This window comes from Camelus bactrianus, chromosome X (genome assembly GCF_048773025.1).
Source record: "Camelus bactrianus isolate YW-2024 breed Bactrian camel chromosome X, ASM4877302v1, whole genome shotgun sequence".
Lineage (NCBI taxonomy): Eukaryota > Metazoa > Chordata > Mammalia > Artiodactyla > Camelidae > Camelus > Camelus bactrianus.
In genome coordinates, this window is record NC_133575.1 from 81,238,646 (window position 1) to 81,382,824 (window position 144,179).

The following is a 144,179-nucleotide window of genomic DNA, read 5'->3' on the forward strand; positions in this document are numbered from 1 at the left end:
AAGAATGTGCTCATATAAAATGTGGTCTTTTGTGACTACCTTCTTAGCATATGTTTTCAAGGTTCAACCATTGTGTAGCATGTATTTCTTCATTTCCTTTTATGGCTGAACGATATTCTATTGTATGGATATGCTGCATTTTGTTTATCCATTAATCCATTGATGGATATTTGGGCTGTTTTCATCTTTTGCTTATTATGAATAATGCTACTATGAACATTTGTGTACAGGTTTTGTGAGGACATATGTTCTTATTTCTCTTAGGTAGATATCTAGGAATTGAATTGCTGGGTCACAGGGTAACTCTATGCTTAATTGTTTCAGGAACTACTATACTGTTTTCTAAACTGACTGACTTTTATACCTTCCCACCAGCAGGGTATAAGTTTTCCAATTTCCCCATATTCTTGACAACACTTTTTATTCTCTGACTTTTTGACTGTAGCCATATTAAGAGGGGTGAAGTGATATTGTGGTTTTGATTTGCATTTCTCTGATGGTTGATACTGAGCATCTCTTCATATGCTTAATGGCCACTTGTATATTTTACTTGGAGAAACGTCTATTCAAATCCTTTGCCCATTTTTTAGTTAGGATATTTGCCTTTTTATTATTGAGTTGTTAGATTTTTTATATATTATGGATACAAGTCTCTAATGAGATACATGATTTGTACATATTTTGTCCCATTCTGTAGGTTATCTTTTCACTTTTCTGACAGTATACTTTGACATCCAAATCATTTTAGTTTTGATGAAGTTCAATGTATTTTTTCTTTTGCTGCTCATGATTTTGGCATCATGTCTACGACTCTTTTGCCATATCCAAAGTCATGAAGATTTTATCCCTGTTTTTTCCTCTAAGAGTTGTATCATTTTAGCTCTTAGATTTAGGTCTCTGATCTCTTTCCAGTTAATTTTTTTTGTATATGGTGTGAGGTAAATGTCTCATTTCATTAGTTTACAAGTGGCTGTCTAGTTGTTCCAGAACTACATGTGAAAGGACTACTTTTTTCCCCATTGAATGGTCTTGGCACCTTTGTGGAAATCAGCTGACACATGGTTTTATTTCTGAACTCTCAATTCAGTCCTATTGACCTATATGTCTATCATGTGCCAGTATCATACTTTCTTGATTGCCATTGCTTTGAAGCAATTTTGAAATCAGGAAATATGAGTCCTCCTACATTATTCTTTTCAAAGATCATTTTGGCTATTTAGGGTCCCTTGCAATGCACACAAATTTTATTTACATCCCCACCCTCACATATGAATTTTAGAATCAGCTTATCAATTTCTACAAAGAAATCAGCCAAGATTCTGAAAGGGATTGCACTGAATCTGTAGATCAATTTGGGAAGTATTGCCATTTTAACAACGTTAAAATTTTCAGTTCATACACATGGGATCTTTCTCCCATTTAATTGCATCTTCTTTCATTTCTTTCAATAATGGTTTGCAGTTTTCAGAGTATAAGTTTTGTACTTCCGTTATAAAATTTATTTCTAAACATTTTGTTCTTTTTGATACTATTATAAATAGAATTGTTTTTTAATTTCTTTTTCAGATTGTTCATTGCAAGTGTAGAGAAATACAACTGATATTTGTATATTGATCTTGTATCCTGCAACCATGCTGAAGTTGTTTGTTAGTTCTATTAGTTTATCAGTGGATTCCATAAGACTTCCTATATATAAGATCAAATCATCTGTAGAGATAGTTCTACTTATTATTTTCTGATATGGATGCCTTTTATTTCTTTTCCTAGCCTAATTGTCCTGGCTAGAGCATCCAGTGTAATGTTGAATAAAAATGGTGAGCGCACACATCTTTGTCTTGTTCCTGTTACTAGGGGCAAAGCATCCAGTGTTTTAACATTAAGTATAATGTCAGCTGAGGGTTTTCTGTAATACCTTTTATTACACTGAGGAGTTCCTGGTTTGGGGATGTTAAAGCAACCTTGCATTCTGGGATGAATCCCACTTGGTCATGATGTATAATTGTTTTTTATATGTTGCTAGATTTGTTTTCTTAGTATTTTATTGGGGATTTTTGCAACCATATTCATAAGAGATACTGGTCTTTTTTTTTTCTTATATCTTTGTCTGGTTTTGGTATCAGGACAATACTGGTCTCATAAAATAAGAGGAGAAGTGTTCTGTCCTTTTCTATTTTTTTGGAAGAATTCTTGAAGGATTCTTGAAATATTTGATAGAATTCAGCAGTAAAGCTATGTGGCCTAGAGTTTTCTTTCTAGGTAGTTATAGGTCTATTCAGATTGTTTATTTCTGAGATGGTATTGATAGTTTATGTTTTTCTAGGAATTTGTCCATTTCATCTGTTATCTAATATAATGGCATGCAATATTTCATGCTATTTCATTTATAATCCTTTTTCATATCCATAAGGTCAGTTATATTGGCCCCTCTTTCATTTCTGATTCTAGTAACTTGACACACCTCCCTCTCTCTCCCTCTCTCTCCCTCCCTCTTCTTCTCTTTCTCTTCCTCTCTCTCTCTCAAATCAACCTAGCTAAAACTTTGTCAATATTATTGATCTTTTCAAAAAACCAGCTTTGGTTTCACTAATTTTCTCTATTCTTTTTCCATTCTCCATTTCATTAATTTCTGCTTTAATCATTATTATTTCCTTTCTTCTGCTTGCTTTATTCTTAGTTTACTCCTCGTCCCCAGTGTTTTAAGGTAAAAAGTTAGGATATTGATTTGAGATCTTTCTTCTTTTTTAATGTACGCATTTACAGCTATATATTTTCCTCTAAGAATAAGTTTAGCTTCACCCCCATAGGTTTTGGTATATTGTGTTTCAACATACCAAAGTTCCATGCCATAAGTTCTCATATGCTGTATGTTTTGTTTCATTTTTCATTCTTCTCAAAATATTTTCTGATTTCCATTTTGATTTGTTCTTTGATGCATTGGCTATTTAAGAGTGTTTTGCTTAATTTCCAGATATTAATGAGTTTCCTATTTTTTTTGTTACTGATATGAAATTTTATTCCACTGTAGTCAAAGAAGTATCTTATATTATTTCTAATTCTTTAACTTTACTGAGGCTTGTTTTATGGCCTATCACATGGTCTACTTTGAAGAATGCTCCACATGCCCTTGAGAAGAATGTGCATTCTACAGCTGTTGGGTGGCATATTCAGTGTCTATTAGGTCTAGTTGGAGCATAGTGTTCTCAAATCTTCTGTTTCCTGGTTGATCTTCTGCCCAGCTTGTCTATTTTCCCAAATAGATGTTCTTCTACTTAATATATGCCCTTAAGACCATTTCTAAAGACTTTAAATTTTTGTTTTTATAAATTTCACTAGTTTCACTGGAAAGCAGGTCCACAGAGCTCCTCATGCTGTCATGTCAGAAGCTGACCTCCTAGACATTGCTTCTTCCTGGATGACTTCACTGGCAACTGGGTTAAGTCCTCTTACTCAGTGCTCTAATTGCCCCTTCATTACTTACCACACTCTCCTTCTGGTTTCCTCCCATTAAGCCATGAGCTCCACAAGAATATGAAGGCTTTATCTGTCTTACTGTCTTTTATATCTCCAGGGCTTGCCTAGCACATAGTAGATATTCAATAAATTATGGATTGAATAAAAAGTGTACTTCTTATATTTTTATTAAGTGGAAAGTGCTATGTCCTGGGAATCAGAACTCCTAAATATAGTACTGAGATTCAGATGTGGAATGGGCAGGCAGTGCCTATCACAGAAAACAGCTCTAACAACAGATGGATAAAAGAACGAATGAGATATAGATTTGGGATTTATTAATAAATGAAACTGAGTAGACAGTAAGAGCATGAACTTAGGAACTAGACTATATGGTTTTGAATTCCTGCTCTACCACTTCCTATCTGTTGCACAGCCTTGTTTTCCTCCAATTCTCTTATTTGTAAAATGGGGGATAATATAAGCACCAACCTCATAGGTTTGGGGGAGGATAAAATGCAATAATGAATATACATACACAAAAATGCTTGACATATACAGCATTTATATAGGTGCTATTATATTTTATCACTGTATATTTAAGAAAAGTAGGATAATTCTGTACATACTATCTTATAACTTGAATTTTAAAAAATAATAATTAATGATTTTTTTCCTTCTACTTGCAAAAAGGATACATTTTCCTTGGAGACAATTTAGAAGATAGGGTTAATTACCATCTGATGTCCAGTATTAGAAATGCATCTTTAATCTCAAAGATGAGGTCAACTATATGGGAGGGGATGAGGGAGGTACAGGGAGACACCTAAGTGTAAAATATGGCCCAAGATAGTATCATGCTGCTAAGTCTCAGATTCCTGGTGGAAGAGGTAGACCCTGACTCTGAAGCTGGGGTAGAGGCATAAAAGAGAAGAGGAGGAAGAGAGGAAGGGAGGAGGGGAAGAATGTATGTGTGTCTGTGTGCCCTGATGGGGGGGAAAGAAGGAGAGTTTACTCTTTAGTTAGATAAAAATCATCTGCACTAAAAACACATAAAAATTATCAGTTTTACTAGTCTTTAAAAACAATTTCTTGCATATTCTCATATCTACCTAATTTATCACAGAATATTTAGAAAATGTGGAAAATCATACATTGGATTTATGATTTTGGCCTATCTCCCATCATCACAAGAGCCAAAAGCAATTATAAATGAAATGTTACTGTATTTCCTTTGATTTTATATACAATATGTATAAACCTACAAGGCTAATTAATTAATGAGTAAATACATTTAAAAAAACAGTATTAGCTAAGAAAGTATAGATGGCCCTATTTATAGTTCTGCCACTGTCTTGTTTGGTAACCTAGCCAAGCCTCTTAATTTTTCTGTCTCAGTTTCCCAATTTGTAAAATAGGCTCTTGGATTAAAATAATTCTAGGGTGTTCCAGTTTTGACAATACATGTTCTGTGAAAGCTTAGGACTGCTAGTGAGATCATAAATCATACCCTATAAATCCAAAATTAAGCAAAGGCACAGAACACATGACTGTAAAATCCAATGTTCTATAACCCTGCTAATCCATTCTTTTAGCCTCACCATTTATTTTGTTCTCCTATTTCCAATTCTTTTTGGTGCCTTTGCATATCATACCCAATCAGTACACAGACAGATAACTGTGTGTAGACAAATATTCAAATATGCTAAACATTTTTTAGTAAAAATTAATTTCTTAGAAATCCTTAAGATAGGAAAAATATGAGAGGAACAAGGCTGGGGGACTTCCATTTTAGGTCCTATTCTAAAGTTATTTTGTACTTAACAATTGTAACCAAACAAGTGTCACTAACATATTGACTGCCTTATCTAGCTGGAGGGAAAGAAATTGTAAGAGGTACATACCAGTAAAGTGTGTGATGGTTTTAAAATTCGGCTCCAGATTATTTGGCATTCCTTCCATCAAGAGTTGGAGTCTATTGTCCCTCTCCTTGAATCTTGGCATAGGACTTGTAACTGTTTCAACCAATGGAGTATGGCAGAACTTATCTTATGTGACTTCTAAGGTTAGGTCGTAAAAGGCCATATAACTTCCACCTTGTTCACAGGGAACATTTGCTTTTTTTTTCCTTTCTATTTTATTGAGTTACAGTCAATTTACAATGTCATGTCAATTTCTGGTGTACATCACAATTCTTCAGTCATACATGAATATTCATATTCTTTTTCACCATGAGCTACTACAAGATATCGAGTATATTTCCCGGTGCTATACAGTATAACCTTGTTTATCTATTTTATATATACCAGTCAGTATCTACAAATCTCCAACTCTCAGTTTATCCCTTCCCACCCCCCTCCCCCCTGGTTACCACAAGTCTGTATTCCATGTCTGTGAGTCTGTTTTTGATATAAGCTCACTTGTCTTTTTTTTTTTTTTTTTTTTTAAGATTCCACATAGGGAACACCTGCTTTTAAAGCTCTGAGATGGCCATGTTGGACAGGCTACACGTGGGAACTCTGGCTGATGGCCCTACTTGAGTCTGTTCTTCAGCCATTTCAGTCTCAGCTCGTGCAGGACTCAGCTGTTTGAGTCATCTACAGCCTTTCAAGTTACCCCCGGTCATCCAAGCCATGCCAGCTGAAGCCCCAGATATCCTGGAGCAGAGAAAAGTAGTCCCTGCTGTGTACTTTCTGAACCTCTGACTCAGAATCTGTGAACATAGTATCAGTTATAGTTTACACCAGTGAATTTTGGGATGGTTTGTTACCTATCAATAGGTAAATGGAAGAGTTAATGTGTCATGCTGAAGGTGCTAGCCATAGGCATACAATAGTCATGAAGCCAGTGTGTTATCAAGTCAGCCCAACAGAGTTGGATAAATGTGAGAAAAGGTGAGAAAATGAATGCAGAGACTGAGTCTACTCTTCTATTATTTCAGGGTAAGAGCCATCAAACCAGTTCACCCTCTCTCTGTCCCCTCAGGGCACACGAGTCCCAAACTAAGACTCTTGTGTCCTAACTCAGCCTTAGAAATTTAAAATTTTTTCTGCTCAACAGTTTGTTATCTATCTTCAACTCCTCAGAAAACTCCAAGGACAAGAGAAGTTCTCAATCAACACCTCATAACATTTTAGTGAAGGTAACATTTCTAGGACAATTTTCACCTATCTTTAAAACATCACTTTGTTTTAAAGATCACTTTAAACAACACCAACCTCTTTTTAGCATGACATCTAATCTGGAAAAATACACAAATGTATTTTTTCATCTAAGAACATTTTGTAGTTTCAAACAAAATACTTATTCAAGATGAGTCAAAAAGAGGACTAAAAACTCCACTTCTTAAACTTCGTATTCAATGATTTGTTATGTCACAGCAGTTTCTTTACTTTCAGGGGGTTCTTTCTAGATAATTCCTAATTTTCATAAAAGCTTTTCCATATTGCTCTAAATACAGACCTCTGAATGAAAAGCAACCTATTAGCCTCAGTAGTGGATGCATTCAGCCAACAAGTATTCACTAATCAGCTACTGGGTACAAGAAATTCTATAAGTCACTGGGTTTGCAAAATAGAAGACAACAGATGTGTTTTGGGCCCTCACAGATTTTAAAGACGAGTGGATCTAGCTAAGGACAGAACTATGTTCTGCCTACTCTTCAAATCTTGTTAGAAACCATCTAATAATAGTACAAAATTAATGAATCAACCTTCATTGACGATTCATCGGTCTCTGTGGTAAGTAGTTGATATATGTGATTTACTTCTTCTAACAACCCCTGTTTCACAGAGGAAGCACAGTGACTTTGCTAAGTAATCAACCCAAAGTCACACATCAAGTAAGTAGTAGAAACAGGATTTAACCCCAGACATTTCTGATGCCACAGCTCATGATGCTAATCAGCACCCTTCGAGTCTATATCACTAATAGAGATACCTGTATGAAGAGTTATTAACTGTGAGACAGAATCCAGGAATTACCAGCATTCTTTTAAACGACAATTATTTTGTAATTTGAGCTTTTGGAGCTATATATCAATATCTCTATGTATCTCTAAAAGCATGTGTATATATACATACATACACATATGTGTATACATTTAATTTTATATATTTCAAACTACATATGCACTAGGCGTATACTTTTCTTCTATTCAATATTTCAGCTAGTTTAGCAGGGTAGGAGATTACATAGGAGTTTGAAGTCAAAACTAGAGGCAATAAGCATTTGCCTAGCCTGCCTTGCCTCAGTACAACTAACTCTTTTGGTTCCTTTATCACAACCAACACTTACTAAATTTTTTTTTTATAATAATGCCACTTTCCTAAAGACATCTCTATTTTCTAGCTGATATAGGATTTTTTTAGTTACTTCAAGTTAAAGAAAGGAAAAGTTACACTAAAGATGAGTTTCAAGTTTAGTTGCTTAACATACCCCCTGTTTATTTCTAATATCTTTTTTCTCCAAAGACTGTGTCATCAAAAACATCACATAAATTTACATAAAATGTCCAAGAGCTGACAACCGGACTTCTTCCTGAAGATTTACTTTACAGATCATTTTCAAAACACCAACTGTATTCAGGAAGATGCCTCTATTTTTAAAAAAAATTTTTTTGAAGTAAGCTAGTATGTTTCAAAAGTGATGTTGATATCGTGTGGAGCCCAGAAAAAATATTTTCTCGGTGGTACAGGTGAACATAAACTATAAGGCTTTTCCATTCCGCAGGATGAAATATTTCCTTCAAAAATGAAACCTGGTAATTAAAAAAATTTTAATGGCATGTTGATTTTTTTAAAACAGGAAATAAAGGGAAATTATCAGGAAAGATATGTACAGCCTACTCCATTCCCTTGCTTCTCTTTCTGTTAAGTCCCTTGCTCTCTCCTCACTCCACCCCTCAATCTAAATTTCCCAGAAGGGTATGAATTCAGGGAACGTGGTGGACATTGGTGACTGTGCACATGCAGGGTGTGTGTGGTGACGGGGGGGGGGGGTGTCACGGCCAGCAAGAATAGGAAAAAAAGCAGAAAAAGCCAAAGCCAAGGCCTGGAGCGGGAGTGGGAGGGGTGGAGGGTGTTGCAGACCCTCCCTGGTAACCAGAGAAGGGAAAACTCCAACCGCAGGGAGGTGATGCCACTTGTAGGCCCTCAGATTGGAGAGGAGCGAGATGAGTGACAGGGCGGTGTGAGCTGGGGCCCCGCGCACAAACAGGAGGAGGGGTTTGTACGTGTGCACTAGGCGGGAGGGGAGCGCTCCTGCTGCACCGACCGCAGGAGTTGGGGGCGAGCTCGGCGGTGACGCGAATTCCTCACGTGACCGGGAGCTGCAGAGCGACGCAGCCTTCGGTGCAGTCGTCACTCCTGTCTGGGTACCAGCTCCCCACTGCCCTGCGCGCGGCGGGCTGGCATCGGGCCCAGGGAAAGCGGAGCAGGTAAGGGCCCTGGGGCCCGTGCGCCGACGCCAGGGAGGCAGCGGCCCGGGAACGCCAGAGGCCGGCGCAGGGGATCAGCGCAGCGAGTCCCGGCCAGCTCTCTCCACACCCCAGAATTCGCGGAGCACAAATACGGCACCCCCTGGGGTGGGGTGCAGGGGCCATACGGTTTCAGGGAGGGCAGCAGAGCAACTAAGAGCGATGGGAAGTCATCCCCGAGTTCCTGCAGGGAAATGGTGAACCCGGGAGGGGGTTGGGGGTGGGGGCGGGGGACGCAGGGCGGGGGGCGGCCTGGGTTGGGGGCGCACGGCCGGGAGGGGGCCGAGCTCCCGGCTGCGGCAGCCCCCTGCCCTACCCCCCGACCCCGGCCCTCTGCAGGTCTGCGGGTCTAAGTGTCGCGGCGGCGCACTCGTGGCGAGAATCGGGAGAAGCAGAAGACAGCAAGGATAGGCCCAGGTCGGTGCGGGGGACAGCGGGGGTGGGGCGGGTGTACAGCCCAGTCTGAGACCCCTCCTAACGCCCCCAGGCCCCATCCCCGGTCCTCCATTTTGGTGCCTGCTGCGCTCTGGGAAAGAATCCTGGGCAGGGAAAAATGGTGGGCTTTGGGTTTGGGGGAGGGAGGTAAAAGGAGAGAGCTGGGGAAGGGGCTCGAACTGGAAGCTACCTAGAGGGCGCCCGAAGCTCCTGAAGTGGGGAAAAAAAATAAATTTAAAAAATCTTTGATATCAGAGCTCTGAATCCTGCTGGTCAGTGCACCAAGCATTCAGTCTGTCTCCTTGCCTTTGTCTTGCTTGTTGTTCAAAGAAAAACAACCAGGAAAAAAAAATCTCATCATGGCCAATATCCACCAGGAAAACGAAGAAATGGAGCAGCCCGTGCAGAATGGAGAGGAAGACCGCCCTTTGGGAGGGGGCGAAGGCCACCAGCCAGCAGGAAATAATAGACGGGGACAAGCTCGCCGACTTGCCCCTAATTTCCGATGGGCCATACCCAATAGGCAGGTCAATGATGGGATGGGTGGAGATGGAGATGATATGGAAATGTTCATGGAGGAGATGAGAGAAATCAGGAGAAAACTTAGGGAGCTGCAATTGAGGAATTGTCTGCGTATCCTTATGGGGGAGCTGTCTAATCACCATGACCATCATGATGAATTTTGCCTTATGCCTTGACTCCTGCCATTTTCCGTGAGATTGATACTGTGATTCCCCACTATTGTTCTTTTCCCTTGCATTTTCCTGATATGCCTTTACTGATCCGTTTGCTGTGAACCTTATGTAATTTCCATGTGTCAGGTGGGTTCTGTGTTACCAGCTTCTAATTGGAGATTGCCTTGGCACCCAATCTAAGTTTCTGTCAACAGTAGTTTCACCTATTTGCATGGAAAAATGTTAAGTTAATAAAGCAATTAAAAAGCAATCTATACATTTATTATTGTCTTATTAAAATATACATATATAGTATACGAACCCTCCAAATATCTGAAATCAAATACCCTAGGATGTTAATTGGGTCACCTGTTTCTGTGGTTGGATAATATGTGACTTTTTTTCCCTTTTATTATTTGGAGTTTCAGAGGCAGTGAAAACAATTTTTCAGTAAGTCTGTGAATGTACATAATTACTGGTTCAACAACCTTAAAGAAGAGTGAACTTCACATGTTTTCCAGTCTTAACTGGAAGAATAAACCCTCCCTTTAGTAGATACATGCGTTTAAAGAGTCAGTCTTCTCTTCTGTGAAATTGGGAGTAATGCTTACCTTACAGGGCTGCTGAGTGGAATAATGAGCTGTGGAACTGTTGGGCTGCCTCCTATGCAAATCCCCAGCATTTGACAGGACCCTGGCCCTCATCAGGTACTTGGGAAGTACTAAAGGGAGATTTCATGTAGGCTCACAAGTCCAGAGGGCAAAAAAGGTGGGTTCCACCTTGTCATTCCTCTCATATTTGCAGTACCCCTGCTCCCCTGATTACTGCCTTGTCAATTGGGCATACTTTCCCTTCTGCTGGGTGCTGTTTCTGTTCCTGTTGCTGATGTGCTGGAGTCCACAAGGTAACAGAAATCCACTGATCGCTTTGCAGTCCCTGGTGAGCTAAATCCTCCCTCCACCTTTGACTTCTATAGAAATGTGCGGAATGCCTTTATCCCCGCTTTGGAGTTACATTTACCCAAGTGAGTACCATTCCCATGGTTCTTGCCCCTACAATGGTTCTGAACAGAATAGTGCTTTTTGGTTTTATTTTTATGCCCCTCCTTTTGAAAGAACTCAGATATGAAAGCACTGGGTCCTAGCTCAGGAGACACATCTCGATGTCTTACCATGGTGTGCCCATAATTGCACTACTGCAAACCTCCAAAACACAAACAGGCTGAAGATTTATTTTGCCTGTGTTTGTACCCTATGTGGGGGGTTTTCTCTTAAAAGAGTCTGGGCCGGCCTGCCTAACCAGTTTAACACAGCCAAAAGACATGTAAATTACATTAGAGGAACACATTTTAAAGCTGAAACACTTCTTTCCCATTTCTATCCCTTCTATACCTGAAACGTGAAATTGCTTTGTGAGTTCTTAAAAACTTCATTAAGTATTTGGCATTGTCATGTTTATGTGATTGTGTGCCCCCCTCAAGACAGTGATTTTGTTTTAATAATCCTGGAGCTCGGTTTCTAGTTAGTGTCTGACATACTAGATATTCATTATTTTGATTGATATAATTAACTGTAATGGAGTTCAATACTGTTCCTGACTGTTCTTAATTAAGTGGCTCAAGCAAGTAACTTTACCTGGAAAGCATGACTTTTAATTTCCAAAGGACCATAGCAAAAAAAAATCTCTAACCTAAAATCTGTAATCTTTTAAAAAAAACTTCGTATGTGCCAGTGTTTACATAAACATAGACCCCTTACTTGCATCTTAACTACCTAGAGGAAATGTTAACAATGCCGACACTTGGGTGCCTTTCCCAATCCCAACTCCCCTTGTCATCCCTTGAATCACCCGATTAGGAATTACTGTTTTGACAGCCCCTCAGGTGATTCTGATGCATTTGAGTTTTGCCAGCATAGGCGTGGAGAAAAGCTGATGGTGATCACACCATTTTACAAACATTGTGATCTAAATTACCTTACTTACTTGATTTTGCAATGAATATACCTTCCTGAAATTTGATGTATCTAAAATTGGATTGCATTAAACAATCAATGTATGTCTATCTTTAAACGACTACTGTTTTTTAATCTTCCCAAATATCCTGTTAATAAATGCATTATTATGAATTTATTACTAATAAATTTATAAAAATTATAAAATTATTAAATACATTAGACATTCTCATTTCTATGCAAGCCTGTGCCCTTTTACAGCACTGATTTTGTCTTAATCACCATGGAGCTCAGTTTCTAGCAGTCTCTGATACAGTAGATATTTAATAACAATAATGCATTTAATTATTACTAAAGATTCTAGCATTGTAATTTATCTAAAATAATATATAACAACAGTTAATGTTGGGTCTTTGTGGGTGGTTTATTTCTTTACACTCTCATGTTTTAAAAGTTTCTATGAGGAACATTTTTAAATGAAATATTTTTTATAATTATGTAACACAAGGTCATTAGACGTACTTAGATTATGCAGAAAATATAATGAAAAATATAAACAAACCATAATCATCCAAAGAAAGCACTCATAAAATTTTTATCATCATCCCATATTTAGTCATGATTAAACGAGGCTCAGAGCCTCTTAAGAGGAATACTGCCTCTTTCAAAGCCCCTGCCAAGGAGACATGTTTAGCTTGTTTATTTTTTCTCTCTCTTATCCACTCCTTAAAGCTAATTGGATCACATTTGACCAACTTTCATTTAGGTCCAGTTTTTCAAAACTGTGAAAATAAGAGTCATCACATTTCAGCAGGTCCACTCCCAGTTGTCAAATGTGGGAACATTAAGTGAATACATTTACTTACTAGAAAAGAACTATTTATGAAGCTTAAAAGTTGTCACATTAAGTAGAAAAAGGGCTGGAAATGGTAATAAAATGGGCTAAATTATATGTCTATTCGTCTTCTTCCATGAGATCACATATTTCATGTAATAAACATGCTAATTTTGTTTAGAAAGATCCCATTTAAAAAATTTCAAGCATATTGCATGTAATGTAGTTGCAATCTCGTGTACAGTCGGAATGCTTTCTAAGTAACAAATATACATAACCAAATAAGTAAGTCATCCCTATAAATTAAAAAAATCTTAACATTTACTTGTATTTTTTATTTCCCCCCAAACATTGTTTAAAAAGTTACAATTAGCCTGTTTAGAAATTTACTCTTTCTCTTGTAGTCGATGGAAATATTTTCTATTTAGTAAAAATAAACTTTGGTGAATTTTATATGAAGAGAGAAATCTTCAGATCAATGCCAATTAAAAAAATTATTTTCCCATAAATGAAAAGAGCTGGTGTTTCTGATTGTAAAATAGGCATCCTAAAGTGGTTTTGTTGTTGCTGTTGCTTTGGAACAGAAGAGAAAATGTATTAAGAAGAAAAATTTTGAATCTTACTTTCAACACCCTGTTTCCTTTACTGAGATCACATGAGTGTAGACTAATTTTAAGTTTTTATCTGTTTTTCCTAAATTAACAAGTATTACTTAATCACTAATTATATTAAAGTTTGAGTTTTTAAAAGAGGATGCAAACTGAATGGGTCAATTAACTTAAAGACAGTGAAAAACTTGATGGAAACTTGTTAAAAAAGCAAAAACAAACAAGAATAATGAATTTCAGATTATTTTTGAATCATTAGCTAGTAATATAAACAGTGGTTATTGTCATGACAATGCCTTAGTTCATTTTACTCTGTTCATTGGTAAAATGGAGGTAATTTCCAGGGCTGCTGTGAGAACCAAGATAGGTAAAGAGTGTGTGAGCTGTGTTGAACTATTGTACTCAATGGTGAAAGAGTGAATGGTTTCCCCCTAAGATAGGAGCAAGACAAGAATGTCTGCTCTCTCCTCTCTTGTTAAACATAGTTCTGGGAGTCCTAGCGATTGCAGGAAGGCAAGAAATTGAATGAAAGGCATACAAATTGGGAAAGAAGAAATAAAGGAAGAAATAAAACTGTTCCTATATACAGATGACATGATTGCCTAGGTAGAAGATCCAAAAAACCTACATTTTATCTTCTAAATAACTCCCACATGAACTTGCAAAGAAATGTGTTTCAAAGAATATCTTAAAAAATAAAATAAGAGCATTATTTGCTGATGTGTAGAGTCTCTCTACTCTCAACCATTGTGACATCAGACTACTTATGAAATGCTGGTAGGCTTGGCTCTCCTGACTCTCCACCAGGCTACAGTCTAAAAGGAGTTCATGTTAAGCTAAGGGAAAATTGAAGTGACCGGGAGAAATCATCCCATCTCACCAAGTTGTACACCCAGGACCACAGAAGACTTGTCACTCTCTGCCCACCAGGGAACATCATAGGGGTTGAGAGTGAGAGTCTAGCGGTCACATAGGCTCAAGGGGTTTGAGTCCCAGCCTTGTCACTTTTAATTAGCTGGTGCTGCAGACAAATCCCTTCAGCTTCCACTTGCTCTTTGGTAAAACCAGTGTAATAGTGGTAGCTACCTCATAGACTGGTGCTGAGAATTAGATGATGCAAGTAGAGCACTTAGCACAATCCCTGTCACGTAGTACAGGGTATTTACGGTAAAGGTTACTTACAAAACCTGTGCAAAATGAGAAACTTTTCGGTAGATAATGACAAAAATATGCAGAGGCAGAGACAAGGAAGTTTGCTGAGCTTTATGTGTCCTGCTCTTATGTCACATGGCATGGAGACCTACGTGGTTCGTTGAGCAAAGCCAGAGCCAGCTATTCAGTACCAAAGGCGATAGTAAGGGACTCCACCATCTTCTCTTTTAGTGTATTCTGTTATTTGTTCTTTTCTTCTGAGAGCTGCCGACGCCAACGGAGTCTGAGACTCTTTCATCTCAGGGAGGCTGCATCTCCTGGCATTAAGTTGTCCGACGTTTTTTCCAAATTTGAAAGGCCATGCGGGACACTAATGTGATGAGGAGCAGAAGAGAGAGGATCAGCTGCAACATGAAACAGTGGTAGGGAATTGTGTCTGACCAACCAGCCATTGTGACGGACAGATTTCTCACTCAAAGAAGGCCCTCTTCACTCTGCCAACAGCACAAGTCCATAATTTTGAAGTGTAGGAAGTGAGCCTTCCCACGTCACAAATTCTCTGGGTTGTCCTCTTTCACTCACTCTAAGTTCACGGGGATGTGTGACTTGGGCAAGAGGCTTAAAGGGAGTCTGACCACTGGGGTTCAATATCTGTTGACCTGGCAACAGGCTGGCTTCATTATTACCTGCCTATTTTTCTCCCCTCTGAAACTTCCTTTATTACCCTAGCATTCAGGGCTGCTCATCAGAGTCTTGGTTTCCAGTTCAGCCTTGGGTAGAGGAGCTATTCCTAGTTTTCTTAGAAACTTTATTCCCTGGCTAATTTATTTAGTGTTTCCCATTTTGTATTGAAAAAATGACTTGTGATTCTTTTCTGCCAATGTATTGGGGGGCGGGGGCAGAAATGCTGCAGCATCACCAAGTGTCCAGTCACTGCTTTGTCACATGCGGTCATCTCCTTCTGGGCTTACTCTTGTTTTGGGTAGATTATGCTGGACATGGGGTTCTTCCCCCAGGGCCCTCAAGGAAAGAGCTCATCCAGGGGTTCTCTTTTCACCCTCCTCCTCAATTAGTCTCAGGGAGTGGAGGTCATTTCTCAGAAGCACTTTGCCTGACCCTCACTGGAGGCAGCACCCCTCACTTTGCTGGGGTTGGGGGGGGCTAAATTAACTCTTTTAAAAGAATCTACTCCATGAACGACCTTACTCTATGACTAAATCTCTCCACATTTAAAACTGCTGGAACTAAACAGAACATCCCTCACAACAAAGAGCTCCCTGACCCAAAATGTCAACAGTGTTGAGGTTGAAAAACTTGCTCTAGAGCAAGGTAAACATTACTATCCATCCTGTGTGCACAGATTCGAGGGTAGAATCCAACTTTAGAATCCAACAACCCTGGATTAGAATAACCATGCTGCCTCTTAACAGGCATGTGTTCTTGGGAAATGTATTTAACCTCTATGAACCTTAGCAGAATGTGCTTTGGGGGGAATGTGTTATAACAAGGAATACTGGTATTTGCATGGACTTTACACATTTTCTAAATGGACAATGGGTTACTTGCTAATTAAGAGATAAAGCCCACTAGAGCTTTATTCATGTCAAATATGTTATAACTCAGACTTTTTAAAAAGTATAGTAAGTACTATAAAACGCAAACATGGACACAACCAAGGTTATGAAGTAAAACATTACAGAAAGTAGGTGCCCCTATGTAACTCACTGACTGCCTCACCCTCAGAGGGAACCACTATCCAAAATTTGTCATTTACTCACAAATTCATCCATAAATGAAACATGTCATTGCTTTACACATTTTTAGCTCTAACTATATAAGTAATATATTCATGTATCATATATTGACATTTTTTTCTCTGAAAATTGTGATCTTAAGATTTCTCTAATAAGGTGACTTTGGGACTGTTTTGATACTTTTAGCCATGCTACCATGAGCATGCTTGCACATATGCGCGAGAATCTACAGGCCAGACCTAAGAGTGCAACAGCTGACAGGACCTCACTTCTTTTTCTCATAGATGTTGCCAAATGTCTCTGCAAAGAGATTGTACCAGTTTGTCCTCTCCCAGCAGTATTTGGAGTTTTCGTGGCTCTACAATTTCAATGTAAATAGGATGCAACATAGATACAAACTCAATAGTCAGGTTTTCTTTTCAAACTCAAGAATTACTTCAAGATATATTCTGAAGCATAAAGTAAGCATAAAGCTGAACATTTAGAAATAGGCATGTGAAATGTACCAGTTATAGGGAAATATAATAGAGAAAAATAAGATGTACTCTAACATTCTAACAAGATCATATTGGTAAATATTAAAAACATCATGAAATCCATTGTTTGCATGGATCTTGAAAAACAGGTGCTCTCATCTTGAAGTGGGTTGGGATACCCATTAGTAATGAGATTTCGAAGTTCGACTAGACAATAAATATTTTTAAATATTAGATGATCATGCTCTTTAACAAAGCCTTCCCACTTGTGGGAATTTATCCTCCTGATGTAACCAAGCAGGACTCTATGGGGTCTTCCCGGGACAGAACCCACCCCCACCATGTCCTCTGCCTGCCTCTTGTTTGTAGAAAAACTTCAGCCTCCTAGGCCTTCCCCGGGTTCCAAAGAATAAATTTATTCAAAGAAGTGAGAAAATGCAGAAAAAAAGGAAAATGGTCAAGCAAGACAAAATGATAATAGTTTAGCCATCAAATTCAAGGAACTTAAGTTCCTCCTTAAAGGCTATAGATAATATTCTGAGCCATATCCTTTGAGATGTTTTGCAGATACTGAAACCCCACCAGGTGGAAGAAGTTAACTGTATGTTGCCCACAAGCACACAGTCCCCAGACTGCGTGGAACCAGACTCCTGATTACCTCACCACCAACCAATCAGAAGAATGTCCATGAGCTGATCACGCACCCTGCAATCCTTTCCCTCACCCTGTCTTTAGAAATCTTTCCCTGAAAGCCTTCGGGGAGTTCAGGCATTTTAAGCATTAGCTTCCCATACTTCTTGTTTGGCGCCCTGCAATAATGCTGCACTTTCCTTGACCACAACCCGGTGTCAGTAGATTGGTTTTATTGTGCATGGACGAGTGAACCCAAGTTCGGTTCAGTAACACTGATGCAGTCAGGGGAGGCCCATACATCATCACTCATATTTACACTAAAAGAGTATTGTTTATCTGAAATTCAAATTTAACTGGGTTAAATTCAATCTGGCAACCCTACACATGGAGGGTAGAACCAAGGTGCTCCAGACAACAGCACCAGCTGAACTAGCAGATGCCAGCACCAACACTCACTCATGTGAGTGAGGGCTCCTGGATGTCCCAGCCAAGTGGAGCCTCCAGCTGACGGCAGTCCCGGGTGACAGACAGCATGTGGAGCAGAAAAACACCCAGCTGAGCCCAGTCAACCTAGAAAATTCCGAAAGAGAAAAAATGGGTATTGTTTTAAGGTGTTTTGTTTAACAGAAATAGATATACAAAACATGTGGCTTTGTTAAATCTCCCTCTTTTTCTGTGGTCTGTTATCATTGGATATGATAGGGATTCTTTTATTATCCTTCCAGGCTCAATAGGACTTTGTTAAAAATTTGGCTATAGTCCATGTTTAAGTTTATGTGTGTGTACAGATTTTCAAACATTTCCTCAAATTCTTCTTGAAGAAATCTCCAAGGGAAATTTTCTTAATATGTGATTTTCACCCTATTCTTGGAATTTAATCTAATTCCACCTTTCCTCCATAAGATGTCTCCATGCCACTCATGCCTGTTAAGTAATAAAAGGCTGTTGCTAAAAACTGTTCAATGAGCCACATGGAAAGCTATATCCTCAGAAGGCTACTTGGTGAGTACTCAAACAGAACAAGGGGAATTTATTCACTTTGAGAAGTATTCCTCAAAGAAGTTGTCCTGAAACCCTTTCTTTTGCTACAGGGACAGCTTTGTAAGGGAACTTCTTTTGTTGGGCACATGTAGACAGGGCTCCTCCACCAGACAGCTGATAGATATGCATTGCAGTCCTTGGCCTTTGTGACTATTCCATTGTAGCACTGTTGGGTAGATAAGTCTATCCAATTCTGGGGTTCATTAATAGGAAATGCCTTGCCTACAGATCTAAGCCACTTTTCTCCAATATGACTTTTATAAGGAGTAAAGTTGATACATTGTTCTCTGTATTCTTTTTTCGTATTTCTTAATTGATTTAGAGCTCAAATGTGAAGCAGGGATGTATTAGGGGTTGGGGAGCCCTTTAAAGCCTAAGCATTTTGGAGCAAGACCATAGGGAATAATTGGGAGCCAGCAAGACACAGAAAGGGAAGACTATGGGCCAACTGTAAGACCCATCTCTGCAGGCAGAGCAGGACGTGTGCTCCATAGGGGCAATTTACACCATGAGTCTTGAAGTGAGCAGTCCTGGGCTGTGTAATTAGTTTCTTCTTCCAGCCTCACTAATCAGGTGAGTCGTTCCTGTGGCTGAGAAGTGAGTGTATAGAGAGGCTAGGAGTGTTTTGGTCATGGATGCCCCTTCATATGGAAGAAATTAACAGGAATGGATGATCAGAATTCCCCAGGACAAACCATTGTATGACCCAACTGACTAAGTTTCTGCCTACTAAATAACTATAATATTCTAGGCCTGCTTCCTTTAAATAATTACCAAAAATTGCTTAAATAATATTTATCTTGTGTGTTCCTAGATCATCCAGTCACTTGATTACAGTCTCTTAGTTTTCTGCCATGGATGTCTAACTACTTAGCATGGGCTGTGATTTTAAATGTTCATTCTCTGAGAGCTAGTTCATGTCCAAGGACCCTAAGATACCTCCTTTGATTTCTTTATACTGGTAATACTTCCCTCCTGCCTCACTTTAAAGAAAACAAAATTCCTGAGGACAAACACATGCCTTATTACAACAACGTGGGCAGAGTTCCACCAACCGCCCGGGTCCCAGTCTAGTGCCTCTGTTTCTCCGGTGGCAGCCTGAAGGGCAAAGATGCTCGGCTTTCAGCGAAATCCAGGGGGTGGATCGCGGTAAGGAGGCATTTCCGGTGTGGAGAACTTGCCCGCGCATCGCGGTTGCCATAGAAACCTGACGTCATTTGGGCGACCGTGGCGTATTTTTAATGAAGATGGACGCTGCCTGGAGAGAACAGCAAGTCCCGCCTTCAGGTGTTTGGGGCTGAGCTGAGGGTGTGGGTCCCCGCGGTGGGGGCTGGGCCGCCCTGGGGTGTTGGGAGACAAAGAGACCCACATCCAAGTCGCTTCTTTCCCGCTTTGGGGCTCGGTGCCCCGGCTGTCTCATAGGTGAAGACATTGGGGTCCTCCCGGCCCCCTGAGTGCGGTGTCCTGCTGCAGGGGTGTCCTGGAGCCACTTTCCTTCTAGAGGCAGGGGCGCGGGAGGTGAGACCGGTGACGATTCTCTCTGAGCCTCAACTTTCCCCTCTGTAAATGGGGATAAGAATGCTTTACCCACAGGATCGCTGTGAACGTTCAGTGGTAACACAGGAGTAAGTTGATGGCTCTGGTTATTGCGGGATCATGAATGTTTGTATGAATTCAGGACACTCCTTATTCCTTTTCAACTTTTTTTTAATAGAGGGGGAAAAAAAAAACCCTGATGAGAAGCCCGTTGTAACATCTGGTTAGGATCACTAACCAATCGTATCAGTGTCATTGTCACTAACCCAGTGCCTAGCATGGTGCCAGGCACACAGTTACAGCAGTAAAGCACAGCGATTGCTGGATCTGTCTCTCCCTGTGCAGCTCCTCATACCGGTGGCCCAGCTCATATCAGGTGTCTGAAGGAGGCAGGTTCTGAGGATTTGTGTTCTGATGGCTTCTGAAGCTCCTACTCCAGGTTCAAGGGCAGCGGCTTCCAGGAGACCCCAACACTTCACATTTTTGGTGGCATGACTCCTGGCTCAAGTGAGTTCATAGATCTGAACAAAAGCATGTTGTGGAATAGCTCCTGTGAGGCTCACAAACTAGCCTAGAAGTAGAGAAGCTACTTTGACCTCAACATGGGAGAAGAGGTGTAGCAGAATGGAATTTCACTCCATCAGCAGTTACCTGCTTTGTAGTAGCCCTTGAGGCCTATCAGAGATGCTTTTTTTGTTTGAAAGCAATGAATTGTCCAGCCTGATGAAGGAACTTGATCTTTAACATGCATTTGGAATAAATATACCTAAATTGTTCTCACTGGGTAAATATTATTCAGTGATTCCCATGTTTTTTTCAGATGGTTGTTGAAATATGCATTTGGTTAGAAAGTCTTCCCAGCAATTTGACATTGTAGTATAGTTTCTTCCCTGGTAGCCACGTTTTTATCCATTCTATAATGAAAAATTTTAAGAAGCCAGAACATTTCCAAATGTTAGTTTAAAATGTTTTAAGAGTTTATGTATTTTTAAAAATAATTACTTTAGACTGTTTTATTAATCTGTTAAAATAACTAAATACTCTTAAATATAGTTCTGTTTACTCTCCCAGTACATAACAGTTTCAGCTCTTTATTACCTGGCCTTTCTACCCCTCCCCCTGCAGTGTACTCAGGCAACCACTGATCTTCTCTCACTACAGATTAGTTTTCATGTCCTAGAATTTTATTTAAATGGAATCATAAAGGGATTTCTGGTTGGTTGGTTTTGGTCTGACTTCTTTCATTCAGCCTATTTATTTTAGATTTATCCATTTTGTTGCATGTATCAATAATTCATTCTTTTTTATTGATGAGTAGTATCTATAAATAGATATATTGCAATTTGTTTGAAATTTGTTGTTTTTTAATTAAAGCTCCAGTGAACATTTGTGTTTAAATTTTTGCACAGACATATGCTTTCTTTCTCTAAGGTAAATACTTAAGAGTGCAATGGCTGGATCATATGGTAGATGTAAGATTAACGTTGTTAAGAAATTGCCAAACTGGTTGCACCATTTTTCATTTTCTTCAGCACTGTACAAAAGTTCCATCATCCACAATCTTGCCAATGCTTGGTATGGTGAGTCTTTTTAATTTCAGCCATTCTCATGTGGATGCAACGGTATCAAATTGTAGTTTTAATTTAAAATTCCCTAATGATGTTATTGAGCACATTTTCATGTGCTTATTTGCTGTTTCTATGTCTTCTTTGGTGAAATGTCTATTTAGAATTTTCCCACATTTATTTATTGTAGTGTCTTTTTCTGCCTAATTTACTTTTCATAGATTTTCTGTATTCTGGATACAGATCCTTTGTCAAATATGTAACTGGCAAGTATTTTCTCCTACTCAGTGCCTTGACTTCATTCTCTCATCAGTGTCTTAGGGAGGGCAGTTTTTAGCTTAGAAGAAGTCGAATTTATGTATTAGTTTACTTATGGATTGTAGTTTTGATGTCTCATCTATGAAATATTCACCTAATCCAAGGTCACAAGGATTTTCTCCTGTGTTTCTTCTAGAAAGTTGATGGCTTTAGGTTGTATTCAGGTCTGTGATCCATTTTGATGGGCTTTTGTGTATAATGTGATATGTGGATCACAGTTTATATTTGTATATATGATATCCACTTGTCCCAGCACTTTGTTGATAAGACTATCACTTCTCCACTGAATTGCATTGCCTCTTTTTCAAAAATCAGTTCTCCATATATGTGTGCATGTATTTCTGGACTCCTTATTCTTTTCCTTCAATTTACTTGTCTACCTTGATTCCAATACCATACACCCTGTCTTGATTACTGTAGGTTTATAGTGAGTCTTCAGATCTGAGAGTGTTCATCCTCCAGCCTTATTCTTCTTTTTCGAAGTTGTTTTTTTATAGTCCATGGCCTCTGCATTTCCACATAAACTTCATAATTGGCCCATAATTTTCTTTAAAAAATATTTCCTAAGATGTTTGTTGGGGTTGCACTGAGTATATAGGATCAACTTGGGGAGAAGGGACATCTTAACAACATCTTAACAATACTGAATCTTCTGATCCATAAAGACAGTTCTCTCTCTGCTTATTTAAGTCTTTAATTTTTCTGAACAATGTTTTGTAGTGTTCAATGAATAGGCCTTGCATGTTTGTGGACAGATTATCCATAAATATTTCATACCTTTTGATGCAATTGTAAAAAGCATTGTTTTGTAAATACAGTTCCCAATTACTATATTTTCACTGAACTATCAGCAAGCAAATGTTTAATAATAGCCATTGCAGGAAATTTTTGGTGGAATGCACAGGCTACTTTAGGATGGAAAAGCTACTTGATGCATAACGTGCTTTGACTGTGTTTCTATATCAGCTTTTAGGCATTATTGGCACTATACTGAAACTAGGGAGGGAGATATCACAGAGATTCTACAGGACATCTCCCAGGAAGTCCATCTCAATGAATTCCTGGGTTCTTGGGGGGTGAGACAGATAGAAGGAGAGAGCATGTGTGTATGCGAGCACATATGTCTGTATGTATATGTATGTTGAGGCAGCTGCAAGGAATCTTTATTGTAAGGAATACTTGAGGTTAATACTGTGGTCATGTCAGCCCTGTTCACTTCCTGCCACATCACAGGAGCCGAATCACAGTGGTTGCTGTTTGTTTTTTTCCAGCTTCACTTGGCTAGCATGGTTACCATGGTGACTCAGTGACTGCTGTGGGATTTGGTGCTGATTGAGAATCATGTTATAATTCTAACCTGAATTTATGACTGTGATAGTTGTCAAGTGTTGCTTTTCTGATTTGCTCATTCCTCTCAGGTTTATTCATTGAAATTTGCCTAGAGATAGAGTTTTCTCTTCTCCCTATTTATTTATTTTTTAATTTATATCAGTATGGCTCATAGATTCCTATTTTGCTCAAAGGGCTACTGTCTGATTGCATAATTATTTTGTTGTCTAAATTGTTCCAGAACTGGCCAATAGAAGCCCCTTTAAGCTGGCTTCTCTGTCCTTAGAATTCTTTGAGCATATACTTTGTTCTTTGAGCCTGAGTATCTCCTAATCTCTAGAAAGAAAATTATGATGCCCACCTCAGAGCATCGCTTTGAGGAACTGAAGATAAAAAGTCTGATAATTACAACCTTCAACCTGTGGCATCTAGTAGGCCCACAGCAATGTTCGTTTCCCAATCCAGCTTTGCCCACTTCATCCTGTCAATGTGATGCCTCTGACATTACCATAATAGCATGACCTCCAGGGAGAACACTTGGGCATGTGACACAAGCAAGGATAAGCCCACATGTCCATGATGTGACAGCTTCAGTGTCACTGCTGTGTGTGGAGGGGGCGGTGTGGGGGAGCTGGGGGAGGGGCAGAGCATCACTGCACAGCTTCCAGTGAACTGAGTGGGGACGGGCAGAACATCCTCACCCCTTCCCCTGCATTTCATGTTCTTTACCATCCTTTCACTTTTCTCTCTATTCCATGTGCTGTCTGATCCCCTGTCTCTCCCTTTTAGTGGAACATCTGAGGAGGGTGAAGACCCTAAGCCCCAGAAACAAGAGCTGATAGAGAAGAACCAAGTATGATGTTGAGCCTGCTAGACAGGTTCCTGGAGCAGGAGTGAAGAAGGGGTCGGCCTATCATTGGGACACTTTAGTTAAGTCACTACCCTTTCTGCCATTGTCTTCTATACAGCAGGTTAACAGTACCCAGTGCTCTGGACCACCCAGGAGTATTGTGGAGTTTAGGTATGATCCCATGTGAGAAAGCAATCTGTGCTCATAGGTGGGAGAGAAGAACCAGTGCACTTTCCAGTATTTACATTAACAGACACACCCCAGATATCATAGAATTCTGCCTGGCAGGCATTAAATTAATGCTACACAAATGTCAGCTGTTTGGGCCAAGATTTCTCCAAGTGGAAGCCTCAGAGGACTTTATTAAACTCACTTGGGGTGCTTGTTAACATTCCAGATCCCTGGGCCCACTCTACGTCTACCGAATCTAAAGCAGGGATGTGGAATGAGAGGTATCTACATTTTGAGTAATATCTCCAGTGTTTCTGATACTTATTCAAGTTTAAACACCTCTGCTGTGGATTTGCAACAAACACATCTTAAAATTTTGAATCCTTTAATATCTAATTTCTTTTTCAACCTCAGCCTTAAATATCTGTCTCTGCTCCTGCATGTCAAATAGGTTAACAGTTCCTTAATTTAAGTAATATTTATTCAGTGATTTATATGTGAGGCATTGAACAAGACACTGGGGACACAGCACAGAGAACAAGATAGGCAGGGTCCCTGAAACTTTCATTCCAGTTTGGGAAAACTGGCCGTAAAGAGGTGAATCAATAAATGGGGCAATTTCATATGGGGATTTGCACTTTGATGAAAACAAACACATAAAAAGAATACAAAATGATGGGAACAGGGATTATTATAGATGAGGCTGTCAGTGAAGCTCTTTCTCAGGAAGCGACATTAGAGCTGAATCCTGAATGACAAGAGGACACCTGGCCTGGGCAGGCCTTTGGGTCATTCGCCCTGTGATTTGTGTGGCTCTGGTGGTTGCAGGAGCGGACGACCACTAGCTCGCGTGGGTGGGGCCTGGCAGACGAGGTGAAGGTGGTGGGAGATGAGGGCAGACAGGAGCCACATGGTCCGGGCTGTGTCAGGAGTTTGGAGTTCATTCTTAGGGCAGAGGGTTAGCGTGTGGGGGTGACAGGCTCTGATTCACGTGCTCACAAGCTGACTCTGGCCGCTGTGTGGGGAGTGGACTGGACAGGGATGGGATAGCTGTGGGGATAACCCTTACGAGAAGCTTGCAGAGTCCAGAGGAGGGACGAGAGTGGATTGGCCCTGAGCTGCAGCAGTGTGCAGAGGGCGGGGTGGCCTGGACAGCGGGTGTAGGAGGTAGGACAGGTGGGACCTGCAGTGGCTGTGGGGGGTGGGTGTGTGAGGATCAGACAGGATCCAGGATGACCCGTTGGCTTTACCTTTGGTCACGTGTAGAAATGGTGGTGTGTTTCCTGAAGTCAGTTGTTCCAAGTGCTTTTGAGAGGTTCTCAAGATAACTAGGTCATTCAGCAGTGGTTTGTGAAAGTTAATGATACACACAATCTATCATTTGATGAGTAGGATTCAGTTATAAGACTAATTAACTTTATTGAACATACATGCAAACTATAAAACTATAAAAATATATTATAAGTATTTGTTTAAAGCATCTAGTGTTTATTGCGCTGTTATTGTGTGCTTAGCACTGTTCTAAGGGTTTTCATGTATTAACTCAATTCTCAAAACAACATCCCATGACATAGGAATGGTTGTTTTCCCCATTTTACAGAATATGTAAATGAAACACAGAGTGGTTCTTTCAGTTTCCTAAGATCACAGAGAGCCAGTAGAATTTTAAAAATATTGCTGTTTAGGACCAGTTATCTTTGTTAAGACCAAAACATGGAATATTATTTGTTTTAAAATGGTTTGTCTTTTACAGTAAATACTGCATAATCCCAATTTTATACATGAGGCAATTGAATGACAGTAAGGTGAAGTGAAAGTATTCATACTCACACAGTTTATAAATGACAGAACAATGGTTTGCACCTGGTCTATCTCCAGAACCCACACTTCTAGCCAATACACTTAGGAAGAAGAAAAAAAAACATAACTATATCAGCCCACGATGGATGATGTTAGGTTAGAGCCATCCGTATCTCTTTGGGTGGAAACTATGCTTCATTAGGCATTTTGCCATGTACCAGATGGTATTTATTTAATAAAAGGACAAGGGTAATGAATACAGGAAAAAAAAAACGTGTTAAAGATGAACAAACCAGACCCTAGTTAAAGTGGTAAGGACAGATTTTTAATCAGTAATATACTGTTGTGACAGGGAAAAGAGTCTAGCATGAACTGACCTCAACTTCCATTTGTACAGAGGTGACTAGGCTTTTTAAAGGGAGTATGAGGGAAAAGGGAGGGGGCTGAGTAGAAGCTCCATACAGTCAGGGAAGGAAAAAGAACAAAAAGCAGGAAGAGTGTGTTCATCCATGTGAAAGCCATCTGGGTTTGCTACCTGGCACTTATTCAAGTTAGATTTCTACCTCCCACAGAGGCTGGGAGACGCGGTCCTCTCTTCAGCAGTAAATTGTGCTGACAGCCTTGAGTGTTCTCAGGCGATCACTTTAAAGGAATTTAGGATCATCTTAGGCATGAGGCCTTGAGCTCTTAGAAACTACGTTAGTATTTTGTACAAGACTATTGGCCAGGTTGAAGCCTGGTTGGAAAGAGAGCTAGGAGGAGTCTGACTAGAGTGTGGTCAAGGAGAGAATCTTTGTCAAGGGCAATATTTATTAAAAAAGAAACCACAAACAATAAAAGGGAATAATTATTATAGTTCCTATGCATTAGACAACTTGGTTGTTAAAATAATTCCTTGGACTTCCACGATGAATTATTTTCTCTTTTATGAACTAACTCAAAGTGCTTTTCAGATGGGAATCACAGTACCCTGTGCTTTAGGCTTCAGTGGTTTGGAGGGATGGTCTGACCCCCTTTGATAGGTAAGGCCAGAGGAAAAATTCCTAGAATCATGCAGCATGTACTTTTGAGTATGGCTCCTTTCAGTCAACATGATGTGTGTGTGTGTGTGTGTGTGTGTGTGTGTGTGTGTGTGTGATTTAAATTATTGTCCACAGTTGCAGGTCATTCATTTTCATTAGTGTATAGTATAATATGACACTGTGTGGATATTTCACAATATATGTATCTGTTTTGGGGATTTACATATTTAAAATTTTTTACTTATGAATTATTGTACTATGAATGTTCTCTTACATATCTTTTTGATGGACATTTATTTTCATTTCTCTTGGACATACACCAAAAAGTGTCATTTCTAAGTCGTAGACTATATATGCTAAGCAGTTTTTCAAAGTGGTTGTTCTGATCTACGTTCCCACCAAAGTGTGAGCGAGCCCTACCTGCTCCAAATCCTTGTCAGCACTTGGTGTTTTCCATCTTTTTCATTTTTGTTGTTCTGGAGGGCATGGAATGGTATGTTGTTGTGGTTTTAATTTTAGTTTCTTTGTTTTATTTCTCTTTAACTCCTTCTGAAGTGTTAAGTCTCTTTGAATCTAAGGAAGGCCCATCCTCATTTTTTTAACCTTCTAATTTATTTGCTGAAGAAACTGGATCTTTTCTCCTATAGAGTTTAAAATCTGTTTATAAAAATTATGTCTTTTCATTGGGAAAAAAAAATAACCTGTAGAAAATGGAGAAGGATGCTCCCTGGTGATCTCAGTCAGACTTGCAGATGTGAAAGTCTCATCAAGGGGGCTTGGCAAAGGGGGTGGTGATGAGAAGGAGTAAGGGAAGTGAATGGATTCTACTGTATAGGCCAAAGCTTTCTGAAATTCCCTACATGCTGGTGGTGTCCAGCTGTTTTCCTGACTGTTGGGAAGAGAAGCCTCATGTGTACAGTCTTTCAAAACCCCACTGAAGCACATAAGTGTGGGTCTTGGGACTGGTACACTTCCTTATGAAGAGGCAGAGAGCCCACGCAGCCTGGGCCAGGCTTGTCACCTTGTGTGGGAGTATTTCTCTCTATTTCAGATTCAGTGAATATTCCTTTGTTTTGCTTAAGCATGTGTGCCAATGGCGCTCAGGCATGCCCCTACCTTTCAGTTTTGTCACATTACCAATTATTTTGTTGTTTAAGACATATCAGACAATATCAAAATGTATATTAGAAATTAAAATTGTTCTGTCTCTCCTTTTTGTCTTTGCTATATCCCCCTTCATAATACAAAGTCAGTCTTTGTGAATTTATTGATACCTATTCTCCAGATTTTTTTCCTGTGTGACACATTAACTTATATTTAATCACAAACACACATATATATATAAACCTATGTTGATATATATTCTTCTGCATAATGAGACTGTATTCTACATTTTATTTTATGACTTACTTGACAGACTAAATATGATTTTTTTCATTTTATTTATTTGCTTTGGTGTGTTTCCAGGTATTTATATTGTTTTTTTATGTGCAGTGTCTCTTTTTTTAACTGAGGTATAATTGACATATAACAGTTTAATAGTTTCAGGTTACAACATGATGATTCTATATCTGTATATATTGCAAAATGATCACCACAATAAGTCTAGTTAGCATCTATCACCACACACAGTTATAAATCTTTCTGTTTTGTGACAAGAACATTTAAGCTCTGGTCTTTTGGCTTTTCTAAACAAAATGTAGTATTGTTTTGCACATTTTCACTATATACACATATAGTTATCCTCCAGCTTGCTGATTTATTTAAATATATGATATTATATAGTATATTATATATAGGATCTAATTTTATACATAATTATATATATAAAATGTTAAATAAATTGTATGTTGTATACATCACCTGGTCCTTGTGAGGAGTTTAAAGGCAAAACTTCATCAAGATCCCAGCACAGTATTGGGCGCATCATCCACAATGCGAACGTTTCCTGCCTTCCCATCCTAACTCTTCCAGTCTTTTAACTGGGAGGTTGCTTCTTAATCTCAGTAGAATTTTAGTGAGTATTTGGGAATATCAGAAGATGGGAACCACACACACTCCTTTATGTAACATAGGAGTTGCACTGCCATCTCTGTGATATGCAGTGTAATGGAGCTGGGCTAAGGGAAACGACTCACCCTTCGCATGGAGTAATCGTGCTTTTCCTCTCCTTTGTTGGTGCCCTCTGTGTTCACATTAGGCATACACATGACCTGAGAGTCTGGAACCCACTTGAAGTTCTAGGAAGAGGTGACTGGTGGGGGGTTGACAGGAAGGGACACTGTAGCAAGAACTAGGAGCTCTTTCTGGGTCCCAGAGCCTAAGCCATCCCAGGGTGAATTCCTTCTCCTGCTATGACTTGCACTGTCACACGGGTCTTTACTCAGCATCCATCACTCTTCACACCTCCAGTGACCCAGAGAGTACAGAGGTCACAGTTATGGTTTCACGCAGTCCAGGTCCTTGTGGAAGTTGTGGTCGCCTCTGTAGATCCCCCTTAATTTATAAAGAGGAGGACATGATCAGAGACTCCTCAAAGAGGAGCTGGGCCTGGGACAGTGGGCAGGATTCATGGGGCTGGATGGGAGGGAGGGCACGGGGAGTCCATCCTGGCTGGAGTGAAAAGTGGGGACTCCCAGGGGAGCATTCAGGGCTCAGAGGTGGGACACTCCAGGGGCATGAGGCCGTCCAGGTATAGGACTGATGGGGGAAGGAACACATTTGCTTCCGTGGGACGCTGCATAGTATCCCCTGGATACACTGAAATGGCACAAATGATGGGAAGAAGGACAGTGCCCTGCTCGTCTGTCTCTGGTCCACGGGGGCAGGTTCAGAACCAGGAGCACTGGCAGTCATAAAGCTGAGTTGATGCTCGGTTCCCTCAACCTCCCTTAAAGTAGGAAGCAGACATCAAGGGGAAGGACTTATGATTAACGGATCCCCCACACCGTCTGGAAACCATACACCCTCTTTAGTTTCTCTCTGACCCCAGGCCCCGGGGACTCCCATTAGTCAGTGAGGTTCTCTCTCCCTCCTGGAGTCACATTCTTAGGCAGGACACTCTGTCCACATGTTCCCTCTCTCTACTCTCTCGTTTGTTTCATCTCAGCATTGCCCCAGAGATCACTCAGGTTTTTCTTCTGTGTTACCTCAACTCCTTTCATCAGCTTAGTGAGGTGTATCACACCACACTGCTTTCTTTTTCACTCATTATGATTTATTCCCTATAATAAGCTTCTTTAAAGAGTTCAATGATTTGCACTCAGAAGTCATATAGCCAAGAGGCAGCCAAGTATAATAACAAAGATTGATCTGAATTCTTTGCACTGAAGGCTGTCCAAAGTCTCTTGCTTCAGGGGAATCACAATGAAAATGAACAAAAAGAACACATGGCTCCTTTTGGCTCCGGAATCTTAACTCTTAATAGAAAATACCATCAACAATTGGTGAAATTGTTTGTGTTAGCATATCATTGAAAACAGATCTTATGCAAACATTAAAATTAATGCCCATGACTTTTATATAGATGACTTTTATTATAAACAGTAAAATATATGTAATGTCTCAACTACAAACCTTTCATGTTGAAAGGGTCTCTAGCATGAGTTGCTTTAATATTTTGAAGTGAAAAAGTTTAAGAACCTCACAGTGGGAACAATCCAATACTGACAAACTCTAATGATCAAAAATATCCTCTTTCAGTTAATGTAAAACAAGGATATTATGAGGCAAGACAACTTTCTAGACTGAAAGGCAGTCACAGCTAGGGAGGAAATAATCTATGATTCAAACCAGCCAAGTGGGACTGGCTTTTGCTTTTTTTACTCTTTAAAACTAAAAACACAACTTAAACACAACACACTAACTGACCTTTTTGACTGTGTTTAGTAGAATCTGTACATACGATTTCCTCTGGGATGTGATGCTTTATTTCTGGATTTCAGCTGTGTTATCTGAACATATTACCACATACACATTTGGCCCTATCACTTTCATGGCTTTAATGCTACCAAAACAGGTGAGCCCATAACACCCCTTTCATTTGTCTCTAAATTCATCTCTCTGCTAACTTCCTGAAGGTTGGGATTAACAAAGATGCAAAGGATAATTCCTAGGCTTCCCTGAATCCTTTGACCTTACAGAAGAAGTATTTAATGACTAGGGAATTGATCTGGCAAAGTGAGATAAGGATTGTTAGTACAGTTTAGAACATCTGGAAAGCGTTACATTCCAATAGAGATAATTTTTTAAGAAAGAGAAAAGATCATTGAAGCCAAAGTAACCAAATGGCTAAGGAGGTGATACTCAATTCCTGTCTATTTAGAATATGGGGTAAATATATACCCTTATCTCAGGACATCTCTCATTCATTCATTGATTCATACATTCATAAATAATAGGTGCCCAAAACAGCAGTGAGTGCCTGCATGCCCAGCTCCCTCTATTGGTGTGGTCTATAAAGTCCTTTTACCATCCACCATCTGTGGAAGAATAGACTTAAAAATTTCCTCTACATACACTGAGAACCACATCAGTCAGTTTTATACTTTTTGTTTCAAATATCAAACAGAATTTGGAAATTTCAAGGGGAAAAGGAAAATATTTAACCATATTTTTTGTGCTGCTGTTCTTTCTTCCTTCCAGATGTTCCTAGAGTTCTTCTTTTATCAATTCCTTTCTGTTTCTTCTAGTCATTCTTTAGGGTGTATCTGCTGGTGAAAAATTTTCTTAATTTTTCTAATGTCTTTTGAAATGTCTTTTGATAATCCCCATTAATTACTGAAGGATAATTAAGCTGGATATAGAATTTGAGGTTGATACTTCCTTTATTTTGGCACTTGGAAAATGCTGTGGACTACTTGATTTCTGTTGAGAAATATGCTGTCCTTTATACTGTTTTTCTCCTGTAGGTTGTACATTGTGTCTTTCTTCCTGATTTCAAGATTTCTTTTTTGTCTTTACTATTCTGAGCTTTGACTGTGATGAATTTCTTTGGGTTTCCTGAATTTCTTTGGGTTTACTCTGTTTTGGGTTCACCTAGCTTCTTGAAAATACAGGTTTAGACACATGTATGGTCAATTAATTTATGACAAAAGGAGCCAAGAATATACAATGGGGAAAGGACAGTCTCTTCAATAAATGGTGTTGGGAAAATTGGACAGCTGTATGCAAAAGAATGAAACTTGATGACTTTCTTACACCACACACAAAAATCAACTCAAAATGGAATTAAAGACTTGAACATAAGACTTGAAACCATAAAACTCCTAGAAGAAAACAAGCAGTATGCTTTCCTGTCATAGGTCTTGGCAATGATTTTTAAAATCTGACGCCAAAAAATATGCAACAAAAACAAAGATAAACAAGTGGGACTACATCAAACTTAAAAGCTTCTGCACAGCAAGGAAACCATCAACAAAATTAAAAGACAACCTACTGAATGGGAGAAAGTAATTGCAAATATCTGAAAAGGAGCTAATATTCAAAATATACAAAGAACTCATTTAGCTCAAAATCCAAGCAAAACAAAACAAAAAACCAAACAATCTGATTTAAAAATGAGCAGAAGATCTGAATAGACATTTTCCCAAAGAAGACATACAGATGGCCAACAGGTACATGAAAAGATGCTCAACATTACATTATTAATCATTAGGGAAATGCAAATCAAAACCACAATGAGATACCACCTCACACTTGTTAGAATGACTACTATAAAAAAAGACAAGAAATAACAGTTGTTGTCAAGGATGTGGAGAAAGGGGGATCCTTGTACACTGTTGGTAGGAATGTAAATTAGTGCAGCAACTATGGGAAACAGTATGGAGGTTCCTTAAAAAATTAAATGTAGAACTACCATATGATCCAGCAACTCGACTTCTAGATATTTATCCAGAGAAAATGCAAACACTAATTCGAAATGATATATGCATTCCCATGTTCATTGCAGTATTATTTACAGTAGCCAAGATATGGAAATTTTGCTCGATATTTTCAAATTCCCCTCCATAGTGGGTATGTTATTTTCCTATGGCTACTATAACAAGTTAGCACAAACTTAGTTGTTTAAAACAAGAGAAATTTATTTCCTCATATTCTAGAAGCCACAAGTCTGAAATTAGTTTCACTGGGCCAAAATAAAAAGTGTCGGCAGAGCCATGTTCTCTTTGGAGGCTCTGCAGGAGAATCTGTATCTTGCCTCTTCCAGTTTCTGGTGGCTGCCAACATTCCTTGGTTTGTGACTACATCACTTCAGTTGCTGCCTGCACAGTCATACTGTTTCCTCCTTTTCTGTGTGTGTCAACTTTTCTTCTGCCTCCCTGTCTCAAGGGTACTTGTGACTGCACATAGGGCCCACCCAGATTATCTAAAATGAACGTCCTGTTTCAAGACGCTTAATCACATCTGCAAAGCCCCTTTTTCCATTTAAGGTAAGATTTATGTTCCAGGGATTGGGACCTGATGTCTTTGGGGACCATTATTAAGCTTATTACAGTGATCATACCACTTTGAATCCACATGAGCAGTGTATGAAAGCACATGTTGTTTTGCATCCTTACCAACTGAGTGTATTGACAAACTTTTGGAACTTTGCCAGTCTAATAATTTAGAAATGGTATCTCATTGTAGTTTTAATTGCAGTTCTACTTTACAAGCAACTTTGAACCTCTTTTTGCATATTTAAAGACAAGTTACATTTTTCCCTTTAACTGTTTATTGTTTTTACATGTCTGTATTAGGGTCATTGGTTCTTTTCTACCTCTCAATTTATAAGCTTGTATATAGATGGGAAATTAGTACTTTTTTAGAGATGTTAGTTGTGGATATTTTTCTCAGTGTGTGTTTATTGGCGATCATGTTTTTTTTTTTGCCATGCAAAATTGTTATTTTTTATGTAGTCAAATTTATCAATTTTTTAAATTATGCTCTTGAATTTTGATCATAGTTAGGAAATCTTTCTCCACTTCTATTATAGGTGTTAGCAGGGCTGTGCTCCCTTTGGAGCTTCAAGGGGAGAATCTGTTCCATCCCTCTTTTGACTTCCAGATTCTTATAATACTTGAATGGTTTTATGTTTTTACACTTAAATCTGAGACATTTGGAATTTATTCTGATTTAAGACATAAAAATGGATCTGTTTTTAAACGTTTTTAACCCTATAGTTATCAACCTATTGCAATACCACTTATTAAATCATCCATCCTTTCTCCAATGATTTGAAATGCTACCTTAATCATATTCTAACTTTCCAAATATAATTTAACATATGGCAGTATTTTCTATTCTGCTGCATTAGTCATTCTGTCAATTCCTGGGCCAATACCACACGCTTATATTGTACAAGCTGTATATTCTGTTTTAATATCTAGTAGGACCAGCTGCAACCCCTTCCACCAACCGTCACTCTTTCTCTTATTCTGACTTTGACTGAAATATTATATTTCAGAATATGCATAGAATCAGAGATAGACCACACAGCTTTAAGGAACTGAGGCTGACTTTATGGAGCCAATAAAGCCCCTTGGAAAACCAGAAGTCTGTTGCCTTGCTTGCAGTATTCCCAGCAGCTTTCCCAGGTAAGTGAGGAATATCTCTTCCTGCAGGCCCAGAAACCTCAAGACATTTGAGGGACCTCGAGAAAAAAGGAATTAACCTAAATCTATAGGTATTGTAGGTAAAGTTTGATGGCAAGTCCTAGCCTCAAGAAGCTTTTAAAGGTCCAGTTAAGATTCCTTATGAAAAGCTCCAGCAAAGCATATTTTAAAAGACCCTCTATGGTCAGCCACTACTCTTGCTACAGTTATGTAAATAACAGGCCAAGTTTAATGGGACTAGACTTATTTTGCAAACAAATAGTCTAACTGTAATTTATCTTTGATAGAAGTGAGAGTGGTTTTAGAGAGAAAAAGATGTTTAGTAAAAAACTATAACACATCCTTGTGGATATTAGATTCTAGTCCTGTTCATCATCTTTGAGGTTTTGTTGTCTACCTGTGAACTGGACTGGATACTGAATGCAAGTTTCTTTGGACACTGGCTACAACTATGCAAACAAACACTTCCAATTTTCTCCCACCCTTCTGATCTAAAATCAATAAGAACAAAGACTTCCCTTGAGCCTCCTCAAAAGGGACCATACCAGGTCCTCCTCACTACCCAGATGGAAGCCAAGCTTCAGACACTTCAATCTTGAGTCCACGTCTCCCAATTAAAGATCACTTCTAGACTCTTAGAACTGCATACTAGCTGGAGATCTAAAATTAAACTTGACTAGGGAGATTGCTCTGTAGAAGCAGACAGCATCTTGAGATGGTCAGTTCTCCCAAGGTTGCGGATCAAGATCTTTATCTCTAATATGAAACTTTTTTTCCTTTTGCCTTTTTGGTACTTGCTTTTCATTCTGTTAATGCATGGAAGATGGTGCCCCTTAACTCTAGCAACTATTGCTGAATCTAAAAAAAGACTATAGCTACACAACAAAAGTCCCTAGGCTTTCTTGCTGTGGTAGTTTTAAATAACAGAATTGTTTTAGATTACTTACTGGCTGAACAAGGAGCCTGTGCCATAGTAAATATTGCTGTAAGTGAATCAACACCTCTGGTATTGTAGCAAATTAAAGGACTTAACAAACAAGATACTTATCTAAAACAGATAATGCCTTTTCAGGTACATTCTTTGATTTATTCGATGCCAACTGGCTTGGTTGATGAGGGCATTAGCTAAAGAGTACATGTTACTCTCTTAGTATTATCCTCCTGATAGTCATCATTGTAGTCTCCCTGGTGCTCTGTGTACTTTCAAAGGTTTTAAATGCATGTTCACAGCCATCAGATGGTCTCACTGTGCTTGAAGAAACAGGAACAAGATGAACAATGAGATAAATAGCAAAAGTAATTCTTCTATAGACCTGATATCATAATCTACAAGTTTTCATGGTGAGACAGGAACAACTTTAATGGCAGCTGAGACTGGCACAATTACCAAAAGGTGGAATTGTTAAAGTAATTAAACAAGGAGATCATTAGACTGAGGTGGCCCTAATACCACAGTGGCCTATGTAAGCAAACCAAAATCTAAGCCTGTAAATGACTCAAGTTTACAAAATTATAAAGTAAGGACAACCAACCACAAACAGCCAAGTGGGCTTTAAGCCATTGCTAGCCATATAATTTCTTCTCTTTGCTTCCGTACCTTCCTTAAGTAAGTCATTCTCTGAGCTCCTGTCAGTGGAGCGCTCCTAATCACTTCCTATTTGGTGCTCAGTCAGAATCAGTCTTTGCTCACCTAAACCCTCAAAATTCTTAATATGCTTCAGTTTATCTTTTAGCAGAACTCAACAACAGTCTATTATATTTACCTAGATATTTACCATCCTGTTCCTTTTCCTCTGCAAGTACAGTCATATTTCTGTCTAAAAATAAAATGTCATCTTCCTCACAATGTTATACCCTACCTTTCTTCACTAGCAACACAAATTGAATGTCATTCAATATCAATAAATAGCCATCTGCATCATAATTTCCATGCTTACAAGAATACTAATGACCCATAAAAATAGGAAAGTTTTAAAATTAGTTAACATTTGTTTTGGGTCAAGTAACATTTATTTTCAGAATTGCACTATGACATTTTTCATCCTTATTTTACATATAAAGATAATAAAGAGCTGGGAGGTTAGATACTTTGCTTAAGCTTGTACACTTAGAAAATGACACATCATGGATTTGAACCTAAATAGCATGGCTCCAGAGCTCATAAATATTTAGGGGAATAGAACTTGAGACACAGAAGCACACAGATTAATTATCAAGTTTCAGCCACAGAAACCCAAACTGAGACACACTTATGCATACAAATGTTTGTCTTGACTGAAACCTGGTAATAAGATATTTGAAAGGATTTCTTTTTAAAAGGAGCTCTATGGTCAGAAGTTGGCCAAATTGGACACTGATGTTAAATACCTAATAGGAACTTTTTATGGACATCTCTCCTAAGCTGAAATAGAGCTGTGTACCCAGAGAAAAAGAAATATGCTGAAACCTTTGTGGAGTGATTTGCTAAAACATTCCACACACACAGCCCTAAATCTAGAACATGGGAATCTTTTGATTTCCATCTTGGTTGGAAATCTCCCTGATGTAAAGAAGCAAATTGAAGATAATGTAGTTGGATGGGCAGGTCAGCCCCTTGATCACTTTCAAGCTGTAACCCAGTTCTTTGAGAAATTAAAAGACAACTGTCCCTTTCCTGCAAATTGAATCTTTACAAGAACAGAAATCTAGAAGTAATTCAAAGCCCACATATCCTTACTGATATTCAGACCTCTGCTAGTCATCTTAAAACACTTACAAATATCGTAAAAGACTGGAACATCAGAGTCAGAACTGTCCTGCATTTAAGGGAAAAAAAGGAAAATTTAAGAAGTAATTATCCTAGGACTTTGATAATAAGCAAATATGCTCCAAAACTCATTCTTGGAGAAAGTTTACATCATTTATCAGTGCCTTTGAGATACAAACTTTCAACCCTGTCTTTTCTAGGGCCTGAGAGCCATCTCTTTTAAATGCAGACTTCAAGGATATGGTTCTTGTCAGAAGTTAAATAAATAAAAAAAGAACTATTTGGAAACTAGACAAATAAAAAAGTCTTAAAAGTCTTCTCTACAAATATTAGTAAAAAGCTTTAGCCATCTGAGCAGATAACCTTAACTTTTTCCATCTGCCAGAAACACAATTTGGATCCAACCATTCTTTTATAAATTAGTGAGTTTTTAAAATTATTGTACCTATATCATTGCTAATACTTTAAAATGAACGTTATAATTTCTCTATTTGTCTGTATGTCTAATGCATATGTTAGAGATGTGTGATATTTCTCTACCTCCAGATGGTAAGAGATTTGTAAAAGATCTCTTTAATTGGCTTAAAGAAAAATAAGTGCTTAAATAAATTGTGTTCCTAAACTCTCAGAAATAAGATAGAAACTAACCCAAATATTTTTCAGTTTCACATGATCTGAGATAATCTTCAGTAAGTAAAAGCTAGTTTAAGTTTGTTGGATTAATTAAGACATACATATGGCTTCAGAGTTATCAACATTAAATATAATGCAGATACAACTTTCATTCTGTCTAAATGTACTAGTCATAAGTTCATATTACCTCTTAAAATATTTGTTAGCAAGAAAAGTAAGAAGATTATGGATAGCTGTTTAATGTCTGTTAAAACTTCATGAGTGATCTAAATATAATTGTTAAAAGCAAGTGAATTAAAAAAATATACATAAGACAAAAGTTTATAAAATAACTTTCAAACCATAATTATGTTTTATAATGTCATCTTAAAAATAGTTTCCCAAATATTTTTAGTAACTTCCAACCTTAGAATTTTGCAAAGTTAATTTAAATGTTGGATATTCTTGGAATATTGATATCATTTCAAAATAAGTTAAGGTACTGAAACATTAATTGTTAAACACAAGTCTAGGTTTACCTACTTTTATCCTCTTGTTAAAAAGGAACAAAAGATATTTGGGTTTGTTAGTAAAAATGTTTTGTGCCACACTGAAAGATTGTACTATAAGGAAGGATATACTTTTAGAAATTATCAAATGGATTCATAAATCCACCAATTTACAGAATGTAGGGATAGAACAGACAGTTCACAATTGCTTACCTCCTAGTTTTCACTGTAGACTATGGCTTGTAAGCATTAAGAATTCTAATTAATACACATAATTTAAACTACTAAATATACTATGGGAAATTATTTCATCTCTGTAGGTAAGAAAAGGTATGAGATATGGAGATGTATTTTTGGTAGAGGAAAAGGTAATTTTGCCCTAAAGTAGAATGACTTTTTCAGAATGAGAAAGAAGAGAATACAGGACACTCTAAATAGTTATAAAAAGCAGAGGGGAGAGAGAGAGAATTTTACCTTGTATGGTCTAACTGACTAAAATGGAATGAATTTATTATAAAGGTTTAAATAATATGCTTTAATATAAATAGTATGTTTATGTTAAACTAAAACTTAATTTTCTTTTATCAGCTGAAAGGTCAAAGTTTCACTGTTGGTCTGCTCTTGAGAAGAGATTGGGAAAAGTTTTTCTGTGCCTTTTAAAGTATTTGCCTAGAAAGGTGATATTTTTTGTCTTTCTAAAATAATTTCCTGTCCTTCCTTGTTTTTATCAGGTCATTGATTACATAAGAAAATTGAGTCTTTTCAATTTTTAATTAAAAGAGCTAAATTTTGCTCACAACTGTGTAAACTTTTATATTTGCCTTTAAAATCTTTCATTGTCACTTAGGTTCAATAGATAATTAGATATTGTTCCATAACGATCTGTGGTCCTATTTAGTCAAATGTCCTTTTAAATTATCTGTAACCTCGTGTTATTTTGGAATCCTTAAAAGATAAAAATTCAAGATAAAAAAAAATCATTAGAAACCCTTAAAAGTCTACTATTTATGGTTAAGTACTCTTAGAGTTGAGTGTATATTTGTTTTCAGAAATTTTGTTATGCAAATACAACCTGCATATTTAAGATGAACAATGAGATGATACCCAACATACAGTTTTGTTAACTGCTTTTTTTTTCTACAAACAAAATATTATGGAGGTCAGAACAAGTAAATCAGTATAATCCCACATAATAATAAAATGGCCTTATAAACACTCATGGTCAATTTAGGTATGATAATGATAAGAATGGTTATTTTTTGACTTCCTCTGTCCCTACAATGTTGTAAGTGCTAAACCTATACTTGCTTATTTAATCCTCACCACATCCAATGAGGAGGAGCTATGGTTGCCTGATTTTAAGCATCAGGGAACTGGGGCACAGTGAGGGCAGGGCAGGCAAGTCACAAGACTAAGAGATGAACAGATTCCGGGTGGCTACTGAGCCCCACGTATAACTAGTGTCTGCTAGTGCTTTTCATCTGGTAAGACCCTCAACCTTACTGTTCATCAGGGCACAGCAAACAAACCAAACTGAGATCCCATGTTTTCCTTTCTCAGTTAACTAGGTAAAAGTTTAAACAACTGATCTTAATCAGTGTGGTTTGGAATTTGGGAACCTGTGTCCTATTACATTGTAAAAGGGGCTCCTCCAACATTCTGTCCCCCTTCCTGTGCCTCTGGGATATTGCCATTCTAAAGTGGATAGCTTTCCTGTGCTTGGGTCAGAAAATGCCTATGTTTCTCCAGCCTTTTTAATATTTTGTATAATTGCAAGTACAATAGGAATTTATTTAGTTAAAAATAGATGACATACAAAGAGAAATAAATAATACCTCAATGCCCACCACCCAAAGAAAAGCCCTTCTAATGTTTTCATCTGGATTATATTCCTCCAGAGTGATTCTTATGCAGATATCATATATTTATAGAGGGATGCATACATTTATATGTTTACACACAAAACATAGGATCTCATTTTACATTTAATTTTATAACTTGCTTATCTCACTGTTGTGGGTTGAATTGTTTCCAAATCATGACACTCCCATGTCTTATTTGGAAACAGGGTCTTTGTAGATACAATTAAGTTAAAGATCTTGAGAAGAGATCATCTTGAATTTAGGATGGTCCCTAAACCCAGTGACCAGTGTCCTTATAATAGAAAGGAGATGGAGCTTTCACACACACAGAGAAGTAGGTCATTTGAAAATAGAGGCAGAGACTGGAGTTATGCTGCCAAAAGCCAAGAAAGCCAAGAGCTACCAGTAGTTGGAAGAGGAAAGGAAGGACTCTCCTCTAGAAGCTTCAGAGGAAGCTTGGCCCTACCAACACCTTGATTTCAAATTTCTGAGCTCCAAACTTATAATATAATGAATTTCTGTTGTTCTGAGCCACAAAGTTCTTGTTAATTAATAAAGACAGCCCTAGCAAACTAACGTACTCACTAACCATACACCTCAAATGTCACTGATTGTGAATAAACATCACTCTGTATCCTATTTTTTAATGCCCGTGAAGATAGGAATACCAATAAAACTATATGAGAGAAATAGGGGCTTCAAGATGGCAGAATCGAAGGGCGCGGAGCTCACCCTCCCCAACAAATACATCAAAAATACATCTACATGTGGAACAGCTGTCACAGTACCTACTGAACTCTGACAGAAGATCTTGTACAAGTGGATCTAAAGGAAAATCTTCACAAAACCAGATAAACAAGAAGGTCTTTCTGTATAGCACAGGGAGCTATATTCAATACCTTGTCATAGCCTGTAGTGAAAAGAATATATATGTGTACAGCGTATGTATATATATATACACATATATATGTATACATATATATGTGTATGTGTGTGTGTGTGTGTATATATATATATATATATATGCAACTGAATCACTATGCTGTACACCAGAAAGTGACACAGTATTGTAAATCGACTATACTTCAATTAAAAAAAAAAGATATATAAGAAAAATAAATAGGCTAAATTCTTAAGTCCTAGTGATTTTCCTGTATTGATTCATTTAATGTTCCCAGCACTCCATAAGATAGGTACTGTTGTTCATCCCCATTTTGTAGACAAAAAGCTGAGGGACACAGAGAACTTGGCCCAGGAGTGCACAGTCAGGGAACGGGACAGTTTAGGTTTGTACCCAGCACCTCATGTTCCAGAGCCTGAGAAACTGTCAAAGATTTGTTGTAGAGTGACTGAAGCAGCTGGCAAAGGCATGCATAATTTAGGAGGTCATGAAGCAATATTCATATATTACATATTTATACAAATTTATACATATTTATACAAATTACATATATTACAAATTTATACACGTAGTGACCTTGGTGAGAGCACGTTCCTTGCAATCACGGGGACAGGTTCAAATAGTGCAGTGAGATAAGAGGTCAGTGGGAAGTGAAGAATGTTAACAGGGAATGCCGCAAATGCTTTCTGGGACTTTGATTTTGTTGGGTGGGGGAGAAAGGGAGAGAAAAGGAGAGAGAGAGAGAGAGAGAGAAGGCCTGTGACCGAATGGGGAAAAGGGGTGCAAAGATGAATTTTTTTTAACATCTTCAGTTCCTTAAAAGTATAAAAGTTGATGTGCAGGAGCCATGTCATCTCAGGTTTAACCTTTGAATTTTCTCATACTTCCCTCTTATTTCCACTTTAGAGTTAATGAGATGCCTCCAATGAACAGTATGAGTCTTTGAGCTCAATATATATTTAGCCATGAGTGAATAGAAGAATGAATAATTGTGTGTCAAAGAAATGCTAGTGGGAATTTTGCTTCTCAGGGAGGCAGCAAATGGCTCAAATCCTGGTGTGATGTGGCTAGATGATGCATGATCTGAGGACCCCTGCACAGGTGACTGAGATGGGTCTAGAATTTTCCTATAAATATGTTAACATATGGAGCAGTCCAGGAGCAGCAGTTAGGTAAACACCACAGCTTGCTGCCCTGGTGCCATCTCTCACTGAGCTCACCAGGTGAGTCAAAGGCAGGCCTGTCTTCCCAGCGTGGGGAACTGGATTAGGATCAGCACACAGGCATGATGTTGGCAGCTCTTATTAGCTTCTGAATCCCCCAAGAACCTAGAGCTCCTTCTGTCTTTAAAACTTTGAACTAAAGGCTTATCAAAGCGATATTTGCTTCCTTCATAAAGATATCTGTCTCATTAGGAGAAACTATGAGAAATGACTTTTCACAGTGCCTGTCTTAGCACCCATGGCTCAGCCAACTTGTACAGCTATATATCAACATTTAAAGGGCCCATGAAATCCCACCAGGTGTCATATACTCTGGGCAGGCTTTCTCATTCACCCCTCAGGACACTGTGACACAGGTATCATGAGTCCCACATCATAGATGCCCAAGTCAGAGCCTCAGTCACCTCTTTAGATAAATGACCCCTCAGATATTGGGTGCATATCCACAATTTGTGTAACATCCTTACTATCAAACAGAGAAATTGACAAGGAATTTAAACTAAGAATTCACATTAAAATATACAGGAACAATCAACATGTTAAAATATGCCAAAAATCACAAGAGCTAATAGCATGAAAATATTTTAAAGATCCTGAGAATTAATATTAAGTCAAGACAAGACAAGATATGAAAGAAGGAAGAAAATGTGAAATCTCTTGGAAAAGGCCAAGAGCCTGTGCAGGTGTCTATGTTCGTGTGCCCTCACCTACAGGGACATGTCTGGATAAGAGGCACTGTTCTATGACAACAGGCCCCTTTGGGTAAGGGAATAGGAGTAAGACTTGAGAGACGCAGGACAATTTCAATTTATAAGTATACTTGCATACAATGTTTAGAAATACTGTACTCAGGAAAAACAGTACTTTGGTAAAACTTTGAAAACAAAATAATTGCGAACAGATTGGCAAAAGTAATTTGTATTCATTGTATTGTATTTCATGGGGAAATGAAGTAGATAAAAAAATTGAATTGACTCTGTGTGTGTGTGTGTGTGTGTGTGTGTGTGTGTGTTTCTATGTCCCTTCTGACTCTACCACCTCAAATACATGCCCGCAGTTGAAGCTTTACCCTTAGTTAATACCTAAGATGGACTTCCAGCCTCATGTTTAGATATCCTAGAAAATGTATTTCTTTATATCCTAGAAAAGTGATGGAATACCCTGCTTTTGTATAGGCTGCCCAGCCCTCCTCACACACGGTGTCATCACCTGTCTAGACACAAAACACTACTGTACAGGCTGCCCACACCACGATCCCAAACCTCACACTCTCTCAGTCGCCTCCTTCCTGCCCTTCACCTGCCCACTGACTGCCAAGGTGCGCTGCTGCCACTTGGCATTTCATCAAGCTGTGGAATATATGTGTTTACAGTCTTCTTTTACACCTGTCAGATTTTTTCAGATAGAATTAGAATCATTCTGTACATAGATCCATAGGCTGGATTTTAAGGGAAGGTACCGTAGTTTTGTTGAATTAACTTGTTCGTAAGAAATTTTATTTTTTATTTCTTGGGGTGGGGAATTAGATTTATTTATTTATTTTTAATGGAGGTACTGGGGATTGAACGCAGGACCTTGTGCATGCTAAGCAGGCGCTTTTCCACTGAGCTATACCCTCCCCGAAGAAATTTTAAAATGGCGGTATGTTCGCGCCACCTCGTGACCGAAACCTGAACTGCAGCTTGAACATTGCAGAAAAGGAGAGTAGGAGGGAGGGGCTGTGGCAAAAACCCAACACCACAGACCTTTTGGAAGTCTGGGTGTAAAGGGTGGAATTCCTTGGGTACAGCTATACTGATGGCCTCTTTCTGGACATTTCATATAAATGGAATCATACAATTCGTGGTATTTTGCATATTCGGCTTCTTTCCATTGGCATATTGTTTTCAATGTTCATCTATGTTGTAGTATGCATCAGTAATTCATTCCTTCCTATTGCCAAATAGCTTACCACGTTTTCATTATCCATTCGGTAGTTGGTGGATATTTGGGTGGTTTTTGCTTTTGGCTATTGTGAATGATGCTACGTACATTTGTGTACAAGTGTTTATGTAACTGTATGTTGTCGTTTCTCTTGGCTGTGTACCTAGGTGTGGAATTGCTGAATCATCTGATAACTCTGTTAAACTGAGGAACTGCCACACTGTTTTCATGACCCTGACAGCCTTGAGAAGTATACGCAATTAGTTTACTTGTGATTAGACTGTGGTTATTGGCTTTGAGAAAGGATACCACAGAGTAAGTGTCCTCGTCATATCATATCTGGGAGGTCATGATACTCAGGTGAAATCACTGGGTCACTGGAGATGTTGACCTTCATCACTGGGTTAATGTGGTGTTTGTTGAGTTTCTCCAGTGTGCAGTAACTGTTTTCCATTTGCTTCCTCTGTTCTTTAGAAATGAGTAACTAAGTCTGCCCTGACCTCAGCAGTAGGAGGGGGAAGGTTCACCTCATGGAAGGAAGGTATATATATAGATTTTTTGGAATTATTTGATAAACACAGTTTGATGTCACCAATTTCTTTTGTTAATTCAAAATTTTATTTAATCAGTATGGATTCATGTATACTTACTTTGTGGGTTTGTTCTTTTATTTCACTTAATGCATACAGAAGAAAGTCTGGCATCATGATTTCTGTGCTGTGATAAAAGAATTTTGACTTAACAGTCAGGAAACTGCAGAAGAGTTCCTTATTACCACAATTATATTGTCTGAATATGACATAATAGATAATGCTTTTAGAAAATATATTTAATCATGGCAGAGTTGGAACAGCAATATAATTTAAGGCTATTTTATTTCATACATGGCAATCCCTTGAGAAAGAAATGAAAACCAGATAAGGTTATTGAAGTGACCACAAATAATTATTGCTAACTTGCACTAAAAATATTTACAAAATCCGTTTCAGTAAAGCAAAAGTATGAGCTATGTCAGAGAAAAAGTGTGCTTCATTTGAAAGCCCATTATTCAGACCACCGCCTATACATTATCTGACTCTGTCTCCATGGAAGGTATTTCACAACCTGAGCTTTTCAGTGACTGATCACACTCTAGTATGATCCTGTCTATATCCAAACAATCGAATTCTTGGGGGGAAGGTAATCCTTTCCTCTTGGAGAAATACCTGTTTGTCTGTATTTAAACAGTCATTTCAACATTCTTGATGTATAGTAGAAGTGACAAAGAGGTGGTTATTGAGTTGGCAAGTGTAATTTCAGTGGAAGTGTTGGGGGAACCCAGCCCCATTAATGAGGGATAGAGACAGAGCTGGAGGGGAGGTGCAGGGAGATGTGAACTGAGTGTGGAGAATTCTTTGTAGAACTTTGGTGAAAGGGGAGACAATATATAGAGGACAGTAACTAGAGATGTGAAGAGAGGCTTAGGGCTTAAAGCAAAGCATATTTTAAAATCATTTATTATAAGAAACTTGAGCAGGTTGAAATCTTAATGGGAAGGAGCCATCTCTTCTTAGATTTAATATCTGAATTTAGGACACCAGACTTTCCACATGTTAATTCCTTATTTCCATTCTGGAGAAGCCTGAAACTTAACAAAAGGGATGGTGTAGAGTTTGGTTTTAATGCCTGTTAACTGGAAGAATGGATAGATGGATGTCAAACTTGTGCTGACTATTCACGGATTTATATGTCCCAGTGCAGAGCTCTTTATGCAGATGACAGAACCTGTGCCGTTGGGAGGCTGAGAGGAGGCAGCAAATGATCGCAGGTAGGAGGCATTTCCGGTGTGAAGGTCTTGCCTGCTCATCGCGGTTGCCATAGAAACCTGACGTAATTGGGGCGACAGTGAGGACGTTTTAACACAGACTAACATAACCCTAGGGAAAGAGAAGGACCCGCCTTCAGGTGTTTGGGGCTGAGCTGAGGGTATGGGTTCCTGCGGTGAGGGCTGGGCCGCCCTGGGGTGTGGGGAGACAAGGGGATCCATATCCAAGTCACCTCTTTTCCCGCTTTGGGGCTCAGTGCCCCGGCTGTCTCATAGGTAAAATCTGGGGTGCCTTCCGGCCCCCTGAGTGTGGTGTCCTGCCTCAGGGGTGTCCTGGAGCCACTTTCCTTCTAAAGGCAGGGGCGCAGGAGGTGAGACCAGTGAAAAGTCTTTCTGAGCCTCAGCTTACCCCTCTGTAAAATGGGCTAAGAATGCTTTACCCACAGGATCACTGTGAACATTCAGTGATAACACAGGAGTAAGTCCATGGCCCTGTGGTTATTGAGGGATCATGGATGTCATATGAATTCAGGCCATTGCTTATTCCTTTTCAACTTTGTTGTTAAGGGATAGATGAGGAAAAGAGAAGAAAAAGGCTCTGATGAGAAGCCCGTTGTAACATCTGATTGTTAGGATCACTAACTAATCGTATGAGTGTCATTGTCACTAACCCAGTGCCTAGCATGGTGCCAGGCACACAGTTACAGCCGTAAAGCACAGCGATTGCTGGATCTGTCTCTCCCTGTGCAGCTCCTCATACCGGTGGCCCAGCTCATATCAGGTGTCTGAAGGAGGCAGGTTCTGAGGATCTGTGTCCTGATGGCTCCTGAAGCTCCTACTCCAGGTTCAAGGGCAGCGGCTTCCAGGAAACCCCAACACTTCACATCTTTAGTGGGATATGACTCCAGACTGAAGTGAGTTCATAGATCTGAACAAAAGCATGTTGTGGAATAGCTCCTGTGAGGCTCACAAACTAGCCTAGAAGTAGAGAAGCTACCTTGATCTCATCATGGGAACGAGGTTTAGCAGGTGGAATGTCATTCCGTCAGCAGCTATGTGTTTTATAGTAGCCCTGAAGCCCATATTAGAGATGTCCTCTTTTTGCTGAAAGCAATGAATTGTGTAGCTTGACAAGGAACTTGGCCTTTGACATGCATTTGGAATAAACACACATATATGTTTCTGACTGTATAAATAATAATTGGTGAATCTTGTTTCTCTCAGTTGGATGTGAAAATACAGTTCGTTAGGTCTTTCTAGCAATTTGAAATTATAGCATGGATTCTTGCCTACTAACCATGTTTTTATCATTTCTATAATGAATTTTTAAGACCTGAAAATGTCCAAGTATTAAATAAAAATTCAGTTGTAAGAATGTAGAATTTTGTAAGTTAATAATTACCTATGTGTTTGCCCTATTATAATGACACCTAGTAATGTCCCTTATAATAACCAGATATTCTTAAATATATTATGATTATAATGTCAGGACATCACCTTTTCACTTCTCTAATCACAGACCATCCTCTCCCTCACCAGACCCTGTCCCCAAGAAACCAGTGATCATCTGTCAATAGAACAGTTTTAATTTCCTAAAATTTATGTAAATGGAATCATACAGGTTGCATTTTATTTTCATCTGGCTTATTTCATTCAGTCAGTTTCTTATTGTTTATCCATAGTTTTAAACTTATCTTTTCTTTGACATGAATATATGAAATATATTTATGAACACTGGAAGATACTTTCTTGAATATTTAATATCTAATATCTCCCAGAAGATGAGTTGTGTTTGGGAAACATATAGATTACCAGTTCTTTTGTGATCATCAGATTATCCATTTCATATACACTGAAGTAGAAAAATCTCCAGAGTTTTATCTTCAGATTTAGGGTTATGGTAAATAATTAATAAATTAGTGTAAAAAAATAGAGTTATTAAATGGTCCCAAGAAGGGACAATAAAAATATTAGTATTTTTTCCAGCTATAATTCAAAATTTTGAGCTTTAATGATGATAAAAACCAAAGCACAGGAATGCATTGTTTTTATTTCCTACTTACATATTTAACACCCAAAATAGAATAGTAGGAACATAATAATCAGATGAATGTTATTAATTTCAGAAATTTATTTTATAGTCATTTCATATAACACCTATCTATAGATATAATTTCTTGCATGTATGTGGGCTAATAAATGTAAAAACATTTATGCTACATCATAATTGTTGTATACCTGTGTAATGTCAATCAGCTGTAGAAGAGACTCTTACTACCTCTTGTAGATTAGTTTTTGTCAGTCTTCTTTTTTGGATCAGAATTTACAAAAATATATTTTATATACTGATGAAGTACAAATATACATATATTTTTTAGCCAAAAGCAATAAAAATACCTGTGTCACAGTATATATTTTATTCTATTTATCTTTAAACTCTCATTTAGTTCACGTTTTAAAAAATGCTGGTAATGCCTACTGAATTGATGTTACAGCCCACTAATGGGTTTCATCTCCAATAGGTTAATTTCTAGGACAGAGATCAGAGTTCAGCGGTTGCTAATTGATAGACCCTGCCTTCCTACATATACAGGTGAGACTGATGATGTAAGGGCTTATTTTATTTTATTTTATTTTGTTTTTTAATAGGCTTTATTTTTTAGAGCAGTTTCAGGTTTATAGCAGAATTGAGCAGAAAATGCAGAGTTCCCACATAGCCCTCCCCACCCACACATATAAGGGCTTCTTTTATAGGGGTATTTAATCCCACTTATGAGAGTTCCATTCTTATAACCTAATCACCTCCCAAAGGTTCTGCCATCACATTGTGGATTCATTTCAACATGTGAATTTTGGAGGACCACAAACATCGATCTGTGGCTTAGTGGTTTCATCTATTTCTCTTTGCAGTTCTATCAGATTTTGCCTCATGTATTTTGATGGTCCTCTGTTAGGTGCATACACATTAAGGGTTTTATGTCTTCTTGGAGAATTGACTCCTTTATCATTATGTAATGCCCATCTTTCTCCCGGATAAATTTCCTTATTTTAAAGTCTGCTCTATTTGAAATTAATATATCTACTCCCACTTTCCTTTGATTAGTGTTAGCGTAGTATATCTTTCTCCATACATTTACTTTTAATCTAGATGTTTCTTCATATATGTTTCTTGTAGACAACATATAGTTGGGTCTTATTTTTTGATCCACTCTGACATCTCTGACTCTAGTGTATTTAGACCATAGATGTTAAAGTGATTATTGATATAGTGGGATTAATATTTATAATATTTCTTATTTTAAATTGTTTTCTATTTATTGTCCTCATTCTCTATTTTTATTTTGTCCTCTACTCTTTCTCTGCTATTTATAATTTAATTGAACATTTTATATGATTCCGGTTTTCCTTCTTTCTTAACTATTAATTATACTTTTTTTCTTTTTAATGACTGCCCTATAGACTGCAATATACACTTAACTAAACCAAGTCCACCTTCAAATAATGCTATGCCTGCTTCACAGGCAGTGCAAGTACCTTATAATATCAAAAAATCTTATTTCCTTCCTTCTATTCCATTCAATATCATTACTGTCATTCACTTCACATATACATAAGTATATATAAGCATATATATTTATGTAAAAGCATATACAATTGAATACCTTGTTGCTATTATAATTTTGACAAGCTATTATCTGTTAGCTCAATTAAGAATTTTAAAAAATTTATTTTACTTTCATTTATTCCTTTTTCAGTGCTCTTCCTGGTGTCTTTAGATCTGAATTTCTAACCAGATCATTTTCCTTCTTTCTAAAGAACTTCTACTAACATTTCCTGCAAGGCAAGTCCACTGGCAACATATTCCCTTAATTTTTGTTTTTCTGAGAAAATCTTTATCTCTCCTTCACTTTTGATGGATAATTTTGCAGGGTGCAGATTTCTAGGTTGGTAGGGTTTTTTCTCTCAACACTTCAACCATTTCACTCCACTCTCTTCTTGCTTGCACGGTCTGAGGAGAGTTGGATGTAATTGTTACCTTTACTCCTTTATAGGTAAGGTGTTTTTTCCCTCTTGCTTCTTTCAGGACTTTTTCTTTGTCTTTGATTTTTTTTAGTTTGAAAATGATGTGCCAAGGTGTAATTTTGGGGGTAGGGCTGGGGGTTTATATCCAGTTTGGTGTTCACTGAGCTTTCTAGATCTGTGGTTAGCTGTTTTCCATGAAGTTGGGGAAATTCTCAGTCATTGTTTCAAATATTTATCTGTTTCTTTCTTCCTGTGGTGCACCCATATGTGTATGTTACCCCTTTTGTAGTTGGGTAGTTTTTGTAGTTATGCAGTTTTTACATATTCTGCTCTGGGTTTTTTTTTTTTTTTTAGTCTTTTATCTCTTTTCTTTTCAGTTTTAGAAGTTTCCATTGTGATATCTTCAATCTCAGAGATTTTTTTTTTTCACCAAAGATTTGGCTCTACTAATAAAGTCCTTCAGAAGCATCTTCATTTCTGTTACAATGTTTTTGATCTCTAGCATTTCTTTTTGGTTCTGTCTTCAAATGTCCATCTCTCTGCTTACATTGCCCATCTGTTTCTGCTTGCTGTCTACTTTACCCAGTGATGCCCTTAGCATAGTAATCATAGTTGCTTTAAATTCCCAGTCTGATAATTTGAACATCCCTGCCATATCTGAGTCCGATTCTCATGCTTCCTATGTCTCTTTCAACTGTGTTTTTTTTTTTTTACCTTTTAGTATGCTTTTGTACATGATATACTGGATAAATGAAACTAGTGTAAATAGGTAATTAGTCCTGTAGAGGTAAGGTATGGGGGGAGGGTAAGCATTTTCTAGTCCCATGGTTAGGTTTGAGTCTTATGGTGAGTCTGGGTCTCTGGACTGTGTACTACACATGTATTACTTCTCAGATTTTTATCTTCCCCTTTGGTGAAACAGGATAGCTTGAACCAATTGGAATTGGGTATTTCCCTTTCCCCGAATCAGTTAGGATCTGATAAAACCTCAGCTTACAGGCTAAGGTGAAATAGTTTCTCCAGATGGCCGACCTTGCTTGTTAAGAAAAGAACAATCTGGCATATTTCAGAATGGTTCCTTTTTGCCTCCTGCTGGAGGCACAAGAGGATTTTCTCCAATATTCACTGTGAGAACCTAGTAGAAATCCAGGAGGTAAAACTCACAAAAGGGACCCCTGATGACTATCTCTCAGGAGTTTTTAGCTCTCAGGCCTGTCCACACTGAGCCTCCAAAAATAGATCACTTACATTTCGGGTTTTCCTACCCTGATACTGGTTCCTGCTGATGGGTTTCTGCTCTGAAAAGTTGTGATTCTGTGCATTTGCCTGACTATTTCTCCAATTTGGGGGGCAGCAATTTGCCTTGTGTCCTCACTTCTCTGCTAGATCTGAGACGAGTTGTTTTTTTCAGTTTGTTTGGCTTTTTACTTGTAGGTAGGATGCAGTACTGACTTCTAAGCTCCTTACATGCCAGACCAGAAACTGAACACCTGTTTATTTTTGGATTTATCTATTTTGTTGCATGTGTCAATAGTTCTTTTTTTAAAATTGCTGAGTAGTAATCCGGTATATGGGTATACCAGTTTGCTTTATTCATTCACCTCTTGAGGGACATTTGGGTTGTTTCTGAGTTGCATTTCTCCTAAATAAAGCTGCTATGAACATTGGTGTATAAGACTTGGAATGAACATATGCCCTCTTTCTCTAGAATACATCCTTACCAGTGCAACAGCAGGATCATATGGTGGATGTAAGGTTAATATTGTAAGAAACGCACAAAATATTTTGTAAGGTGGTTGCACCGTTTTCATTTGCCACCATTAGTGTGTGAGAGTTCCATCCACTACAACCTTGCCGAAACTTGTTTTGGTCAGTCCTTTTTCATTGTGATCATTTTCCCTAAGGTGTTGTTGTACCTTATTGTAGTTTTCAGTTACATTTCCTTACTGATGATAATAATGAGCAGATTTTCCTGTGCTTCTTTGCCATTTCTATGTTTTTTATGAAGTATTCTTTTTTTTTTGAAGTATGGTCAGCTTACAATGTTGTGTTAATTTCTGGTGTACAGCACGATATTTCAGTCACACATATACATACATATATTCCTTTTCATATTATTTTTCATTATAGGTTACTACAAGATATTGACTACAGTTCCTTGTGCTATACAGAAGAAACTTGTTGTTTATCTATTTTATATATAGTAGTATCTGGAAATCTCAAACTCTTAACTTACCCCTTCCCACCCCCTTTCCTCCATGGTAACCATAAGTTTGTTTTCTATGTCTATGAGTCTGTTTCTGTTTTGTAAATAAGTTCATTTGTGCCTTTTTTCCCTTAGGATTCCACATATGAGTGATATCACATGGTATTTTTCTTTCTCTTTCTGGCTTATGATGAAGTATTCTTGAAATCTTTGTCAATTTATCTATGAGAGTGTCTGCTTTCTTCTTACTGACTTTTGAGAGAGTCTGTATATAAGGCCTTTATCAGACATGTGATTTGTAAATATTTTCTTCCGGTCAGTGGCTTGTCTTTTCGCAGGATGAGGTTTTGCATTTGAGTTTTAGCAGTCTCTGCCCTGTGGCTACAGGAAATAATGATCTTCTTCTGGGCACAAATAGAAGCTTACAGATCACTTGTGAGGTGCTCGAGCTGGGAATTCCATTCCCTGAGCTCATCCTTTTCTTTCTCCATTTCATCTAGAGATAATAGGAGCAATCAGCCAATTTCATTATATTTGTTATTTTGCAAAAATGTTCTAAAGTATCATATACACAGTTATCCACATCCTTTCTTCTTATAAGTGGTTGATTAGGAGTACCCAGTAGTGACATTTGTGTCATATCTATTCCCAGATCACACCATGGACTATCAGAGCTTTCTTAAACTCCTGGAAATACAGTCCATAGTACCTTTAAATCTTAGCAGATTAGAGAGCCAATTCCAGAAACCCCAGAATCAATTCAGAATACTCATCCTTAAATTTCTCTTCCTTTAGAAACACTTGGTACCAAAACCTGCTGATTGTATCCTTATTGTGTTGTTAATGTTCTTCTGTTCTCCCTCTCCCCATTTCTATTACATTGATGATTAGATTTAGATCCAATTCAGATTTTTGGCAAGAGTACCTCAGATGTGATGTTGTTTACTCTTTAAAGCCTTACACCAGGAGGCTCATTATGTTCGATTGTCTCTCCTCTTGTGACACTAAGATTGATCACTGGGTTTGTCAACCAAAAAAATGCAGAAGTCTGCAAATAAGAAAATAATTTATTTGGGACCTTAAGAATTGTAATTTGGGATATAAAGACTGGGGTAAAACTGAAATAGTGTTCCAGGGAAGAGAAAGAGTCAGGGACTTATAAAGGCAAAAGCCGTGAGGCTGTACTCTGACACAAGAAAGGAAATATTTGTCCTCAAGGGATGGCCGTCACAAGTTGTTTTAGGGTACAGGTCTGATAAGTATCTTTAGTTTCTGGCAGATATTCTGGATGCCTTCCCTAGAACAATAATTGGTGCATAATCAGACCACCCAAGAAAGCTGTTCTCTTGCTCTCTGTACATCGCCTGCTCCCCCTCACCCCACTCAGAAGACTGACCTTCCCTGTTAATCGTAGAGCCTAATCAGTAAATGCCTACTACTTTCCCCTGGCCCCAGCTAGTGATTGTTCTAATCTTTAGATCAGAACTGCTCCACTAAGATAGTTTATCAAAGGGAATATATCTACCCTATGAAGGTTGTTAGCCCAAGGGGCTATGATGAACTTGCCTCTCTGCTGGTTTCCCTGGTAAGCAATGAGCCAACCTGACGTCAGTTACCTCTAAAACTGGTAACTGTCATGTGACAAGGCAGGCTGGTACTGCGGGCAGTAAAAGAATTTACCAGAAACAAGGAAAACTGAAAGAAAAGTTTAAAAGAAAAGAAAAGGTTAGATATGCTGCTACAGGCAACAGCGGGCAGACAGACGAGAGGTGTCTGTGCATCGAGGGTTGATTGCTGAAGTCTTTTGTAAGGGAGGGTAAACTTTTGTTACCAAGTCCAAACTTGTTCTGCTCACCACACAACAGGCCAATAAACCGGGAGACAAGGTGTTGGGCCAAGGAATAATGACTTTATTCGGAAAGCTGGCAGACCAAGAAGATGGCAGACTAATGTCCTGGAATTCAGGCTCCTTTTATACTAAAAAGGGGAGGAGGGGGTATGCTTGGTTGCTGCAAACTTCTTGGTGTAGGAATTCTTTGTTCTTGGAATCCTTTGTTCTTGCAGCTGTCCACGTGCGTCAGATCATGGTGTCCCTGTAAACCAACAAAACAAGCATTATTTTCTATTCTGCATCTTGCTATCTTTATATGAATGGAAAAGTGTTAATATCCTTAAAGGTTAGGGCCTTGAGAATAGACTATCTTGTATATTTCCGGCTACAGGCAACATTCTTTTACAAAAGATGCAGAACCAACAAGACTAAACCTAGGAAACAGAGCACAGTGTTAAAGCCAAAGAAACAGATCTAATATGGAGTTAGATTTGGTCTTTTCTATTACGCTTTAACTCCTTGTGCTTATGTGACATCAGGCACAAAGGGAGTTGCAGGGTATGTGATCAGTTGTGCACAATTCTCTGATTGATTTATTTTGTGGTAACAGTCAAGGAGGATGTTGTGAAAGGGTAGGGCTAGGGATTTTGGTAGAGCATTTAGACCAGTTCTGGAGGTCAGGCTTCCAGGCTTCCAGGCATTGTATAGATGATCATTCTCTCTGCTAAGTCTTTATTATCTTTAAAGGGCAGCAGCTGGGCACCTGAGGGGCCTTGGAGCAGGGATCTGACAGATGTCTATGGACCCCACAGAAGCTAGTTCCCAAGCTATTACTTTACATGTTGGGAGAGGAATGTTCTTTGTGTTTTCTGATTTATGTCTTCATGATGTGAGTGGGGTGCAGGCAGACGTCTTGTGACTGGCGCCCACTTTGGCTCTCTATGGGGCCTCTTTCTTGTCCTCAAACTCCACAGTATTGTCCCCACCACTTCCCTGTAGTGAAGACTACTGCCATGTCCTGCCTGCCATCTGCCACCTGCAGTGGGGTGTTGCTCTAGGACCTTGCTTCAGACATCTAAGATTCCCTATTCAAAAAAACCATTGATGTCTCTGTCACTGGCTCTGGGCTTCTTGTCTTACAGCTGGGCAATTACAAGGTTTGTGGGGTGCAGCCCAACAAATGGTCAAAAGGTCAGATTCCATTCAGGCTGAGATGTGCATACATCACACTTCCTCAGTGTCCTCCCAGCTCCATTTTAGAGAGCTCTCTTGGCAATACTGATACCAATTTGTTTTTTTCTTTCACAGGTTCAGGTGTTGTCAGCCTGATCCATCCTTTATAAAATTTCACCTATGCTTTTCACCTCATGTTTTTTGCAGCCTTTGCAGATGATTGCCTAGATCTGCATTTCATTAGAGTTTGTGTAAATCAGGGAGTGTTGCTAACCATCCAGTTCTACAAAAACTAAGTCATTAGCTACTACAGTTGCAGATCTATAGTACATCCCTGAAAGGAATTCAGGACTAAGAACAGGATGAGGCACTCTGTGCTTTGGAAACAGGCCCTTTAGAAAGTTAGGTATATTTCAGGAAAAAACTTTTATTATCTTGGGATTCTTGCATATTCCCATACATGGTGTTGACAAAAATTCAATTAACAATCAAGAAAAAAAGAGAATTTTATTCATGCTAAACTGAGGATTATAACCCTGATGACAGACTCTCAAGCTCTGAGAGCTGTTCTGCTTTTTTAAAGTCAAAGGCACAGTTAAACATTTTTGAGACAAAGGATTGTACATCAAAATGACATATTGACATTTTTATGTAGAGTTTACCAAAGGTACATAATCCAGATAAGCATGTACAAATAGAGCAGCAAGTCACCATGACCCCTTACAGAGTTGGGAAAGAAGGCTAATTTTTAAAGAAATTACACTGTTAATGTCAGAAGAATCTTTACAGTCAAACAGGCATTTCCACATTTGAGGAGGCCTGGTTAATATGTAATGCACATGCACCTTGCACACTAAAGGGGGAGGCAGGAGGTCCAAACAGGCACACAAAGAGAATGTTATGCTTAAGTTAAAATATGAATTTTACTTCATCAATAGAAAAGCACTGAAATCATCAATTGAGATACCTGTTCCTTGTGACTAGCAGTGACCTTCTACCGAGATTTGTACAGGACTACGTGTATTCCTTAGCCAAAATCATACATATACTGGCCTCTCTCCCTACCTCTTCAGAGCAGTTCCTCAGAGCTGAGGAGAGTCTATCTCCCAGGTTATCGTCCTCAGTAAGACTCTGAATAAACTGAATAAAATTCAACTCACAGCTCTTACATTGTACGTTTTTTTTTCAGTCAAAAGTTTCAAAGGGATGATGTTAAAACTGTACATTTTCTTCTGCATTTGTTTCCTGGAATTCTTCTATTAAAGGAACTTCCCCATATCAGCTATTAAGTTCCACTGAGGTATGGTTTGCACAGGAAGGATAGGATGAATGTTTATTTCTTTAGGGGAGCAAAAGTTGCCCCCCCCCAAAATGTGCCTCTTTGGCTTGAGGATTATTTGAGGCTGATTATTTTTAGGAAACAGAAGACTCGGGAAGTCTTACTTTTTATGTCCCCCTTAGCTGCCTAAAGAATTTAGATAAAGTGCCTGTTTCCAAAATAGAGCTATTGCCCGAGATGTCTGGAAAGAGGATGGGCTAGATGTGGTGGGGGAAAGTCTAGGCAGGCCCTAGAGATCAGAGTCCTCTCTGTGTCTCATGGTCTCTGCATAGCCCAGCAAACATTTCTTTACCAAACATTCGCTTTTCCATCTCCATGTGAATTGCCTTCTTTCTCTTTGAAATCCCAAACCACTACCCCCAAAATCCTCTTTAGTCTTTAGCTGAAGATGTGTTTAAGATGAGGCTTTCAGCCATTTTGGTGAGTTTACTCATTTACTCATTTACTCAGTTTTCCTGGGTTTCTTCCATGTGTACATGTTATAAAATTTTGTTTGATTTTCTCCTGTTAATCTGTCTTATGTCAATTTAATTCTTAGACCAGTCAGAGGAACCTGGAAGGGTAAAGGAAATTTTTTTCTATGAATGAAAAGTATTGCCTGTCATCCACTACTGCAGCCCCTGATGGTGAGCCTGAGGGAACTCAGTATGGAGACAAAGGGGCTGCCCACTGCCAGGCCCCAGCCACTGAAGCCACCCCTAATATGCACCCTGAGAGGACTCAGGATGGGAAAGAACAGGATACTGGCCCTAGATAGCTAAGTGCATATCAAAAGAAGGATTTAGGTAAGCCCAGACTCTTGCATCTTCCCCTACACAGAAAAGTGTTAAATTTATTAACTTGAGATGTCTGGTTTTCTGTAATTAACAGTCATCTTTTGATGTTCCAACTACCCATTTTTTCTTGCAAAACTCTTTATATATCCTGGCTGCTCCCTTACCTCTTCGGAGCAGTCCCTCAGCACTATCTGAGAGGCTGCCTCCTGGGCTGGAAGTCCTCAGAAAGTCTGCCAAATTAAACATAATTCTCAACTTTTAGGTTGTACATTTTTTTTCAGCCAACACTTCTTCCCTGACAAGTCTTTGGTAATATTTCCACATTTCAAAATAATTAATTGCTTCCTTCCAAAGGTGATTAAGAGTTGGATTTGTTGGGTTTTGTTTTTTCTTTTAGAATATCATCATGAACTCCAGCTTTTCCTACATTTGATGTTTTAATTCATTGCACTCATTTTATTTGACACTCAAATTGTTCTATCTTTGGCCAGTGGAGCCTATTTTAGTTGGCTTATGAGTCTTTGGCATGCTTTCTAATGTGAGAGTTCAGTCCAGGCTTATCTAGTAAACTCCTTACATAGACCTGGAATCAACTGTTAGTGGATAGAAAGACCTCCCCCTCTCCAGAATAGGGGAAGCCCGCAAAAGAGTGGGTTCTTGCTGTGGACTTTGAAAGATTTCCCAGCAGAGCAGAAGGACAAAGTGAAAAGCTGCTTTATTGCTCAGAGGGAGAGAAGGCACTTGAGTGAGGCAGCCATAAGCCAAGTAGCTTAACATAAGAAATCCCACTTTTGGGGTCTCAACTGGGTCCTTTTATTCATCTTCTTGTGGTTTCTTGTCTCCTCATTGACTGCCCCTTTTTGTGCTTATTCCTCCAGTTAGTTCTGCTCTGTGAAACAAACAGTTTGAAAAAAGCAAGATTAAGCAACCTGGACCCTCAAACATTGTGGTCATATAGATTAGATCAGGTCAGGGCTTTCTGTTCCTTTAGGATAGCTTTTTCCATTACTTAAGCAAAAGTGTTTCCTGAGCCTGGTTGTTAATTTTGAACAGGTTAATTTTAAACCTTTAAAGAAGTCTCTAGACAATAGGTCTGGGTTTCAGTTCCCTTTCTCCCTGCCTCCCTCCTCAATCATTTCTCCAAGGAAGTTGGTTTCCTTTAGTGGGAAATATGTTTAGGAGACTCAATCTGAGGACTAGAGTTGCTCATTGCTACTGTGTTGGTCATTGTTTCTTGCCCTTTTTGGTACACGGAACCTATAAGTATGTAATATATTTTTTAATGAGGTTATATATCATCTCTTTCCATCCAGACTGCTCCTCTGTCACCTTAGAGGTAATCATTTTGGTCATTTTTTTGGTTTTAACTTTCCTACACTTTTCAAAAATACAAGCAACTATAACACATATGTTAGTTTTCTTCCCCTTTCATAGGTAAAAGATGGCATATTTTACACCAGTACTGAGCAACAGAAATTTCTACGGAGATGAAAATATTCCATGTCTTCATAATCCAACACAGTAGCCACTGACTACTTGTGGCTGTGGATCATCTGAAATGTAGTGAATGTGACTGAGGAACTAAAATTTTTATTTCATCTAAATTGAATTAACTTAAATTTAAATTGTCATGTGTGACTGGTGTCTACCATATTGAATAACAGCTGCTCTACACATTTTTCTGCACCCTTGCTTTTCACTTAACAATATATCCTGGCGATAACTCTACAGCAGTCTGGAGAGGGAGTCTTCACTGCTTTTATAGGTGCATAGTTGTCTAGGATGTAGATGGACCTTAGGTTATTCAGCCAGTCCCTCATCAGTAGACATCCGTCTTATTTTTGGCCTTCTGCTGTTACGATTTGTTCTGTGAGAAATGGCTTTGTACTTCTGCCTTTTGTCTTTATGGCATCTCTTGAATAGAGTCTTAGGAAAGAGATTCCTGGTTCCAAGAAAAAATACCTATGTACCATAGAAGAAAAGATTTGAAAAAAGTGCACCTGGAAATGTAGCCACAAGAAGTGAATACTGGTTCTATCTCATTATTCCATATGTTTTCTGGTCTCTTATTTTCTTTCTAGTTTGAGATGGGTGAAGCAATTTCTTATTGAGCCCCAGGAAGAAGAAATAGTACAGAAGAGAAAAGAATAGGAACGGGTCAGCTAGACAGAAGATGGGAGTCATGAAACTTGTGTCCCGGTTGCTGGATCCTTTAACTGACCACAGGGCCTTAGGTGAGTCCCTTCCTATTGTTGGCCTCCAACCCAATGCAGAAGACACTCAATGTATAAACAGTGGTCTTAAGGGTCAGAAGGACAGGGATGTGATGCTGGGAAATATTACTTGCTGGTTGCATGATCAAAAGCAAGCAATTTATCTGCTTATATGCCCTTTAATTTTTGGTATCTTTTATTATTGTTCAATATTAATAAAAGTTATAATATTATTACTCCTACCACCACTGAAAGGGTGATTTATAGGAGTGAGGATTAAATTGCCAGGTATTACAATGTTCCATTATTTTTATAATTTTATAAAGTTCAGATAAAGTGGTTGAAATACAGATTAAAGGAACTGTATAGAAAACTAATGAGCAGACCCAGACATATTATTTACTGTGCTACAGGTATGGCTTTTCCAATCAGATGCTTTGTTTAAGAATCAGGGTTGGGTCAGCTGCTAAAGGGTACATTAAGAAGCAAAATTAGGTCATATTTATCCTTGTCATTTAATCATAATAATTCATCCACTTGTTAGTTTTTAAGATAAAAGTTAAGGTCAGAGAAAAACAAAAAAACAACTAAAACCACATGATCCTAATCTGTACATATAGTATGATAATAGTTATATGAATTGTGTATGTAATGCACATATACTACATGTACATACATTCATGAACAAAAAAACAGTGGAATGAAATAGCACAATGTGAATTTCAATCATGATGAAATTGCTGGGTATTAATATTTTTAACCTTTGCACTTGGCTTGATATTAAGCATTTTCTAAAATGAGTATGAATTATATTTATGATAAAAACTATATCCACTAAAAGCTCTGCTACTTATGAAATATTTCAGTTAAAAACATATAGAGCTATCAAATTAATCTAGGTTAAAAAAACTTTACTCTTTTTCTTCCCTAGAGATAATCCTTATTCAGAAGGAGATGATTATCATTTCCAGGCATTGCTTCATTCTTTTACACTATATGAGAATTTCTCTAAACAAAATATAATATTGTTTTGCATATTTTCACTGCACACACACAGACTTAGTCATAAACACAGTAGGTGTCATCCTTTATTTGCTAATTTAACATTGTGTGTATACATACATTCATATATATACTGTGTGTTTTATTTGCTCTCTTTTCATTTAGTATTTAGAATGGTTGTTTTTTGTTCTAGTGGTACTTTTATACTAAATCCCTAATTAGCCTACTTAATATCCTGGATATGGAATGAAGTCTTACTAATGAATAGAGAAATAGTCAAATGATATGAACAGATAATTCATATAATAATTAATATACATCCTGAGTTAACATTAAAAGATATATCAAATTAATATACAAATTAATATCCTAGGCTATCATGCTGAATTAAAAAGACAAGTTGCTTAAAAATAAGTATAATGTAATAATTTGGGGAAAGAATATATGTAAAGGAACATATTTTCTCCACATGAAAGAAAACATCAGGAATGGAGGCTGAGAATTCCCCAGGAAAAACCAATTGACATAGGTCTCTGCCTACTAAATGATATTTTAGGTCTGCCTCCCTGAAATAACTGAATTCTTAAATGACATTTTTGTATATATATCTATAGATGATTCAGTCACATGACTATAGACAGTCTTTTATTTCTCTACCACAGATGGCTAACTGCTTAACATGTCCTGTGATTTTGCAAGTCCACCTTCAGGAGGGCTAGCTCATTGTCTAGAATCCTAGGATATTTCCCCATTCTCTGTACACTGATAATACTCCCTGACTGTCTTTTTTCAAGTAACCAAAGCTTCTGAGGACTGGGACTTTCTTTGTTCCAGCAAATTAAGCACAGTTCCACCAACTGCCCAAGTCCCAGTTTAGTGTCTCTAATTAAAATGCTTTCTCACGTGGCAGCCTGAAGATGTAAGGCGTTTTGCCTTCAACTAAAGGTGTGGCGGTAGAGAAGTATGAGGAGGTATTTCGCATCTGGAAGACTTGCCGGCGCCTGGCGGTTGCCGTAGAAACCTGACGTCAATACGGCGACCTTGACGACATTTTAAAGGAGACGGACGCTGCCTGGTGAGGAGCCCGGTCCCTCCATCAGGTGTTTGAGACTCAGCTGAGGGTGTAGGTCCCTGCGGTGGGGGCTGGGCCGTCCTGGGGTGTGGGGAGACAAAGGGCTCCATATCCAAGTCTCCCTTTCCTGCTTTGAGACTCGGTGCCCCGGCTGTCTTGTACGTAAAGACATTGGGGTCCTCACGCCCCCCACCCCCACCCCGGGCACCAGTGAGTGCGGTGTCCTCCTCCAGGGGTGTCCTGGAGCCACTTTACTTCTAAGGGCAGGGGCGCGGGAAGTGAGACAGGTAACGACTCTGAGCCTCAGTTTCCCCTTCTGTAAAATGGGGCTGAGAATGCTTTACCCACAGGATCAGTGTAAACGTTTCAGTGATAACACAGGAGTAAGTCGATGGTTCTGTGGTTATTGCGGGATCATGAATGTCTGTATGAATTCAGGCCACTTCTTATTCCTTTTCAACTTTGTTGTTGGGGGATAGACAAGGGAAAGAGAAGGAATGCTGATCCTCATGCCGGTGGCCCAGCTCATATCAGGTGTCTGAAGGAGGCAGGTTCTGAGGATCTGTGTCCTGATGGCTCCTGAAGCTCCTACTCCAGGTTCAAGGGCAGCGGCTTCCAGGAGACCCCCAACACTTAACATCTTTGGTGGAATGTGACACCTGACTCAAGTGAGTTCATAGATCTGAACAAAAACATGCTGTGGAATAGCTCCTGTGAGGCTCACAAACTAGCCTAGAAGTAAGGAAGCTACCTTGATCTCATCATGGGAACGAGGTTTTTAGCAGGTGGAATTTCATTCTATCAGCAATTTTTTAGTAGCCCTTCAGGTCCATCTTAGAGATGCCTTTTTTTTTTTTTTTTGAAAAGCAGTAAATGGTTCAGTTGGAGAAGGAATTTTGATTGAACATGGATTTTCAGTAAATATCCCTAAACTGTTTTCACCATGTAAATAATATCAGGAATTCCATGTATCTCATAGGTGGATGTGGAAATATGCAACTGTTAGATCTACTTAGCTATTTGACATTGTAATGCACATTCTTCCCTTGTGCCTATAGTGTTTTTCTGTTGTATAATGAGATTTTTAGAGTCAAACATTTTCCAGCTGTTAGTTTAAAATGTTAGTTACTAGAACTTAATATTAAAAAAAATATGTTACTCTGGAGTTTGCCCAATTATAATAATACTCACCCTTATTCCCTAAAATATCTACTTGCTCTTAAATATCACTATGATTATTCTCCTAGGATTTAATATTTTTATTTCTATACTTCAGAGGAAATGGACATCAACTTTCTATAGGTATTTGGATATATTTCATTACAAATGATTATTTCTATTTTGGTTGGGGACCAATTTGATAAAACGTAGTGTGGACCTGTTAATACTACATGAGCATAATCCTGGGAATATTTCACCTGATTAATTTCATTACATCAGAATTATGTATATATAAATATATTTCAAATACTTTGTTGAGGTATAGTTGACATACAATACCCTGTGCGTAATTAAAGTATGTGCTCTAATGTTTTGATATATATATGCACCTATAAATCTAATACTACAGTCAAGATAATGAACAAATCCGTCACCTCAAAATTTCTCTATGCTACTTTGTAATGCCCCCACCTACTCTCTCCTGCCTCCCTCTCCAAGTCACCCTACCCCATTCCCAGGCAACCACTGGTCTTCTGTCACTATAAATTAGTTTTCCTTTCCTATAATTTTATATGAAAGGAATCATACAGTGTGTACTCTTATTTTGTCTGTCTTCTTTCTTTCAACTTAATTATTTCTGGATTTATCCATTTGTTGCACATACAAATAGTTGCTCTTTTTTGTTGTTGAGTAATGTTGCATTATATGGATATACCATAGTTTGTTCTGTCCATTTACCTAGTATTGGATATTTGGTTTATTTCCAATTTGGGCCACTTGTAAATAAAGCTGCTATGAATATTGGTGTATAAATCTTTGCTTGGGTATATGCTTCCTTCTTTACTGGTGAATACTTAGGACTTTAATGGCTGGGTCATATGGCAGTTGTAAGATTAACATTGTAAGAAACTGACAATCTGTTTTTCAAAGTGGCTGCAGCATTTTTCATTGCTACCAGCAATGTGTGAGACTTCCATCCTCCACAATCTTGCCAAGACTTGGTATGGTCAGCCTTTTAATTTTGGCCTTTCTTAGAGGGGTGTAGTGGGATTATGCTTCCCCAATGACTAATGATGTTAAGTATCTTTTTGTGATTATCTGACGTTGTAGATCTTTGACCACTTATTTATTAGAGTGTCTTATTTTTTTCTTATTGACCTTCTGAGATTTTAAAGTTCTGTATACAAGTCTTCTGTCAGATCTATGATTTGTAAATATTTTCTCCCAGTCAGAGACTTATCTTTTAATTCTCTCAACTGTGTCTGGAAGAACAGTTTTTTTCTTTAATTTTGAAGAAGTCTAGTTTATCAGTTTATTCATTTATGGATTTGATTCTGCTTTTCATGTTGTGTTTAAGAAGTGTTCACTTAAGCTGGGATCACAAGAGTTTTCTCCTGTGTTTTCTTCTAGAATTTTTATAGTTTTAGCTTTTGTATTTAGGTCTGTGATTCATTTGAGTTGACTTTTGTATATGATGCATTATATGGATTACAGTTTTTATTTGGGCATATGGATATGCACTTGTCCCAATACCATTTGTTGAAAGGACTGTCCTTTCTCCACTGAATTTTCTTTGTAGCTTTGTCAAAAATTAGTTGTCCATATGTGTGTGGGTCTATTTCTGTACTCTTCATTTTTTCCTTTTATATACATTTTTACCTTCATTCCATACTCTCTTGGATACCGTAGACTTATAATGAGTCTTGAAATAAGGTAATGCTAATTCTCCAAATTTGTTCTTCTTTTTCAAAGTTAGTTTTTCATAGTGAAAACCCTTTGTATTTCCACATGATGTTTAGATGTTTGTCAGTTTCTTTTTGAAAGATGTATGCTGTGATTTTTATTGGGAATGTACTGAATCTATAGATCAGTTTGAAGAGAATAGACATCTTAGCAATGCTAGCACTTCTGACCCATGAAGATGGTATACCCTTTCATTTATTTACACCTTTAATTTCTCTCAGCAACAAAATGACAAGTAGTCTGTCAGTACGCATATGTTGCTAGGTAATCTTTTTGCTAGAAAGCACAGATTATTCTAGGATGGAAAAAATACTTGATGCTTCACTCTTGTATTAGAGTTCTCCAGAGAAACAAAGCCAATAGGATGTTTATATATAGATAGAGATTTATTTTGAGGAATTGACTCATGAGATTGTATAGGCTGGCAAGTACAAAACCTGATGGGGAGGCTGGCAAGCTGGAGACTCAGAAGAGAGTTAGAGTTGGAGTCTGAAGGCAGTCTGCTGGTGAATGGAAAGCTGATATTGTAGATGAAGTCCAAAGGCAATGTCCTGGCAGAATTCCCTCTTGCTCAGAGAAGGTCAGCCCTTTGTTCTATCCAGACCTTCAACTGACTGGATGAAGTCCACCCACATTATGGAGGGCTAAGTGCTTTTCCCAAATTTTACCTATTTAAATGTAATCCTCACTCAGAAGCACTTTCACAGAAACACCTAGAATAATGTTTGATCAAATATCTGGGCACTGTGGTCCTGCTAAGTTGACACATAAAACTTACCGTCACAATATTCACTTACCTAGATTTCCATGTCAGCTTTTAGGTGTTATTGACCATGTACCAAAACAAGGGAGAAAACTCTCACAGAGATTATTATAATTCTATAGGTCATTTCCAGAAAATCAGTCACTAAAATGAAATAGTTTTGTAGCTTTATACTTTATGTGGTTAGGATTGAATTGTGGAGTTTTCTTCTTTATCCTCAGACAAATCCACCTTGATGAATTCCTGGCTTCTTGGATGGTTAAAAAAAAAAAAAGAGGGAGAAAGCTTGTATGAATGTGGGTGTGTTTGAATGTATGTGTGTATATATTGATGAAGCTATGAGGAATATTTATTGTGAGGAATGTTTGAGATTAATTATTGTGTGTTATGTCAGTCCTGCTTAGTTCCTAGCACATATTAGGAAACAAATCAAGATGGTTGCTGTTTGTTTTTTCCCTAGCTTTCCTTGTCCAGCATGGTTACCATGGTGACCCAGTGATTGCTGTGGATTTGGTACAGACTGAAAATCCTTTCATGATTCTTACCTGAATCTGTCATGACTATTTTAGTTGTTAAGTGCTGCTTTTATAATTTTGTCATTCCTTCTAGATTTATTAATTGACATTCAGATGTTGGTAGAGTTTTCCCTTCTCCCCTATTGTTTATTTATTTATTCATGTATTTATTTCATAGGTGTGACTCATAGATTCCTATTTTGCTCAAAGGGTTACTATCTGCCATTGTAATTATTTCCTTTCATGTCCCAGTTGTAACAGAATTGGCCAGTATTAGCCTCTTCAAGTTGGCTTCTGTGTCCATTTGACGCCTCCCAGAAATTTAAATAGCTAAAATTTATTTAGTGCTAAGCATTTTTATATATTGAATTATACACTCTTATGAGGTAGCTGCTGTTCCTAATCCCCATTTTATGTATTAAAAAATGAGGGACATTCCAGTTGGTTCTGGAATAACTGGCTATCCACCTGCGGGGGAAAAAATGTAGACCCAAACCTTACATCTTTCACAAAAATTAATTCAAATGGAATTAATTGGAATTAATTAATTAATTAATTGGATTGGATTAATTAATTCAAATGGAAAACACAAACCATAAAACTCCTAGAAATGAACATAGGAGAAAACCTAGATGACATTGGGTTTTCAGATACAATACCAAAAATGCAATCTATAAAAGAAAACATTGGTAAGTTGAACTTAATTGAAATTAAAAACTTCTGCTCTGTGAAAACCACTGTTCTGAGATTGAAATTACAAGCCATAGACTGGGAGAAAAAGTTTACAAAACACATATCTGAGAAAGGACTGTAATTCAGAATATACAGGGAACACTTAAACCTCAACAATGAGAAAATAAACAATGCAGTTTTTTAAATGGGCAAAGAACTTAACAGATGCCTCACCAAAAAAAAAAAAAAACAGATGGCAAATGAGCATATAGAAGAGATATTCAATAGCATCTGTTATTAGGGAATTGCAAATTAAAACAATGAGATACCACTACACATCTATTGGAATGGCCAAAATCTAAAATACAGACAACACCAAATGCTGGTGAAGATGTTGTGCCAACCTTGGAAGCAACCAAGATCTATTTCAAAAGGTGAATAGCAAGACAAAGTGTGGTACATCTATAAATTGACTATTTTTAGCAATAAAAAGGAATGAGCTGTCAAGCCATGGAGGCAGCATAAATGCATATTGCTAAATGAAGGAGGATAACCTGAAAAGGCTACTTACTGTGTGGTTATGGTGATATGACATTCCGGAGAAGGAAAACTATGGAGACAGCAAAAAGATCAGTGGCTGCCAGGGGTTCAGAGGGGAGGGAGAGAGGGATGAGTAGGGGAGCACAAGAGATTTTTAGAGCAGTAAAACTATTCTGTATGATATCATAGTGGTGGATATGTCATTATACATTTGGCAAAACCCATAGACTATAAGGCACAAAGAGTGAACCTTAATGTAAACTGTGGGTTTAAACACTATTAATAGAAGTACATCAATATTGACTCACAATTTGCAAAAAATGTAGCACACTAATGCAAAGTGCTGACAATAGGGGAAATGGGAGGGAGTTGATGGAGTATATGGGAGTGTATGTTTCACTCATTTTTTTGGATACCTAAAACTGCTCTAAAAAATAGTCTATTAATTAGAAAAAGACCCCTGAGAAACAGGGAGAATACGGACTTGGCCCCGGACTGCACTGTTAGGGAGCAGGACAGCTTGGCTTTGTACCCAGCAGTTCATACTTCAGGCCTGTAAACTGTCAAATATTTGATGTTAAGTGACAGGAGTGATCTGCACAAGCATGCTTATTTTATGTGGTCATTAATAGTATTCATATATTGATATATTTATACAGAATATCTGGACTTAGTGACAAAAGGGTAGCTTGTGACCTTGGTGAGAGCACGTTCATTGCAATCATGACAGCAGAAGCTACAGTGCAGTGAGATAAGGAATCAGTGGGAATGAGGAATGTTAACAGGGAATGCAGAAATCACTTTTTGGAACTGCATATTTGAAGGGGGAGATACACACACACACACACACACACACACACACACAGACTGAGAGAGAGAGAGAGGAGCAGAGACAAATAAATCACTGTGGCTGAATGTAGATAAGTGGTCCAAGAAGGAATTTTTTAAAATCCTCAATCCTTGAAACTTAAGCAAGTTTAAACGTTAATATGAAGGAGGAATCTCATCTCATTTTAAGCCCCAAATTTGCCATGTATTCACTTCCCTTCTTACCCTCTTATTTCTCCTATAGAGTTAAGGAGACAATACCAATGCAATAGTATGGACTTTGAGCTCAATATATGCTTAGTTATTAGTGAATGAAAGAGTGGACACTTGTGCATCAGAGAAATGGTAATAATTCTTGGAATTTTTGCCTCATAGGGAGACAGCAGTTGGCTGAATCTTACTGTGACGTGGCTGGATGATGAATGATCTGAGGACCCCTGCACTGGTGACTGGGGTAAGTCCAGAATTTTTCTATAAATATATTAACACATAGAGCAGTCCAGGAGTAGCAGTTAGGCAAACACCACACTTTGCTGCCCTGGTGCCATCTTTCACTGAGCTTATCAGGTGAGTCAAAGACAAGCCTGTCTCCGCAGTGTGGGGAACTGGATTAGGATCTGCTCAGAGGCACATTGTTGGGCAGCTCTTATGAGCTTCTGAGTCTCCCAAGAACCTAGAGATCCTTCTGACTCCAAAACTTTGAACTCAAGGCATATCAGAGAGACATTTGATTTCTTCATAAAGATCTCTATCTTCTCATTAAGGGAAACAGTGAGAAATGACTTTTCACAATGTCTACCTCAGCCCGAGGCTCCGTGGGCTCCTACTGCTGAGTCTCGGCTTTTAAAAGGTCATTGAAGTCCTGCTACACCTCATATACTCTGGGCAAATCATCTGGAGGGAACGAAAGTGACATGTAAAGAACTGCTTTTAAAAATTGTACTTTATATTTCATTTCCTTTAATCCAAACTACTATTCAAGCTACCCTTCATTATGACCAGCATTCATACCTGGGTACTGACCTTAGGGGAGCTTATGTAAATCAGGGAACACTTTTCATCATCCCCCTATCAGCAGCTTAGTCTGGAATTATTCTAAAGTTCTTCCACTTTATTTTTATGCGTCCAGGACTCTGAATGCTTTAACTTCCCTATAGGATGCCATTACATTCTCCTGGGGCTGTTGCCAACTTTTTAAAAAGTTATTATTATAATGGTTTTTGCAAGTTACAATATTTTTTTGAAATTAAAAAGCAAATTCTAAATTTAAAAATGCAAAGAATTGTGGTGACGACTTCAGGTAAAATATTTGCAAACTACACTTCAGATATTGGGTTAGGATCCATGATTTGTGCAAAATCCTTACTATCAAAGAAATTGGCAAATAATTTCAACTGAGAGTCACATGAAAATATACAGGAATAGTCAACATGTTAAAATACGCTAAAATCACAGGAACTAATATCATGAAAATATTTTTTAAATCATGAGAGTTAACATTACGTGGAAAAGGCAAGATGCAAAAGAGTAATGTGAAGTCTCTTGGAAAAGACCATGAGCATGTGCAGGTGTCTATGATCACGGGCCTTCACCTACAGGGACACGTCGGGAGAGGAGGCACCAATGATGACAGACCCTTTTGTGTTAGGAGTGGGACTAGTGAGAGTTGCAGGACAATTTCAGTCTATAAATATACTTTCATATATTGTTTGAAATGTACTCAAGAAAAATGGCACTTAGGTAAAATGTTGAAGACAAAAAATACTTGTGAACAGATTGACAAAAGCACATACACTTACTACTTTGTGAAAGTATTCAATTTAATGGGGGAAATTAAGTAGATTTTAAAAGTTAAATTGACTCTGTGTGTGTGTGTGTGTTTTGTGTGTGTGTCTGTGTGTGTGTCTGTGTGTGTGTTTCTATGTCCCCTCTGGCTCTACCACCTCAAGTACATGCTCACAGTTGCAGCTTTACACTCAGTTCAGACTGGAGATGGACATCTAGTCTCATGTTTAGATGTTCCAGAAAATGTGCATTTTCCTATCCTAGAAAAGTGATGGATACAGAGGATTACTCCAGTTAAGTGAAAATCCAGAAAACCCTAACTGATCCCATTAAGTCAAGCTCCCAACCTCCATGCTTCCCTCCTCCCTCCTGAGCGCTCTGGTCTGAGACTCTCAGAGCTGCAGTCTTAAATGCTGGTGGATCTAGCCACCAGGTGACATCACATTCACCTCTGTTTTTGTTATTCTTTTTTTAAGGAAAAATTGTACATTTTGCAAAGAGTAAAACTGTCATGAACCTGTTTGTTTACCATGGTACCAATTCCGTTTGGAATAATCATAAATATATTAAAGCAGTTCCATCTGCTGTTGACCCCAAATCTACACCATGCTCACTGAATTACCTCTTCCTTCATCACTATTGGCCGATTTGCAGTGTAGACTGTACAGAGTGTCCCTATCAGGAAACACAGCATTCACCCTCCATTACCCACCCTACTCTTCTACAGGCTTCCCATCTGACTCCCAAACACTCCTTCTGTCAACCCCTGTCCAGGACACTGAACAGAGCTGCCCAGACCTTGTTCCAACTCCTGTTCCAACTCTCCATTCTCTCTAGTCACCTCCAGCCTGCCCTGAGCTGCCCTTCACCTGCCACCATCAACTACCAAGGCTCACTGCTGTCACTTGGTGTTTCACCATGTGCAGGCCCCGGAGTATATGTTTTTACAATCTTCCTTTACACCTATCTGTTTTCTCAATCTGAATTCGAATCATTCTGGGTAGGTCCACAGGCTGGATTTTAAGAGAGGTTATGTATTTCTAATTTCTTGAAGACTCTTAGTATACTGAGACTTGGATGATGGTGGCATGTTGGTGCCACCTGGTGACAGAAGCTTGAATTGCAGTTTGAACAGTGAACAAGAAGGTGGGTGGGCAGGACTGTGGCCCAAACCCATCAGATGGAGCTTTCTGGAAGTCTGGGTTGAAAGGAGGGGCGGAATTCCTTGGGCACGGCTATACTGATGGCTTCTTTATGGACATTTCATATAAATGGAATCGTGCAATATCCATTCTTTCCCACATTTGACTTCTTTCAGTTGGCATGATGGTTTCAAGGTTCATCCGTATCTTAGTATATATCAGTATTTCATTCCTTTCTATTGCCAAATAATATACCATATTTTCTTTATCTGTGCATTAATTGGTGGACATTTGGGTTGTTTCCACTTTTGGCATTTATGAATAACGATGCTGCATACATTCACGTACAAGTTTATGTGTAGATGTATGTTGTCATTTCTCTTGGCTATGTCCCTAAGAGTGGAACTGCTGGGCCATGTGGTAACTCTGTTTAACTGTTTGAGGAACTGCCACACTGTTTTCATGACCCTGACAGTCTTGAAGAGTACAGGTATAGTCTATTCTTTTTCTCGTGATTAGACTGTGGTTCTGGGTTTGGAGAAAGGATACCACAAGAGTTGAAGTGTCCTTCTTGTCACATCATATCTGGGAGGATGGTATCCACATGATGTCACTGGATCATTGGAGATGTTGACCTTCGTCACTGGGTTAATGTGGTGTTTGTCGAGTTTCTCCAGTGTACAGTAACTGTTTTCTGTTTGCCTATTCTGGTCTTTAGAAATGAGTAACTAAGTCTGCCCTGACCTCAGCAGTAGGAGGGGGAAGGTTCACCTCATGGAAGGAAGATATCTATATAGATTTTTGGGGAACTATTTGATAAACATAGTTTACTGTCACCCATTTCTTTATTAATTCAAAAATTCATTTATATCAGTATGGATTCATGTATACTTATTTTGTGGGTTTATTATTTTATTTCACTTAATGGATACAGAGGAAAGTCCAGCATCATGATTTCTATGATGTGGTAAAAGAATTTTGACTTAGCAGTCAGGAAACTGCAAGAGTTCCCTAGACCCACCATTATATTGTCTAAATATGGTATATCACATAATGCTTTCAGACTATATTTAATCATGGCAGAGTTTGGAACACCTATTTTATTTCATACTAGTAATCCCTTGAGAAAGGATCCCTTGAGAAAGAAATGAAAACCAGATAAGGTTATTGAAGTGACCACAAATAATTATTGCTAACTTGCACTAAAAATATTTACAAAATCCGTTTCAGTAAAGCAAAAGTATGAGCTATGTCAGAGAAAAAGTGTGCTTCATTTGAAAGCCCATTATTCAGACCACCGCCTATACATTATCTGACTCTGTCTCCATGGAAGGTATTTCACAACCTGAGTTTTTCAGTGACTGATCACACTCTAGTATGATCCTGTCTATATCCAAACAATCGAATTCTTGAGGGAAGGTAATCCTTTCCTCTTGGGGAAATACCTGTTTGTCTGTATTTAAACAATCATTTCAACATTCTTGATGTATAGTAGAAGTGATAAAGAGGTGGTTATTGAGTTGGCAAGTGTAATTTCAGTGGAAGTGTTGGGGGAACCCAGCCCCATTAATGAGGGATAGAGACAGAACTGGAGGGGAGGTGCAGGGAGATGTGAACTGAGTGTGGAGAATTCTTCGTAGAACGTTGGTGCAGGGGCAGAAAGTATGTAAAAAGGACAATAACTAGATGTAAAGAGGGGTTTAGAGCTTAGGGCATATTTTTAAATCATCTTTTATAAGAAACTTGAGCAGGTTGAAATCTTAATGGAAAGGAGCCATCTCTTCTTAGATTTAACATCTGAATTTAGTACAGCAGACTTTCCACATTTTACTTCCTTGTTTCCACTTTGGAGAAGCCTAAAACTTAACCAAAGCGATAGTGTAGAATTTGTTCTTAATGCCTGTTAACTCCATGAATGAATGGATGCAGGATATGTCAAACCTGTGCTGCGTATTTATGTCTGTACTGATTTTTTATGTCTTAGTGCAGAGCTCTTCCTGAAGATGACAGAACCCATGCTGTTGAGTTTTTCCCCTGCAAAAACTATCATTGGGATTTTGACAGGGATTACTTTAAATCTATAGATCACTTAGGGTAGTATCGACATCTTAATATTACATCTTCCAATCCATGAACACAGGATGTCTTTCCATTTGTTTTTGTCTTCTTTAATTTCTTTCAGCAACATTTTTCAGGGTTTCTTAAAATTGAAGTATAGTTGATTTACAATATTCTGTTTCAGATGTACAGCAAAGTGATTCAGTTTTATATATATATATATATTATAGTTTTCAGATTTCTTTCCATTATGTACTATTATAAGATATTGAATATAATTCCCTGTGCTATACAGTAAATCCTTGTTGTTTATCTATCTTATATATAGTAGTGTGTCTCTGTTAATCCCATACTCCTAATTTATCCCTCCCCTCCTTTCTCCTTTGATAACACTGTTTGTTTTCTATGTCTGTGAGTCTGTTTCTGTTTTGTAAATAAGTTCATTTGTAATTTTTTTTAGACTCTACATATAAGTGATGTCATATGGTATTTGTCTTTCTCTTTCTGACTTACTTCACTTAGTATGATGGTCTCTAGGTCTATCCATGTTGCTGCAAACGGCATTATTTCATTCTTTTTATGGCTGAGTAATATTCCATTGTGTGTGTGTGTATGTATATCTCACATCTTCTTTATCCAGTCATCTATTGATGGACATTTAGATTGCTTCCATGTCTTGGCTATTTTAAAGAGTGCTGATATGAACATTGGGGTGCATCTATCTTTCTAAATTAGAGTTTATGTCCTTTCCAGATAAATGCCCAGGAGTGAGATTGCTGGATCATATGGTAACTATATTTTTCATTTTTTAAGGAACCTTCATACTGTTCTCTACAGTAGCTGCACTAGTCTACATTTCTACCAACAGTGGGAGGGTTCCTTTTTCTCGACACCTTCTCTAGCATTTACCGTTTGCAGACTTTTTAACGATGGCTATTCTGACTGGTGTGAGGTAATAATCTCATTGTAGTTTTGATTTGCATCTCTCTAATAAGTAGTGATGTTGAACATCTTTTCATGTGCCTGTTGGCCGTCTGTATTTCTTCTTTGGAGAAATGTCTATTTAGGTCTTCTGCCTATTTTTTGACGGGGTTTTTGTTTTTGTTTTTTTGGTATTGAGTTGTGTGAGCTGTTTGTATATTTTGAAAATTAAACCCTTGTTGGTTGCATCATTTGAAAAATACTTTTTCCCAGTCTGTATATTGTCTTTTTGTTTTGTTTATGGTTTCCTTTGCTGTGCAAAAGCTTATAAATTTTATTAGATCCTATTTGTTTATTTTTGCTTTTATTTCTTTTGTCTTGGGAGACTAGCCTAGGAAAACATTACTATGATTTATATCAGAGAATATTTTACCTGTGTTCTCTTGAGGGGTTTTATGCTGTCATGTCTTACATTTATAAGGCATTTTGAGTTTATTTTTGTGTAAGGTGTGAGGGAGTGTTCTAACTTCATTGATTTACATGCAGCTGGGCTGTCCAGCTTTCCCAACACCACTTGCTGAAGAGACTGTCTCTTCTCCATTGTATATTCTTGTCTCTTTTGTCGAAGATTAATTGACCGTAGGTGTGTAGGTTTATTTCTGGGCTCTCTATTCTGTTCCATTTATTCATATGCCTGTTTTTGTGCCAATACCATGCTGTTTTGATTACTGTAGTTTTGGAGTATTGTCTGAAGTCTGGGAAGGTTATTCCTCTAGCTTTGTTCTTTTTCCTCAGGATTGCATTAAATCTGTAGATTGCTTTGGGTGCTATGGCCATTTTGACAGTGTTAATTCTTCCAATCCACGAACGTGGGATATATTTCCATTTCTTTGAATCATCTCCAGTTTCCTTTATTAAAATGTTTTATAGTTTTTAGCATATAGGTCTTTCACCTCCTTGGTTAAGCTTATTCCTAGGTATTTTATTTTTCTGATGTGATTTTAAAATGGTTTTTTTTTCTACTTTTTCTTTCTGATATTTCATTTTTGGTGTAAAGAAATGGAACAAATTTCTGTATGTTAGTCTTTTATTTTGCTACCTTGCTGAATTCTTTTATCAGTTCTAATAGATATTTTTGTGTAGTTTTTAATCTGCAAGTCTTTTGCCTCCTTGGTTCTGTATTTCTAAATATATTATTCTATTTGATGCTATTGTCAATGGAAATGTTTTCTTCATTTCCCCCTCAAATTGTTCACTGCTAGTGTATAAAAATGCAACTTATTTTTATGTGTTCATTTTGTATCCTACAACTTTGCTGAATTAGTTTATTAGTTCTAACAGTTCTTTTGTGGAAACTCTAGGTTTTTCTGCATATTAGATTATGTCATTTGTGAACAGAGATAATCTTACTTCTTCCTTTCTAATTTGGATGCTCTTAACTTATTTTCCTTACCTAAATGCTCTGGATAGAACTTCTAATACTATGTCGAACAGAAGTGGCCAAAGTGGGTATCCTTGTGTTGCTCCTGATCTTAGAGGAAAAGCTGTTAGTCTTTCACCATTGAGTATGATGCTCACTGTGGGTTTTCACGTTTAACTTTTAAAAGTCTCTTTATTATTATTATTTTTTTTTATCCTGAGGCTAGGAAGAAAAGCCAAGAAACTCTGTCCACCAGAATTCACCTGCAGTATGTATAAATTGGGTGAATTCCTTTTTTTTAAGTTTAGTAAACTATCTCAGAATTCCTGGCCTGCCAGTAAATGACCTTCCTTTCTCATCAATAATGATGGAGAGCCTGTGAGCCAAGTATCAAGCCAGTTTTCCTCAGTGGGCTTCCTACCATCAGCCTTAATTCTCTGAACTGTAGCTGGATGACCAGATTAAATTGTTGACCCCTCCCCCAACCCCCCCCCAAGAAGTCTGCAAATAAGAAAAGAGTTTATTTGGGGTCTTAGGAATTGTAATCTGTGAAATACAGATACAGGTAAAACCAAAAGAGTGTTCCAGGGAAGAGAAAGTGTCGGATTTATAAAGGCAAAAGCCACAAGGCTATACTGTGACCCAAGAAAGGAAATATTTAAGAATGAGACACAAAAAAGTTCTGTCTCAATTATTAGGACTTGTGGATTGGTGAGCTTCACTGGGGAGTAACTGGGCAGAAATTCAGTCTTTTCAACAGGAGACCCCAAATATCAGTGTCTGTAGGCCTTTACGCTTGTGCTGGTCAGCTTCTCCAGAATCCTCCAATCTCCTGCTCAGCTGAGAGTGTCTTAGAAATCAACTGACAGAAAGGTTGAGGACAGTCTTATTATTTAATAAATAGAGATTCAATCCCTATTTTCATTAAAATTCACAGTCCAGCCCTCAGCTATGCCTATTGCTTCCAACATTAGAGCTTCTTTTCTGGAAAGATGTTTCAATTACCGTAGAATGTAAAACTTGAATCTTTTGTTCGAATGGATAAGGAGCTTTTGGGATCTAATTTCTTTCTTATACATACTTTTGATCAATCCTTCTCTTTTTAGTGCTCCCTGCATCCTGTAGCTGAGAGATACCCAGTAACTTTAAAAACTGAACCCGTCACCACCAGCCTTAGGTTTCAGCTTTTTCCAGTTTGTAAAGTAAGCTTAGCATTCATCTCATCTGTTGCTTTCCAGCTTCCAAAATTTTTTCGACATCACTTGTCTGCTGTTGTCTTCTCTTCTGTTCTCTCTGTCCTTCTTTATTTACATCCTTTTAAAAAAAATTCCTTTGCTGTCATTTTAGTGGAGCTTCATGCAGCAGCAGAGTTGGATGCATGTTTCTAATCTGCCTTGTTTAACTGGAAGTCTTATAGCACACTCTGTGTGGAGAAATAATACAGTCCAAAGTCAATAACATTAAAGGTGGGAGACTAAGAAACCCACTTGCAAAAAGAAAGAAAATCTGTTTCTGGGAAACATAAAATAAGCAATGCTGTAATATGTAAGTCATATATATGACTATTCACTGTACTGTGGGAAAGTAAAAGATATCTTGTTACAGAAAATTGAGTTACATCAACTTTCAAACACTTAAAAATTATAGGTAGTTTAACTTGATGCATAAACATAAGATATACGGGCTTGTTCAGTGTTTTTTGGATACAGAATGCATTTTTAAATAGACATTAGATAGAGAAATGGACATTAATTGCCTCATTGAGGAACCTTAAGAAGCATGCCATTTCCTGCCTACTTGGAACGCTCCTGATTGGAGGGGTGGAGCAGGGAGTTTAATGTAGATTTTGTGAAAAAGGTGAATTCAAGACACTTTTTTTTTAACATTTTTTATTGATTTATAATCATTTTATAATGTTGTGTCAAATTCTAGTGTAGAGCATAATTTTTCAGTTATACATTAACATATATATATTCATTGTCACATTTTTTTCTCTGTGAGCTACCATAAGATCTTGTGTATATTTCCCTGTGCTATACAGTACAATCTTGTTTATCTATTCTACAATTTTGAGACACTATTTTTAAAAGCTTATTCAGGCAGACATTAAGTATTAAAAAAAGAGTCTTCCTGATCCTCCTCTATTCCAACCCTGACGACATACCCTGCCTATATGTAAACTGAGGAAAAGAGGTCAAGGTAAGAGCAAAGAAGTGATATACGAGTACAATAATAATACAAATTGCTGACATTTATCAACCTTTACTGAGTGTTTACTATGTGTTAAACCCTTTTTGTGATTTATTTCATAGTACGGGGTTACTGATTATTTGACAAGTGAATTTAAACAGTAAAAAAGGAAGGACAAATCGGTAAGGAGGAGGAGAGGGGGAAGAATGCCACCAAATAATATTCTCATAATATTCATAATATTCTCATTTCCTTTCCCTTTCCCATCCCTCCCCTTCTCGAGTACTGCTCTAGACTTACTTATATTCATAGCATAGCTTTTTACACTATCCCTGCTTTTTGCTGTTCTTTCAGCACGTTAATATTAAATAGTTCATCTTAGGTACTTGAATTTGAAGGTTAATGATTTGGAACTTCAAGCAGGAGTTTTGATTCCAATAGTTCACTGTTTTGCAAAATATACCATCAAATACTTTGTGAGAGAGGATATGGAATAAAAGGAGAAAGAGAAGAAAGGGTAACCTGTCAAGACATTACTATAATTTTAGACATGTTTTTTAAAAGCAATATAGCTAATGTTTCCAATTGCTCAAGCTTTTACAAAACTCGTAGATAATAGTAACCTGTAATGATTTCATACGCGTTCAGTCAAACAAACTACCAAGAATGCATAGGTCTGCAACATGTATAAAATTGGTCTAGGATTAAAGGAAATAATCTGGAGAAGAAAAGAGAATTTAAATAATTAATTCTCCCAAAGATTAGTAAAATATATTTCAGCCTGCCATTTATTTAAGATTGAAAAATTTGCATTTGTTATTATAAAAGGACAAGGTAGATTTCTTTCTTTTTTTACTTGATTGATATCTATTGAATACCTACTCTATGCAAGGCATTGTGATAGGCATTATGAAAAAAGGATATAAAAATGCCTAAAATGCTGTGTTCATTTTATAAAGAAGCTCATAATCTAGTGTTGAAGATAAGACATATACAAAATAACTGCTATACCCCATATGGTGTTATGTGACAAATATTAAATAAGTGTTGCAAAATATTTTGATGTTTCTGTTTTTCCAACTTGCAATATAGAGTGAATTATGTAGCTAGCATTCCAAATATGTGTTTCTTTGTATACTGTTCATACATGCTAACCTTTGACAACTGCTACAAAACATCTTTACTACCAGTTCAGGTACAGCAAGTCTAAAGAAAGAGCTGCCAGCTAAGGCACACTAGGGGGAAAAATGACTGTTTTCAAAGAGATGTGTGTGTATGTGTTTCTTATAATAGAATATATAACTTATTGATTATTTACTAAAATCTATTCTGCAAAGTACGTTAGGTATATATTTCGTTTAATTTTCACAAAATCCTATGAAGTCAGTGCTATTTTTATCCATCCCCATTTTACAGATGAAGAAACTGAGGGTCAGAGAAGCGAAGTAATGTGTCCAAAGTTAACACAGCTGGTAAATGATGGAATCAGGAGTTGAACCCAGTCTGTTTAACCCCAAGTCTGCACTCTGAACCATTTAGCTCTGCTGTCTCTTTTGTGGAACATGCTAGTGGAGATGCCTGGGAGATACTTAGATATCTGAGTCTGGAGTTCAAGAGAAAGGGTTAGGCTAGAGATATCGATTATGTAGTAATTAGCATGTGTAATAGATCCTCAAAGATAAGGAGGCCTCAATAAGAAGACACTCAAAAGTTTTTCTTGTCAACTGGATTGTAAAAATGTTTAGGGATATAAACAAGAGTTAAATATCTACTTAGGTCATTTAATATTTCAATTTAGTAAAACAATTAAGTTCCATTATGTAAATATATTATTTTAGCTGTATTGCTTCTATCTCCTCCTATTTAATGAAATAACTAATTCTTCACATGCATTTTCAACATTAGTATTTGGATTATCAGAGTCTATTCTTGTCATCTGTTTTCCAGAGCTCATTGTCCTCACTTCTACATACAAAACTATTTGCATCATCTTACTGTAAAGGAAATTTTATTGAAGTCACAGATACCAATTCACATAACACCACATTTACAGTTGTGATGTCATAGTTCCAGGAGTAGACATTATATTTGTATTACATTTCTATTGATATTTTTTTATCAATTTTATTTATATGTATGTATTTGCTTGCTCATTTATTTATTTTTTAAGTTATAGTCACTTTACAATGTGTCAATTTCTGGTGTACAGCACAGTTTTTCAGTCATACATGAATATACATATATTGATTTTCACCGTGAGCTACTGCAAGATCTTGACTATATTTCCCTGTGCTATACAGTATAAACTTGTTTATCTATTCTATATATACATGTCAGTATCTATAAATCTTGAACTCCCAGTCTATCCCTACCCACCCACCCCCTGGCAACCACAAGTTTGTATTTTACGTCTCTGAGTCTGTTTCTGTCTTATATTTAAGTTCGTTTGTCTTCTTTTTTTTTTTTTTTTTTTTTTAGATTCCACATATGAGCGATCTCATATAGCATTTTTCTTTCTCTTTCTGGCTTACTTCACTTAGAATGACATTCTCCAGGGACATCCATGTTGCTGCAAATGGCATTATGTTGTCATTTTTATGGCTGAATAGTATTCCATTGCATAAATATACCACATCTTCTTTATCCAGTCATCTGTTGATGGACATCTACGTTGTTTCCATGTCTTGGCTATTTTAAATAGTGCTGCTATGAACATTGGGGTGCAGGTGTCTTTTTGAATTAGGTGCATTTATTTTTTAAACTAACTTTGATGTAGGTTATTTCATGCAAACATGGTAGTGTCAATTGAAACCTTCAGAGTGTAAAAGTAAATAGGGCTCCAGTAAAAACAACAACAATGATAACAAACAAAACACTTCTCATACTTAACTGAGATGTATTAAAAGTCTATTTGGTAGGTACCTTCATCCCTATAACAACCCAGTACTATCCTTATAGTATCATTTCTCCTACTTTTTCTTACAACTAAGGAATGAGTCTCAGAAAACAAATTTATAAAGGAGAAATAACTTAAAAACAACAGAGAGAATTTTAATCCTAATCCAAGTCCAAAGCCCATGTTCTTTTTCACCTGTTCTCCTTTGTGATCAATAAATAGAATGTAGTTGTGAGATGGGTGGCTAATGGCCATGAGGGAGAAATCAGTTAACTAACTAGCCTATGTGTAAAAATAGACCAAGTAACTGTGGTTTCATGTCACTGTTTTCAGCAAATGGCATGCCTTCTAAGGGATAGATGTCATATTTCAGTACATGGGAGATCACTTTTGGAGGGTTCCGTTATGGAAAAGAAGGAGAGAATAGTAAAACTAGAAAACTTGACTAACGATATCTTTATCAGCAGTCATTTTATAACAGAATAAGTTAGAGAAGGAACTGTTTATAGTGGCATGTAAGGTAATCCCCATGGTAAGGCTGTTAGGTAAAGACATACTTAATATCAGAGTCACTTTAACATTTAAAACAGAACCTATGTGATGTCATAGTTCTTACTCCTAGACATTTTAAAATATAAATGTAACAAAATTTTGTTTAGCAAGAACTTGCTAAATAAAGCTACATTTATTACCTTTTGAGTCCTCTCTCTTTTTTTCTTGGTCAGTCTAGCTAAAGGTTTGTAAATTTTGTTTATCTTTTCAAAAAACTCTTAGGTTCATTGATTTCTTTATATTGTCATTCTAGTCTATTCCATTTATTCCTGCCCTGATTTTTATTATCCTTTTCCTTCTGCTAACTTTGGGGTTAGTTTGTTCTTTTTCTTATTTCCTTGAAGTGTAAAGTTAGGTTGTTTATTTGAGATATTTCTTTTTTTTTAAGGTAGGCATTTATTGTTTTAAACTTCTTCCTTAGACCTGCTTTTGTTGCGCCCCATAAATTTTGGTATGTTGTGTTTTTGTTTTTGTTTGTCTCAGGGAGCTTTCTGATTTCCCTTTTGTTTTACTCTTTGACTCATTGGTTGTTCAGGAATATGTTATTTAATTTCCACATATTTGTGAGCTTTTCAGTTTTCCTCCTGCTATTGATTTCTAGTTTTATACCTTAGTGGTTGCAAAAGATACTTGATAGGATTTCAGTCTTAAATATGTTAAGGCTTGCTTTGTGGCCCAACACATGATGTATCCTGGGCAATGTTCCATTTGTGCTTAAGAAGAATGTGTATTCTGGTGCTGTTGGATAGAATGTATTGTAAATGTCTGTTAGGTCCACTTGGTCTATAGTGTTATTCAGGTCCACTCTTTCTTTATTAATTTTCTGTTTGGATGATCTATGTGATAATGAAAGTGGGGTATTAAAGTCCCCTACTATAATTGTATTGCTATTTCTGAACGGACCCCTTTATCACTATATAGTGATCTTCTTGTATCTTGTGAGGGACTTTGAAAGTCTGTTTTATCTGAGTATAGCCACTCTTGCTCTCTTTTGGTTACTATTTGCACGGAATATCTTTTTCTATCCCATATTTTTTACTTTTTAAATCCGAAGCTTTAGTATACTTGCTTTTCTGGCCTTTTATCCTCATATTTAAGTTACAAAAAACAAGCACCTATCCAGTGCAAGTCACAAAATGGACATTTAATCAATGTTAAAAGAAACCAGGTGTTTTCTAAAAGTGGCAGCTTTCAGCTTTTGCCCACGTAGAAGAGGATTACTCTGCTTATACCTATAAATGTTGTTAGCTTTTAGTTAGAGAAAATCCACCAGGTGGCAACCTCATCTGTATGTGAAGCGTGATGTGCAATCCTCTGCAACCCATTACGGGTCCCTTGAGCCAATTGCTCCCTGATTAATGGCTGATTGCTGTAGTGATCCCAGTAAATGGATACTAGGTATTCACTTGGCAGTGATTATAGGAAGGTGGGGGATGTGCAAATTTAAGATGTATTTAGCATCAAGTGTGAAATATTTTTAGTAACAGCATTCTTTTTAAAATTAACATTGAAAACAGAAATAATAGTATCCATTTCCATGTTGCCCTCTAAACATATTTCTAATTTGAAGCTAAAGGGAATCATATTCATTTCTCCAGTGTATAAAGCTGCAGACAGTATTATTTCCCCACAATCACAATTTATTGAATCACAGGTTATTCTGATTGGATCCTTTGTACTTAATGGCAATCTGGTAGCTAGCTGGTTTACTGCTTAAAATGCAAACTGTCTTCTTTATTTCTAAACCTGATAGTATGCAGAGTACTGCTGGGGATATTTAACATGTCACTTATTGTTTTCTGTTTATAAACAACCTGCCCTAAGGTACTAATTAGGTGGAAGATATTGCATATACTTAGCAAATACTGTTGTGTTTTTCCATACAAATAAATGTGTGGTCAAAGTGAAAGTCATTGATGGGATGGTTACATGAGCTGCACATTTCTGAAAATATACATGATAGTAAAAGTTCTAGAAAAAGGGGAAAAAAGGATTTGTTGAAAACTTTACTCCTGAATAGCTGGATTTCTAATTGCTTCAGACATTTCATTAATACATTCATTTCTAAAGTGGCATGTTTCAGTTACATTAAAATGCAGCTGTGTAAGACATCTGCTTGAATTAAATATCTATAATACCTAACAGATTGCCTTTTTCTTATGATTGTAATTGACTTTATTTTTCATCTGTATATTTTCCAAAATCCATATTTGAAAAATATGTTTTTTTCTCAGTCTCCTGTGTATTTTTAATAACATTATTGAGGCATATTTTACATATCATATAATTCAGCCATTTCGAATGTACAATTGAATGATTTTTAGCAAATTTAAGTCTCCTGAGTATTTAAAAAATGATATAGATGTACCTAGGTGCTATTCCTCATGACATGATAAGTACTTAGCATTTTGGCATCTCATCTATCTTTGGCTCCTAGCATGCCTGCTTTTAGATATTGTTTACATAAGTGAAGGTCAGAAAATCTGACTCTTGTGTCTGAAATTTTGTTAGTGTCAGTGTCTCAGTGCCCCATCTTCTGGACTGAGGAGGATACACTCACATTACATTACAGAGTAGGAATTTTGGCTTCATTGTCATACAGTACTAACAAATCCAGCCTTTAGTACTACCTAGACCATTGGAGCTAGTGAATATTATTTTAATTTGAACACATATCCAGTACTAACATTTATATTAAAGCATTTTACAACACATGAAAGACTGTTTTTGCTTTTGAGTGATTTATAAAATAATTGGAAAATTGATTTGGGTATAAAGAGTCCTTCAGAAAGATCATTAGACTCGTTTCATATTTCCCCCTCTCTCTTTCTTTTCTAATTTCTCTTTCTCATCCCTCACACAGAAGACCTTCTGTTTGCTTTTTCTGCCATCTCAATTTGTCCACATGGCTCCAAGTTCAAATCACATCAGCTAAGGGTACACCAAAACTGATAATCCATCTTCTATTAAATATTAGTTCCTTTCTTCATATGTTTGGATCAAAGGCTGTATGGTAAAACAGTAGAAAAATCTCCAGGTTGGTATTACTACTGTATCTTGCCTTGATGGTGGTCAGGGACTGATGTTTCCCTCAGTTGGAATGATTTCTTTGAGCTTGATGATGAAAATCCTCCTGTATTCGAGTAGATAAATTCCTGAGTTTAGGGAACTTATGCCTATGTGCATAGCAACTAAAAAGCTGAACAAATTGTCAGAAACAACCATTTAAACACTCTGGAAATTGATCCAAGGATACAACAAACTGAGAGGTTCTGAACTTTGGATAAGAACATAGCAAATCTATAATGTACTTGATGGTTAATTTTCTTTGTCAGCGTGGTTGGACTAAAGCGTGCACAGATAGCTGATAAAACATTATTTCTGAGTGTGTCTGTGAGGGTGTTTCTGGAAGAGATTAGCATTTGAATCAGTAAAGTGAGTAAAGAAGATCTCCCTTACCAGTGCAGATGGTCATCATCCAATCCATTGATGGCCAAAAAGGCAAGAGGAAGGGCAAATTTGCTCAGCTTGAGCTAGGACATCCGCCTTCTCCTGGCTTCAGATGTTGGCACTCCTGGTTCTCAGTCCTTCAGACTCAGACTGGGACTTATACCATTGGCTCCTCTGGTTCTCAGTCCTTTGAGTTTGGACTGCAACTACACTATCAGCTTTCCTGGACCCCCAGCTTGCAGACAGCAGAACATGGGACATCTCAGCCTCCATAATCACGTGAGCCAACCCCTCATAATAAGTCTCTCAATCTAAAATGTCCAGTATTCACCAAAAAATTATGACATGCAAATAGACAAAAAAATTAAAGAAACTGATTCAACAGTTTAAATCTTCATGTGCGTGCGTGCATGTACACACACACACACACACACACACACGCACACACACAAAGCCTAGACTCATGTGACTTCTGTGGTAAATTGGATCAAATATTTAAAGGAAAAAAATCATACCAATCCTTTACACTCTTTCACAAGTTGAGGAGGAGGGAGTGCTTCCCAATTCCTTCTGTGAGGGCAGTATTACTCTGATACCAAAGACACATATAAAGACATCAGAAGAACAGAAATCTTAAAACGCATTAACACGCTGAATTCAGCATTATATAAAAAGGATTATAAAACACGACAAAGTAGGATTGTTTCAGAAATGCAAGTTGGTGTGATATTAAAAAACAATTAAATACACCGTATTAATAGAATAAAGGACAGAAACACATAATCATCTCAATAGACACAGAAAAAGCATTTGATAAAATTCAGCACCCTGTCATGATAAAAGCACTGAACAAATTAGTGTTAGAAGGAAACTTTCCTAAGAAGAACATCTATGAAAAGAACATCTATGAAAAACCTTTAGCTAATATCATATGTAATCATGTAAGACTGAATATTTTTGCTTTAAGATCAGAAACAAGAGCAGAGCATCTACTGTCATCACTTCTAGTCAATGTTGTACTGGAAATTCTAGCCAGTGCAAAAACAACAACAAAATTATTTTACAACATTCAGATTAGAAAGGAAGTAGTAAAAACTGTCTTAACTGCCAGACAACATGATTTATATTTAGAAAATCTGAAGGAATACACACACACAACTACTAAAATTAATAAATGAACTTAGAAATGTCACAAGACACAAAATCCATAAGCCAAAATTATTTATATTTCCATACACTAGCAATGAACAATCCAAAAATGCAATTAAGAAAACTATTAGGAAAATGCTCCTAATAACATCAAAAAGAATAAAATACTTAGGAGCAAATTTAACAAAAGAAGTACACAACTTGTATACTGAAAATTAACAAAAGATTGCTAAGATAAATTTTAGAAGATCTAAATAAATGGGATAGACATTCCATGTTAATGGATGAAATCTTCAGTATTGTTAAGATGGCAAGTTTCCTTAAATTGACAAGGTAATCTTAAAATTCAAATGGAAAAGCAAAGGTCCTCAAATAGCCAAAATAAATTTGAAAAATAATAACAAAATTGGAGGATTTACACTACCCTATTTCAGATCTTTCAAAAGTTAGTAATGGAGACAGTGTGATATTGGCATAAGGATAAGCATACATATCAATGGAACAGAATTGGGAGTCCAGAAGTAAACCCATATGTTTATGATCAAATGATTTTTCACCAAGGCTCTGAGACAATTCAATGAAAAGAAGGTAGCTCTTTTAACAAATGGTTCTATATCAATTGAATATCCATATTATGCCAAAAAATGAATTTAGACCCTTACCTTACACTTTAAACAAACAAAAAAATAAATCTAAAGCATAGACTTAAATGTAGAAACTAAAACTAAAAAATTCTAGAAGAAAATACAGGAGAAAATATTCATAACCTTTGGCTGAACAAAGCTTTCTTAGATATGATTCCAAAAGCACCAGCAACAATGACAGAAAAAGTAAATAAAACAAAATTCATCAACATTAAAAACCTTCATGTTTCAAAAGATACCATCAAGAAAGTGAAAAGATAACCCACAGAATGGGAGAAAATATTTACAGCTCATTTAACTATTAAGGGACTTAATCTAGACTATATAAAGAACTTTTACAACATATTACTAAAGCTATAAATAAAAAATTGTGCAAAAGATCTGAATAGTCATTTCTCCAAAGAATCTATACAAATGGCCAATAAGCACTTGATAAATTGTTCAACATAATTAACCATCACAGTGATGCAATTAAAACCATAGTCAGATACCAATTCATACCAACTGGAATGGCTTTATCCAAAAAGAGAAACAGTAAAAATGTTAGGATATGGAAAAACAAGAATCTTTATACATTGCTTGTAGGGAGGTAAAATGGTATGATTTCTTTGGAAAATAATTTGGAAATTTCATAAAAAGTTGAACATATACTTACCATGTGACCCAGCCATTCCACCCTTAGGAATCTACCCAACAAAAATGAAAATATGTCACACAAAGACTTGTATGCAATTATTCATAGCAGTATTATTCATAATAGCCCAAAACTGAAACCAATTCAAATGTGCATTGTTGGCAAATGGATAAACTATCTGTGATATATCTATACACTGGAATACTATTCAGCTATAAAAAGAATGAAATAATGATGCATGCTCCAACACGAACTTCAAAAACGTGCTAAGTGAAAGATTTCAGACACAAAGGCCCCATATTGCATAATTCCATTTATATAAAATTTCCAGAAAAGACCAGAGTCACAAAGCAGGTAAGTGATTGCCTGCGCTTGGTGGGGGAGTGGAAATTGACAGCAAAAGGTCCTGAGAACATTTTTAACGGTTATGGAAATATTCAAAAACTATATTTGGTGGTAGTTGCACAATTCTATAAATGAACTGAAAATTATTGAGTCAGTATATAAATGATAACTCAATAAAGCTAAAAAAATTAATACCCATCATATTCCAAGGAAATAACTGTGATAAGATTCCCTCATCTGTTCATTCATGCCTATATAATTCTTTTTTTAATTCTTATTTTTTATTGAAATGTAGTCAGCTTACAATGTTAGTTTCAGGTGCACAGGAAAAGTGATTCAGTTATGCATATACATACATACGTCTTTTTTTTTCCAGATTCTTTTCCATTTCAGCTCATTACAAGAAATTGAATATAGTTCCCTGTGCTACACAGTAGGTCCTATTGTTTATCTGTTTTATACATAGTAATGTGTATCTATTAATCCTAAACTCCTAATCTATCCCTCCCCCACTTCCCCCTGGTAACCACAGTTTGTTTTCTATGTCCGTGAGTCTACTTCTGGTTCGTAAATAAAATTTGTATCTTTTTTTTTTAGATTCCACATGTAAGTGACATCATATGATATTTGTGTTTCTCTCTCTGACTTACTTCACTTAATATGATAATCTCTAGGTCCATCCATGTTGCTGCAAATGACATTATTTCATTCTTTTTTATGACTGAGTAATATGCCATTGAATACATATTGTATCATATATACCATATCTTCTTTATCCATTAATCTGTTGGTGGACATTTAGATTGTACTGTATTTTGGAAAGACACACACATCCCAGTGTTCACAGCAGCACTATTTACAATAGCCAAGACATGGAAACAGCCTAAATGTAATTAATTCTTGTTCCACTTGTGTCCATTGCATCTTGGATGAGCAGTTTGCCTTCATGAAATACATCTATTTCTAGACTACCAAGAGCCCTGGAAACTGACTCACTCCACTCATTCATTCTAAAACCTATCTAGAAGCTCAGAAGCCTGTAACCAGGAGTCTATTCTTAAAGTAGCAATATAGTCAGAGTACCTGATCTAGTCCTATCCACAAGCCTCTGCAATGGTCCTCCTTTGTAGTAGACACAAATTCCAGCCAGTACCTTACAGCAGAGACTTCAGGCATGCATCAGGAGGCAGAAATCTGTTTGATAATGATACTGAGGCTATGGTTAATTTGTTGCAATCACCAATAATATTAGAATAGAGGAAAGTAAAATTCTCTATTGTCACACAGTACAAAACTTTTTCATAAGAGTTTGATCAGTGTTCCCCTGAGTGTAAGAACATGCTTAACAGTAAAGGCATTGACAAGTTTCCAGTACCTTTACATAAATAGTACAATTTCTGAAATATTTACATGGGTACACCCAAAACAATACTTGGTTATCAATTTAATCAGAATGAAAATGAAATGTATTAAAATAGGCATAGAGGAACACGACATGGTTATAAGAAAACATAGGTCTTCCACCTTTGTTCTTTGTACCTTTGGAAACATTTTTTTTTTAAATTAAGGACATGATAAAAGCAATAAAATATAGATAAAATTATTATGATATGTGAAATTTCTGCTATCAAGCATATTACATGGAATGTAAATATAACCTCATTATCCCTTGATAATAGCTTGAAGACCAACTTATCATCTTTACATTTTTTTTTTACTTTGCAATAATTATAGATTCACAGGAGGTTGCAAAGAAATATACAGGAAAGTTCTATGCACTCTCCTCTCAGCTTTTCTCAGTGTTAACAACTTACAGAACTATAGTACAATATCAAAACCAAGAAATTGAATTGTTACAATTCATAGAGCTTATTCAGATTGCAACAGTTACACATGCACTCATTTATGTGTGTGTGTAGCTGTATGTAATTTTCTCGTGTGTAACCTGTGTAACCACCACCACAATCAAAATACTCAACTGTAACATCACCACAAGACTCCATGTTACTCATTTATGTCACACCAGTCTCTTCCCCTTCTATCCCTAATTCCTGGCAACTATGAATCTCTTCTCCATCTCTTTAATTATGTTATTTCATGGTTGTTACATAAATAGAATCATGCAGTATACGAGCTTTTAAGATTGGCTTTTTTTCACTCAGGATAATGCCCTTGAGATCCATCCAAGTTGTTATATGTATCAAAAACTTATCTTTTTTACTACTGAGTAGTATTCCATGGTATGAATGTGCCATAGTTTATTTAACCATTCATCCATTGAAAGGCATTTGAATAATTTCCAGGTTTTGACTATTATGAATAAAACTGCTGTGAACATTCATGTACAAGTTCCTGCATGAAAATAAATCTTCATTTCTCTGGGATAAATGCCAGGAGTATGATTGCTGGATCATATATTAAGTCCTTTTTTAGATTTGAAAGGAATTGCCAAATTATTTTCCATAGTGTCTGTACCATTTTACATTCCTACCAGTAATGTATGAGTGATCCAGTTTCTCTACATCCTCATCAAAATTTGGTATCATTACTGTGTTTTATTTTAGTTATTCTGTTAGGTATGTAGTGATATCTCTTTGTATTTTTAATTTGCATTTCTCTAATGACTAATGTATATATTTTGCATATCTTTTGTTTGACATCTGTATATAATCTAGGGTAAAATGTCTGTGCATGTCATTTGCCCATTTTCTTTTTTTAAAATTTTGTTTTAAAAATGTTTACAATGTTGTGTCAATTTCCAGTGTAGAGCACAATTTTTCAGTTATACATTCATATATATACATATATATATATTCATTGTTACATTCTTTTTCACCGTGAGCTACCACAAGATCTTGTATATATTTCCTTGTGCTATACAGTATAATCTTATTTATCTATTCTATATATACCTGTCAGTATCTACAAATTTTGAACTCCCAGCCTGTCCCTTCCCACCCGCCCCCCCTCCCCCGGCAACCACAAGTTTGTATTCTACGTCTATAAGTCTGTTTCTGTTTTGTATTTATGTTCATTTGTCTTTTTCTTTTCTTTCTTTCTTTTTTTTTTAGGTTCCACATATGAGCAATCTCATATAGTACTTTTCTTTCTCTTTCTGGCTTACTTCACTTAGAATGACATTCTCCAGGGACATCCATGTTGCTGCAAATGGCATTATGTTGTCATTTTTATGGCTGAATAGTATTCCATTATATAAATATACCACATCTTCTTTATCCAGTCATCTGTTGATGGACAGTTAGGCTGTTTCCATGTCTTGGCTATTGTAAATAGTGCTGCTATGAACACTGGGATGCAGGTGTCTTTTTGAAGTAGGGTTCCTTCTGGATATATGCCCAGGAGTGGGATTACTGCATTTGCCCATTTCCTAATTGGATTTTTTATTGTAATACTGAGTTTTGAGAATTTTTTGTATACTTTAGATGCAAAGTCTATACACATATTGAATATGTGTTTGCAAATATTTTCCCTCAGACTGGAATTTGTCTTTTTATCCTCTTCACAGAATCTTTCACAGAGCAAAAGTTTTTCATTTCAATGAGGTCCAGATTAACAACTTTTCATTTTATCAATTGTGGTATTTGATATCAAGTCTAAGAAATTTACCTAATCCTACCTAGGTCCCAAAGATTTCTTCCCATATTCTTTTCTGTAAGTTTTGTAGTTTTACGTTTTACATTTATGCCCATATCCACTTTGGGTTAATTTTCATATAAAGTTTAGGTCAAGGTTCTTTTTTTTTTGCCAATAGTTATCCAACTTCTCTAGCACCATTTATTGAAAAGGCTATACTTCCTCCGTTGAATTCCTTTTGTTCCTTTGTCAAAAATTATTGGATGTATTTGAGAGGATCTATTTCTGGGTTCCATATTCTATTCCATTGATGTATGTGTCTACCCCTCTGCAATTTATCATTTTAATAGAGAGTCAAATTCTAGTTTTTCATTAATATAATATTGGCATAAAATTTTCACAAGCTCTTTTTTTTTATGAACAAATCCATCAAAACTGAAGCAAATCTTGCCAAAATTTAACACATTTCATTTGCTTCTTTTTAGATTCAGTATAATAAACCAAGGCAAAAGAAAATTCCCTTTCTGAAAATCTTATGCAACTTTGTCTTTCCCTGTCTTCTTTTACATTCTGAAATAATCGGGTGCTTTAAAGAAAAAAAAGAAAAACTAGTCTCTTTTTACCTTGATTTAAAAAAAATTCAAGCATTACCTTATATACTGAGGTTTATTTCTCTGTTACTCTTGTTCCTAGTATATTCATAATAATTATAGCTTTTAACCAAAGTAACTAACTTCTATTTGACAGAAAAAATGGGAGGAATTGAGGACTGTTGTACACTGGAATTAAGCAGAACAGCAAAGCTTATGAGTACACAACTTTCTACAGCCTCACATATCCCTTTTACATCTTAAAGTGTCAAAAGTGAACATGTCTGTTAACATGACCAAAGACAACCATCCTATAGCATATAAAAAATAAGCAAATGTTTGCTGTTTGAAATTATGCTTAATAATAATTTTTTCAATATTCCATTTCACTTAGAAATTATCTAGCAATCAAAGATAATTCCTTAATTAATTTGACTTGATATTAATCCAAGTGTTGAGTTTACCTAAGAATCTTGAAAATTATGTTCAAACTATAAAACATAATTACAATTGATGTAAAAAGTTTGTCAGAATAATGATGAAATTTAGAAAAAGACAAATTTACATTTTTCACAGTCTTGAAAATTATGAGTTACATTAGCTTGTTTGATTAGTAAACCAAAATAGGAAGTTTAAGAAATTCACAGTAAGTAGTCTTTTCATAAAAGACAAAATTTTATAAAAATAAAATGTGCACTTTATTATACCTAATATATATTTGAGAAAGAGACCTAGAGCTTTTCTTCTCTTTCTAAAACCTAAATTAACAAACCAATCGAAACTGTCCAAGGATTCTTAATTATGTAAACATGAATTCTTAAAATGTTCCTGAGCTAGCCATTTCTGTAAGGATTTTACAAACATATAACACATTTAAAGTATTGGAAGTTCATTAAAAAATTTTCTGTCGTTTATAGGAATATTAGATTTTTATAACTGCTTATATACATAAATAAATTACAATTGACCTCCTTAAAGAGGCATTATAATGTAATTTATTATTATCCTTCATTGGTAGGAAACTATTTCATATTCACATGAATAGATCTTTCTGATTTACAGAAAAACAGGTATATGGAAAGCTAATAGCTTCAATTCTGCAACTTCTGCCACAAGTCAAGCATAAACACATAACCTCAAAAACTCACAGGGCTAGATATGAAAGAGCTGTTCTCTTTCACAATGGGAAAAAAGTTCTTAATTGATTTGATTTTGTAAATAGACAAAAAGCCTAAACAAGGCAGATACGCTGTTTCTCATCCAGCAGAGAATAGCTCTCCACCATCCATCCAAAAGAAATCACCAAATGATCAGACAATAAAAACAAATTCCCAATCATTACTACCACCAAGGGGGAATAACTTTTTATCGTGTGCAAAAAAGAAATAAAAACAGAAAAATCACTAGGGAGGAGAAAATAAAATCTGTAGAAACAGAATGAGCAATGTTCAAGTTCTGTTGCTCCTTGGGTTCACCCTGACTACCAAGAAAAATGTATTTGGGCTTAAACAGCCTATGAGGTACATTTCTCCCATAATGCAGTTTTTTTTCCCTCTATCGAGTGAGTCAATTTGGGTATCGCCATGGAATCTCCAAAACTGTCTAAGCATAATTTTCAAACAAGTGAAATCATAATACTCAGGCAAATATAAAATAAATACATGTCAAAGGTTTTATTTAATTCATTAATTAATGAAGGAAGTATTAAGGTGTCATGACTTGGTAAAACACCATTTTAAAATAGACTGTTGATAGGAATATAAGATTTCTGGGTTAAATACAAACTGGGTAATGTCCAACTTTGGAGTTACCTGTCTACAGACAGAAATTATTTGCATTTAGACAAGATGAAAATCTACAATTTAACCTACAACTTCATTAAATCCAGAACCTTAAATAAATAGTAAACAGTGAGTTGTACAAGTCATTATCCTTGGTCCCCCAGATCAGGGGTTGGCAAATTATAGCCTGTGGGCCAAATCTGGCCACTTACTTGTTTACATATGGTGCATGGCTGCTTTCATGCTATGGTGACAGAGTTGAGTATTTGTGAGACTCTACGGCCCACAAAACTGAAAATATTTACTATCTGGACCTTTGCAGAAAACACTTTCTGATTGTTGCCCAACAATCCTTGGATAGCCTTCACTTTCTTATGACATTGAAAATATATAGCCCCGATCTTTTTGCAGCTTCTAAGTTTTGGATACTTCTAATACTGCTCTGATTCTGCCATGGTGAAAATGCTCTTTTCCTTTTTTGTCTTCATATATTTATTTGTATCTTTCTTATAATATTATCTGTGGTATTATGATCTTTCATGAGATTTAAGCTTATTGAGAACATCTCATTCATCTTTGTATCTACATGTAACACAATGCTTTGCAAACAGTAGATATTCAATAAATCTTCATTGAAATGAATTGAATAAAGACTAAAATGTGAATATGAAAGCTCAGGAAAGGTTTCCCTGGTGGTTGAGATTGCTTAGGGAGGATTAGGGATGGGTGGCAGAGAGGTGAATGAAATCCTATGTAAAATTACATAAATGCAAAATATTATAAATTCTGCTGAATTTATTATTTCCAAGGACCCAATCACCTATCTATTATGTACCATAATTTCTCCATCTGTATGATATGGATACTATTTGCCAGTTACAGAACTATTTGGAATGTCTCAGACCCAGAATAAATAACTTGCAGTTTATTAGCATTTGTTCTTATGAGGAATTCACACATTTGGTCAGTAAAAGTTTATCCAGTATTGACAGTGACAAAATAGTTGAAAACCATAGTTTTATGTAATAAACATGCTGTGACAAAAGGGTTTTTTTGTTACCTTCATGTGTAACATGTAGTCTAGAAGATGTAGTCTGAATGATGAAATTTTGGGGTTTTCAGGACTTTGGGGTGATTTATGCAGACCAGCAGACTGAATGTTACTTTGTCCTAAATTCCCGGTCACCATGCAAATTGTACTCAGTAAGTATCATCTGAATTAATTTGAAATGTGGTTTTATCCTATCATGGAGGGTTAGGAGGTGGCTAGGCAGCATATGCTATTATTTTTATCTTATAAATGAGAAGTTAAAGTATAATCTTATTGCCATTAGCAGGCCTTGATCCTGGCTCATCTGACATTAAGCTAAATCTTTCTGCTAAGAAACCCTCAAAATATGATACATAGTATTTCATTCTGAGATATTTGTAAAAAGTATGATTTTCTAAAGAAAGTAACTTTAAGTGTAGTTAAAATATTCTACTGCCTGATCTCAAAGTTTACCTGAGCCTGTATTTTCATCTGAAGTCTTTAAATTTTTTTTGTCCTGAAGGATTGTTCAATTAATGTCAGATTACTGGCTGTTTTAAAAAAAGTAATTAAATGAGCCAATCATTTCAAATATATAAGTGAGAATATGATTTAGTTGATTTCACAGTTAACAATTTAACTTCAGTAAAAAGCGGTTCCTAGTTTTCTCCTTGGGCTTGTCTAACACAAGTGAATACCAGTTAAAGTACAATCTTTCCACTGAGGTTTAGACCATCATTTTTCTAATTATGGTATAAATACCTCAATGGAAAAAAAAACCCTTCATCTGCAAAGAAGTAATTCCCAACAGAAATCTTTTATATTGTAGAATACCAATTGTTATGCATTTCTCAATACCTTTGCCAAAGGAGGCATGCACCAGTCAGTACATTAAAATGATGGAGGTTAAGGGAAAGATAACTACACTGGGAACAAGTAAAAGCATTGAGTATATAACATAACTCATTTCACTTTATATAATCTTGATTTTACTTCACTAAGTTTGGAGTGTTTTAGAATCTGTTTTCTGCTATCGGGTAAAATTAAGTGAAGTTTCTCTATTTCATGAAGAATAATGCACTCTTACTCAATCCTTTTAGTTTGCTGTCTGTATAAAATGGATTTATTGCTTCATGATATCATTTGGGTGGCAATATAATCTAAGCCCCCCAGACTATTGGCTAGGTTTACATGTGATGATTTAACCAGACATTAATAAAGCCATTTCATTAACTAATCATAATGGCTCAATTATTTGTGTGGTGATTTGTAAAAATTAGTTAGTTGGCTGAAATGAATTGATTTCCATGCTGTAATCAATTTACCTCATTCATTTAGAGATAGAGCATGAGTTCTTCATTAGAATGAAGATATGTCAATTAATTTTATCAAATTACTTTGAATAATTACAAATACAATTTGTATTAAAAATATAAAGTCACATTCTAAATACAATAAGTATAAACAAAATTTATTGACTATTAGGTAAATGATGATTGAAAACTCCAAAAATAGTAATTATCATATATCTCTTCTTTTTTAAGTCAATGTTTGGCATGTCACCATTGCAGACAGTTATTAATTCAACTTACACATGCCACTGTACTGGGTACTATTCACAGGCAGTAAAACAAGATGATAATTGCCCCAAGATGTTTATTAGCTATGAAAATCACCGCTGACACAGACCTGAATGCCTCTTTATATCAAAATGCTGTTGTAACATCAGAGTTGGAAGAGAATTCATCTAGTCAAATTTCCTGCTTATTGTGGAAATCTCACCGGTAATTCCTGGAGTTACAAGACCCAGCCTTATCTCCTTGACCCAGATCATATCCAACTTCAATTCGGATACATAAACTGAGATACTGGCGTACATATGTGTATCTCTGGCATTTTGACCCTGGACATGTTCCTGAGAATTGATTGCAATTCAATCTCGTAACAGCTCCACCTTATTATAAGGCATAAATTCAACAATATACAATTTCACTTACTCTCATGACTATTTTTAGATTTTCAGATGCATGTAATATGTTTTAATTTTTTATTATTTACAATTATGCACTGAAGTTCCAATTGTAAATGCATGTAAGAAATCTTTCCAGAAGGTAAAAAGTTGAAGAAAAGCTAACTGATTGAAATATACTTATAATCCTCAGATACTCTGAATCTCAGAAAGGTCTAAGATCGATTTTTAAACTTTTTCCCCAAAGTTACTAATTTCGCTCACTCACACGTTTTTTAAAAGGGTGACAAAATAATTTATTAAGGATCTACTAACTGCTAGTCATTCTTACTTATATATTCTACTTAATGCTAGCAGAATTATGAGGAAGAATTTGTTACCACTCTTATATAAATGAAAATTGTTCAAAGAGGTTAAATTAATTATCTAAGGCAACATAGGGAAAAAAGATAGGTTATAATTCTTTGAATTCAAATCTAGTTGTCTTTTTTGTGTATCAGGGAGTGAGGTAAGATCGCTGTCCAATAGATAGCTTCACCTGTGCAATATGGGGTGGTGGGGAAAGAAAGTGAAATAACTTAAGGGAGTTTGCCTGTCCAGAGACAGAAACTAAACAACTAGCCAGCTGAGCATGTGCTATCGGGATAGGGTTGTCTAACTGGGGAGCAAGAAACTAGAAAGGATAAAATAGGGGTTTCACATTGATAAGTAAATGAGATGGAAGTCACAGTAATATTTGTAAGTGTTAGAGCAGAGATTCAAACCCAAGGCCTTCCTTTTTACCTCTAGGCTTATACATACCTTTGTTCATATTTTTTCTTATGTCTAGAATGTTATTTCCCTCCAGCTTTTCCTGCAAAATTTATCAAGTTCCCCTCTAAGGCAACTACTAAATGAAGCATTTCATAATCCACTTCCTTTTCCCAGCAGGTGGGATCTTTCAGCTATGGGATATGGTATTGAAAGGCATTAGTGCTGGGATACAGGAGAGTGTTGCAGCTCTGTAATGGGATTGGAGTTGCCTTTGGACATCTTCTTTGGCCAGCTCTCTTGATCAGCTTTTCTGAGATGCCAACAATGGCATCTGGAATGGTCCAGAATTCTTGCATTGACCCTAGGCTAACCTGGCAGAACCAAGAGAAGGTTGGGCGAATATCATCTGTACAGTCAACCATCAGAAACCAATGCAATAGCCTCACATCTCTTACTATATCTATTGCTGAATGTAAATGTTTGTATAATTCTTAGAGAGAGAAAAAGAATCAAAAGCTTTGTTGATTTGTGTCAGTTCACCTCATACTTTGATGTTAATATCTGTGCTCAAATGCACTCAGATTCCTGAATACTAATCTCATTTAATACTTACCTGAAAGAAGAAATGAGAAGGTGAGGAAAGGAAGTGTCATAAATACTCATCCAGATGCTCCTTTTGGCTCCTACATGGAAGGGTTAGTCCTGCACTATCCACTATGATAGCCAATAGCTAACTGTGGCTATTGAATGCATGAAATATAGCTACTATCAATTGAGATATGCTGTAAGTGTAAATTAAAGACTGGTTTCAAAGGCTTAGTATGAAAAAAGGAATGTAAAATACCTTATTAACCATTTTAATATTAATTACATGATAATATTTTTGATATTTTGAGTTAAATAGGTTATTAAAATTAATTCCACCTATTCTTTTTATATTTTTAATATAGCCACTAGAAAATTTTAAATTACATATGTGGCTCACATTTGTGGCTTGGAAACATTTGTATTGTGCAGTCCTAGTTTAAACTCTTGCAACTCAGTGTGGTTGAATGAGCAGCAACATTAACATCATCTGAGAGCTAGCTAGGGATTACACCAGATCTACTGAATCAGAATCTGCGTTTAGTATGACCCACAGGTGATTCCTTTGTACTTTAAAGCTTGAGAAGCACTGCTCTAGACACTGCACAAAGTGACTGATTTTTGCCTCAATTGTAAGTAATATGAAAAATTTTGTGCTGTGTGATGGTTAATTTTACATGTCAACATTACTAGGCTATGATACCCAACTGTTTGATGAAGTCTAGCTGTTACTGTGAAGGGTTTTTTTTTAATTGATGTATAGTTGATTTAAATATTATATAAGTTACAGGTATAGAACATAGTGATTCACAGTTTTTAAAGGTTGTACTCCATTTATAGTTATTATAAAATATTGGCTTTATTCCCTGAGCTGTACTTACTTACCCTTGTAGCTTATTTATTTTATACATAGTAGTTTGTACCTCTTAATTCCTTATCACTATCTTGCTTCTCCACCTTCCCTCTCCCCACTGGTAACCACTAGTTGGTTCTCTATACCTGTGAATCTGTTTCTTTTTTGTTATATTCATTAATTTGTTTTATTTTTTAGATTCCACGTATAAGTAACATTATACAGTATTTGTCTTTCTCTGTCTGACTTATTTCACTGAGCATAATATGCTGTAGGTCCATCCCTGTTGTTGTAAATGGCAAAAGTGCATTCTTTCTTATGGTTGAGTGATATTCCATTGTGTGTGTGTGTGTATCACATCTTTTTTATCCAGTCATCTGTTGATAGATACTTAGGTTGCTTCCATATCTTAGCTATTATAAATAATGCTGCTGTGAACATTGGGGTGCACATATCTTTTGAAATTAATGTTTTTGTTTTCTTCAGATATATACACAGGAGTGGAATTGTTGGGTTATATGGTAGTTCTAGTTCCATCTTTTTGTGCCATCTTCAATTTCTTTCAGCAGTGTCTTATAGTTTTCCAAGTACAGGTCTTTTACCTCCTTAGGTAGGTTTATTCCTAGGTATTTTATTCTTTTTGATGTAACTGTAAATGGGATTATTCCTTAATTTATCCTTTTGATATTTCATTGTTAGTATATGGAAATGCAAAAGATTTCTGTATATCAATTTTGTATCCTGCAGCTTTGACAAATTCATTTATGACTCTGGTAGATTTCTAGGGGCATTTTTATACAATTTTCTGTGTATAGTATCATGTCATCTGCAAACAGCAACAGTTTTACTTCTTCCTTTCCAGTTTGGATTCCTTTTATTTCTTTTTCTTGACTGATTGCTGTGGATAGAACCTCCAATAGTGTGTTAGATAAAAGTTACAAGAGTGGGCATCTTTGTCTTGTTCCTAATCTTAGAGGAAATGTTTTAAGCTTTATACCACTGAGTATGATGATAGCTGTGGGTTTGTCATATTTGGCCTTTATTATGTTGAGGTATGTACCCTCTTTACCCACTTTCTGGAGAGTTTTTATTATAAATGGATATTGAATTTTTGTCAAAGATTTTTATGTATCTATTGAGATGATCATGTGTTTTTTATTCTTCAATTTGTAAATGTGGTGTATCACATTGATTTGTGGATATTGAAAAATCCTTGCATCCCTGGGATGAATCCCACTTAATCATGGTGTGTGATCCTTTTAATGTATTGTTGGATATGGTTTGCTAATATTTTGTTGAGGATTTTTACATCTGTATTCATCAATTATATTGACCTGTAAGTTTCTTTTTTGTGATATCTTTGTCTGGTTTGGTAGCAGGCTAATGCTGGCCTCATAGAATGAGTGTGGAAGTGTTCCTTCTTCTGCCTTTTTTTTGGAGTAGTTTGAGATGTTAACTCTTCTGTAAATGTTAGGTAGAATTCACCTGTGAAGCCATCTGGTTCTGGACTTTTGTTTGTTGGGAGTTATTTATTACTGATTCAATTTCATTGCTGGTAATTAGTCTGTTCATATTTCTGTCTTGTCCTGGTTCACTCTTGGGAGATTGTACATTTATAAGAATTTGTTCATTTCTTCTAGGTTGTTCATTTTATTGACATATAGTTGTTCATAGTAGTCTCTCATGAGCCTTTGTGTTTCTGTGGTGTGAGTTGTAATTTCTCCTTTTTTCATTTCTGATTTTATTGATTTAGGCCCTCTTTCTCTTGAGTCTGGCTAAAGGTTTATCAATTTTGTTTACCTTTTCAAAAAACCAGCTCTTAGTTTCATTGATATTATCTATTTATTATTTTTATTTTCTTAATAAACATTTATTAAGAAATATTTATTATTTTGTTTCTTCTACTAACTTTGGGTATTATTCTTCTCTTTCTAGTTCCTTTAGGTGTAAGGTAACTGGATAAGGAAGATGTGGTGTGCATATACATACATACATACATACATACATACATACATACATACATACAATGGAATACTACTCAGCCATAAAAAAGAATGAAATAATGCCATTTGCCGCAACATGGGTGGACCTGGAGATTATCATTCTAAGTGAAGTCAGCCAAAAACAAGTACTGTTTTTGAAATCATATTTTGTACCTGATTGTTTTATGTATTCCTTAGCTGCTTATTATGGTTATAGATGATATTTTACTACTTTTCCCTTTTAACCTTCCTATAGCTTTGTGTGTGGATACTTTACTACCTTTATATTTGCCTTTACCAATGAGTTTTTTCCTTTTGTAATTTTCATGTTTCTGGTTGTGGCCTTTTCTTTTTTGCTTAGAGAAATCTCTAACATTTGTTTCTTGTAAAGCTGGTTTGGTGGTGCTAAACTCTTTTGGCTTTTGCTTGTCTGTAAACATTTTGATCTCTCTATCAAATCTGAACAAGAGCCTTGCTGGGTAGAGTTATTTTGGGTTGTAGATTTTCCCCTTTCATCACTTTAAATATATTCTGTGACTCTCTTCTGGCCTGCAGAGTTTCTACTAAAAAGTCAGTTGATAGACTTACGAGAGTTCCCTTGTATGTAACTTGTTGCTTTTCCCTTGCTGCTTTTAATATTCTTTATCTTTAATTTTTGCCATTTTAATTACAGTGTTTCTTGGTATGTTCCTCTTTAGGTTAATCCTGTTTGGGACTCTGTACATACTGCAGTTGGATGTCTGTTTCCTTTCCAAGGTTAGGGAAGTTTTCAACTATTGTGTCTTAGATATGTTCTTAGCCCCTTTGTCTCTCTCTTCTCCTTATGAGAACCCTATTATGTGCATATTAGTGTGCTTGATATTGTCCCAGAGGTCTCTTAAACTGTCTTCATTTCTTTTCATTCTTTTTTTTTCTATTCAGCATCAGTGATTTCCACTACTCTGTCTTCTAGCTCACTGATCCGTTCCTCTGTATCATTTAGTCTACTGTTGATTATTTCTAGTTTTTCATTTCAGTTATTGTATTCTTCATCTCTGGTTGTTTTTATATTTTCTAACTCTTTGTTACAAACTCAACTTCTTGCTCTGTGTATCCATTCTTTTCCCAAGTTCTTTGATCATCTTTACAGTCATACCCTGAATGCTTTCTCAGGTAGATTGCCTATCTCCATTTCACTTAGTTCTTCTTCTGGGATTTTATCGTGCTCATTCATTTGAAACTTGTTTCTCTGTTGCCTCATTTTACCTAACTTGCTGTTTTTATTTATATGTATCTACTAGATTGGTTACATTTCCCATCCTTGGAGAAGTGGCCTTTTCTAGGGTATGTCCTATGCATCCCAGCAGTGCACTCTGCTCTCATCACCAGATCTATATGCTCTAGGGGTGCACCCTATTGGGCTGCCTGGATCCTTTTGTTGTGGCAGGCTGACTACTGTGGGCAGTAGGCTTAGTTGGCCTCCAGTCCTATTGCTTGTCAGGCCCTATCTTATGTGGAGACTGCTGGCTGCTGATTGGCAAGGCCAGGTCATGATATAGCTAGCTGAAGAACCCTGGTGGGCTCTGAGGCTAATGCTGGCTCACTAATGGGTGGAGTTGGGATCCAGGTGACCCCAGGGCTGGTGCCTACCCACTGGTGGGTGAAGCTAGGTCCTGAGCCTAGGGCCAGTCCACTGGTGGGCAGAGCCAGATCCTTGGGTCTGGCTGCATGGCCCAGGAGTTCCAGAGCTGGTGTCAGACCACTGGTGGGTGGAACCAGTTCTTGACACAGCTGATTGCAGAGTCCAGCATGTCCTGACACTTGTGTTGGCCTGCTAGTGGGCAGGGCCAGGGCCCAGCCAGTCCCAGGCCTGCTGTTGGGTGGGCTGGGTCCACAGGCTATAGAGCTGTGTTTGTCATGTGACTGGTGTCCACCTGCAAGAGAGGGAGTCTAGAGCAAGCTCACTGGCAAGTAGGCCAGGAATTCTGGGCCTGGTGCCTTCCCACTGGTGGATAAAGCTGGTTTCTGGGGTCTCTGGCTGCAGGGCCCTGGGGGTCCTGTGTGTAGTGCCTGTGCACTAGTGTGTAACGCTAGGTTCTGGGCCCTCTGGTGGGCAGGGCTATGTCCATGGGCAGCTTTGGGCTCAAAGGATTGTAAGGCAGCCTGTCAACTGGTAGGTGGGGCTGTGTCCCAACGCAGTAAGTTTCTTGGCATGAGGCATCCCAGTACTGGTGCCTACAGGCTTTTGGGTTGGAGCAGGACTACGTCCTGAGGTTCATAAACTAGAGGGAGGATTCCAAAATAGAACCTGCCAGCAACAGTCTCTACATGTTAGAATGAGCTCCCACAGATGGCTGCCACCAGTGTCTATGTCCCCAGTGTGAGCTGCAGTTGCCTCCTGCCTCTCTGGGAGACTCTCCAGATCAACAGGTAGGTCTGACTCAGGCAGGCTCCTTTCAAATTACTGCTTCTGCCCTGGATCCTGGAGCATGTGAGATTTTGTGTGCATCCTTTAAGAGTGGAGTCTATTTCCCCCAGCCTTCTGGGACTCCCAAAAGTAAGTCAAAAAGTAAGTAAGGCCTTCAAAGTCAAATGTTCTGGTGACTTGTCTTCCCAGTGCAGAATCCCCAGTCTGGAGAGCCCATTGTGGGGTTCAGACCCCTCACTCCTTTGGGAGAACCTCTGCAATTATGATTATGCCCCCATCTATGGGTCCCCACCCAAAGGTATGGGGCTTGACTATATTGCAACTCCACCCATCCTACCCGTATCATCTCATTATGGCTCCTCCTTTATTTCTTTTAGTTGTAGAAGGTCTTTTCTGGAATGGCTTTTTCATTGATGGATATTACATAAATAGTTGTAATTCTGGTGTGCCTATGAGAGGTGAGGTGTGTCTTTCTACCATCTTGGCTGATCTCCTGTGAATGTATTTTTTTAGTAATGATTAATATTTACAATCAATAGACTTTGAGTAAAGCCAAATTACCCTGGATAATGTGGATAGGCCTCATTCAATCAGTTGAAGATCTTAAGAGCAAAACTGAGGTTTCCCAAAGAAGAAGCCATTCTGCCTTAGATTGCAACATAGAAGAAACCTTGCCTGAATTTCCTCCCTGCTGGCATGTAGATTTCAGACTCAAGACTGCAACATTAACTGTTACCTGAATTTCCAGTTTCCTGCTTGCCCTACACATTTCAGACTTGCCAGGACCCACAGTAGTATGAGTCAAATTAAGTTCCCCCTCTATTTGCCTAGAGAACCCTGACTAATACAGGCTGCTTCACTTATCATGGTCCTAGGTACCAAATCTCAAGTGTGTTGTTTTGCTTCACTCTTTAGTTCTGGCATATCGCTCACCTGGATTTTTAATCAAGTCTCATTCCTTTATCTTGTTCTACACTAGAGTTGGATTCTTGACTTCCCCAAAGATAATTAGTGTTAAAGGGTAATTTCAAAAATATAAAATCATGATTTATACAAATATAAAATAAACACACATCAAAGGTTTTATTTAACTCACATTAATGATTGAAAAAGTAAGATACTGGTTCAAAGGAGAATCCAAATAATCAGCACATGTATAGGTAATCAAATGGATTTCCTGAAAGATGCAAAACTGAGCAGTACTTACAGGGAAATAAAATGTGCTGTGTGGAATCATCTTTTTTTCAATCAGTTGCATCCCCAACCAGAAAAAAAACTCATTTGCATCTCTCTAGATAAAAAAATAGTTTGCATTATTATCAGTTTTCTACAATGTACAGGATTATAACATAGCCCAAAGAGATTGCAAAGCATAGATCTTAATAGAATAGGATAATCCCTGGAGGTCTGCTAGACAACATCTAGCATTCCATTGAAAGGACACCTAGTAATCTTTTGCCTATTTTTTTAAAGTGTTTCACAATTTTTACAGAACATCCTGTTGATCAAGCAATATTAAGTTTGTTAAACTTACTGCAGTATAAGAGAAAACTTCCTTGACTGTTTCAAAATGGAGAAATTAAGGAAGGGTGTTTATAGGGTCATTAGGGGTTTAGAGCCTGGAATGGATGATTTTAAGGTGATTTTCAAAACAAGAATCTGCTACAGGTTGGGCAGAGTTTATGATGGAATGGCTTGGGATTGGTGAGCACAGCAAGGATGAGAATCTTGAAGTGAATCTTGACAATCTGACTATTTTAGTTGGCTTATCTTCTAAGAGCAAGTATTTCCTGCAGTGAATAGCTAAATTTTTATGCCTAGTCCTAGTTTAAGGACCGGAAAGCATTCCTGGTGTCAGTATTACTTAACAGAGGGACAGGAAAAATACGCCAGAGATAGGAAATTACATTGGTTTCAGTTCTCACGAGTATCGGATACCCAATTATGTGTATACATCCTTGCTTTATTTGCCTATTTTCAAGCAAAAATGCCTGCTCTGGCTTTTAATACTTGAACACACTCCATTCTAAAATGGTTTCTTGCTCTGTGTTGGGATACACTCAGAACCCCATAGTTGGTATAAGGATTATTTTAAGCTGAAGACATTTGAGATTCAACAGATACAGAAAGGAGGCATCTCAGTATTTCCCGTATCTGACTAAAAGCAGAAACTTCTGAGAAATGAAGACTGCCATAAATTCCCTCTTGGAGGGAGGCTTCTACTCCCAGGAGAGAGCGACCAAGAGTAAACCTACCATAAATCTCTCTGGGCGAGTTTCATGACCACAAAGAGGACAGAAAGACCACTCACAGCTGCATAAACAAAATTATCACAAACTTTCTTATCTCTTATTTGTTCTTCTAAAACTCATTTATCTTTCCTAAAGAAACCTATTTGTTCTTCCCATAGAAGCCCTTTCCCCTCTTCCTTTCCCCTACTAAGTTAGGTATATAAGCCCCAAATTCTAACTACCCTTTGAGTGCATCAATAAGCACTCCCTCATCTATGCACTTTGCACATGTAAATAAACTCTGGTTTTTTTCCTCTTGCTAATCTGTCTTTTGTCAGTTTAATTCACATGTCCTCAGACAGTAAGCTCAAGAGGGTAGAGCAAAAGTTTTTCCTTCCCTACACCTGCAAACTGCAACGTGCTGTTACCTATATTGTATGAACCTACCTTTCTCTTAAAATTCTAAGAAACTTTTTTGAGTAAATGTGTGCTTTGTGAATTCTTACTCCTGCAAAGAAAGAAATTAAAATTAAACGAGTTTGAACTTTTTCATTTACCCTATCTCATACTTGTAGTTATATCTACAGGTAAACCTGTCTACAAATTTTCTTAGGCAATTAAATTTGCAATTGCTTCTCAGTTCTGTGGTGCTCTAGAAAACAAATCTATCTTAGCTGCACTTTTAGGCTAAATTCTCTAAAACATCACCTGAGGAATTTGTATAAAGTGCAAATTCCTGTGTCCCTCCTCCCTTCTCCATATATTCTGATTCACTAAGCAGGAGTCCAGGGGTTAGAATAAGCCCCCACAGGTATGAAATTTAAGCATGCTACACTTTAGAAAGGCTACCCTAAAAAATACCAAAAATAACTAGACCAAATCTAGACATTTGGAAAAAAAAGTCATCTTTTTTTTAAAATCTCATTTGATGCTCTTTTGAAATATTGGGGAAATTTATAATATGGTTGTAACCTTGGAATAAAATTTTTTCAGATCAGCATTTGCTATATTCACATTAACATCTTTTTGAAATACTAAAGTGGCTATAGCTAATCCTGGTTTGGAATACATACCTGTTTAATTTTATATTCACGACATAAAAGCATCTTGCCTATAGACCTGCTGAAACGGGAAACCAAGTTTATCACTTTATGTCAAGGTGCTAAAGAAAAGGTGTTTTTTTTGTAATGCCAATGAAAGAAAATATACATTTTTTTTTGTCATGTAAAAGTTGGTGTACATATATTTTACTAACTCTTTCTGACAATAATGCCCCTTCCTTCTTCTTTGCTTGGTAATTCTTTCAAAAGTCACCTCCTGCTACCTTCTTCTTTGACTTTCATTCCCTTTCTTTGTTTCATCATAATCACTTCTTTATTTGTACTTTTTCATAGTACTCTGTGTTTGCATTATATATTTTATATTGTAATTAATTTGTTATATGTCTGCCTTCCCTGCTAGACTGTAAACCTCTCCAGGGCAGAAATCATGGTATAATTATTTTTGTGACCTCAGTCCCTAACTTATTATTCCATTCAGGAGACATTTCATGATTTGATATCTCTATACATAAGCATCTCTACGGAACGCCAAACCAGCTTTGTGAATATAACCCTGGACTTCATCAGGCACCTTCCCTTAACAATGATAAGCTAAAGATCTTTGCATCCTAATAATTTCTGTTGATGACTGGATATGTGACTGTTTCATTGCTAGACTTCTTTGAAAATTGGTAAATTCTAAAAGACAATTAAGTTCCTGTTTTCAGATTGTAAGTTACTAATGAAGAAAATAAACAAAACAAAAAGCACCATATAACAACTACCTAAAATAAAGGGATGATTGAGTGAATCATTTGTTTTCTTCTTGCTAATAAGAAGGTGTTCAACAATATGGTGTTTCTGTCAGCTTAAATTTTCTAAAGGCTGCTTTGTCTGATTCTGCTGGCTAATGTTAGTGTTCATAAATTAGGCAGTGCTATTGTTGCTAGGGAACATAGTTACCTTCTGTTACTCCAATCAATTTTAGAAAAATAACCCATCCAGTATTAAATTTTACTTGTGAATCCATGTTCTACACATTTCAAGCTGAATAAAATCATAATAAATACTATGTAAAACATTATGATTGTGACTAGTATATTTCAGGATGTGTGAGTCTGCATTACTCGGTCGTCACTCCAATTTACTGCTACATTATGTTATGGGAGAGGTCAACCAGGAAATGGGCCAGGGCTTTTTAAAAATCCAGTGTTCAGCCAATTCTATTAGTTCCAAGTGCTTTGCTCTTTTCCTCTGTGAGGATATATCAGCTTAGCATAATAAGTCCAGTTTTCAAAAAGCTGCATTTGATTTATTTCTTTTGGAAATTCAGCTTTCAGCCTGAAAAAAAAAATAAGGTGCTTATATTTAAATACCCTACACCAAACTGGCAGGTAGAATTATGGAATCAGAAAAGACTTCTCTTGGAGCCTGATTACTGAAGCACATTTTAAATAATAAACTGTGAAGGAGAATTAACATTTTCTTCCCATTATCTTGATGTCAAGAAGTAAGGGTACAGAATCTTAGGGGACCAAATACTCTGATTTCTTGAAAGCCTGCCTTAGAGGCTTTAATGCAGTCATTACTTCACAAGTGTGACTTCAAGTGTATATGATTCAAGAATTTAAAAAAGGAGTAGGCAGTTTTAAAATGTATCAATCAAGGAAGTAGCAAAATACTTGTCATTAAAGAGATAATCAGCATTGCAAAAACTGGCTTATGACATGCACAGAAATCCTATGCTATGGCCAAATAATATCATTGCCCAAACTGAACCCACTAGCATTTTTTTTTAATTCTCTGAAATTTAAAAGATAGTATTAAAGGATAATTTTACATGACTTTCATTCAAATGTAAAATGAACATGTGTTGAAGATTTTATTTAACTAATAAAAGAGAGCCAGAAAGATGTTATTGATTCAAAGGCAAATTTGAAGGATAGAAATAGCTTATGAAATGGATTTACAAATAGCTTTAAAACTGGCTTTTTCCACAAGGAGAGGGAAATCAATTGTCTCTCCTCTGGACAGAATTCACTTGCGTATGGAAAAATCATTTGCAGTGTTTTCAGTTATCTACAACTTAGAACTGTAAAATAATTCAAAGACAATAAAAAGTAGAGATGATGCTGATGGGTAAACTCAATAGGATACCCACCAATATTTTTTTTCCTGACAATAGAATCTGTATATGCAAGAAATGGTTACTTTCATTAAGGTGATTTAAGTTTTCCCTTCTTCAAACATAGTCTTATAGATTGCTATTGTAATTCATAATTTTATTGTTAATTTGTGTGTGTGGTTAATTTACAGAACATGCTCCAGTTCTTCCTGTGAGTGAATTGAAGACTAACTAGGAGAGCTTCTTATAATCCTTTAAAGAAGAACATTTTTGTGGTAGGTGGAATTCTAAGATGGCCCCTAAGATTCCCACCCTTTGGTGTGCACACCCTGTACAATAACTTCCCCTTGATTGTGGGCGGGCTCTGTGAATATGATGGCAAAGGGATTTTGCAGATTTTGCTTCTGAGTTAATCAAAATAAAAATTATCCTGAGTAGACCTGACCTAATCAGGTTAGCCGTTAAAGGAGGTAAGAAGCAACTGTTGACCTTGAAGACAGTAGTATATCTAAGTTGAAAGTGTTTTCCTTAAAATGTATATGGTCCTTACAATAGAATATTATTAGGCAATAAAAAGGAATGTGGTACTGATACGTGTTACAACACAGATGAACCTTGAAAACGGCATACTAAGTGAAAGAAGCCAGCCACAGAAAGCCATGTGTATAATTTCACTTAGTCATTTATATGTAATATCCAGATAGGCAAATCCCTAGAAATAGAAAGTAGGTTAGTGTTTGTCAGACACTGGGGAGAGGTAAATGAGGAGTGACTGCTAATGGATACAGGGTTTCTTCTGGGGGTGATGAAAATGTTCTCAAATTAGATTATGGTGATGGATAGTTGCACAGCTCTGTGAATATATTAAAGAACACTGAATTATATAATTTAAATGGGTGAGTTTTATGATATATATATATATATAAAATATCTCAATACAGCTGTTAAGAATGTATAGAGGTAGGCAGGAATTTGATTCTGTCTAATTAAATATAGTGAAATATAATTCTCCTGAAGGACAATTTTTAGAAAAGTTATAAATATTGATTCAAACATTAACCAAATTTTTAAAGAGCTTTTTGTTTGTTTCTCATATTTGTTTATTTAAATTTTTACATGAAAAAAATATGATTACTGGTGAATTCCATCAAACATTTAAGGAAGAAATAATATGAATTCTACAAAAACTCTCCCAAAAAATGGAGGGGAGGTACTTCTTTCCAATTCATTCTGTGAGGCCAGCATTACTCTGATACCCAAACCAGACAAAGACATTAGAAAAAATGAAACTACTGACCAATATCCCTCATGAGCCTAGAAGCACAGTCTTAAACAAAACTTCAGCAAATTGAATACAACAATATATAAAAAGGATAACATATCACAACAAAGTTGGGCTTATCCCAGGAATACAAAGTTGATTTAACAGTCAATAGAAATCAATGTAACACCTCATACTAACAATTTAATACACACACAAACATACATGATCTCAATAGATCCAGAAAAGTCATTTGACACAATTCAACATCCATTCCTTATTTTTTAAAACTCTCAGCAAAACGGGAATCAAAGGAAGCTTTCTCACCCAGATGAAGAACAACTATGAAAAACATAGGTAGTATCATATTTAATGGTGAAAAACTGAATGATTTCCCCCTAAAGTCAAGTATTAGACAAGAGTGTTCATTCTTACCACTTCTTTTTGACATCATACTAGAGGTTCTGGCCAGTGCAGTCACGCAGAAGTGAAGGAAGGAAGGAAGGGAGAGAGTGAGAGAAGGAAGGAAGGAAGGAAGGAAGGAAGGAAGGAAGGAAGGAAGGAAAGAAGGAAGGAAGAAAAGGCATCTGTACAGGAAAGAAAAAAGTCAAACTGTCTTTATTCATAGACAACATGAAGTCTATGTAGAAGATCTGATAGAATCCACAAAAAAACTGTGAGTTTATCAGGTTGCAGGCTATAAGATCAATATACAAGGAGCAATTTTATTTTTATATGTTAGCAATGAACAATCAAGAATTTAAATTTAAAGATCAATGCCGTTTGTGATAGCACTTAGGGATCAAAAGCACTTAAGGATAGTACTTAGGCATAAATAGGAATAAAGCTGACAGAATATGTGCAAGACCGAAAACTACAAAACATGGCTGAGATAATTGAAGACCTTTAACTAATACACCCTGTGCCTGGGTTAGAAGGCTCAATATTTTAAAGAGGTCAATTCTCCCAGAATCTATAGATTGGTTCAATGCAATCTTAATTAAAATCCCAGTTGCTTTTCTGAAGAACTTGACAGGTTGATTCTAAAATGCATATAAAAATGCAAAAGACCTAGAATAGCCAAAACAACTCTGAAAAAGAACAAAGTTGGTGACTAATGCTATCTGATTTCAAGTCTTATTATAAAGCTACAGTAATTAAGACAATGTGGTATTGGCATCAAGATAAACAGATCAGTGGAACAGAATAGAGTCCAAAAATAAACCCACATATATGAACAACTGATTTTTGACAAAAGTGCAAAGGCAATTCAGTGGAGAAAGGATTTTTTTTAAATAAATGATGCTGAAACAAGTGGTTATCCATATGCAAAAAATCCCCAAACCCAAAACTTCAATCTAAACCTCACACCATACACAAAATTGAACTCAAAATGGATCATAGACCTAAATGTAAACCTAAAGCTATAAAGCTTTTGAAAGAAACATATGAGAAAATCTCTATGACCTTTGGTTAGGGAATAGTCTCTTAGATACAACACCATAAGCACAACTCAGAAAAAAATAAAAGACTTCATGGAAAATAAAAACTTTTGCTCTTCAAAAGAGACTGTTAAGAGACTAAAAAGACAAGCTACTGGGAGAAAATATTTGCAAAGCATATTTCCCATAAGAGACTTACATCCAAGATATATAAAGAACACTCAAAACTTAATAATAAACAAACAATCCAATTGAAAAAAAAAGCAAGAGATTTGAGCAGACATTTCACCAAAGAAGACACATGGTTCACAAATAACCACATGAAAAGATGGTCAACGTCAGTAGTCATTAAGGGTTTTATTGCAAATTAAAACCACAATGAAATACCACTATGTACCTATTAATGTGATATGTATTGGCAAGGATGTGAAAGAACTGGAATTCTCATAACCCTGATGATGGAAATTTAAAATGATACAGCCGCAAATGAGTTTGGCACTTTCTTAAAAAGTTAAATGCACAGATGCCATATGATCCAGATATTCCATCTCTCGGTATTTACCCAAGATAAAAGAAAGTGTGTGTTCTTACAAAAATTTGTACATGAATGATTATAGCAGCTTTATGTGTAGTAGCCAAAAAGTGGAAACAACTCAGATATCCATCAACAGGTGAATGGACAAATTTGTATATATTCGTACCATGGAATACTACTCGTTAATAAAAAGAAACGAACTGTTGCTGTAACAAAATGAATGAATCTCAAAAGAATTTTGCTGAGTAAAAGAAGCCAACCCAAGAAAAGCTATCATGATTCCATTTATACAAATCTTAAGAAAATACAAACTGATCTGTATTGACAGAAAGCAGGTCAGTACTTGCTTGAGGAAGGGGAGAGTAAAGAGGGGTAGGAGAGAGGGATTACCATGGGGCAAGAGAACATTTGCCGGGTGATGGATATGTTCACCATCCTGATTGAGGGGATGGTTTCACATGTGTATATGTATGTCAACATTTAACAAATTGTATGCTTTAAAGATGTACAGTTTATATCATTTTCTTCAATAAAGCTGTTTCAAAAAACCTCACTGAGTGAAAAGTGTAATTATCTTCACCATCCTTATTGGCATCTGCTGTAATAAAAATCTTATTTTACAATGGTCTGTTGATCACAAGGCAAAGTGATTTTTTTTTCTTCTTCCTTGGAATAGCTGAACATATAGGAGAATCAATAAATTAGGAAACTTTAAACATAGAGCCACAGGCCTTAAAGAATTTTAACCTGGAATATTCCTTGTGTTAATGATGATATTAATGTAGTTAAATTGAGCAAAACATTCCTAATCCTGAAAGCTTAAAATTAGGGTTCTTATCAAAATACACATACATGATGTCAGTGCAAATCCCCCAACCATTTATGAAGTTATTTTGACATATACCAATCTATTTTTCCATTCAGACATTTTAAGTAAGCCCTTTTAGTGTGGGGAGGGTTGTAACTTTTTCTATGAGGTGAATGGAAGCTATTCCATGGCTACATTTCCTACTAGCAAAGAAAAGAATTTTGACGGCAAATGGATAATTCAAGAAAATACGTTTCATTTGGTAAATGAATATCAGATTAGTAGGGTTTAATATGGATGTTTATCTTTGACTTTATTCCTCTTTGATTCTAACATTCTCAATATAAAGTTTAGCATTTTAGTCGTGATTCTACTTCAGGCTAATTATCTAGGTTGCAGAGTTCATGATTGATTGTCCTATTCAATTACTGTATTGTGCTAGTAGTGAGTATATTGCAGAAGTAACCAATCACACAGCTCTTATGTATTCAACAGCTTACAAAGGGGGGCTTCCTAATTTTTTAGGCAGGGAATACTTAAGAGCAATTTTTCTCTGGAAGCCCTGAAATATGGTGCTTTGGAGAGGTGGGAATAAGTGATCTCAAATTTAGACTTATGTTTTCCTGTATATTTAAGGGTTACATGAATAAATTACATATATTTAAAATCCAGGAAATATGGGGTTAGAAAACAGTCAGTGTGAGTACATACTTAGGAATTGATAGTGCTTTTTAAATTTTTATTTTTCCTTCCAGTTTCATTGAGATCTAATGGACATACAGCACTATATAAGTTTAAGGTGTACAGCATAATGATTTGATTCACATACATCATGAAATGATCACCACAATAAGTGTAGTGAACATCCATCATCTCATAGATACAACATTAAAAAAATAGAAAGAATATATTTTTTTCTTGTGATTAGAACTCAGGATTTACTCTCTTAACAACTTTTATATATAACATACAGCAGTATTAATTATATTTATCATGTTATACATTATATCCCTAGTATTTATTTATCTTATATCTAGAAGATTTTACCTCTTGACTACCTTCAGCCAATTCCCCCTCCTTCTACCCCTAACCCCTCTCCTCTGATAACCACAAATCTCATCTCTTTTTCTATGAGTTTGTTTGTTTATTTGTGAAGTATAATTGACCTACAATTCGTGTTATACAACATAGTGATTTGATATTTCTATACATTTCAAAATGATCACCACATTAAGTCTAGTTACCATTGTGATGTATTTTTTGTACCAGAATATATTCACTGAAAAGTTTGTTCTCAAAAACCAGAAAACTTGGGCCAAGACAGAAGGAAAGGATTCCTTGCATATTTCCCCAGTTACACTTTGTATCCTTTAAGCATAAAATTTATGGGAAAATCTTTTACTTTGTTCTGAAATATAAACATCAAGTTTATGTTGTTATCATAGCACCGATAAATCAAGCAAATTCCTATTTTTATCTGCAGTCTAACTCAGGCAAAATCAAGGTTTTCTCTTCATTCAGATTTTTGAGAAAAATTTGGCTGCACAAACCTGTGCAGATTGTTGTGGGCTGAAGAGTAACATAGATGGTCTTTTCTACAGACTTGATGTTGAAGTAAAGGAGAAAGAGAAAGCAGGAACCTTGATAGGAAGGTAGAGGTGAAGGATTTGGGATAGAAAGAAAGCAGACAATGGAGAGGAGACTGAAAATAGATTGAACAACAGCAGTGGAGCCAGGTCCTGAAAAATCCAAGAAATGGAATCAAACTTGTAAGAGGCTTACTTTGAAAAGAAGTAAAAACAGCCCTTCCTCTGAAACAGGAGGGAAAGAAAAGTTCAGCTATGACAGATACTGTAGATGGCTCATTCAACACCCACCCTTACACACTTCCCACTGAAATCTTTCTCATCCTTGGAGCGAAGGTTCTGCATGTAATGAGACCTGGAAGAAGGAAGTGAGCAATGTGTGACATTAGCCACATGTAGCGAGACTGGATTATTGACAAATACACTGGCAAAGGAATTTCATTCTTCTGGAGTCGGCCATGGAGGCAGCTGCCTGGATGAAGCAGCATGCTTCTGGGGCCTGTGTCAATAGCAACTCCCTTAAGCCAGTTCTGTAGTTAGGTTTAGGGAGTTGTTTCTAGAAATGTAGTACACATTTTGTTCCTTCAGGTCTCCCAATGATTCTCAGGATTATCTAATAGCCTTTAATAAATTCAGCTGAGTTTAATTATTAAACTGTCTAGAATGAAATCTTTGATCTATTTCTAAGAATCCTTACCTATACAGTAATTGGGATCAGAATGGTGCTGCAAGCGACAGTATCTAAAATGTGTTATTGGCTGAATGGAGACAATGGAGAAATAAATATTAAAGATGCAACTGTATCAGTCTGGAAAGCTTGTGACTGTGGTCAAACTTGCCTGCTTTTCCTCAGGGTATAAACCAAGTGTCAACCAAGGCTGTAGGATTAAGAAAAGTGGTAGGAAATTTCAGAAGTTGCCTTCTTGTAGTTTTTACAAAAGCTCCATAAGAAAGTGATGAACTCATGCTGAGAAATGGAAAGAAAAATAAAGGTACTAAGAGGGGGTGCTTTTAACCTTTGGCCTGCAATTTAAGTTTACTGAAATTCCTGTAATTTGAAGCCTTGCAGGGTTGAAGAAGCTAAAGCCTTCTATACGCCAGAGGAAGCCATCGACAGTGGTGAGAACAAAGCTGCAGCCTTAGCAGTAAATAAGATTGATGCTCTGCTAGACACATTCTCTGATCAAATTAATAGTGTTTTCTTCTCAACAGAGCTTATTGTTTCACATTTCCTGAAGGTAGTGGTCATTAAGTTAAAGAGAAGAGGAAAACGGATAGAGTGCAAAGATAAGCAGCTGAAAGCCCCAAATTCTCAAGCTTAAAAAATTTGTCCAGACCAGTGGTCCTCCAAGTTTAGTCCACTGACTGGCTGTCAGTTCAGGAATTTTTGGTACTGGTCTGAGATGAGAAAAGGAACTTGAACCAGAATGTAGATTAACTTTGACACTAAGATCACTGTTTAATTCAGCTGACTTTTTTTATGTGAAGACTCTCAGTGAAGGAAGCAGTGTGTTCATTTACATTTTGATGTAAGCACCTCACCTTGTCACAGTCTGGAACCTTGAGTAGAACTAGTTTAGGAAAGATCCTTGGCTGAGGTTATTCAGATATGGATAGATTAGAAGTAAATTGCTAAAAATCTACTACATTTTGAGGGACTATATTGCCAACAATATCTAAAACCTGTGCCAACAAGAAGCAAGCTGCCCAAAGCTACGTGGCTTTCAGAAAGGACATCCTTGACAAAACCCAGCTCAGATGTAACCAGGAGGAAAATGTACAAGGAAGAACTATGAGAAAGCAGAATCAGGGAAAACAGAGGGCAATGGACAAGGGAAATCCTCCCAGACAATTTCAAAGATTTCAAGGGCCACCAGATGACCTAACCAAGGAATTTATTCTACTGCTGAGGCAAGCAAACTTCACTATTCCTGTTTAGGATTTCTTAATAATTTTGAGGATTTTGAGTTCTGCATTCTCTTTTTTCTGATTGGAATTTTTGCTTTGGTATCTTCTGCCACATTCAAACATGATGGAGAGGACTTCACATCACCCAGAAATCCTGAGTTTGTTCCTGGATCTAGGAATTAGATGAGATTACTACCTCTCTTGGAAGGAAGAAGGTAAGTGTGTTCCATAAATGGGAAGAAGGATGTACTTAGATGTTCATTAAGTAGAGGAGTAGATGGAGAGAATACAAATTCCTTACCCAATATCCATTTCCCGTTTTTTTTTTAACTAACAGAGCCCCAACTTGGGGGAGCATTTCCCAACCTCCCTGGCAGATAGGCATGACTATATTTCACACTTCTGATCAAAGGTATGAAGGAGAAGCTGTGGGATACCACTTCTGAGGATGTTTCTTAAAGGGGTGGGAAAGCTGACAATACAGCCATACACTAAGGATGGTGGTGAGCCATACCACCATCCTGGACTGCCCCTCTCTGGGCTACTACATGGGAAAAATAAACCCCCAATTTGTTTGAGCCATGGTTTTCCACTTTCTGTAACTACCAGGCAAATGTAAATTTTTAACTGGTACACTAGAGGTGTAAGTAACTGTGTTCTCTATTTACTTAATGAATCTTAGTGATCTGTGTTCACTACTTACTTAGTGAAGTAGGTAGAGGTCCAGGTCTGTTGAAAATTTATTATTTGAATCAATTCAGTAAGATTTTTATTGGAATGCCTATTGTGTGCTTGGCATCAGTGTTCATTGAGAGTAATCTTACTGACTATACCACAGTTCTTACACTATAATTCCTGTTTTTAGTACAGTTTTTAAGGTCTGCACTCTGGAGTTCATCTCCTTGCCTGCTCTTCCTGCTGGATTAAATCTTGGCAGATTTTATGTCTGCAGACTGAAAACTTGCCAGGTTGACAACCTGTATTCTGCATTTTTATACCTCAAAATCGAGCACTTTAAACCCCCAAGATAACACATTGCATTTAACTTGCATCATGTATAGTCCTACACTCACCTGAAAATATAATGTTTTTCATTATGAATGAGATTTATTTCATAAGTTGCCCACATTCATTTGCTGTCATGAATATTAGTTAGCTGCCTACCTGGCATCCATTTCCCCCTTCTTTCCTTAGGGACTCACATTTCTGACCAGGTAACTGCCCCTCTTCCATTCAGCTAATATATACATGCACAAATTCACATATACATGCACATATTTATGCTTTCCATTGTATATGAGCTAATGGCTATGAAGTGATTTTTCTCGTCATACAACTAAAAGGCCCTTGCAAATAGTCAATAAAGAGGTTGCAAAGGGAGATATTTTGTGTGGAAAACAGATGAGTAACAGACTGCTCGGAAACAGTACTGGTGGGTGATAGTATCCTCCCCCCAAATTGGTAATTATCTGATGTTGACTCCTCAGAGACCAGAGCCATACAAAGGGCAGGTCCTGAGAGTGCTTGGCTGCACTTACCAGGACTGATTGTAACAGGCAGTTAATGAGAAAGAATCCTGAGGCCTATCCAGAAAGGTCAGGTCCCCAGTAAGCATTCTGAGCAACCTGAAGTCAGAGAGAGGGTCCAGGAGACAAAGTAGGCCAGATGCTAAAGAAGCAGTAATACCGAGGCACCAGAGAAGTGATAGGAACTAGAGTCAGTAAGAGGGTGCACATATCAAGGTGAGCATCACGCAACAGAACTAGCTGGAATGGAGTGTGTTATGTGGTGGATAGGATAGTTCAGGAACACATCTTGAAGTGGGAGTGTAGTTTCAAGCCCCTTTTATGAATGTTTTGCTTTCTCCCACCAGCAGGGGTGAGTCTTAAAGGAAAAGATTACAACCAAATAGTATTTCATTGAAAATGAATATCATGGCACAATGGATTACTTAACACTTTGTTTTTAACTTCATGACCTTATCATATAGGAATGTTTACTACTTACCACTATGTGGGACCATCATGTGCCAGGCACTCCTAAGAGAATGTAACATGAATTATTTCATTTGAGTTTTAAAATAGCCTTATGAGATAGATACTGTAAATATTCCCAGTTTGAAAATGAGGAAACTAAGGTTCAGAGATGGTAAGTCATTTGCCCAAGACCTCCCAGCTAATAAATGGTCCTGCTAGACTGCAAGCCCGAATGTGTCAGATTCCAGAGAGTATCTGCTCATAAGTGCATGTTACACTGCAGCCTGATATCTCCTATACTGTTTTCAGAGATAGGCCATATGTTTTTCTTTATTAATCATTTACTTAGCATGTAGATGAAGGTGCCACTTCATCCATTAGCAGTGAGGGAGAAATACATCTAGAGTACAGAATGAAAAGGTTCTTTCAGGAAAGCAAGAAATAGCTGAGCTTAGGCAAGGGCAGAAGTCCCTTCCATTCCACAGGATTCATAGCATCTGTAATTAATTGCATGCCACCGGGACATTGTGTTTTAGTAGACCAAAGATACATTATTTTCTTGAAGAATTGTTTTCTTGCTGATGTAGTCTCTTGTAATGTCACCATGTTCAGGAGGCTCCATGGTATATAAACACTTGAAATTCTCTACACAGTTTGTGATCTGATGTAGGATGCTCTGGGAACTTCTGTCTCTGAAGAAGCTTCAAACTACCTGTCACAAAGTTTAAATGACTTTCATTTCTATGTTTTGTAAGCTTCTCAAGATTTAAAAGTTAAAATGGTTTATTGTAACACCAACTAATGGTGGTTATTCCATAGACAATACCATTTAAGGTGCCTAATAGGTCAAAAATGAAGAGTAAGGTAAGTTCAGTTACACTTTAAGGCAGCTTAATGAGAAGTCAGTAGTGAAACCTTGTACTTCAGCCACCTGCCACTTGGCCAGCTGCAGTTGGGAACAAAAGGGGAAATAAAATGGAATTGGAAAAAGACTTTTATCTTCCCCACTTCTGGATATAAAGTTACTGTTCATTGACCTTAAAGTACACAGTTTTTGCCTAAGTACCTTTGTCGTTCTCCTAATAGAAAATTGACTGCTGTTAATAATAATAATACTGAAAATAATAGAAGCAAATCATTATATACAACAAATGTCATTTTGCTTAATCCTCACGCCTATTAATATCCCCATTTTACAGATGAAGAAACCAAGTGACAGACAGGTTAAGATTCTTAACCAGGGTCATATGGCTAATAACTGATGGAGCTGGAATTATGAACTCAGCAAACTGGTTCCAATATATGTGCTCTTAACCACACTTCTAAGAGGACAATTTGGTCAGAAGAAATCCATAATGAAGAAAAGCAAGAAGCACATTTGATAAAATAATGGTCTAAAGTCTGGAAAAGATTCAGACTGATAAAATGTAGTCAGATGTAGCTTATCACAAAGAGAGAGAGCAAGGTTACAGAATATTTGGAGGGAAAAAGAAACATTTTCAATTTTTGATTTTGTAACATATTACAAAGATATAGTAATCAAAACAGTATGGTACTGGCATAAGCACAAACATATTGACCAATGAAAGAGAATAGAGTGGTCAGAAATAAACCCTCATATATGATTCATATATGGTCAAATGAACTATGACAAAGGTACCAAGAATAAAAGGGTTAAAGAATAGTCTCTTCAACAAACAGTGCTAGGAAAACTGGATATGCACATGCAAAAGATTGAAGTTGGATCCTTACCTTACACAATATACAAAAATTAATGCAAAATTAATTAAAGACCTAAATGTGAGACCTGAAACTATAAAACTCCTATAAGAAAACACAGTGGAAAGCTTCATGACATTGGATTTGACAATAATTTCTTGGATATGACAAAAAAAATCACAGGGAAAAAAAACAAAAATAGACAAATGGGACTTTGTCAAATTTAAAAACATTTGTGCAGCAAGGGAAATAATCAAGAGAGTGACAAGGCAGTCTGTGAATGGGAGAAAATATTTGCAAACCATGTATCTGATGAGGGGTTAGTATCTAGAATATATAAAGAACACCTTCAAACAACAAACAAATAACTCAGTTTTTTAAATCAGCAAAGGATTTGAATTAACATTTCTCCAAAGAAGATATACAAATGAAAAGATGTACAACTTCACTAATCATCAGGGAAGTACAATTCAAAACCACAATGTGATATTATCTCATATCCATAAGGATGTCCATTATCAAAAAATAAATAAAACAAAATAACAAGTATTGGTGAGGATATGGAGAAATTGAAACCCTTCAGCACTGTTGATGGGAATGTTAAATGGTGCAGCCACTATGGAAAACACTATGAAGGTTCTTGAACAAAAAAAAACCAATTACATATGATCCAGCAACTCCACTTCTGGTATATATCCCAAAGAATTGAAAACAAGATCTGAAAATTATATTAGTTGTACAGCCATGATCATTGCAGTATTCACAATAGCCAAAAAATGGAATCAACCTAAATGTCCATCAGAGGATGAATAGATAAAGAAAATGCAGTATATGCATACAATGGAATATTATTCAGCCTTAATGAAGAAAATCCTGTTACATATCACAACACAGATGAACTTTGAGGACATTATGCTAAGTGAAACAAACCAGTCACAAAAAGACAAAACTTCATGATTCCACTGTGATATAAGTATTTGATGTAGTCAAGTTCATAGAAACAGAAAGTAGAATGGTGGTTTCCAGGGGCTGGGGAGGATGGTGAAGTGGGGAGTTGTTGTTTAACAGGCATGGAGTTTCAGTTTTGCAAGATTAAAAAGTTCTAGAGATCTATTGCACAACAATATGCATATAGTTAATAATAATACTCTTTACTTAAAAATGGTTAAGATGGTAAATATTATGTGTTTTTTTACCACAATAAGAAACATGTGGATTGTCACTTACTTAATTGACTTTATAACTGACTAGTGGATCACAGTCTAATTTTGAAAAATCCTAGCTTGGATTAATTAAGATTGAACGTCTGTGATATGACTAACCTGGGGGTATGATATTTAACCAAAACCAGGGCTCTGTTAGCAAGCAAAAGGTAGGGGGGAGATAGAATATTATTTGGCAATAAAAAGGAATGAAGCACTGATACATAGTACAGCATGAAGGGACCTTGAAAACATTATACTAAGTGTAAGAAGCCATGTTGTTTTATTCTATATGAAATGTCCAGAACACGCAAATCTATAGAGACAAAAATTGGATTCATGGTTGCCTCTGACTCAGGTGAGGGGTTTAGGAAATGGGGAGTGACTGCTAATGGGTATAGGGTTTCTTTTTGGAAGGACAAATGTATTCTGAAATTAGATTGTGATGAGGATTTCATGACGCTCTAAACATACCAAAAAGCACTGAATTGTACATTTTAAATGGCTTAAGTGTATGGTATGGAGTTATATTCCAATTAAGCTATTTAAAAAGAGGAACAAAGTGGCAAATAGAGAGTTTATATTTAATGAAATAAAGACAGTAAGCACATGGAAAATGTATAAATACAAATGCAGACAACTTTCAAATACTCATATATCTATGTAAACAATTTCAAATGGAGGAAATCAACATCAGATTTATATGGAAATAGGAAGAATCTATTCCCTGGTGATATTGTAGATTCATTATATCAAGGCAATATGTGGCAAGAAGTAGTATACTTAGTTTTGAACTAGTAAAAGGAAAAGATAGGAAGAAAAGCTGATGAGTTAGCAAACAACAGTGTCTGCACAGGAGATACTTTGTTTAGAAATGTCCTTTGTTCTATATTTCCTTAATTCTTCAGTTTGGTTTTAGAATGTAGCCCTTCCTAGCCCAACTATTTTTCTACCTGATTCAGAGAAGTCTGTTCTTTTTTTTTACTTTTTTAAGTTGAAGTATAGTCAGTTTACAATGTTGTGTTAATTGCTCATGTACAGCACAATGCTTCAGTCATACATGAACATACATATATTTGTTTTCATATTCCTTTTCACCATAAGCTACTACAAGACATGAAATATAGTTCCCTGTACTATACAGTATAAACTTGTTTATCTATTTTATATATACCAGTCAGTATCTGCAAATCTGGAACTCTCAATTTATCCCTTCTCACCCCCTTCCCCCTCTAGTAACCATAAATTTGTTTTCTATGTCTGATTCAGAGATGTCTGGATTCTCTTCCTAAAAGAATCTTTCTTACTCCTAAGCCGTGCTTGAACTGTCTCTTTAGTTAGCTCTTTGCTGATTTTGTCGTACTTATTTGTCTTCCCCCATTAGATTATTAATTTCTTGAGTCAGAATGTTATTTCCAGGAGTGGCATTTTATTAGAAAATTAACCTGAGGAGGGGGAGGAGTCGTCAAGATTTGACTACTGTCACTTAATCAGCTGTGTGACTTTATCTGCTCTGAAGCTTGGTTTCTTTATCTGTAAAATGGGAGTCAGTCTATTTCAAGGTGTTGTTATAAGAATTAAATGATATAAAGTTATATGAAGTATCTAGCATGGAACTTCGTATATGGTAGGTTCTCAATAAACATTAGTTTCTTTCACCTGTCTCTCAGTGGTCCTCAGTTCTTTTGTCCCAGTTCAGGTGAAATGGTCTATTTGCCCTAATTCTCTTCATTCTGTAAGCCCACAGACACTACTAACTTCAAAATTTACAGGGATTTTACCTGGCTTCTAGTTTTTACTTCCCACCTGGTCCTTACTATTTCTTTCATTTTATTTACTTTTATCCTGTCCTTGTGTATTGTTGGAGCCCAAGATAGGCCACCCCAAAATGTGCCTTAATAGCATATTGATTATTTTGAATTAAAGTTACTTAAGAAACAGCCACCTCAAGAGGGACAGTCTGACTCTCCTGTCTCCCTGAAAGAAGGAATAAATCTTTCATATGAAAGGTACACTCCCTGCATCTGGGGGTAGAAGGAAACCCCTATCACCAGAGATAGGGAATTGGGGGCCAAGAAGCCTATTTAAATAAACATTGTTACTTCTTTAATTTACTACCTCAAGCCCAAATTCTGTTTAGATTCTTCACTACTTGAGCATCCAAAACCAAAATTTCTTTGTCCTGTCAATTCCTCACGACTTTATTGTTTGTCTAAATAGTATAAAAGCTGCCTGCTTTGGCCACTTCTTAGCTTCCATTTCTATGAGACTTCCATGTGCATGAATTAAAATGTGTTTCTTTTTATCTTGTTAAACTGCCTTGTGTTAATTTTATTATTAGTCCAGCCACAAGAGCTCAAGAGGAGTAGAGGGGGAAAGTTTCTCCTCCTGGACAATATGCAAAGATCTCTATTAATTGTGTAATTTTCTCCAAGTCTTAGTAGGTAGTGGATATGATGACAATTTTACACTAACAAACAATGACACTTACATAAAGCATTTCACGAAAGATTTCTTGACTACTATGGAAAAAGGGGGTTTCTTTATTATGAATACAGTGGAAAAGAGCTATTAATCAGAAGTAACTGCTGAATGTGAGAAAATAGTTATGGCTTTATAACTAATTTTTATTTACTTATTTTTTGAAGGGGGAGTTAATTAGGTTTACTTATTTATTTAATTTTAGAGGAATAACTGGGGATTGAACCCAGGACCTTGTGCATGCTGAACATGCGCTCTACCACTTGAGCTATAACTTCCCTCTGTAACTTATTTTTAAATAGATAGAGTTATCCATCAAATGCCCTTCTTCTTAATCACTAACCCCAGACATCAATCTGTTATGCAAGTAAAAAATCAGGAAGCTACAGCAGAGCTCAGTGAAGCTTTTGAGTATCTTCTGTACAGATTAAATAACCTGATCTATCTTAATAATATTTAGATTAAATGCAGTAAGTCATTTTAAAAAGTGTGTGTTGAGGGAAGAGGGGAAAGGAACTTATATTGAAAGACAAAAATGAAGGTGTTTTTGGTTTATTCAGACCTTGGAGTTGATACCACATAATCAGTTATATCAGTGCCCTCCAGCCAAACCCCACTGGGAACACACTTGTAATTGGTTTTACTGCTTGTTGCAGGGAGGGAGAATGCACATCATGGGGAGCCATGGGGCACCTCATTAGAAGAGTATAAAAGGACTTAGTATATAGGATTTGGGTTCATGTTAGGTAATTTAGGGGAGGGTTCAAGGAAGAGGTCTTTTCTCTGGATATAGATGCTATCAGGAAGTAGGGGTTATTTCATGACTGGATATCTCAATAAATCTTATCCAGAAGAGAAGACTAGTCTGAGGGTAAAGCTGTAATTGGTATAGAAGCATCAGTCACTAATATTAGGTAGGATAGGGAAAAGAAAGTTAGTCATTTTTCTGGCTTGGACCATGTTCACATTTTGTCTGTGTTCAAACATAATTACACAGTAGCCTTTTTTCTTTTTTTGGACTCACACATTGTATTTACAGACTGGCCTTGTTTGATGTTCATGATCTTTAAGACTGTTTAGGTTCAACAGGAAAATACCAAGATCTAGTTGTGAATGCTTGAGTGTGCTTCTCTCTTTCTCAGAAACATTATCTGCTCCTACCTTATTCCTCTGTTTTCTTGTTGAGTTCTTTCTGTAAAATCAAGCATTTTCTATGATTATTGTTATAAGAGGGAAGGGAAGAGAAACTATCATTTATTGAGTACGTATCTGAGGCACTGTTGTATCTATAGTGATACATAATATCATTTAAAAATAATAAAAACCCTGAGGCAAATAGCATCTACATTTTACAGAGGAAGAAACTGGGACTCAGAGAGAATACATAACTTGTTCAAAGTCACATAGCTGGTAAATAGAGGCAGATTCTGAATCCAGATGTGTCTCCAAAGCCTTGTGTACTTTCTGCTCTAACATGTTGTCTTGCAGTAGATTTAGGAATACAACCTATTTATGTCTGTATTATTTATTTAAGGAAATACATTCAGAATTGAAACTTGGAGAAAGAATAATTCCTTGAATTCACAGTTTTAGTAAATTTTTAGATTAGATTATATATCAGATAGCAGAACCTATATAGGAAGTATATGATGATATAGTCCCATTCTACTGTTACCAAACTCAGGTTTGACTGCTCACCACTCAAAAGCCAATAATCGAGAGGCAAGTGTCAGTAGAAAGGAAAGTTGCTTTAATCAGGGAAGCCGGCAATCTGGGGAGAAGTTCACCTCATCTACTGAGACCAACTCTGAAGATTCTACTCAGCAATGACAATGTTTGAAGGGAAAAAGTGGAAACAATCTCAGTTAATCATTAAGGTAGGAGGTCAGACTCTTCATCATTTTTCCATTGTGTGCAGACCTGCTGACTTCTTCTGATCTTCCTTTGGATGCTATCTTGCCCACGTGGCCTGCCTGCATATTTGCTAAAGGGGAAGCTGGGAGTAGAGAGCGAGTCATTCTTTTTTTTTTTTAATTTTTTATTGATTTATAATCATTTTACAATGTTGTGTCAAATTCCAGTGTTCAGCACAGTTTTTCAGTTATTCATGGACATATACACACTCATTGTCACATTTTTTTCTCTGTGAGTTATCATAACATTTTGTGTATATTTCCCTGTGCTATACAGTGTAGTCTATTCTACAATTTTGAAATCCCAGTCTATCCCTTCCCACCCTCCACCCCACTGGTAACCACAAGTCTGTATTCTCTGTCTGTGAGTCTATTTCTGTCCTTTATTTACGCTTTGTTTTTGTTTGTTTTTTGTTTTTGTTTTTGTTTCTTAGATTCCACATATGAGCGGTCTCATATGGTATTTTTCCTTCTCTTTCTGGCTTACTTCACTTAGAATGACATTCTCCAGGAGCATCCATGTTGCTGCAAATGGCATTATGTTGTCGGTTTTTATGGCTGAGTAGTATTCCATTGTATAAATATACCACATCTTCTTTATCCAGTCACCTGTCGATGGACATTTAGGCTGTTTCCATGTTTTGGCTATTGTAAATAGTGCTGCTATGAACATTGGGGTGCAGGTGTCATCCTGAAGTAGATTTCCTTCTGGATACAAGCCCAGGAGTGGGATTCCTGGGTCATATGGTAAGTCTATTCCTAGTCTTTTGAGGAATCTCCACACTGTTTTCCATAGTGGCTGCACCAAACTGCATTCCCACCATCAGTGTAGGAGGGTTGCCTTTTCTCCACAGCCTCTCCAGCATTTGTCATTTGTGGATTTTTGAATGACGGCCATTCTGACTGGTGTGAGGTGATACTTCATTGTAGTTTTGATTTGCATTTCTCTGATAATTAGTGATATTGAGCATTTTTTCATGTGCCTATTAATCATTTGTATGTCTTCCTTGGAGAATTGCTTGCTTAGGTCTTTTGCCCATTTTTGGATTGGGTTGTTTATTTTTTTCTTATTGAGTCGTATAAGCTGCTTATATATTCTGGAGATCAAGCCTTTGTTGGTTTCACTTGCAAAAATTTTCTCCCATTCCGTAGGTTTTCTTCTTGTTTTACTTGAGTCATTCTTTACTTAATTCTTCATTCTTACTCCTTTTCTTCCTCCTTACTTCTCCATTCTTACTCCTTACTTCATTCTTACTCCTTACTCAAGGAAAGGAATCAATAGGTTAGGTAAGGCATTGTGTACATTGAGTAGAGCAGAAGTCAGGAGTTAGGCTAAATGTTACCTGTGGATCTCATTTTTGTAGTTAAGGTTTAAGGGGAACAGAAATAGACAAACAGAAAATGGGCAAAGGAGCTGCTTACAAATCCCCACTAATTGGACATCATTCTATTTCTATAGGATTAGAGACGTAGATCTGTCTTCTATAACTTCTTCATGCTGATAAAGGGCACCGTATTCTTAGAGTAGAAGATGTTGACATGAGTCAAGTAGCATCTCTTTGCTGACAACTTTAGTTACCTACTTACATATACAGGTAATAAGCTACAATTATTTTGATGTCCACAAAGATATAGATTATTAAGAGCAATAGTGTTAATGCCATTCTCTTAAGGTCAGTTCTTGGAATGGTGTTAACCACAGATTCAGTACTGCTCAAGATGGAGCACGTTATGTCATGGCTGCAGTTTGGTCATCATGCAGTTAGCTTTGTCTGTCTGGTGGCAGTTATAGTATCTGTAAAACAACTCAGGAATGTGCATCAGACACTGAAAGATTCTGTGACTCTATTGTCCTTATCATTAACTGCTAGAGATTGCTCTTTTGTGACTCAAAGAGGCCTGGGAGATTTCAGCTTTTCTACAAACAAGAAGCAGGGGACGTGGAGAAGGCCTTTGTACTTGGAGGGGAGGCTGCAGGGTTCTGCTTGGTTCCACACCAGACATTGTAAATACCCAGGAGGAGCCAAGCAGGAAAGAACTAAAGTGTTGGGGGCCACATGTGTGGATTCTCTGCCCTAGGAGAAATTTAGGAACTGATCATTTAGAGAAAAGTGTTTCCAAAAGTGAGCTTCTAGGTATAAGGATCAATTCCATTTTAGTACCTATAGCTTCTGCCACTTGGTGAAGCCATGAGGGCTCAGCCTTGGCCATCTCTAAGAGCCATCTGACTGTCAGGCAGAGGGAAATGTTAAGGACCCTGGATTCGCAGCTTAGTCATCACTCAACAAAAGTCCGCCTTCCTACCACTCCCTTTCTAACCTAATATTCTAGTCTAATAAATGAACTCTTACTGGTTTCTTATGAATAGGTTTCTACTTTATAACCCACTCCAGTAACTAAATCCTTCTCAGGAGGCGTCCTCACATTACTTTTCTTTTCCATGACACTGAGATGTGGACAAAGAACGCCATTTCAGTAAGCAAAGGATAGTGCAGTCATAAAGCCATTAGCCACTGCAGTCCCTGACAGTGCACCCTGAGGAGAATACAGGATGGAGAAAAACAGGTTACTGGCCCCAAATAGTTAAGGCCCCATTTGCTTACTATTGCTTTTATTTCAGTTGCCTCAGTAGACTGCCCTAGGTGAACATTGCTAAGATTTATGTCAGAGAATGTTTTGCCTATGTTTTCTTCTAGGAGGTTTATAGTGTCTTGTCTTGTGTTTTCTTTTGATGCTTGACTGCATGTTTTGTTTGGGGGTTTTTTGAGGAAAAACTCTTACATGTTCTGGCTCCTCCCTTATCTCTTTGGAGCAGTCCCTCAGAGATATCTGAGAGACTGTTTCTCAGGCTTAAGTCCTCAGTAAGTCCACCAAATAAAATACAATTCTCAACTTTTAGGTTGTACTTTTTTTTTTTTGATTGACTGGTGAAGAAAGAAAGTTTCAACAGTCGTATTCCGCTGTTCATAGTTAGTTAAATTGCTTTAAGGCTTTACATCTAAGTGACTGACCACCCCCTTTATGGACTTCTATAAATGTTCAAACCTGGAAGTTCAAACCTTGGAATCAGATAAACTTAGTTTGAATCCCAATTTTTCTATTAAACTAACTTGGCCAAAACACTTCACTTCACTGAACATCAGATTCCTCATCCTAAAAATGGAGATAATAATGTCTATCTCACAGGGTTGTTGGGAGACTTAGATGCTATATGTTAAGGCCAAAGTGCCTGAAGCAAATGTTCAAGAAGTGGTAGCTCCATTTTGAGTTTATTTTTGTGTATGGTGTAAGGGAGTGTTCTAGTTTCACTGATTTACATGCTGCTGTCCAGTTTTCCCGACACCATTTGCTGAAGAGATCAAAGACTTAAGCATAAGACAAGATACAATAAACCTCCTAGAAGAAAACATAGGCAAAACATTATCTCACATACATCTCAAAAATGTTCTCCTAGGGCAGTCTACCCAAGCAATAGAAATAAAAGCAAGAATAAACAAATGGGACCTAATGAAACTTACAAGCTTCTGCACAGCACAGGGAACCATAAGTAAAACAAAATGACAACCTTCAAAATGGGAGAAAATTTTTGCAAACAATGAAACCGACAAAGGCTTGATCTCCAGAATATATAAGCAGCTCATATGACTTAATAAGAAAAAAACAACCCAATCCAAAAATGGGCAAAAGACCTAAACAAGCAATTCTCCAAGGAAGAGATACAAATGATCAATAGGCACATGAAAAAATGCTCAATATCACTAATTATCAGCGAAATGCAAATCAAAACTACAATGAGGTATCACCTCACACCAGTCAGAATGGCCATCATTCAGAAGTCCACAAACGACAAATGCTGGAGAGGCTGGGGAGAAAAGGGAACCCTCCTACACTGCGGGTGGGAATGCAGTTTGGTGCAGCCACTGTGGAAAACAGTATGGAGATTCCTCAGAAGACTAGGAATAGACATACCATGTGACCCAGGAATCCCACTCCTGGGCTTATATCCAGAAGGAACCCTACTTCAGGATGACACCTGCACCCCGATGTTCATAGCAGCACGATTTATAATAGCCAAGACATGGAAACAGCCTAAATGTCCATCAATAGATGACTGGATAAAGAAGAAGTGATATATTTATACAATGGAATACTATTCAGCCACAAAACCCGACAACATAATGCCATTTGCAGCAACATGTATGTTCCTGGAGAATGTCATTCTAAGTGAAGTAAGCCAGAAAGAGAAAGAAAAATACCATATGAGATTGCTCATATGTGGAATCTAAAAAAAATGAACATAAATACAAAACAGGAACAGACTCATAGATACAGAATACAAAGTTGTGGTTGCCAAGGGGGCAGGGAGTGGGAAGGGACAGACTGGGATTTCAAAATTTGTAGATACTGACAGGCATATGCAGAATGGGTAAACAAGATTATGCTGTATAGCACAGGGAAATATATACAAGATTTTGTGGTAGCTCACAGTGAAAAAAAATGTGACAATGAATATATGTATGTTCATGTATAACTGAAAAATTGTGCTATACTCTGGAATTTGACACAACATTGTAAAATGACTGTAACTCAATAAAAATGTTAAAAAAAAAGAAGTGGTAGCTCATTGTTTTTTTCTAATTCAAGTAAAATTCACATAACATAAAATAAACCATTTTAGTGTACAGTTCAATGATATTTAGTACATTCACAATGTTAAAGATCCATCACCTCTATCTAGTTCCAAAAATGTTTTCATCGGGGCCAAAGAAAACCTAGAGTGGTGGCTCCTTTATAGCTGGTAAGGGAAATTGCATCACAATGAGGATATTAAGATCATTATTCTAAGGCTGATTAAGTATAACACCCCATTCATTGTTCTCTGATCTCTGGTGTGATGCTATCTGTAAATTTCAGCAAAATACAGATATAATTCCTAGCCTACTTGTTTTAAGGGTCACTTTCAGGATTTTCCATCTCACAAGGTCAGCCTACAGGATTTTTAGAGCTCAGTTGCCCTTTCTATCCACCATCATACCGTGAAGTTTCACTTAAGCACGTTACTTAGCTAGCTTCTATGCCAATTGTCTTCTTGTAACACAAGTTATCATTGACCCAGACTAGGTATTTGCTAATTCACTCAGAATTAATTGTGCACTTTAATCATTTTCATTGAATCAGTTCCCATATCTATAGCTTTTATAACCACAAGTACTAGCTGCATACTGATTAAAAATTGCCCATCAGTTGTGTATAAAATATGACTATAAATTTTCTTTTTAATTTTCCTTCTATGACTCATAAACTGGCTTAGGAGCAATTTCAAAAAGGAGTAAAAGGTTTGCAAATGATAGTTGTGTCCATGGAATACATGTCATTTTCCTCTTAGGAGGCTACTCAGATGTATATACACTGATTTGTTACAATGGTCTTGTTACACTGCAGTCACAATAGTCTCCATTTTAACATCATTGTTAGAATCCTCATTTTCTATGAGAATTTTCAGCATTTTTTTGATTTTCAGAGTATAATAAGATATAAGCTTTTTTACATCAGTTTTGTGTTTTGGAAAAAAGTTTTTAATGATGCAGTCATGTTGCAATGAGTAAAATATTCTTTACAGGTAGATAGTGAGAAGAGCAGTTACTACCATTTATAATCTGTGTCAAACGCTTGTTTTGGCATAGTGTTAGAATGAGAGAACACAGAAGTAGAAGTCTGTTAGGAAACTTGGGCTCTAGTCCTCAGTCTTCAACCAAATAGCTCTGTAATTTGGGGCAAGTCACAACTTCATACAGGGACCACTGTTTTCTTAACTGTCACATCGTTATGTTTCTTCTATGTACCTTATTAGGATGCTGCAAAGACAAACCCAACATCTTCCAAGTTTAGCTGATTATCTTAACCATCTCTTCTCCTAACTCTTCTTCCCAAATCTTATCTTTTATGCTCCTAATTATCTCACAGATCTTTCTTCTTTATTCCATTCTCATTGTCCTAGGTCAAATCCTATTCATCTCAGTCTTCTGGACATTACAATAGACCGGTCAGCCTGCCCCAATTCTTACCCTTCTCCAAACCATCCTCTACCTTACAACAGTTATATACTGAAAACACAATCTGACTGCCATTCCCTGGCTTAAAATATGAAATGGCTTCCCATTGCAAAGTGATAAAGTTTACTTTTTAAGTCTGGTATACAAGGTTCATCAGATACAGCAACCTTACCAACCAACAATGAGCCCATAACACACCATAGGAGATTACTTGTATCATTCAGATCTTCAGTAATTCTACCTTAGCAGATGCTTAAGATGCACCATGCCAAATCCCTGGATTCACTTGATTTCACCTCAACATGGTAGAAGTTCAATGTATCATTGGCAATGTTCTGAACCAAGCATGAATCACAGCATTTCTCTGCTCTTGCTTTCTTGGAAGCTAAACTGTGTGCAGATGCAACCTAAAAGTCTGAGGAGTTAATGCCCTAGGGATGAAGAACACCTGTCAACCGAAGGAGTATAGAAGTCAGTGGATAAATGCCCCATCTTCTCTGTTCTGTGCTGGAACAGTTCTGAGGCCTGTTCTATACAGGTACTCAGAGAGCTCCTGGAAGGATTGAACTCCAGCTGCCCACAACAATTGCACCCTGTTTCTTTGGGGGGTGGTTCTTGGGATCAATTCCCAAATACACTCCCCATACCCAGTCCTTGTTTCAAAATCTGCTTTCTGGGTAACCCAAATTAAGATAGCTCCTTGTTTTTGTCTACTTGATCTTTTCACCATTAAGACAAGTATGCTAAAGACTCCTATTATGATAGCGATTTTGTAAATTTCTCCTTATATTTCTATTACATCTTGCTTATATATTTCAAAACTCTCTTGTTAGATGCCTAAAAGTTCATGACTATTTCATCTTGTTGGCGATAAAGCCATCATAATATATCTCTCTTTGTTTCACTAATTTATTCACCTTGAATTCTATGTTATATGATATTAATATTGATATATTTGCTTTATTTTCTTAGCATTTGCCTAGTATATCTTTTTCTATTTATTTCTTTTTATTTTTTTTTGTTTCAGTGGGTCTCTTATAAACAAAACATAAGTGTATATAGATGGATTAAAATTTCCAGTCTGATGGTGAAAATGAAAAGTATGCCCGCACATTCTATTAGCAAGACTATAGGGAAACAGTCACTCTCATACACTATTGGTGTGAATGCAAAATAGTACAATCCTTTTGGAGGGAGATCTGGAAATATCTAACAAAATTAAGACATATGCATTTGTCTTTTAAACAAGTAATCCTATCCGTAGGAATTTATCCTGTAAATAGACCTACAACAATATAAAAATATGTATGTTCAAGGTTATTCATTACAACATTGTAATTTCAAAATACTGGAAACAAACTAAATTGTCATGCAGGAGAGTGTGAATAAAGTATAGTTTATCACACAGTGGAACACTATGCAGATCCAAAAAAAAAAAAATGGGAAAGAACTCTGTGAACTGACATGGAGTGTTTTCCAGGATACAATGTTAAGTGAAAAAAACAACGTCGAAAATAGTATGCAACCTTTCATTCATAAAGAAACTTGAAAAGATAAACTAGAAACTCATGAGATTGGTTGCCTACAAGGGTAGGTGGGAACAAGGTAGAAAGGAGGGGATATGGAAAAAGAGTAGAAGAAATATGGAAGGGTGATAGTACTTTTCTAAATACACATTTTGTATAGTTCTGACTTTTAGAACCATGTTACTGTTCATATACTTAAAAATAAATGAAATCAATAAGGATGGGACAAGGCAAGAGAGATGTAACACAGAAACAAATGAACATAACTTTATTTCGAATAAATAATATAACATAGTGAATAATAAAGTGTTTGTATATGTGTAGAGGGAGTCCAAGACTTAACATCAGTAACTGAAATATAGTATTTTGACTCTAGACCTTATGAAGACCCCAGGAGAGAAACTTGGACTCCCAATGATGTATGATTTAGAGCCAGAAACCTCTGAACTTTATTTCCTGTCTTTGTCTGTAACTTCCTGCAACATTCTGATAAAGCCTCCGCCTTCCCCTGACACATTGTACAAGATCATACCTCACCTTGCTGCCTTTCTAAAATCTTGCATTGGACAAGAGCTTCTTTTAAATTTTGTGCCAGTGGGACTTTCTCTTTATAAAATTCCTGCACACTGCTATTAATTCTCTCTCAGTTCTGGACTTCTCCCACCGAATCATTCTCCCTGGCCCTTGTCTTGAGAATTCCTCACCTGTTTGAATAATACAGTTTTGTTTTTTTCATATAAAAAGATGACTGTCATGAGTTTCAATATTTGAACCTAACATTTGACCTTCCCCATGACACACTAAAGTTGCTATAACATAAATTAAGAATAAAGATGGAACTGAGAACAAATATTGTACTCTCATTGATAGGTTTGATTTTCACAGTGGTATGGGTTATCAGCTCTGCAACTAATATATGTATTCTGAGATTGAGCAAATAAGTAAATATATTGACCATAATGAGATCCAGGTTTCTCACTGATGGAGATGGGAACTACAAATAAGAAAAGAAGGAAGCCTAGGACAAATCCTACGGTGTTGGATTTGAATTAGAGATATCAGTGTTAATTTGTGGTTTTTGAAAAATTGATAGATACAGAAATATGGATATGTGTATGTGTGTATACATGCATGTATATCCTATTTTTGTCCACTAAGAGGTCATAGAAGCAAATGATACTCTAGTACCAATGAGCATACCCAGAGCCCAGATCTTGGTTTCTACATATGATTCTACAATAAAGGAACAAGGGCTCCTTAAAGAAATGACTGATTCCAGTGCTAGGGCAGGTAAAATATAATTCTGGAACATCTTGTGGTACTAGAAAATAAAATTCTCTAAAAAAAAATCATGGAGAAGGTAAGTTACAGACAGGATGCTCTTAAATATCCACAGTACAATTATCAATCAATGATATATTATTATCTCAATGCAGACTTTACTCAAATTTCACCATTTGTCCCAATAAGGTGGTCCTTTATAAGATTATGTAAGAGCATCTTGTCTGCAACTTACTCTGAAACACTTCAGGGAAAAGTTAGAGACAGAAAATGAGAGTGGTTTAAATGTTAACATTTGGGGAATTTTGAACAGGTTCCCAGATGTGACTGCTACTGCTGCTGCTGGTCTGGGCATTGCACTTTTGGAGCCATGACTTATAAGAACCTCAGAGTATGATAATGGGTGGTTGCAGGACAGCTATTGGTGGATGGTGGCCAAGATGGCAGAGTAGAAGGAGCCAGAGCTCAACTCCTCTCATGAACACACCAAAATCACAACTTACTGCAGATCAACCATCAATAAAGACTTCAATCTACCAGAAAGGATCTTTCATAACTAAAGACGTAAAGAAGGAACCACAAAGAGATGCATAGGAGGGATGGACTTGCAATATTACCAAATCCCACCCCACACCCAGGGTGGGCGACCCACAAACTGGAAAATAATTATATCGCAGAAGTTTTCCCACAGGAGTGAAAGTTATGAGCCCCACATCAGGCTCCTTGGCCTGGGGGTCCAGCACTGCACTGGGAAGAGGAGTCCCTAGAGTATTTGGTTTTGAGGGCCAGCAGGACTTAACTGCAGGAGCTCCACAGGACTTAAGAAAATAGAGAATTCACTCTTAGAAGATGCATACAAGATCTCATGCTTACCGGGACAAAGGGCAAAGGAAGTAACTTCATAGGACCTAGGCCAGACTTACCTGCTGGTCTTGGAGGGTCTCCTGGGGAGGTAGTGGGTGGGCAGCTTTGGCTCATCCTGAGGACATAAATACAGTGGGGGACATAGGCATGGTGGTGAACATAATGAGGAGTATTTATCTGCATGAACTGTCCTGGAGGCTGACATCTTGCTTAAACTCAAAATGAATTAAAGAACTAAATGTAAGACCAGATACTATAAGGAGGAAAACGTAGGCAGAACACTCTTCGACAAAAATCACAGCAATATTTTTTTGGATCCATCTCCTAGAGTAATGGAAATAAAAGCAAAAATAAACAAATGATACCTAATTAAACTTAAAAGCTTTTGCACAGCAAAGGAAACCATAAACAAAATGAAAAAACAACCTACAGAATGGGAGAAAATATTTGCAAACAATGCTACTGACAAAGGCTTAATTTCCAAAATATACAAATAACTCATACAGCTTAATATCAAAAAAAACAAACAACCCAATCAAAAAATGGGCAGAAGACATTTATCCAAAGAAGACATCCAGATGGCCAACATGCACATGAAAAGATGCTCAATATCACTATCAGAGAAATGCAAATCAAAAATGCAGTGAGGTATTACCTCACACCAGTCAGAATGGCCATCACTAAAAAGTCTACAAATAATAAATGATAGAGAAGGTGTGGAGAAAAAGGAACCTTCCTACACTGTTATGGAAATGTAAATTGGTGCAGCCACTATAGAAAACAGTATGGATATTCCCTAAAAAACTAAAAATAGAGTTACGATATCCATCAATCCTACTTCTGGGCATTTTTTCCAGAGGAAGCTCTAATTCGAAAAAATACATGCACCCCAATGTTCATAGCAGCACTATTTATGATAGCCAAGGCATGGAAACAACCCAAATGTCCATCAATAGATAGATGGCTGGATAAGGAAGATGTGATATATATATATATATGTATATGTATATATATCATGGAATACTACTCAGCCATAAAAAGAATAAAATAATGACATTTGCAGTAACATGGATGGACCTGGATATCGTCATACTAAGTGAAGTAAGCCAGAAAGAGAAATATATCATATGATATCACTTATATTTGGAATCTAAAAAAAGACACAAATGAACTTATTTACAAAACAGAAACAGATTCACAGATATAAAGAACAAACTTATGGTTACCAAGGGGGAAGAGGAGGATGGATAAATTAGGAGTCTGGGATTTGCTGATACTAAATACTATATATAAAATAAACAACAAGGTCCTACTGTTTGTTACAGGGAACTATATTTAATATCTTGTAATAACCTATAATAGAAAATAATCCAAAAAAGAATATAGATTATATATTTGTATATATATATAACTGAATCACTTTGCTGTACAACTGAAACTAACCCAATATTGTAAATCAACTATACTTCAATTTTTAAAAAATGGGTATCATTGAAAAATAAAAATAAAAACAAAACAAAACTCAAAAAAATTTAACATTTGGGAAATCTGGGTGAATGCTATACCAGAATTATTTAACTAGTTTTGGAACTTTTTGTAATTTTCAGATTATTTCATAATTAAAAGTTAAAAAAACTCATTCTCAGAGTCTTCTCTTCATAGAGTAATTTAATCTATTAATATTTATTGTAATTACTGGTACATTTTCCTTTAGTACTGCTATCATATTTTATGTTTTCTATTTGTCATTTTTCTTGTTTCATTTTCTTTTCTTCTCTTTAGCTGGATTGATGATTTGACTTGTTCTTTTATTTTTCTTCTTGTAGTTTGCAACGTGAATATGCTCTTTCTGTGCACCTAGTTGGTTTTCAATACACACATTTATGTATTTTTTTTAAAAATCAAAGTCTAAATTGTGTTAAACTCTATATATTGCCCTGTATTAGACAATAACCTTTGCAACTTTACAGTTTCTTTCCTGTTGTATCCCAAGTTGAGATCTCCCAAGATTTTAGTACTGAATAATTTATTATTTTGACCTTATGCATTTACAGTAATTTAAACTTAACTACAAACTTCAGTGGTTTTGTTGCTCTTATCTTCTTTATGGAAGCTTTTGGGATCTTTTTAATCCTTTTTTCAATTCTTGGTGTTCAGAAATGTCACCACAATGCATTTTATACATATCTTCTTTCTTTACCTTGTTTAGCACTTGATCTCTTTCCATCTGAAGATTAGTATCTTTTATCATTTAGGGAGAATTATCTTGTATTATTGATATATTAACTACTTCTTCTCTATACTTTCTGTCCTTTTTGAATTCCTGCTGCATGTATGTTGAACTTCTGAGTCTAATCTCCATGCCTATTATTGCTTTCTCAAAATTTGTTTCTTTTTCGTTTTGCACTGTTCCGTGAGAATATTTTGGTTTGCTATTATAACACACATTTTTTCTTCTTCTGTTGTTTCATAATGCTATTACAGATATACACTGCATTCTTTATTTTGATTCCCTTTCATTGATGTAGTTTCCAGGACTTATCATTGGTTTTATTTTATGTCAGCATTTTCCTTGTTTATGGGTTTGATGACTTCTCTTATTCTTCTGAGGACATTTCTTGTAGTTATTTTTAAATCTTTTTTTCATTTGCTGTTATTTATCCTGTTTCTTCCAATGCTAGTTTTTCTGTTTATTAATTTTGGTTTTTCATATAGTATCTGTTTTTCAAATATTAATTGGTGTTTCTTTCTTGTGTGCTTATCTTTGTTTTTGAGATTCCTTATTAGCCTGTCTATAGATGTTGTTATTGTAAAGTAAATATTGCCTCTGGTAATTGTGGGGAAGAATCATAACATGTTCTAGATGGAGTGTACCAGTGGTTTATCTTTTAGATGTAGCAGCTAACTACTGTTTACACTTATTCTGAGCAAAAGACAGCAGCAAAATTTGTACCCAGACTAAAGCATTGTATAAGAACTGACCCCCAGAGGCATAGTTACCCAAAATGCTCTGAATACAGCTCTTCATTAATAATGCTGAAATTCCCAAAGGCTCCTTGCTCTTTACATCATTGACACTGGCCTTGAAAATCTATGAATCATTCTTTCACTCTTGTTTACACAGTGGTCTTCACATATATTTTGGATTGTGGTTTATTCTAGTTTTGTTTTTCTAACTACAATAGGTATTATTCTCAATCTAAAAACTCATGTGTGGGGGAACTATCACATTCTTTGTTTCCTATATATCAACTACCTAGTTCTCTGAACCCTGTACTCCCTTGGTAATTATAGTGTGTGTGTGTCTCTGTGTGTGTGTGTGTGTGTGTGTGTGTGTGTGTGTGTGTGTGTGAGAGAGAGAGAGAGAGAGAGAGAGAGAGAGAAAGAGAGAGTGTATTATAATGCTAAGCCCCAGAGCTGGTCATAACATCTTATCAGTACCAACACATAAGGGCTGCCAACATTCTAGCAAGTGTCACTATATATAATCAGGGTCAATATTAGGGTTTCCTAATTTATGTGTTTCTAAAACCTACTGCTGGAGGTAAACATAATATCAACAAAAGATGGTTGCCTGATTCACATATATGTAAAATCTATACCAGAAGGATGGCAATATCAGAGCTAGTTGTGCACTCAGTCAGCGTACCTAAGACAAATATGTTAAAGTTTCTAAGCAGAAAAGCCCTGAGGATGCAGAGCTTGATGGCATTTATTTGCACTGCAAGACTGTATGCGGGCCCTCATTCTTCTAAGGCTCTAATGTTGTCTTTGACTGGACACTCATTTTTTTGAGGTAACGTTGGTTTATAACATTATATGTTTCATGTGTACAACATTATATTTCAGCTTCTGCATAGACTGTAGCATGCTCAACACCAAAAGTTTAGTTTCCATCTATCACCACACAGTTGACCCCCTTTATTCATTTTGCCCTTCCTCCTTCTAGTAACCACTACTCTATTCTCCATATCTATGTGTTTGTTTTTGTTTTTTTTTTATTTGTTTTTAAAATTTTATTTCATTTTATATTTTATATTCTACACATGAGTGAAATCGTATGGTATTTGTCTTTCTCCATCTGACTTATTTCACTTAGCAAAATACCCTCAAGGTCCATTCATGTTGTCCCAAATGGCAAGATCTCATCTTTTTTATGGCTAAGTAGTATTCCATTATATATACATATATACCCCATCTTCTTTATCCACTCATCTGTCAATAGGCACTTATATGGTTTCTATATCTTGGCTATTGTAAATACTGCAGTGAACATAAGGGTGCATATATCTTTTTATTTATTTATTTATTTTGATTTTTTTTTTGAAGGGAATGGTAATTAGGTTTATTCATTTATTTATTTTTAGAGGAGGTACTGGGGATTGAACCCAGGATCTCATGCATGCTAAGCATGCGTTCTACCACTTGAGCTATACCCTCCCTCTTATATATCTTTTAAAATTAGTGTTTTTGTATTCCATGGATAAATACTCAAAGTTGAATAGCTGGATCACATGGTAATTCTATATTTTTGAGGAATCTTCATACTGTTTTCCATAGTGGGTGCACCAAGTTACGTTCCCACTAACAGTATATGAGAGTTCCCAGTAAGGCAGCAAGGCTTACCACCCCAAAATATCTCTTTGGCTTGCAGATTACTTTGAGCTAAAAACATTAAGGCTCAAAAGACTCAAGAAGAACCTTTGACCTTCTCCCTAATTACCTAAAGAATGTAGATAAAGGATCTGTTACACAAAGGGAGCTATCACCATAGATTACTATAGTAAGGACTAGGTGTGTAGACAGGAAGGAACCCAGCAAAGCCTGTTTGTTAAAATTCTTCTCTGTGTCCCATTGTCTCCATATGGCCCAGCAAACATCTGTTTACCAAACATTTGCTTTTCCATCTCCATATAAATTGCCTTCTTGCCCTTTGAATTCCCAAACCAATACCCACAATGTCCTCTCTTGTCTTCAGCTGAATATGGTATTTAAGGTGAGGGTTTCAGCCATTTTGGCAAGTTACACCGTTTTCCTGGGTCTCTTCTATGTATGCATGTTATTAAACTTTTGTTTGATTTTCTCCTGTTGATCTGTCTCATGTCAGTTTAATTCTTAGACCAGCCAGAGAATCTGGAAGGGTAGAGAAAAATTTCTTTCCTGACATCCCTTTTCTCCACATCCTCTCCAATATTTGTTATTTCTTGCCTTTTTGATAATAGTCTGTCTGGAGACACTTAAGCTTTCTTTGAAAAGAGTCTTTGTAGCAGAGCACATCCACAGTGATGCCCTAAGTAACCACCAGAGAAGGAGAATACATCTATACCTACAAAGCAATTAATGGACCATTGCAGGCACCACCTCCTAAAGGTTAAGGTACTGTGTGTGGCCTTCTTCCTCTACCCCTAAGATATATACCTGATTGTGATGTGTATTAATAGGAAGATTGATTTAGATTAGACTTTATATTGGAAAATCTTTTGTTGTGTTGAGTAATTCCATAATAAATATAAGTAATTTGAAAAAGCTCCCTGTTCAGTTTCCCCTTTGTTATGTCAAAGCCAGTGGATAGATGTAATAGGGCCCACTGTAGGTCTTAGACATGGTACCCTCCGGCTGTGACAGTTATGCTTTGTGTACTTACTATTTAAGTAATTGATAGTCTTGTGAATTATTCAGAGTGTGGGTTTTAGAGCTGAATAACTTGAGTTCTAATGTTAGCTCTGCCACTTGTAACTATGTGACTTTGAGCAAATTATTTAACCTCTTGTTTAAACCTCTCAATTTCTCAATTTGTTCATTTGGATATTGGAGAAGATAATAGTGCCTAACCCATAGTTGTTGTGATGATTAAAGGTATTGTTACATGTAAAGCACTTAGAAAAGCATCGAGCACACATAACCTTTCAGTAAATGTTATCTAATGTGGCTATTATTTGATCTTTGTTTTTGGCAGCCTTCGCTCTAGGGCTGCCATGTCCAATACAGTAGTCAATAGCCACATGTGGCTATTTTAAATTCAAATTGATTAATATTAAATAAAATTAAAAATTCAGTTCCTCGGTCAACAACTGCAGCCAAATTTCAAGTGCTCAGTAGCCACATGTCACTAGTGGCTACAGTGTTGGACAGGGTAGATACAGTCCTCTCTTATATTCAAGGGAGATTGGTTCCAGATTTCAGAACCCTGTGGACACCAAAATCTGCGAATGCTCAAGTACCTTTGTTTTCAAGTCTCTTTTATAAACTGGCATAGTACTATCAGCCCTCCCTATCCATGGGTTCTGCATCTGTGGATTGGGAGGACCGATTGTATAGAACATCATTGCTGCAGGAGAGGGGAACATCACGTCCTGGGACCTGCAGGAGTCCTTACGGCGGATGGCCAAGTGAGGGTTCTTGCCTTAGTGTAGGAAAGAAATGAAGAATGAGCCAAAGAAAAGTGAAGGTGAGTTTATTGAGAGATACACACTCCATAGGCAGATGCACACTCCATGCGGACTGTCTCAGAAAGTGAGAGTGGCCCCCGGTCATGGGGGTTTTCATGGGCTAAGTAATTTCTTAGGCTAACAAGTGGGAGGAATAGTTTTGCCATTTCAAGGGAGGATGGGGATTTCCCTGGAATTGGGCTACTGCCCGTTTTTTGGCCTTTTATAGTCTGCCTTGGAACTGTCATGGCATAAGGAGGAGTGACTTTTAGTATTACATTGAAGATATAATGAGCTAACAGTAAATGACCAGACTATTCTCAAAGCCACCTTGGTTTCAGCTTGTTCCAGCCAGTCTTTAGCACATCCCAACAGCTGTGCCCCTTCTTCATTTATCTAGCATTTGTGTCCTGCCCTTTTCCCTCCTGTCTCATCTAGATCCTTTCAGAAAGCTCTATTTGGCAGCATTGCTCTAGAACAATGGTTCTCAACATTGCCTTCACATTAGAATCAACTGGAAAGCTTTAAAAATCCTGCAGCCCTGGCCATACAAGAAACCAATTAAGTTAGAATCTCAGCTTGGGACCCATGCATCTATAATTTTTTAATGCTTCCCAAGTGATTCCAATGTGTTGCCAAAGTTGAGAACTACTACTCTCCACCAAGGAACAGCAAACTTTTTCAGCAAAGGACCAGAAAAGAAATATTTCAGGCCTTGTGGGCATATCTATTTTTTGTCATGTATTCTTTTTTGTTTGTGCTACAACCCTTTAAAAATGTAAAAATCATTCTTAGTTCACAGGCCACATCTGCTCTAGACTATAAACTCTGTGAAAGCCACAACCATGGCAGATTTTTTCACTATCACATTCTGGAACCTAGCACAATATCTGCCATAGAATATATACTCAATATATATTTGTTGAGTTGGCTGAACTCTTAGGAAACCTTCCCTGACTCCCAGCACCACCCCAGATAGAATTCCTTCATCAATGTTCTGATAGCATCCTTTATATTGCCTCTTTATAATACTTAGCTACAATGTATTTAAATATATTGTAGATAAATATTCAGTGTCCTTCTCAGGGATACTGTTTTAATCATCTTTGAATCCTGGGGATCAAATACATTGCCTGAAACATATTAGCCCTGTGTTATCTTGCTGAATTAAATGCTAGGTTGAGTCTCCAGGTAAAGTAAAAAGTGCTTTGAAAAAGATAAAAGTGTTAAATAAATATGATTTAATGATAGTAGGGCAGCCAGCGACTGTAAATAGTTGTGAAGGCACCATTGTTTTGAGTACTTGGTTATATTTGACATGCTGTCTAAAAATTGTGCTGTTACTTTAGATTAAAGCAATGATTTCTTAGATATGACAACAAAAAAGTACAAGTGACAAAAGAAAAAAATAAATTGGATTACACCAAAATTAATACCTTTTGTGCTACAAATGATACTATCAAGAAAGTGAAAAGACAACCCATGGAATGGGAGAAAACATTTTGAAATTACATATATAATAAGGTACTTGTATCTAGAATATATAAAGAATACTTACAAATCAATAATAAAAAGAAAAAAATTCCAATGAAAGGATCTAAATAGACATTTCTCCAAAGAAGACATACAAATGACCAATAAATAACCACAAAGATGCTCACTGTCATTAGTCACTAGGTAAATACAAATAAAAACCACAGTGAAATATAACTTCATACCTGCAAGGATTGCTGTAATAAAAAAAAAGTGTTGGTAAGAATGTGGAGAAATTAGAACCTTGAAACACTGCTGATAGGAATGGTACAGCCACTATGGGAAATAATATGGCAACTCCTCACAAAGTTAATCATAAAGTTACCATATAATCCAGCAATTCTACTCTGTGGTATATACCCAAGAGAACTGAAAACATATGTCTACACAAATATTTGTACACAAATATTCATGGTAGCATTATTCATATTAATCAATAACTGGAAACAGCTCAAATATTGATAAACTGATGAATAGATAAAGAAATGTGGTATACACACACACACACACACACACACACACACACACACACACACACACACAAAATGGAATATTATTTAGCCATGAAATAGAATGAACTGCTGATACATTCTAGACATGGATGGACCTTGAAACATAATGCCAAGTGAAGAAAGCCAGACACAAAAGACTATATATATGATTTAACTGATATAAAATGTCCTGAATAGTCAAATTCATAGAGACAGAAAGTAGACTAGTAGTTGCTTAAGGCTGGGAGGGGGGTTTTGAAGAGAAATGGGAAGTGACTGCTAATGAGAACTGAGTTTTTTTCAGGGCGTCGAAAATATTCTGGAATTAGAAAATGGTGATGGTTGCACAATTCATTAAATATACTAAAAAATACCGAATTACATACTTTAAAAGGTGAACTTTATGGTATGTGAATTATATCTCAAGAAAGTTGTTTAAAAATCATGCTGTTTATTAAAGCTTATACTTCCTCTATAATAATTCATTTTTCATATTTTATTTTTAAAGACCATGTACACTAACAAACTAACCAAATAATAATATAAAAGTTATCTTCTTTTTAAAAGTGAAATACTGTAGTTGGCTCATGGTATGGATGGTCAAACTGTTCTGATGTGAAAATGATTCTATTACTGTTTAAAATGATTCTGCTATTGGTTAAAGTTGTTAATCAATTAAACCAGAAAAATGCCCCAAATTCACCATCACTTTTCAGGACACATTTCTATTACATCACACTCTGATGATTGATATCCTTATCTCTCCCTCTCCTACTAGGCTATGAGCTCCTTTAGGAGGTGGGTTCTATTTTTGTATCCTTAGGGCCTAGATCAGTGCCTGAAGCATTAAAGACATTCATTAAATACCTGTTGAATGACTGAATGAATAAATGATTAATTACCAGCTCTATCTCAGTCAGTGAAAATTTGCAAATTT

General features: G+C 36.8%; 1 protein-coding gene and 1 long non-coding RNA gene across 4 annotated transcripts; both read left to right on the forward strand.

The window, feature by feature from the left end:
• The first annotated feature begins 8,824 nt into the window (after positions 1-8,824).
• Positions 8,825-10,306, forward strand: BEX3 (brain expressed X-linked 3). 2 transcript variants are annotated; one of them, XM_010963657.3, is made up of 3 exons: positions 8,825-8,887; positions 9,266-9,343; positions 9,739-10,306. In XM_010963657.3, the coding sequence occupies exon 3, from the start codon at positions 9,751-9,753 to the stop codon at positions 10,057-10,059; it is 309 nt and encodes a 102-aa protein (XP_010961959.1). In that variant the 5' UTR covers positions 8,825-8,887; positions 9,266-9,343; positions 9,739-9,750; the 3' UTR covers positions 10,060-10,306. The 2 variants fall into 2 exon arrangements, with proteins under 2 accessions (XP_010961959.1, XP_010961958.1); XM_010963656.2 differs by having other exon boundaries at positions 8,827-8,887; positions 9,692-10,306.
• Positions 10,307-19,687: 9,381 nt separating this feature from the next.
• On the forward strand, positions 19,688-112,016 carry LOC123619342 (uncharacterized). 2 transcript variants are annotated; one of them, XR_006727918.2, is made up of 12 exons: positions 19,688-19,773; positions 20,368-20,529; positions 34,525-34,654; positions 44,616-44,763; positions 44,923-44,989; positions 46,184-46,255; positions 47,003-47,166; positions 48,775-48,845; positions 59,682-59,834; positions 61,726-61,890; positions 68,485-68,563; positions 108,427-112,016. It is a non-coding gene; the product is annotated as an uncharacterized LOC123619342 (long non-coding RNA). The 2 variants fall into 2 exon arrangements; XR_012504660.1 differs by lacking the exon at positions 44,616-44,763.
• The last annotated feature ends 32,163 nt before the right edge of the window (positions 112,017-144,179 follow it).

Bases quoted from the DNA above. Each gene is read 5' to 3' on its own strand.
- BEX3 (XM_010963656.2), top strand. From the start codon at position 9,721: ATGGCCAATATCCACCAGGAAAACGAAGAAATGGAGCAGCCCGTGCAG.